Below are 122,986 nucleotides of genomic sequence, written 5' to 3'. Positions count from 1 at the left end.
TCTTAAATCAATTGGTATTAGTTACTAACATTTTTACATCAAAAGAGTTTTTACACTAAAATCTGGATTTATGGATTCTCCTAAAAAGTCTGGACATCGGGCCACTTCAGTCCCATGTTCCCACTGGCCACACTGGCCCAGGTTGCTGGCTACTGGCCTTTTGCTGAAATAAGAGTGCCCTGCTTTGCCACTGCCCCCCTGGCCAGCTCACACACACCTCCCCCTCCCCCTGGCCCTGCAGGTGCTTCAGTCTGTGCGACTCATTTATGGAGCCAAGGGTGCTCTTCTCTGGAGGAAGGATCCAAAAGGAGGGGGTGGGCTTCATGTAGCATTTGGACATGAAAACAAAAGTTCCTTTTCCTCCAGAGACAACCAGTGCAGTAGCCACTGTTGACTACTGAGACTAAGCCCTGAAGCCTGGGTGCAGGTAGGAGCCCCTGCCCTGGAACAGAAACTGAAGGTATGACAAAAGAAGGAGTTTTCATCCATCCGTGAAACTCTCTTTCTCCCAGCAGCTGCCCCTCAGATCTCTATCTGCTTTCTGGGGCCCGGAGTGGACCAGCAGGCATGTGTCATTTTCCTGGATAGGGGCTATAATGGCAACATTGTGCTGAGGGGAACAAGAGAGGTTTTCATCCAGTGACCAGCATTGAGCAGACATTTGAGTAAGGGGTTTTGGGGCTTTCCCTGCACAAAGGAGCTTGGGAGAGGGGCCCTGAGGCGAGGAGAAGCCCCTTGGGCTAGGCTGCATGTCTACAGCAACACGCAATGAGGGTGGAAAGCACAGAGGCATTGCTCCCAGAACACCTCAATGCAATGTCATTTCCCTCTGCAAATAAATAAGCAAACAAACAATCCTAGAGGGTAAATGACACCACCACCACCCCCCGCCACCACCACCAATGACACATGAATTCACAGAAGCCTCCTGAATACTCGAGCATTTACGCACTGGCTTACTCCACAGACATTACCACTTGCTAAGTGCCAGGCACTGCGCTAAGGACCGAGCAGTAAGTAAGACACAGCACCCACCCCTGTAGTGCTTGCAATCCAGGGGCCAGGGAGAGGCAAGGAGAGAAGAAAGTAGGAAATTCTACACCGATGGCCCAATGGAAGAACTGAGACTCACACAGCGATAGAGTCAGCTCAAAAATCCAGATTCGAACCCCCAACCTGTGGTCTTCCAAGGTCTCCTGATATCAATGTTTGTCTACTCGGAGGTTGGGGCTCAGTGAAGAAGGCACCCTAAATACCTAATAAGGAATGTGGACTCTACACTGAAGGCAAGAGGGAGCCATCGCATATTTTAGGGGGGAATCTAATTGGGATCATGGAATGATCACTCTGGTGGCCAGCGTGGAAGCAGACCTGGGGACAAGGTGACAAGTTAGAAGGCTAGAGTATGTTTCTCTCACTGGGACAAAGAATCTTTAGCCTCCAAATATTCCTTTCCCATGGCTTCCCAGTTCCACCTGATAAGCTAAGAATGAGGCTGGAGAGTATCATTTGTTTTCACAAGACTGGCAGCATGGGGGAGTTGAAAGCTTTCTTCCTGGTATTGTTCCCGGGACAGAATTTGATATCGTTTTTTACAGAGCTGAAGCTCTTCACCCAGAATTCTTTGGACAGCACCGGGCGAACCTGGAAGACTTGGTACTGAGCAAGAGCGAAAGGGAAGGCATGAGGCAGATCCTAAAAATCCTTTCCAGGTAATTGTACTCTTAACAGGGAAACGTGAAGGAGAGGAGAAAACCAGGCATCCACAGCCCCCTCTCCACTCTCTCCCCAGTGCTTCCCACCCGACACCCCACAGTCCAGCCAAACCAAATGGTTTGCAGATATAGCCTGCAGTTTTCTATCTCTGTGTCTTTGCTCTTATGTTTTCTCTGCTTGTAATGTTATCTCCTCAATGCAGACTCACCCAGATGTCTGTCTTCCAGTACTGTCACCATGATTAGTAAGAAATTCTTGCTTTGTTTTGATTAACTAAAAAACACTTTATCTCTGCCCAGCCTGTGTGGATAAGTGGTTGAGCATCGACCCATGAACTAGGAGGTCGCAGGTCAATTCCAGGTCAAGGCACATGCCCTCGTGGTGGACCCAGTGTGGGGTGTGCAGTAGGCAGCCAATCAAAGATTCTCATCATTGATGTTTCTATCTCCCTCTCCCTTCCTCTCTCTGAAAATCAATTATAAAAACATCATTTTAAAAAAGCACTCTATCCTACTCAGGTGATTTTCACATAATAATTTGTAATTAAATTATTTTGTACATATTTATTTCCTAGGTTGTAGATTACTTGAAGAGATTATTCCTACTTAGTGTTAGTTCTCCCAATAGAAACTTACACAGAGTGCAATAAACATTCCTAAGTGAACTGATGATAAGTGGGTATAGCTTTTAGGGTAACTATAAAGTTCATTAAAGGAAAAGTACAGAAAAAATATATATATAATTATTCCTTGCCAAAACCCACAAGCAGCCTCCTCATCCATCTCATTCCATTTTCCTGACCACAACCAAGCTGTAGTCAATTTAGTCAACACTGCCACCAAGTGGACATTATGGGTAATTATCTAAACCAGACTACACCTTTTTGTTAATCCTTAGAACGGTGCACAGTGTTCTCCAGTTTTTTACATCTTTTCCAGACCAGAGTTCAGTTAATCCACACATAGATTCTTCTACAGATACATAGAAATCCTTAGCCCTTTGACTTTTCTTTCCAATTCTCTGATAAACCTCCAAAGTCCCTGAAAGTTTCTCATTTTCCTCCCCGGCAAGTGTGGATACTCTTTCCAGACTTGTCTGGTGAGAACTGCTTTAATACCCAAGCCTCCATCTGTTTTTGCAATAGTGATGTTCTCTATTATAAAATTATTTCAAGTGAAATAAATGTTATGTTTTTAAAGTATTAACGGGCTAGTCTTGGAACTTTACAATTTATAGCCTTAATTCCAAGAGTTTCAGAGTTCAAGTAGTGAGTGAACTTTTGGAACTCCATCCACTTGTAAATTGTTGGTTGTCTGCTTTAGAATTTAAACTGACCTTTTCAAGTTGGAAAAGTGGGCAGGAACAAAGAGGAAGTTGGAAAATAATAATGTTCATATTTTTATAGTTATTTATGGTTTAGAAAGTGGGCTTCTATCATCCTTTCATTTGCCCTTCGAACAGTCTTGTGAGGCCAGTATGAGGTTTCCCACAGCACAGATGAGGAAGCAAGTCTCAAAGGCTGAATATTACACATTTAAAAAGTAGTGGAGTAAGACCTCACAAGTTTCAGACTTAAATTCCATTGTTGTTTTTCACTGCACCACATTTCCTCAAAGTGCTCACAGGCACACCAAACAAACGGCCCAGGCAATTTTGCAAAGCCAACATTAATTTCAACCTACCCATAAAAGCAATAAAGAAAAAAATCCCCAGTCCAGGAAAGGGCAGGATGCTCTTTCTCAGGCCCTTCCTCATCTCTCTGCCTTTGTACAAGGTATTGTTTTTATTCTTATTACTTCACTCCTCTTCCACACCCTATTGACACCGGCATAGCACCTGCTCCACTGTCTGGCACTAGAAGTTGCTCAGGGAGACTTGTCCACTGAAGATGATAAACCCAAAGCCAGGAAATGGGTGGCCGCCGCAGAGAGAGAGGTTTTGATTCCATGAGGGAGCGGGGAGGCATGTTCTAACACGCCTCGGCAATCTGAGGATGGCACGGGCTGGGAGACACGATAGTGAGCCCCCCATCACTAATGGAGAACAAGCACCACCTTGGTCCAGGACAGCGGCGCGGAACAAAAGCGCGGCAACCGGAAAATGAGTCCTCCGGGCCTGAGCGGGAGGGGCGTGCGGAAGGGAGGGCGTGGCACGGGCGTGTGCGGGACAGGGGACACCGGCCGGCGGCCCAGGGGGCGAGGCGTGCTCCCGGTCTATTCCAGGAGAGGCGTGGAGGGGCGGGCGGGCGGGGGTGCCGGGCGGGCATCCTGTCTGGGGGAGGGGACACACGGAGGGCGCTCCCGCGGGGCGGACTGGAGAGTGCAGCGCGCCCGCCCGCCGCCGCCGCCGCCGCCGCCAGCCCCGCCGGAGCCACCACAACCCGCACTGAGCGCCCAGGCCGCCCCGGCGGCGATCATTGGCCAGCGCTATGGACCGAGGCCGGGGTAAGAGGAGCCGCAAAGGCCGCACTTGCTGCACGGGGCAGGGAAGGGAGAACCGGGCGAACAGGAGGCCAGAGAGGAGGGTTGGGGGGAGAGGCACCGTGGGGCGGCGGGGCGGGGAATGGAAGGCCTGGTGCTGCGCGTGCAGGTGCCTCCTGCTGCCCCAGGCAGCCCGGTGTCTGTCGGTCCTGGAGCTGAGTGGCCTCCTGTGTGTAAAACCAGCCTTTCATACACTCAGTCTTAACTTCATAAAAGAATCCCCCACAAGATTCCCGAGTCCGGCGGGCTTTCCCACCCCATTTCCCTCAGGAAGGGTACACCAAGGTTGACAGGTTATGGTCCAGAAACACCCCACATGAGAAGACCGCACTGTGCGCCTGGGGGGAGGCCCGGGGAGATGGGAGCCCGCAGCTGCTGAGGGCACTGGGAGGAGAAGGCAGGCGCTCAGGGGGAGGGGGGGGTGGGGGCTCTGTTCCTGACACGCTGTGTGGCCTGAGCCCAGTCGCTTCTGCTCTCTGGGCTAGTGCCATCGTCTCCCAGACCCCTTCCTGCTTGAACTCTCAGGAGATGAGTGTATTTGATAGAACTTTCGCAGAAGTGGTGCGGGCTTGCAGAAATTAGAACTGACTTGAGAGAAGAGAGTAGGGGCTGTGCTTAAGAAAAGGCCTAGACATCTCAAAGAGCATGAGGCTGTAAAGAGGTGGCCTGCTTGGACATGGGGTCTGTGTCTAAGACTGGGACACCAAGGTCCTAAACCCCCACCTCTGGGATCCAAAGAGACCACCTGTGTGAATACACTTGATAAACTGGTGAGTGTGGGGCATTATTATTCTTGTTATTATGGTTAAATGGAAAATTCTTCCCCCTCCCTACAATCATCTTTCACACTTCCTCCGTCTTCCTGTGTGCTGTGCTGAGGCCACCAGGGGGGAAGGAGCGGCCAGGGGTGTGGAAGCAATTAGGAGGGCACTGGGGGCAGGGACCTGTGCACCAGCAAGTGTCAGGGCAGCCCCCCCTGCACTCGCATTGCAGATAAAGCCAGAGTTCGGAGGGCTGCAGAGGACCCCTGGCTCCCAGTTCAAGATTTACAAAGCAGTTCTCACCAGACAAGTCTGGAAAGAGTATCCACACTTGCAGGAGAGGAAAATGAGAAAGAGAAAAGACGCACCTCTGATGTCCCTCATTCCTCTGTCTCCACCTCCCACATCACACATCTAAAGCAGAGCATGGTTCCCCCACCCAATTAGCCTCCCCCCACCCCCCGTCCCCAAATTGTCAAATTCCACCCTATCAGGCCCCAGTACAAAAAATCCGGAATTATGGAAAGCAGACTATGTCTTCCTCAGACACACCAAGGGTGACAATAACTCACTTAGTTTTAATACTTAATAAACGATTGCTTCTCGGCCTTTTGGCTAAGATCAAGTATAAGTACTTAATAACCGATGCTTCACTTCAGAAGGCAGCCTCCGGAGCACTCTCCCCAGGAAGCTGGACTTCCCGGGAATCTGTTAGGACTCAGAATGTTCCAGGGCTCTGACCCTCTCCCCCACTGCAGGTTTTCCAAGGCTACTTCCCTTGTCCTTCCCAGTTCTCATCACAATGGGCCATAACTAAGTTAGTTATCCAACTACCTGTTAGCATGTACCTCCCCTGCCCCACTCTGAGCTTCTGGAAGGCTGGAAGTAGATGACACTCTGCTGACACAATGACTGGCACACAGTAGGAGCTCACTAACAGTGGTTCAGTTAGTTACATGAAACATACTTTATAGTGCACCTCAGGTTAACAGTAATGCTGATTTTTTTTTAAAGAGATTACTAAGTCCTCACAACAGAACAGTTCTTTGTGACTTGTAAAGGCTTTATCAAAATGCCAGCAAAGTAGATGGGGCACACAGGCCCAGTTATCTGTCTTAGTTGTAATTGTCTGCCATAATAAATTATTGCACTTTATCAGCAAAACGTGACTAAGTATTAATTAGAATGCAAAACCTGTATGTGCTTTTTAAGATAAAACATGAGACTTGAAAAATCATTCCAGCAGACATTTCTTGTGCCTCTGTCCCCAAGAGGGTGTGTGCATACTCTTCCATTGTCAAAAAGGTTTCAGAAGTGCAGGTCTAGTTTCAACCCCATACCTACATGTGGGGAGGGGGACTGTCATGGCCAGGATACTGTGGAGGAAACCACACTTCTGTATTAACAACAATATCGACTGAAATCATCAAGCTCTTACTATGCACCAGGCACCGCGCTCAGCTTTTTACATGGCTACTCTTGGAACAAGTGGTGGGATAGGGGCTATGATCAGGCACTAGTCATTATTCCCCCTGTCATAGGAAAGCAGTGGCAGGTATATTAGACAGCTAGGGTTGCAATAACAAAGTGCCACAGGTTGGCTGGATTAAACAGCAAAAATGTATTTTCTCACTGTTCAGGAGGCTAGAAGTCCAAGATCGGGATACTATCAGGGTTGATTTCTGGTGAGACCTTTTTTCTGAGCTTGTAGACAAGCTGCCGTCTCACTGTGTCCTCACATGGCCTCTTCTCTGCACACACCAGGGGTGGGGAACCTTTTTTCTGCCAAGAACCATTTGGATATTTATAACATCATTCGAGGGCCATACAAAATTATCAACTTAAAATCCTGCCTGCTATATTTGATCAAGCATTTAATTAACTCAACCCTAATGCCTTGGCAGGGCCAGACCAAATGATTTCTCAGACCTTGTGGGTCCGCAGGCTGGATTCCCCACCCCTGCTGTAGACTAATACACCACCTTCTACTGGACAAGTAATTATCCTATATGAGAATAAAGTATGAATACTGACAATACCTATTTCTTGGGGTTGTTGTAGATATTAAGTGCATGGGAAATACTTCAAACAATGCCTGGATTAGAACATGGGACCCACTCAGTAAATGCTGGCTCTTAAGATAATTACAATCTTTTAAAATCAGATTTAACATAATAAAATTACTTTACTTGGTCCCTCCACACGTTGGTCTGACTCTGATGACACTTTTTGAGTTCCTACTTTGGTCAGTTTTGTACAACTCGGAGACAGGACCCATGTCATGATCTTCTCTGTATTCTGGAGCCCCTTGGTGCTTGTCTCTTGGAAATCCAAGTTCAATAACTGGACCACTATCCAACTGACATTTCTGAGTGTCCATTTTCTCTTATTTATTCTACATATTCATGCCTACTGACTGTGGTTGTGTCTTCACAATTTTGCTTTTGTGAACTTTCCAGTGTTCTTAAGCTATCTTCTCTTTAAGATCTTTGGTCTAAATTTTCTCTGATTTTCCTTCTTAATGGCCAAGGTTTTTTCTGATCTGCCTGGCTCATATAAAGTCATTGATTTCCCCGAGATTCTTTTCATTTTCATTTCACACCTAGTAATTTTTCAATTAATCAAATTCAACCCAAGATGGGAGGCTTTTTTGCTGCATTCTATATTCTTTTGGCAATCATATTGTCTACTGGGCAATTCAAGAAATAATTTGAAGCTCTGTTTTTCATTAAGTGAAATTGTTATTGTTCAAGAGATGATAGAAGAACCCATTCTAACTCTGTCTTGCCTTCTGTTGGATCAGCTTTGAGGTGATTAGGAAAGCCACATCTTCCCTATCCAAAACTTCCATTGACCAACCAGTCTGTAGCTACTCTATGATAAGCCTGTCCCCATGGCTGTGAATTCCCATACCTCTTCCCTGACATCGAGTTCATTCCGTCCACCACTTCTATCAGTTACTGTCCTTCTGAAAGGCATACTCATCCAAACCCATCTTTTCCATCCAAACATCTGTGAGGTCACCTTTAACAGCCTGGCAACTCAGTAGAACTGAGTGGGTCAGAGAATGGACAAACTGGGGTTTGAATGTGACTGCAATTTTGACCTGTGTGATCTTGTATGAGCTGGGTAAATTACTTAATTTCTATGAACTCCAGTTCCATTGCATTTGGAGTGTCATGGGAAAAGCTAGCACTTATGAAATATTCAATAAATGATAGATGTTATATTTAACAAATATAATTACTTGGATTTTAGCCACCCTCTGCAATGGATGTGTGTGGTCATATGATATTTAAGCTCACTCTCTTCCCTGTAGAGGCTTCTGCTGGTCACTGGGCACCACTTCCATTTCCTTGTCCCAGTCAGTCTTCCTAGTGTTTGGCTTCTCCATTTTAGTCAGGGTTTTTTTTCTGCCTCTCCCTCAAATATCAGTTTCAAGCCCCCGTTCTCACATGGGTGAGCACCCTGCCAAATAAGTTCTTCCCTCCCCACCCTCTGCCAAAAGCATATCATTATTCCATTCTGATCTTTGGTTTGGAAAAACAATCTTGTTTTTGGATATCATTAGCTTCTTATACCCTTCTTACCCTTTAAAAAAAAAAAAACAAAACTTGCAACTACACAAAAAATCAATCCCTCACACACACATACCCCACCACCCCTAAACATTGTCCTCCTTCCTTTCCTGGCCAAATTTCTCAAATAAATGATCACTCATGGCTTCCTGTTCCTTCCCGCACTCTTTCATTCCCTACCATCTCATTTCTAATCACATCTTCTGCTGAAAGCCCACTCTTAAGGGTTACAAATGATTTCTATTTTGTCTAACCTTCATCTATTCCAAGTCTCCTCTCCTGGATTTTTCTGTAGCTCCGTTGACCCTTTACTCTTTTCTAAATGTATTCTCCAACTTTAAAGAGATGGGAAAAGCATGGATTTGGGAATCAAATAAGTCTAGGTTAAATAGCCACTACTCTATCCCTCCAGGAAGCCTTTTCTGCCTCTCCCATCCCCCAATCCCAAGGTTATACATGCTCATGGCCTCTGTCTCTCCTGCCCTAAGGCAAGTGACCCAACTAAGTCTTGTTCCGCAGTCTGTAAAGCAGCAAGATTGACACCCAGTACTGAGACACTGAGATGTGGTCATATTTGCCCAGCACCAGTGTCTGGCCCATGCTGAGTGCTTACTAATTGTTATGTCCCATATTTCCCTCTGAATCGCTTGCTTTTTCTTCTTTGATGGCTCTTGCCCCTCTCTCCTCTTACCCCCCCTCCACCTCAGCCCACTCTCTACATTCACTCTTGTAGAAAACCAAGCCCTCTAAGAGGAGACTCTCAATGTCCATCTTCAGCCATGAGCATTACCTCCTGCTTGTGGTACATTTCCATTCGGAGGTCCCAACTCAACCTCCCAGTGACCCAATTTTGAACTCATTTTATTCACCACCAAATCAGATAACCCTTCCTGTTTCTCTTTTTCTGCTAACAACACAACCATGTGAGGAGCTACTGAAGGAAATGGAGCTGTTTGTGAATGAGACTAAAACTGAAGGGGGGGATCTGGGATCAGTCCTGTAGAGAGGTAATAGACTCCAGAAAGCTATTCAAGAAGTAAAACAGACGCTTAATTTGGGCTCGATCTAGGAGAAGCGTACAAATGAAGAGTTATCAATAATAGAATTGGAGTTGTTCAGGGACATCATGAAGCAGAGGTTGAATGGTCACAAATCAGAGAAGCCATAGAATGGCTCCTGTGGGACCACAGTAATATATAGGTCAAGAACACCTGTCACTTAATATTCACAGTGTTTCCATGGAGATGGCCCTTTTGCAAATTATAGAGAACAGGACTTCAAGGAGTGTATACTTCAACCTAAAGCATTCATCTTTTATTTAAATACTAGATGCCCGGTGCACAAAATTCATGCACAGGTAGCGTCCCTAGGACTGGCCAGCGATCAGGGCCCATGGGGGCCTTCCAGCTGCAGACTGGGGCCTTCCTTCATTCCGCACCACGCCCTGGTGGTCAGCGCATGTCATAGCGAGCGATTGAACTCCTGATCTCCCAGTCCAGTGGTCGGCAAACTGCGGCTCACGAGCTGCGGTTTGCTCACCACTGTCCCAGTCAAACTCCCAAGGGGACACTTTGCATATTAGCCTTTTATATATATATAATACCTTATATCAGAGATTTTAATGGACTTATGAATTATCTCTGCTTGTGGATGGAATTTGGGAAGAGGAACTGATGCAATTAAAGACAGTTACTTAAAACTATAGATCTGATCATGCTTAAACCTTCAGTAGTTTCCCTTCAGTAGTTTTAAGAAACAGGTTAAAGAACCTTGGTGGCCCTCAAGGTTCTTCCCTGGCTGTCACAAACTTATTTTGGGCCCCTGTCCATCTCTTACTGTGGGCTCTCCTCACACTGGCCTTTGTACCTTCACCTGGTTAACTCCTATTTATCCTTAGTAATCTGTTCAAACATTACTTCCTCAAGGCAATCTTTCCCAATCTCCAAAGCTACATCTCCCTTTCAAGGTGCTCTTAGCACCCTATTTTTCTCATTGGTTGTCATTTTCACAATCACAATTAATTGTGGGATTGAATTAGCTGTTAATGTGAGCTCTGTAAGGGCAGGGCCTTTCTGACCTGTCCACAGCTCTCTCCAGCACTTAGTTTAATGCTTGGCACATAGTAGGTACTAAAAAAAATGTCTGTTGAGATATGAATAAAATAAACAAGGGGAGAAACAAAATTCACACAATGGAATTGGATATGGCCCCTTTAAGCTCCAGGCTTCTCCATTTCAATGATTCTCATTTTAGGGACAGAAACATAAACTTAATCATTATTCATCATTTCCTTTGCCTTAATCCTTTATACAATAAGACTCTGAATCCTATTGACTTTTATTGAAAAACATATCTTGGATGGCTTCTTCTCCTATATACTGTCATCTCCTATAGGAGCTTCCTCTTTCTACTCTCGCCTTCTCCAGCCTGCCTTAAGGACTACTCCTAATTTGTCTACAGCAGTGTTTCTCACGTCCAGCTGGGCTCAGAATCATCTCCTATGAAGCCTACTGAAATATATCCTACAATGGGTCTGATCAATGGAGTGAGGTTTGGGAATGTGCATTTTTTGCAAAGCTCCTAGGTGAGTCTGATTCCTTACTGTTCTAATGCACTGCTTCTATCATGACCCTTGAACCTGCTCAAACACCTATTGCTCACTCTAGCACTGCCTTTCACACTTTTCTACCAAGTGTGACTCTGGGGTCTGGGTCTGCTACACAAAGTAGCCTTCTGAAATGTCTCACTTTAACTTTAAAAAGCCAAGCAAATTTTCTACTATAGTTCATAATATAGGGTGTCCCCAAAAGATGAATGCACACATTTTGAATAATTATAAAGGCAGTGTTTATTAAAAATACATTTCATCTTCAAAATTGAGCCATCAGTTGCTAAAGTGTGTATACATTTTGGGGGATACCCTGTATATCTGAACACACTCCCACCCCCAAAATTTTTTGCAGTGTTCCTCCAGAGATGCACTGTGTTTACCCAAAGGCTTCTCCTTCCCTACCTGCCCTGCCTCTGCCATGGACTCTGCCATGGGTTATATGAACTCCAGCTTGAGAAGACAAACCCCCCAATAAATGTCCCAGCACACAGTGCCAGAAATGGATCTGGACATGGAAGTAGAAATCCCACATCTTAGTACTGGCTCATCCATGCACTCCTGCAGTATGAAAACATACATTTTCATGAAGCTTTTAACTTTCAGAAGCATTCTCACATTTGCCAGTTCTGCCCATTTCAGCTAGTGTCAAGGGTATGGAGCATCATAGCATGCTTCCTTCAAAGCCTGGAAACCTCTGGAGATCACACATGCTCTCACTCAGCAGTCATTCACTGGGGGGTTGCTATGGGTAAGAAGGAACCTGGGTGATAAGAGGAATTCACACAGAGAATTGACCACTGAAACCCTTTCTCTGGGGACCCTTCAGCCCTGCGCTTCTCTCCTGTGGCTTCTCTCAACTCTGGCAAAAGTCCTGTGAAGTGGACAGCTGAAACATACTTCCCATTGGACAGGTGTAAAAAATGAGGTTCAAAAAGATGACTCTGCTACTCTCCCTCCCTGAAAGAGACTTCCCTGTGAAAACTCCCCTGCCACATCCCCGCTTTGACCTCTTCTCTGACTTTGGGTTACCTCCACCATCTTTTTTTTTAAATATATTTTTATTGATTTCAGAGAGGAAGGGAGAGGGAAAGAGAAACAGAAACATCAATGATGAGAGAGAATCATTGATCGGCTGTCTCCTGCACACACCCCACTGGGGACCGAGTCCACAACCTTGGCATGTGCCTAGACCAGGAATTAAACCTCAATCTCCTGGTTCATAGGTCGACACTCAACCACTGAGCCACAACAGCTGGGTTCTCCACCCTCTTTTAGAAGATTTCACTGCACTAACTGAAATGCCTCCTCCATGAGTCCTATGGTCTTAAACTGTCTTTTCATCTCATTTCCAGTGTCTAATACAGAGCAGATGTTTAATAATAATAGCCAATGAGTGTTCACCATGACTCAGGTAGTTTACATGTGTATGTCAAGCCATTTAATCCTCTCAACAAGCATGAAGTTGAAGCAATTTAGCCTTATGTCCATAAAATGTGCCATTAATTTTATTGCGGGAGAAATTCCATCCAAAACTGCTGCATACTGCTATGAGTTCCGAGTGTCTGTACAATGTGTAGCTTCTATTTTCTAAAATCGCAGATAGGGCATGCTTATGAATTATCAATATACCAGAGGCCTGGTGCACAAAATTCGTGCATGGGAAGGGTCCCTAGGCCTGGCCGGCAATCAGGGCCAATCTGTGGGGCAATAGGGGGGGCCCCACTGGCACCTGCCTTGGCAGGTCTGGCACTGCCTGCTTGCTGGCCCTGCCCCCTGCTGCCACCACCAGTCGCATCCCTCTGCCAGGCGACCGGCAGGGCCATCAGAGGCCCCTGCTGGTACCCACCTTAGCCGGCCTGGGGCCTGTGGGCTGGGGCAGCTCCTGTGTTGAGCATCTGCCCCCTGGTGGTCAGTGCGCGTCATAGCAACCGGTCATTCCCCCGGTCATTCCGCCTTTCAGTCAATTTGCATATTAGGCTTTTATTAGAAGCCCAATGCACGAAATTCGTGCAAGAATAGGCCTTCCTTCTCCCAGCTGCCAGCACTGGCTTCTTTCTGGCACCCAGGACCCGGGCTTCCCTTGCAGCACCAGCTTCATCCAGAAGGTCGTCCAGAAGGACATCTGGTCTAATTAGCATATTACACTTTTTGCCGGAGGGAAGCCCAGGTCCCAGATGCCAGAGGGAAGCCAGTGCCAGCAGCCAAGGAAAGGAAGGCCTACTCTTGCACAAATTTCGCACATCAGGCCTCTAGTCAATATGTAAGCACAATTTTGTATTAAAAGTTTTATAGTTTTTGACAAAAATCTGGTAGGCTAATGAGTACAGCCCTATAGAGAGGTATTTGTGGCTCATGTCAGTGTGTGAATACATAGACTATTTGAAGTGATAGATATATTTGTGATATTTTTTTCCTCCCATCCCCCCAATGAAATTCAATGGGAATGTTTATCATGACTTTGTCACCTCTTGCATTTTCAAGTTATTTTCTGTTATTTGTTTTCATTACATAATTATAAATATATTATATAGTTATAAATTTAATTATATGTATATATTTCAATTTCCCCATTTTACAGATGAAGAAACTGAACGTTAGAAAGGTTTATTTACCCACCCTGCCTAACCTAAGTCCTTTACATTTAAACCTAAGTCCTTTACCATTGCTTTCTATTGCTTCTTCATGAATGTTGAAGATTCATTCCCAGGTCAGTATATGAAGGGCCTGTTAGAGAAACCGCAAGAACTTATCAGGTAAATATTTCAAGGCAGGGGCGGGGAGGCTGCCAAGAAACAGGGGAGAGAAAGGGATCTGAACAATAGGGCCAGGCAGCTGCCAGTGAGATTTGATTTCTTAGCCTTCACATTACTGCTGTGGCCGTAGGAGTTCTGGTATTTAGAATTCAAGAAGCTCTGATCCTCCTGGAATTAACAAAGAGACTGCCCCCAAAGGGCCCAGGCAGGGTTTGTGCTCCATCTAAAATTCCATTCGGGAATCCCAGCCGCACCCAGGTCAAGGTGGAGGTGCAGAGTCAGCCAGGCAGGATTCTTCTCCCTGACACAGTTGTCAGGCTACAGTGGGAGCAGAATGTGGCAGCATTGCAGTCATTCCAGCTCTGACAGCAGGTCCCACAGGAGGCGAGCTCAGGCTTTTTATAGCCCTCTAGGAACCTGGGAAAGCTGATCTCCTGAGAAGGAGAAGTGGGCACGTGCCTTTTCCAGGCACCATTCCCTCAGTTGTGTAGTCCCAGGGTAGGAGTCATGGCTAAGTGAGCAATGCAGGGGCGAGGGAGTGAACCTGCACTCACTGCCAGGGAGACGGGGATCCCGAACAAACCAGTTCCTTGAATCACTTCCTTGCGCTTGTTTCTTCACCTGTCAGGTCGAAGTATTATAGGGCAGGGATCTGCACACCTCAGGCCGTGGACCAACTCCAGCCTGCCACCTCTTTTTGTAAATAAAGTTTTATTGGAACACAGCCATGCCCATTCATTATGCACTGTCTATGGCTACTTTCTCACTACAATGGCAAAGTTGAATAGTTGTCATAGTGGTCATGTTTGGCCTGAAAAGCCTAAAATAAGGAAAAGTTTGCCAGTCCCTGGATTAGAATGTAGAGTTGGGTGTGTCTGTGTGGAGCACCGTGGTGAGTAGGATTCTGAGGGTGTGTTCAGACTGAGGAATGAAGCATTGTCCTTAGACCATACAAGAGTTTGTATTTAAGAGTAGCGTTGGCAGAAGGCCATTTACCAGTGCTTTTTGAACTACTTTTAGCCCCAGAATCCTTTTGCAAACAAAATCTTAAGCAATAGAGCTGCTTTGGGTGAAGTAGAAATGAGAACACTGAGTACAGCCCACTGCATCCCTCCTACTCCCAAGGCAGCCCCTAAGGAAGCTACACAGATGCCACAGCTTCGTCAGAACAGCATTTGAAAACCACCTATCTAACCCTAGGCCCCTCATTTTACAACTGGGGAAACTGAGGCCCAATGGGCAGCATGTTGCCTAAGGTCACATGATCAGTTCCCAGTTGGCTCTCCACGTCACCACTAATGTGGTCATAAGGTATCAGTAGAGCACAGACAGATCTCCGTTGTGGAGAAAAAAAACCTGTCCACTGATTTGCGGGCTCAGAGCTGCCACTAGTGTATGGGTGGCCATGACATGCCCTCACTGACCCAGCAGCCCACAGGGATTCAGGGCTGGGACTTGGCCAGGACACATTGCTGATACCTGCTCATGCTTCACAGTGGTTTGGTCAAGGTTTGGGGGCCTTTTATCTGAGACCAACAGAGCCAAAAGAAAATAAAAATTGAATTGGCCCATATTTTTTAAATTTCACTGATACCAAGACATATTTTTTAAAAATCAGAATATATCTGGCACTCTTCCCGTCAAGAGCATGCTGGGGCCTTTCTCTTCCCCCTCTTTTTACCCCCAGGTGCCTTGCCTTTGCCTTCCTCTCTCGTAAGCTTCTTTTGCTTCTGTAACTTGTTTCCTGAGCCTGTGCAGCCCAGCTGACTCGCCCCTACCACCTCTATAATTTTCTAAATAAACTTTCGCTTATAATTTGAAAACAAATCAGAACATAGCTTATAATTGATATATTAATTTGTTCCTCTTTCTGTGTGTTTTTTCCCCAAAAAGCTGTTTTTTAATAGATAAAACATCTTAAAATCAGTGGCATCTTAGAATGGAGAAATTATGATAATTTATACTAAAGCTTTCTTTTGAAGATGGAATCAGATTTATTCATTTGTAGAATAAATATTTATTCTTCCTGCCCATTCTTGTTGAAGGGTTTGCTGAGAGCAGATCCAGCTGATAAGAAACCAAGGGGGATTTTTTTTAAGCTCCACTTGAACCAAGAAGAAAACTGATCTTGGAGGGTGCTGGGAAGCCAGAGGCAGGTCGCATTTCCTCACCTCTCGCCAGCAACCAGGTGCAGCTCTGAGGGGTTATAGAGAAAAAAATCAGGGTCCCTGTACCCTGGAACCTCCTAGTGAGGCAGAGAAAGTAAGACTTGGTCACTAGTGTCTATGGCAGCTGTGGGCAAACTACGGCCCACGGGCCGGATCCAGCTGTTCTATCCGGTTCTCTTGCTCTCCCCTCCGCTCCTTTACTTTGAATTTATATTAGTTCACACAAACACTCCATCCATGCTTTTGTTCCAGCCCTCCGGTCCAGTTTAAAAACCCATTGTGGCCCTCGAGTCAAAAAGTTTGCCCACCCCTGGTCTATGGCATGAACTCATACCTGGTCATTGTCCGTCAAAGAGAATATATAAAAAAAACAGAGGGTTCAAGGGACACTTTCTAGTCATGAACCTCAGAAGCGCTGGAGAGGTGGCATTACAGGTGGAGGAAATGGCAGACTGGAAGGAAGGCATGGAAACGTGCTGAGGGTGCAAGCCGGGTCAGCGTACCTACAGCCCGGGGCAGCAGGGACAGGTTAAATGGAACCTCTGAAGTCCTTCCCAAGACAGGGGCCGTATCCTCCAGGTCCTTAGCTGGGTGTGCCCCAGGCTCTGAGAGGCTGTGTTGCTCAGTTTGTAACTAATAATAGAGACAGCATAGTGTGGGAGCTGAGTGCTATGGCTCTGGTGTCAGGTTGCCCGGGTTTGAATCACAGTTCTACTCCTTCCACTTAATCCTGAGTCTGAGTTTCTTCAACTAAAAATGGAGATGATAATCTCCTGCCTACCCAGGGGGGATAACTGGATTCATGCAAGGAAAGCGCTCAGCACTAGGAAGTATTAAAAAAAATAAATAAGCTAATGCTTAAAATGCAGCTTTGTAAATGATCGCCTTTCTTAATGAATTAGAATGGAATCCAAGTTCTTTCAGTAACACTTTCCCTCAGCTTTTGGCTTCCCCCCCGACTGCCCATCCAAAGGATGGGATTACAAAGGAGTTGGGGATAAACCACAGGGATTGCACGCATGTGTGGAGCTCTTTCTTCACCTGTGTCACAACGGAAACTGGTGTCTGGCCCTGGGGAGTTCTTGCTGAGATGTAAGCAGGTGGGGGTTATGCTAAGTGTTGCCATTTGGGGAAATAATTGAAGCCAGCAGTGAGCTCACCTCAAAGTAGACAGGGGGAGCTTGGAAAGAGGTGACCAGTTAGGAGCTTCAGCAAATATTGCAGGTGAGCAGCAGACTATACAATTAACTGGCCTTCATGTTCCAGTTAAGAACAGGAGAGAGAAAACTTAAAACTCTGTCCATTTTCAATAGCGTCCACTGTGGAGAATTGTTGGTCTAATGAAGGCATCTGTCTGGGGCTCTTCAAGACTCAAGACATTCATTCCTAGGACCTTCAACCATCATTTTCTTGGTCCCCATCCCTAGTCCTGGAAGCAGGATTCGCCCCAGGATTGCTGGGCTCCCTAGGAACTGGATTCCTGGCTGCCTGGCCCAGAACCAAATCCAGGGTTAGCCCTGGGAGGCTTTGGCAGGTTAGGGGACGGAAGGGAGAGAGGGACTTCTTACCTGGGCAGCAGTCAAGGTGGCCATTCTGAATCTGGCCTTTAGCCTCCTACCTGGAACATTTAGGCTAGCCCTGGGTGACGCTTGAATCCCCTGTGACTGCCAACAACATCAATAGTAACAACCAAACTTTTCAGAAGGACTCTTGTGCTTGGCACAATGCTTAACGCTCTGTACATTATCTCCCCTTCTGCTCACCTCAGAAGGGGAGATAATGTATGTCAGCACTCTGAGGTCAGTGCTCTCATTATCACAATTCTCATGTTAAAATGAGATGACATCACTGCCTGCGGTCACTGGGCCAGGGAGGGCAAGTCCTATGTTTGATTCTGGGTGTTTTTCACCCAGTCACCCAGTGTCTTAACTACCTGCTGTTCTGATTAAACTCTTGGAAGGGGCCCTAACCGGTTTGGCTCAGTGGATAGAGCGTCAGCCTGCGGACTCAAGGGTCCCAGGTTCGATTCCGGTCAAGGGCATGTACCTGAGTTGCAGACACATCCCCAGTAGGGGGCGTGCAGGAGGCAGCTGATTGATGTCTCTCTCTTATCGATGTTTCTAACTTTCTATCCCTCTGTCTTCCTCTCTGTGGAAAATCAATAAAATATTTTTTTAAAAAACAACTCTTGGAAGGGACATCTGCTGCTTCTTAGTTCAGATTTCTGCCCTCCAGTGCCCCCAGTGGCCAAGTGCTCCACAATGACCAGGTATGAGTTCATGCCGTAGACACTAGTGCCCCTCCCCGTCTACCTCCCTACACACATGAGCCCTTCTGCTCTTGGAGACAGTTGTCATAGGCAGGATTTACAGTCCCCTCCCTAGTCTTCGATCCTTTCTCTGAATTCAGGGTTATCAATTAATCCCTCCCCAGCCACTTATATACTGTGCGGGCACTGGGTAGCAGTAGCAGATATTAAATCAGGCATCACCTCTGCCCTCATGAGTTCACAGTTTAATGGAGGAGAACAAGTCATCTGCTCTGAAGGGTGTAACAGGATGACCTCACCTGTCCAGGAAAGCAGTATGGACCACCTGGAGCAGTGGTTCCCAACATGGGGCACATGCCCCACAGGGGGGCAATTTGATTTTTAAGGGGGGGTAATTCGAGAATGAGTTATTAACAGTGAATTTTTTGCATTTCTTATGGTTCTAGGGGCCTCATTTACAGTATATAAGCATATATGGTGACATACTTATGTATTTCAGTTCTCTATTATATGTTTTGAAATTTTATTTGCTATTTTTTCATATCACTTCATATTATTATTATTAGGATTTTCTTAGTGATTTCTTCCTCAGTACTTTAACTGTCCTTTCATTCTTTTATTTTTCTCTTTCATAGATGCCATGTTCTTTGGAAGCTTGTTTAGACCAAGTTAATGGACTTTTAGGCTTCCTCCATGTGAATAGGAATTCACTTTTTGAATAATTACATCACGGAGGGGGGGGGCCATCAGGATTTTAGAGATGCTTAGGTGGGGCATGGCCAAAAAGCAGTTGGGAACCACTGACCTGGGGGAAGTGGTATCCAAATCAACTTCCAAGGATGAGTTGAGAGTAGGAGAAAATTTAAATAACAATAATAGTCAACTTGGTATGTATCAGAAACTGCTCTAAGCACTCTATATATTACCTTACCAGGTCCACATGACAACCCTATAAAGTGCAGAGTTATTACTAACCCCATTTTGCAGATAAGGAGACATGGAGAAGTTAAGTAACTTACCTAAGCTAGTAGTGGATAGCAGCTGAAAGCCATGTAGAGGAAATATCGTGAAAAAGAAGAATGGGGCAGGTGGGGTCTCAGATATTGAAAATAGGTATGAAATAAAAACATAATTTTTAAAAAGACCCATCGAACATAATAAAGATAAATATATACTATGTTCCCTGAAGTATCTCTTGATGATTTTCTGGTTCTTTATAACACTGAGGTTTCTATGGGCTGATCATCAATCTAACCTTTGCCTTTCAGAAGAGGGATTCTGTTCATTCTCATCTCCTGAATCCTACACAGGTTCTATGGTTTGACTGCAGAGAGGGGAGCAGATGGCACATTATACTATCACAAATTTACCAATTTACAAAACTTCAGGGTACAGCGTGCTCTCACTTTTCAAAGTCATTTTCAGATTTGAGTATCACAATAGGCCCAAAAGGTAGGCAGGACAGCTATCATCACCCACTTTAAGGTGAAGGAAACTGAGACACAGAGACATGAAGCCATTTGCCCAAGGCCACACAACCAGTAAGTGTGGAGCTGCGGCTGGAGCCCGGGCTTCTGACTGTAGCTCCTGTGTTCTCTCCTCTACGCCAAAACAAGGTGTACAGTGGGAGCCAGAAAGATTCAAACCTGGCACCTGTGACCGCCAGAAAGCTCCTTAGCCTCTCTAGGCTTCAGCTGCTTGTCAGTAAAACTGGGATGAGAAGAGCTCCTATGATACAGGGTTGCTACAAAGACTAAATGGAGTAGTAGGCACAGAAGATTAGGCACAGAGAATGTTCCCACCATGGAATGTCACACAAAACAGTGAATAAATGCAATGGCAGGCAACAACTAGATAACTGTATAATAATAGTAAAGAAAAAGTTTACAAAAGATTACCTATAACATTATGCCCTTTTAATAAAGTGAAGAACGACTAAAAATGTTTAAATGTTTACAGGTATATCTGTTGCAATGACACTACAGACAAGGGAAGGCAGGAGTGTGGAGAATACAGCATTTAAGATGGCAGCTACTAGTAGGTTGGTGGGGGACGCAAAAGCGTGGGATTATAGTGGGATGTAAGATACCATCCAGATCTTGGCTTTTGCTTTGAATAGTAGATTCGTGGGTGGTTACCACATTAGCAAAAATAACTAAGTAAGTAAATAACTATATGAAAGAGGAGTGTGCATGGAATGATAATGACAATGTCTCATAAAGAATTGGGATTGCCGAAACCGGTTTGGCTCAGTGGGTAGAGCGTCGGCCTGCGGACTGAAGGGTCCCGGGTTCGATTCCGGTTAAGGGCATGTACCTTGGTTGCGGGCACATCCCCAGTGGGAGGTGTGCAGGAGGCAGCTGATCGATGTTTCTCTCTCATCGATGTTTCTAACTCTCTATCCCTCTCTCTTCCTCTCTGTAAAAAAGCAATAAAATATATTAAAAAAAAAAAAAAAGAATGTTCTGACTTAAAAAAAAGAAAGAAACATCTAAAAAAAAAAAAGAATTGGGATTAGAAACCAAGATGGCAGCATAGGTAAGCACCTAAACTGCTGCCTCGCACAACAATTTCAAAACTACAAATAAAAGACAGAACGGACACCATCCAGAACCACAGGAAAGCTGGCTGAGTGAAAATTCTACAACTAGAAGGAAAGAGAAAAGCTCACAGAGAATTGGAGGTACGGCAAAGGGTCTTTGTGCGCGCAGAGAGGAAGGGTGGCTGAGAGCCTGGCTGACTTTCTCTGGCGGAAGGGGGAAGGAAGCCCCCGACCGCACTGAACCCCAGTTCTGACTGCACTGAACCCCAGTTCCGGGCGAGCCCCTGGGGACCCACGCTCTTACGGGGGGAATCTGGACTCTCGGGCGGAGACTCGGGAGCCGGGAAGGCGGAGGACTGAAAGCGTGCGCGTGCCAGTGTGCACAAAGGCTGCAGAGGTTGCCACAGGCTTTCCCTAGTGGAAGGGAGTCGGAGGTTCCTGACTGCACTGGGCCCCAGTTCTGACTGCACTGAACCCCGGTTTCAGGCGAGCTCCTGGGGACCCGAGAGTCTGGACTCTCGGGCAGAGACTCAGGAGCCAGGGAAGGCGGAGGTCTGAAGGCGCTCACTTGCGCGCAAGGGTAAGGCTGACGGGAAGCCAAGACTGAGACTCCACCCCATCCAAGCTGAGCACAGAGGCTATTGCAATTTGGCAAGTCTTGTCTCATAAGGCTGTCTCCAGCACCGAACTTCTCCCAGCATAGACACAGCTGATCCTTACAGCCAACTGGCCTGGAGGTCAATTCCTCCCAGTGATACCAACAACAATCAAAACTTAATTACAACAAGGCTGTACACACAGTCCACAAAGGGGTGCACCAAGAGTGTCCACCTCAGGTTAACTGGGGAGGCAGACCCACTGGGCCATATTGGAAACCTAGCACACAAATCTACCTTACCAACTCAGGGAAGCAGTGAAAATGCGGCATCAAAGAATCAGATCACAAACGAAAGAAATGGAGGAAAACAAACGACTGGATATAGAATTCAAAACCACGGTTATAAGGCTTTTTAAGAATATCCTAGAAAAGGCCGATAAATATAACGAGACCTCGAAGATATGAAAAAGGACCAACTAGAAATTAAACATACACTGACTGAAATAAAAAATATTATACAGAGACCCAAAAACAGACAAGAGGAACACAAAAATCAAGTCAAAGAATTGAAATACAAAGAAGCAAAAAACACTCAACCGAAAAAGCAAAAAGCAAAAAAAAAAAAAAAAATCCAAAAAGTTGAAGATAGTGTAAGAAGACTCTGGGACAACTTCAAGCGTACCAACATCAGAATTATGGGGGTGCCAGAAGAAGAGAGAGAGCAAGATACTGAAAACCTACTTGAAGAAATAATGACCGAAAACTTTCCCCACCTGGTGAAAGAAATAGACTTACAAGTCCAGGAAGCACACAGAACCCCAAACAAAAGGAATCCAAAGAGGACCACACCAAGACACATCATAATTAAAATGCCAAGAGCAAAAGACAAAGAGAGAATATTAAAAGCAGCAAGAGAAAAACAGTTAATTACCTACAAGGGAGCACCCATACGACTGTCAGCTGATTTCTCAACAGAAACTATGCAGGCCAGACGGGAGTGGCAAGAAATTTTCAATGTGATGAATAGCAAGAACCTACAACCAAGATTACTATACCCAGCAAAGCTATCATTCAGAATTGAAGGGCAGATAAAGAGCTTCACAGATAAGAAAAAGCTGAAGGAGTTCATCACCACCAAACCAGTATTATATGAAATGCTGAAAGGTATTCTTAAAGAAGAGGAAGAAGAAAAAAGTAAAGAGAAAAATTATGAACAACAAATACATATCTATCAACAAGTGAACTAAAAATCAAGTGAATTAAAAACCTGAGGAACAGAATAATCTGGTGAATATAATAGAATCAGGGGCATAGAAAGGGAGTGGACTGATAATTCTCAGGGGGAAAGGGGTATGGGGGGTTCATGAAGTGACTGGACAAAAATCATACACCTATGGATGAGGACAGTGGAGGGGAGGTAAGGGCAGAAGGTGGGGTGGGAACTGGGAGGAGGGGAGCTATGGGGGGGAAAAGGAGAAATAATTGTAATATTCTGAATAAAGATTTATTTAAAAATAAAAAAAATAATAAATAAATAAATAAATAAAAAAGAATTGGGATTAACCCAATTTTTGTCTACCTGAAATCCTATTTATAAAAAGAAATAAAAGGGTCAGACACGGTGCCCAGTGTTCGATAAATGTTCTCTGTCGTTCTTGGATATTCTTATTATTATCCGCATTATCTGCATACCCCTAGCCAGCTGTTCTTGATGTTTGTCCCCAGCTATTGGTGAGATGGGTCCTCAAACTCAAACTTCTCAGAAACAGAAAGCCCAGCCCCATGTAGGCTCAAGCCAGGTGCCCATCCTGTGAGTGGACACCAGTGGGGAACAGTCATGAGGTGCTCACTTTTGGTTTCAGCAAGCTTTGGGTATTGGGAATCCCTGTTAGAAGAAGATGGCCACCAGGTATTATAATGCAACCATAGGAAGCTTGGGCTCTAGAGATAGGTCTACGTTTGAATCTTGGTTCTGTTACCTATGTGCCTTTAGACAAACGACTGTGCCTCTCAGAGCCTCACTTGGTTCATGTGTAAAACAGGGCAAAAGCAGTATCTACCTCACAAGGTCATTACCAGGACTAAATGAGGTAATCAACACAAAATGTTTAGCACAACATCTGGAACATCACTTACAATCTCAAAAGCACTACCTGCTTCATCATTGGGTCTCCCAGACCACCCCTGGGACTGCTTGTTTCCCAGCTTCGGGTGAGGGAGGTGGTACAGACAGCTGAAAGTGGAAACAGCTGCCATGTTGTGTGTGGAGGGGTGAATGTGTGTGTCACAGTTTTCCACTTCCTCCTGGAACCATTTCCTTTGTGAACTAAACAGGGAGGAACCCGCAGACAAAGGAACAATTCTGGGAGAGCCCAGTCCCACAGCCTGAAGTTATTTCCTTAGAGGTCGGTGGCTTGCCCCACCCCCTCCTATCTAAAAATGCTTGTTGAAGAGGGAGCTATGGTGCCCAGAGCGAGGGCGCTGCTGGTGGATGACAGGAGCTAGGCAGAGCTAGAAAGGCCACTAAGATGCAGGGCTTTCACTGACCCTGTCACCCTGCCCCACCACCTGCTTCCCCACTGACCTGTGACCTCCCTGACTTCTGGCCTCCCTGTCTTCCAGTAGATGAGAGAATTGTACTACTCTACTATCCCTAATTATAATCCCCGCGGTTGACAAACCCTTTCCTAGCCATTCCCAATGCCCCCTGGCACAGACCTACACATGGGGATTCTACACCCCTCATTACAGAAGAGGAAAATGACACTCAGAGGAGCTACTGACTTAACCCCAAATTCGACACTAGTAAGTGGCAGGAGTTAGAACCCAAACCAGATCCTTATGCCAAATCCCAAATCTTCCAACCTTTCTTTACCACCTCCCTTCCTTGGGATTTTGTGTTTCTGTCCCATGGAGACAAACTTGTACTATTCTCTTCAGCATAAAGGATATTCAGTTTCCTGCCAGAGCTTTAATTAACACACACAAAAGTCTTCCAAGGTGACCTCGCTCCCCCTTGCCCTCCCTCACACCAGCGCTATATTTAACTCCTGGAAATCAGTCGGCACCGAGGCATTGGCTTTGCAGCTGGGATTTCTTTGCTACTCTTTTTTCATTCTTTTCCAGCCCTATGAACCATGGTCTCCCCTGTATACTCTGAGACAACAGGAAGTGTTTGTTTTAGTGATCAACAATGCTAGTCCAACTGGTGTGGTCCCCTCCAATGGCCTTCTCTTGGACTTAGAGAAGTGCTTGTAAATTCAAAGGAAGGAAGTGGGATGTCCCCATGGCTCCAGATGGGTAGATCTGCAGCAACTTGGAAGAGACCGTGGGCAGGGGAAGGAGAGATTTCTGCACCCCTGAAGTGAAGGGGCAGTTTTACTGGCCTCACCTGTATTGCTGGGGCTTCTCGGCTGCTTTAGCCAGAGCTGGACATAGACAAAAGTAGCATCCTGAAGGAGCATGGGGAAGAGGCATCCCTTAGTAGCTCCTCAGTATTCTTCCCATTCTGTAATCCTCAGTTCCCACATCTACAAAATGGGGCTAGTCTACCTTGTCATAAGAATGAAATTACCACTCTGGCCGATATGGCTCAGTTAGTTTGGTGTAGTCCCGTGCACCAGGAGGTTGCCAGTTTGATTCCTGTTCTAGGGCCCATGCCTGGGTGTCAGGCTCGATCCCCAGTTCAGGGTATGCAGGAGGCAGCCAATCTCACATCGATGTTTTGTTCTCTCTAAAAATCAATAAACTATTTTTTAAAAAAGAATAAAATTATGTAAATAATACATGTAACTCTCTTAAAGCAGAATATGACTTACACGATAATTATGGAAGAGTAATGTAAATAGCTAACATTTATTGAGTACTTACTATGTGCCAGACACTGTTCTAGGCACATTCTCATGTATTAGGGCCCCTTCACACTGATGAGGTGGTATACTCACAGGTCACCGATGATGTACATGAGGAATGGGGTGGTTATGTAAGTGTCCCAAAGGTACACAGCTAGGAAATGCGGAAACAGGACTTGAACTCGAGTAGTTTGGGTCGTTCAATATGTGTTAGTTTTAATTTCCTAATTTGTATGTTAAGATTAAAATCCACCAACTACAAAATGGGCATCACTAAATAATGGGCAGCCATACTCACACGAGGGATACAAGTTCAACCAAAATAGGGTTTGGGGAGCTTAGGCAGTTGGGCTTCTGGTTCCTTTTGTTACCCAGGGCTTTGGGTTCTTCTTTTTTCTTTTTTTAAGCATCTTTTTACTATGCTGAGCCACTGTGAGAACAGGCATGGTCTTCAAATCACATTAACTAGTCATTACACTTTATCAACTCTGAAGAAAAGTTTGCTTCAAGAATTCATTCATTCATTCCACAAATACTCACTCATCTGTGTCACACCCTAGCTAAAGCAGGCACTATTCCTGCCCTCAGGGAGTTCAGGCTCAAGTAGGGGAAACGGACATTAATCCAAGAAAGACGTAAGTAAATATAACATTTCACCATGAAAAGTACCACGGGAGAATGATGCTATGATAGCATAAGCAGAGGAATGGTTGTGGTCCGAGTTTCCCTTAGGAAGTCGGAAGCGAATTGAGAGCCGAAGGGGGGCAGTACTGGTTTCAGGAGAAGGGAGTTCTGACAGGCAGAGGGAATAGCATATACAAAAGTCTGAGTTAGGAGGCTGAGGGGCAGACCGTGAAGGCAGCCTAGGCAGGGGGGGGGGGGGGGGGCGCGGGGGGGTGTCTCTTTGGAAGGGCTGCAGGGCTGGCAGGCCACAAAGAGGTTCCTCTTCCCATCCTTCCCCCACCAAACATGGAGGTTACACCTGTTAAGTGTACTGCTTTCCTTTCCAGGATGACTTGCCCCTCTTCTGCCGTCATGGGTCATACCTCATTAATGTGCTAGGTCGTTAACACACAGCACACAGAGATCATCTCTAAAATCATGTTCAAAAGTGTTTTAAGTAGTGCACTAGTTCTTTCTCCAGGTCAGGAGCCTTTATGGGATGGAAATTGGGTTATTCTGCTTTGCTGTTTAGAAATGAGAAAGGAAAATTGAATAAACCAAAAGAAAAATTGTAGGCCCTTCATAAAACCACATCCTGACAACTCTTCCTATTTTCCAGCTTTAAACCATGCTGCTTGCTTTCCTCTGATTATGAAAACAAAGAAGGATGAGTTATCTTTGTCCTAAAGATGCTTGCCAAGTAGTGAGGTGGGCAAAGGAGAAATTGTGTTTCCTCCTACTGCTTTGCAGTGACTGAAATTCTAACTTGAAAGCTTTTCCAAGCATTTCTGTAAATTCCAGGCTAAAAGGTGACCAGGATGAAATCTGAAGTCAGAGTGCCCTCTGAGCCTACCTGGTAGGAAGCAAAACAAAGGTTGTGATTCTGTGGTTTGCTGAGGTTTATTTTATTCACTTCTCTCTTGTCATGGAAATTACACTCACTACCTCTGGGTTCTCTAAATAAATCCGCCTTCCCTGCACTGGAACTGCACTGGCAGTGAGGAGCCAATTACTGGAGGGTTTCACTCTCAGGCCGCATCAGGGGTGTGCACACGCCTGGGGATGCGGTCCTGGCAGCAAGTAACAGTGCTTTTCTGCCTGTGGCTTCATTTCTGCTCTATACCTTTTGATTTCAGGTACGTGGGGAGGGTGGAGAAGCAGAGAGAAAACTGATCTTAGCCTTGGTTGGGTATTCACGAGGAACAATAAGCACTTTGTGGCCTAATCTTAGATATATTTTTAAATACGTTTCTAATTTTATTTGGCAAACTTTTTTGCGTCCCAGAGAACAATTATCGCCCATCTTGGGTTTCTATCCCACATAGTGAAAGACTGAAGACTTATAAACAATGATTAAACCATTTCTTCCTGTGTTTTTTCCTCATTGGGATTCACTGTATCTCCCCAAGGCTCAACTAAACCAAACAAGATCAATGAAATTTATTCGTGGCTCTAAATAAACTTCAGACATAAAAGACGGCCCTGTCCTTGATGCCCCCGCCTGTCCTCAGAAAGCAGAAATGATTTAGACCAGGAGGGAAGATGGGAGGGGTGGATTAGGGATTGGTGAAGGAGATCTTTCCTGATGGGATGCAGAGATTTCTGGGTTGCCTTACTGTCCCTCCAACTCAGTGGTTCTCAGCCTTTCTAATGCCGCGACCCTTTAATACAGTTCCTCATGTTGTGGTGACCCCCAACCATAAAATTATTTTCGTTGCTACTTCATAACTGTAATTTTGCTACTGTTAATGAATCGTAATGTAAATATCTGTGTTTTCCGATGGTCTTAGGCTCTACAGCAGCGGTTCTCAACCTGTGGGTCGTGACATTAAAAATATCGGAAAATACAGATATTAACATTACGATTCATAACAGTAGCAAAATTACAGTTATGAAGTAGCAACGAAAATAATTTTATGGTTGGGGGTCACCACAACATGAGGAACTGTATTAAAGGGTCGCGGCATTAGGAAGGTTGAGAACCACTGCTCCAACTGGAAGATGCAGTCCCCTCATCTGACATGGAGGGGTCCTTAGAAAGTGAGCACTGAGGGAAGTAGATCCACTGCCATAGGCACCCCAAGCTCAGTGTCGGGCCCAGGGCTTGCAGAGTCCCCTGATGTCCTCTTGCCCCCACCTACCCCCTCCCTTGTGCCTACCACTGCACCTGAGGCTGCCCGAGTCACATATGAATGAACAGAGCACCTGCTGGGTGCACTGAAGGCCACAAGCATCGCTTCATCCCGTCTCCACGATGGCCACGTGAAGCAGCTACTGTTACTGCCCACACTGTCTGCAGGCAAAGAACTGGAATCTTAGCAATGCTAAGGCGTTTCCCCAGAGGCCCACAGCTGGGAAACGGCAGAGCTGGGAGGGGGCCCAGGTGGTGCACACAGTGTTGCTCCTCTATGACTCATCTAAGCATCAAGCTTGGTGTGCATTTAACACAAGGTACATTAATTTTCAACTGGTTGTGTGACCATAACTAAGTCAAATAACCTCCTCGACCCTCACTTTCCACCTCGTTAAATGGAGAGAGTTAGAATCGTGTTTACAGAATACTCCCTGGGCATCTACTATGGTCGAGGCACAGTCCCTGTCCTCGTGGATCTGCCGCTGAGTACTCTCTGATCAGCACTGTGGAGTCTGCGTCGTTGTGGGGAGTTTAAGAATAGCAGCAACAACAGTACCACAGCCTCACGGAGTGATTGCTGGCTCCAAGCACAGCACCATCCTGAGTCCTTCCAAGCATGACCTGGCCTAGTTCTCCCAGCCTAGGAGGTCGGGTCCTATTATTCTCGTTTTACAGGTGAGAAAAGCTGGGCTGAGTCTCAAACATGCCCATTCTGTACAGCGTGGACATGGCAGCACAGGAATTCCGATTTGCACAGGTCTGACCCTAAAGCCCAATCACTGTGCTCTTCTAAGCAAGACTCCACGCCCAGCTAGTTAAAATTTTCTGTAGGGACTCTTCTTCCCACCTTGCCTCTCTTGTCATTTCAGGAGGGGGTGTCTACTGATACGTTTTTAAGGAATGAGGGAGTTCTTCCCTCATTCCCTGTGGTCACAGACCTTCCCCGTAGTATGTTTTTTGGTGGAGTAGTTTTCAAGGATTGAACCTTGGACTGCTTGCACCAGAATCACCTGGAGTGCTCATTAAAGTACAGATTCCTGGGTCCCAGGACAGGGCTACTGAATCCGACTCTCCTGATAGCAGGTCTGGGAATCTGCATTTCCAACTAACCTTCTGGGAGAGTCTTAGTCTTGCTAAAATTTGAGCCTTGGGAATATATGAGCCCTGGCAGAACCATTTGTCATATGCATCATATGATTTTTCTACAAATTCAATTCTCTGTGGTTTAAATCCCCGCGGCTTGAATTATCTGGCCTTAAAGACAAAGCTGCCCTCAAAGGCACCTCTGTGTTCACTGCACCTGAAAGCCAGCTTTCCGGGGGAGTTCCGTGTTGTCCCTGAAAACCCGAGTCCTGGCTGAAAGCTTTCCTGCGTAAAGTACAAGGTTCTCTCTGGGACGAGATCCCACTGTTAAGTCAGGTGTGTGCTTTGAGTTACTTGTTTTTCTTCTATGAGATATTCATAGGGCTCAAGTTCAAAGGGCCAGTGGGGAGAGGCCCACTGTGCAGGAATTTCAGACCCACAGTAAGGGGCTCTCACCCACCCAGTAAGGGGACCCCCAGGTCAGGGACCCCAGTGAAGTCATAGCCCAGAGCCCTCAGCGGGAGGCCTTTGAGGGGCTGCCCGCCTGCTCCCCACCCCAGCCTGGCCTCTGCTGCTCCGAGCCAAAGTCTTCTGATGGCGGATTCAGGAGCAGGGGGCAGGCTTTGAAGTCGGACAGACCTAGGCTTAAGGCCCGGCCTTACTGTTTACTGGCTGGATGATCTCATTTCTCCAAGCCTCTGTTTCCTGCCTTGTAGGGTACAGACGGCAATAAAGCAAACCTCTTGCGTGGTTTATGAGAATTAAATAAGATGACGCAGGCTAACACCCAACACACGATAACGGCTCAGTTCTAGGGAAGGGTTCTTACCCACTTCCTGCCTGCAAGCAAGCGGATACCCCCAGCCCACCCCCTGCTCAGGCTCCTCGGCAGCTGCACTTTGGAAATGCTGCACGATGCTCCCTCTGCCACCTGCTGCCTGCCAGCTCCTTCCAGGCTGCAGGAACCAGCACTGGGAGCTCCTCACGCCCCCTCTGCTTCGCCCAGATTCACTCAGTCCCCTCATTATTATTTGCATTATTTGGACTTTTACGGTCACATCTCAGTTAAACGAAAAACACTTAGAAGTCAAGATTCCATATTAGGAACCCCATCAAGGACCAGGAGAAAAACAAACAAAAAAGTGTTACAAAGCCTGAATACTATAGCTCATGTTTTTAAATGCAGAGAACTCACTCACAACCTAATTGGTATTGCTTTAGAAACAGTCATAACAAACCTTAAGTTAGAAGCAGGAGAGTTTGAGAAGCAGGAATGCTGCCACGCATAGGCGCTTGCTGAGAGCAACAAGAAGAAATCCTTGAAAACTCACAGCCAAGAGAGAGGATGGAAAAAAAGGGAGGGGAGGAGGAGAGAAAGGAAGGGACAAGAGCAGACAACTGATTGGAATACTATTATCAATTAAAAGGAATAAAATACCGATTCACTTACATGAACTTTGAAAACTTTATGCTACCTGAAAGAAACCAGTGACAGAAGGCCACGTAGTATATTTTTTCTGATATGAAATGATCAGAATAGACAAATCCATACAGACAATAAATAGATTAGTGGCTGTTAGGGCTGGGATGTTAGGAGTAATGAAATTATTCTAAAATTGATTGCAGTGATGGTCTCACAACTCTGCGAATATAATGAGAACCAATGAATGTACACTATTAAAAAGAATAGTCCGAAAAATTTGATGTCATTCATTGAAGGACAGTAATTCTCTAGAAGGTGTAGTGGAGGCAGGGATGTCTAGGAGGTCCCCGAGATGTTTTCAGAGGGTCCCTATGGTCAAAACTATTACTATGTAGTACTAAGGCCTTACATGGTCTTTTCACTCTCATTGTCTCGTGGTGTACAGTGGAGTTTTTCCAGAGGTTACATGACATGTGATGACATGGTAGCTCTGAAGGCTAATGGGATATGTGCCTCTGTATTCTTGTGTTTTAAATTTCTCTCAGTCTTAATTCTTAATATAGCCAATGTTGACAGATATAACCCACATAAAACAAAAGCTCATTGGGGTACTTGATAATTTTTTAAAGTGTAAAGGAATCCTGAGGCCTAAACATTTCAAAACCACATGTAGAGAGAGAAACTGCCACTACAACCTGACAGCAGAGCAGTGTCATGGGTTTTCAACTATGAACTCTGACTGCAGGCCACAGAAAGCTCCCATGGTACCCCACAGTGCCTTCCCTGTAGCATTCAGCATGGCCTCCCTTGTGAGCATTTACTATGTATGGGCACAGCATTTTTCATGCCTGACATAACTCATCTTCACAGGGACCCTACTAATAAGAGGCAGGTACTGTTATTACCCCCCTTTGCAGAGGAGGAAACTGAGTCATAGGCTAAGTAACTTGTCAAAGGTCCCACGGCTAATGGATGGTGGAGCCTGAACTTGAACCCAGGCAGTCTGGCTCCAGGGTCAGCTCTCTTAAGCAGGATGTTATAGCCCCTCTGAGCCATCCAGATCCTGTAGCTACAAGTCAGTCTCACCACTTCCCCAGGAGGGCCTAGGGTGGGGAGAAGCTCATGGAGTTGAAAGTCAAGAGACTAGAGTTGAAGTCCTGTCTTCTGCTTGTGTCTGTGTAATTCAAGCAAGTTATTTATCTTCCCTGAGCCTTAGTTTCTTCATCTAAAAAGTTAGGGTGATCATGGGACCTACCCCAAAACCTGTTGGTAGGATTTATGAAATACTGCAAACCAATATGGTGCTATGGGGAAAGGAAGAGAGTGAGGGAACCAGGTCCAGCCAAGGCCGTGCTGGCTGTGTGACTGGAGAAGTTATTTAACCACTCTGAGCCTTAGTTTCATCCTCCGTACAATGGAGATAATGAAATGCTTGATAGGAGATTTAAATAAGACTGTAAGTCCGAAAGGGCTTAGGCAGCTCAGCACAGGTTAGCTGTTATTATGCACAAGGGACTGGCGAGTTGCAAAGCAGGACAATACTAGTACTGTAATGAGGCTGGTCTTTAGCTCTAAGGCAAACCAAGTTCCTGTTACTATTCGGGACAGGGAGACATCAATGACATCATGGTCTTGGCACGCTCCAACTTTTAAAGGATTCTGTGCCCTAGGATTTTGCAACTCCATGTGGTCTCAACCAGCAGCAGCAGCAGCAGCTGGGAGCTTGTCAGCAATGCAGACTCTCAGGTCCCACCCAGACCTCCTGAGTCAGAATCTGCATTTTGACAAGATCCCCATCTAATTCCTATATACACTCAAGTTTAAAAAACACTGGTGTCACATGGAAAGAATGGTAATGGTAGTTTTTGGCCTGGGATAGAAAGGGTTAATATTTAGTTTGGCTCCTGCCAAGGCACCGGAAACAGAAGGTTCCAGAGATTGAAGTGTATGGACTGATGGAACAGGAAGGCTCCCTTCCTGCCTGTGTCCTGGACTGCCAGGGCTCCAGCCTGGGGCCTGCACTGAGCCTCGGGCTGTGGTGAGGAAGGGCCCTGGGCCTGCAAAGCAGAGGGCATGCTGGGACAAAGGGAGGCCTAAGTGCCTCTTCTCGGGCCACCTGGACTCAGTTGCCAGAATGAGCCTGGGAGGTTCAGTCTTCAGGCTAAGGCCACATGAGGTCTGAGGCAGAGTGGAGAAGCCCAGAGGAATGTCACAGTTAACTGAGCAGGGCTCTCCCAAGGGTGGCCAGCACTGGGACAGCTGTGCGAAGGCCTCTGAGGTCTCCCTGTTGCACCCAGCCCCGCCCTCTGTCCCCTGGCCTCTAGGGGGTGGGAGCAGGGCTGGATCCCGGGACCCGGGACGCAGCGCTGTGACCATGCTTCCTCCGCAGTGCTAGAGCAGCTGCTCCCCGAGCTCACGGGGCTGCTCAGCCTCCTGGACCACGAGTACCTCAGCGACACCACCCTGGAGAAGAAGATGGCCGTGGCCTCCATCCTGCAGAGCCTGCAGCCTCTCCCAGGTCAGACATCAGCACTCTGCCCAGAGCCCCTCAGGACCCTCAGTAGCTCCCCAGGGCTGCTGGCAGGAGGAAGCCCACAGCATAGCATTCAACACTTTGCGTGGTCTGGCCAATGTCTTCATCCACTTCGTCTCTTCTCCACCACAACCCTGCCTGTGCTCTTTGTGCTTCTCCATCCTCAAGGCACTACAAATTCACACACACAATGCACGTGCCACACACAGGTACATGCCACATACCACACTCACACGCACACCACATTCTCACATACACCTCACATGCATAGCACATCCATAACAAATATACACTACATGTGACACACACCACGCTCTCACCAACAGCATGCACTCACACACACAGCACACATGACACATGACACATCTCTCACACCCCACATGCTCTCACACACAACAAACACATGCACAACACACACGCCTGTACATAGACGCACACTGACACACACCATCTTTATGAGTTGGCCCCACATCATTATTCATTCCCCACCCGCTGCTTCCCACAGCTTCTCTGCCTGTCTTGCCAGCAGCAAAGCCTCCTCGCCTGCTCCAGCCTTTTCTCTACACCCATCAGCCCCTGAGATGATAAGTGTACATCAAGAGCTCAGTGAACCCTAACGGGCTGGCCCCGTGTCCCGCACTACTGAAGGTGTCTGAGTGATACGCTGGGAGGTCACTACCCAGTGATTCTCTGAGCCTCACTTCCCAGTGACAAAGAAGGTCGAAGTCACTGGCTGCCCTCACAGGACTGGGCGGAGGAAGGGGACAGTGGCCGTTGAGCTGGCTGGAGCCCCTGCCCCCGGCCACTCCAGGGTGGCCCCTGTATTCTGTTTTCTATACTGGGCTTTAAGCATCCTTTCACTTGGAGGAGATCCTCAGTAACAATGTAAAAATGAAAACAAGGTTTGAAAACTAAAGAAATCATTTTGGCTGTGCACATGCTTTGCAAACTGAATCTTGTATCCCGTGCAGCGGGGGAGACCTGGCCCCTCCTCAGAGTCAGCATCCACGGGTCCCCATCCTCCTCACTGCTGGTGTGTTCTCCTTCCTCCCAGAAAAAGAAGTCTCCTATCTGTATGTGAACACAGCCGACCTCCACTCGGGGCCCAGCTTCGTGGAGTCCCTCTTTGAAGAATTTGGTAAGTGACCCTCTCCCGACCTCAGTCTCTGGAAAGGCCCCTAACTGGGCAGGGAGATACCTGCACTTGGGCCTGGCTCCAACGTGATAACAATGATCACTTTAGGCAAGCCCCTGAGCCTCTCTGGGCCCTACCACATCTGCAAGTCTAGTCAAATGTACGGTAATAGGAAATCATCCCCAAAATTTGAGGGAAGGAAGGGATGAACGTGCAGGCCAAGGAAGTATGGCACATGGGGCATTGTCCTGCCTGCTACCTTGCATTCATCAGCAGTGGCCACCTGGGACCCTGGGTTGAGCAGTACAGTGGCACCATGGGCATGGGAGAAGCCAAGCTGAGCTGGTGCAGTGTGTGTGTAATGAATGTTCTATCGCAAGAGGAGGCTCAACACAGGAGAAAGCTATGGGTCAAGTGAGGGAGTGTTAGGGGCTGACAGACTTAGGGAAGACACTGCTTTCGTGACATAACCCTTACAAATTTGCACAGCACTGTACCAAATGTTATCTCATTCGATCTTCTCCATAGCCCTGAGAGAGAGACAGGGCCGGTTTACAGATGAGAAGATTGAGTCTCAGAGCGATGAAGTCACTGGTCATTAGGGTTACTAAGGGAGTTGGTATTGGAGGCCTTCTGACCCCAAAACCAGCCCTCTTCCTGCTCTGCCTTGCTCATCCTCGGCTTTCTCTGCCCAACGGCCTGATATTTCATAGACTGTGACCTGAGTGACCTTCGGGATATGCCGGAGGACGATGGGGAGCCCGGCAAAGGAGCCAGCCCTGAGCCAGCCAAGAGCCCATCTCTGAAACATGTGAGTCATGGACTGGCTTCCCACACCCTCAGGCCCTTGGCTCCTCTGGAGGGAGCAAGGGAAGCTGCCCCCCTGGTGCTGGGGACGCTCCTAGATGTGCAGGACTCTGTTCTCTCTTCCGTGTGGTAGTTAAGGGCAGAAACTGACTCATGCTTACTGTGCCCCTGCCGAGCAGGGATGATGTGGTAAGCTGACCTGTCCCTTTAGGCCCAAAAGATGACCCAAAGGGTTCTGTCATGGCTTGTGCTTGCAGTAACACAGATGGAGTGATAGGGAAAGCTCTGGGCCAGAAACTGAGTGGCCTTTACCCTCTTCCCTACTGCTGTGTGGCCTCTGAGACTGAGTTTTTCACCTACAAAATGAAGGTTTGGATCATATCAAGGGTTTCCAGCCTTGGGGCCATAGAATTAGGGCAACGGACCCATAATCACACCAAGCATTGTTTCTCAACTGCATAATTCATTATCATCCGCATAAACAGTTCCAACTGTTGACAACTTACTATGTCCTTTACATGCACACAGCAACTGAGTGAGGTTATCCACATTTTACAGGAAAGGAAACTGAGGCTCAGAGAGAGTAAGTGACATGCTGATGTCCCACAACTAGAAGGTAATAGAGTGTCGCTGTAAAGCCAGGGTTCCCTGGCCCCAGAGCCTAAGCCCTTGGCCACGAGGTGATACTGCCTCACTAAATAACATCTCACATTTACTTGTCCCGCTGCTCCTCATGTGTATGTAGAGGTGGTTACAGGGTACTGCAGAACTCACAATAGCTTTTAGTAATTCTGCATGTGCTCACTCAAGCGTATAACTCCTTCTATGTGACAGTCCACAAAACTTTTAGACATTACAGAAGCCCTGCTGCTTAAATAACTTGGATAAAAACACAGGACCAACCAAACACTCTTAAGGTTTCCCAGCTTTGCCCTTCTGCAAATCTATTAGATATTATAGCTACTCAGTCAGATCTTGCCTTCTAGGAGCGCCTACTCCCTCTCCCCAGCTTCCTTCCTGTCATTCTGCTGCTCCCCTCTGCTCTCCTGGCCTTCTTAGTCTCACATACCTCCTCCTTCTCCCTCCAGGCAGCAGACCTGCCTCCACCGCTCCCAAACAGGCCTCCGCCTGAGGACTACTATGAGGAGGCCCTTCCCCTGGGGCCAGGCAAGTCCCCTGAGTACATCAGCTCTCACAGTAAGTTCCGGTCCCCTTGGGAGTAGAGGGCAAGCAGTAGGAGGCTCCTCTCCTGAAGCTCCAAGCCTGGCACCTGCCAGCCATGCCCACCTCCTGAGGAGTAGCTGCCTGAGCACATGGCCTCTTTAATGACATCCTGGGTACATCAGTGGGTGTGGACCCAAGGGTCAGGAGTTTGGGCTCTAGTCCCAGTTCTGTATGGCCTTGGGCAATCCCCTTTCCCTCTCGGGGCCTCTGTTCCCTTACCCTTAAAATAAGAAAGAGGGGTAGATACATGCATGTAAATGCACTAGGGTGGAGATGCACAGCTGACCACTACAACCTTTGCCTAGCCCTGAAGCTGGTGCTAACCTCAGTGCTCCTCCTCAGTGGACTGGTGAACTAATGCATGTTTCAGCAGAATAACATCTTACAGGCGGATTAGGTTATGTAGGTTATGAAGTCAACGCATATGATAAAAAAGCACATGGTCAAAATCAGAGGTCTTCAGCGGAGAGTGTGGGCACCCCAGGGGATTTATGAAATGATGCAGGCAGAAGTATTAAAAGTGTCATTTACATTTAGGTCAATACCTCTTTTAAAAAGTCCTATGTGAATATTTTATAGAATTTATAATCTAATAATAGCATGATGCTTCTAATTAGTTTAAATATAATTGTGTGTATATATATAATATGGACATACATAATTATTTATGCGAGTGTAATTTATACATAAACAAATATAACTATATTTCATGATTATATTTTTACCGGTAGGTGAGCACAATAAAATAATTTAGAGGGCACTAGTACAAATTATCTTTGAAAAATCTCAGCCTGGCCAGCATAGCTCAGTGGTTGAGCGTTGACCTATGAACCAGGAGGTCACGGTTCGATTCCCAGTCAGGGCACATGTCCGGGTTGCAGGCTTGATCCCCAGTGTGGGACATGCAGGTGGCAGCCAATCAATTATTCCCTCTTATCATTGATGTTTCTATCTCTCTCTCCCTCTCCCTTCCTCTCTAAAATCAATAAAAATATATTTAAAAACTAAAAAAATCTCTTAAGTTGACCACAAAAGGAGAGTGTTTGGTTTTGACTTGTTCTCAATTGGTCTCCTCCAGTGTTACAACAGGTGGCTGTTCTTTTGAGGATCAGATAAGTCACTGGTTTGGGTGTAGGTACTTAGCAATCCATACAAGAAAGTACATGATGTTCAGTTGCCTAGATCACATCTGGTTCTACTGGTAACTTGGGAGAAAAGTAGCCCCGACTTGGATAGTAGGTTGGTGAGATGGAATTCAGGGAAAGGACTGTCATAGGGTGCCACTCATTGTAATTGCTTTTGTGCTGTAAAGTCATAGATTAAGAAAAGGGTAGCGAGGCCCAGAAGGGGCTTTCATCTCAAGTGCTAAAAAAACGATGAAAAGGAACAGCAATTTTGTGGAGTGTCACAAGGTACTATGATGTACATTGAAATAAAATCCTCTATGCCTGAAAAAAAAAAAAAAAAAGAAAGTACATGATGATTTTTTGATGACCCAGCATAGTAGTTGCACATGTAAATGAAAATGTTTATGTGCTGGGATATTTTCCAACCACAAAAAAGTAAATAGCCCTAACTGGTTTTGCTCAGTAGTTAGAGCGTTGGCCTGAGGACCAAAGGGTTGCAGGTTCAATTCCTGGTCAAGGGCACGTACCTCGGTTGCAGACTCGATCCCTGGCCCGGGTCAGGGAATGTGTGGGAGGCAACCAATTGATGTCTCTCTCGCATCAATGTTTCTCTCTCCCCCACCCCCTTTCTCCCTCCCTTCCATTCTCTCTGGAAATCATTGGGAAAATATCCTCAGGTGAGGATTTTTTTAAAAAAGTGAATAAAATAGGTCTCCTGTGCTGATCAGAAATGAACTCCAAGATACATTCACTGAAAACAAATCAAACACATAATACTGCATATGACATGATTCCACTTATTTTTTAACAGTATATATGCACAGGCATTCATTTTAACAATTTTTCTAGGATATGCAAGAGACTCAACAGTGCTTTCCTGTGGGAAATAAATAGAAAACTGGGTGAAGGGAACATATATTCCCACTCAAATTCTTTTGTGCTGATTATGCTTTTTGCCATGGGCATATATTTTTTTTATTGTAGTAAAGCACACATAACAGGAAATTGACCATTTCAACCACTTTAAAATGTCCAATCAATGGCATTTAATACATTCACAGTGTTGTGCAGCCATCACCACTATCTAGTTCCCAAACATTCTCATCACTGCAGAAGGAAATGCCATACCCATTAAGCAATCACTCCCTATTCCCCTCTCCCCTGAGCCCCTGCCATTCACCAATCTGCTTTCTCTATGGATTTGCCTTTTCTGGATACTTCATATGATAGAATCATACAATGTGTGGCCTTTTGATTCTCACTTATTTCACTTAGCATAACATTTTTAGGTCCATCCATGGCATTGCATCTATCAGTACTTCCTTTTTCTGGCCAAATAATATTCCACATTTTGTTTATTCATCCATCAGATGGACATTTGGGTTGTTTCCCCCTTTGGGCCGCTGTGGCATAGTATTTTTATGATTGCTAAACTAGTTCAAAGTGAAACGGTGAGGTTGGACAGGTGATCAGTGGCTTTCTCCAGCCTTCATAGTCGTGGGGTCTAATGTCACTTTTAGCAGCTATTTGTCTGTGGAGCAGGTGACTTTTATTTTCTCCACTGGAGAACAGGGGAAGGAGGGCGGGGAGAAGGGAATGAAGTGCTCTGTGCCCTGAATCCCAGGTTGAGTCCCTCAGATGAGGTTCTTCCACCTCCCCACAGAGCTCACCCCCCTCTCAGCTGGCACAGAGAAGCCGCCTCTGGAAGCAGCAGGCATCCTGGGGCAGTAAGGAAGGGAGGGCCTCAGGAAGGGCCAGGGACCTCATCCAGGGAAAGAGTGCCAAGCCCATCAGGGAGTATCCTTCCTTTCACACGGTATCCAGCCCCAGGTGTCTGAGCACTTTGGCCAGGCTGACCCTCCCTCTTCTCCCTCACACCTCTTCCTCCCCCACCCCCACACCCCTGGTCCTGACTCTCCCAGTCCACCTCACAGGGCATGCCACCAGCACGTGAGGCCTCAGAGTGCCTGCTGGGAAAGGCAGGCTCTGAGCCTCACTTGGGAGACAGAACTGGCTGTCCCCGTCGCTGAGAATTCGAGCACCACCATCCTCCGGAAACAGATGGACAGCAGGGTCTGGGAGCCCGGAGCAGTGCTCAGAAGAACAGTGGGGTGTGAGAGCGAGCTGGACTGGGTGAAGGAAGGCTTTCTGAAGGAGGGCTGTGCCGCTGTCCCCTAAGCGGGCAATCTTCGTCTCATCCAGGCTCTATCACTAGCAAATTGTGTGTAGCTCAGTTTCCTCGTCTGTAAAATGGGGCTGATACCTACATCCCTGCACTATGGGAACTGGAGGAGACAATAAGAATAATGTGCCATGCACTGGGCTGAGAGTTTATATGCATGATATCACTAATCCAAGGTGGGAACTGTGTTTGTCACTTTAAGATGAAGAAGGTGAAACGCAGATAAAACCGTTTTCTTTCCAAGGTCACTCAGCAATGATGGAGGCAGATTTACACTGAAATCTGATCAATCCCAACGCATATGCCCTTCACCCACTGAACTTCAGAGTGTGCTCCAGAGACGGTCTACATCAAAATAGCCTTATTTTTTTTTAAATCCAACTCCTTGGAGTTCAATATAGTTTCTATTTTTACATGTTTTAAAATGTCCTGTTAAATAGTAGGGGGCGTTTAAAATGCAAAGTCCTCAGCCCCGTCCATACCAGTGAATCCGAATTTCTGGGGATACAACCCAAGGATCGGCAATTTAAAAAGACACCTGGTAATTCTGAATAGAATAAAATGTGAGATAACCCCACCCCTGCCCTGTGCTGCAGCCCTGAGTGGGATTGTGCTGTGAAAATTCAGCACAGGCAGCTGCTGTGTTCAGTCTGACATGCATTAGTATTACCTCCTCTAGTCCATTTCCTCCTTTGTAGTCACATAGGCTTAGAAGGAGAATTGCTTTGATACAAAGAGGGGGATGTATCAGGAAGTGAGCTGAAGGGCTGAGGTGGCAGAGAATGCGGCAAAGGCGAAACAGGAAGGGGGCAGGGATACCACTCTGTGCAGTACAGGGACCAAGACTCACGTCCACACACACCAGTGCTCTGGGGTCATTGAGGAGGGGCTGACCACGCTCTGCCTGTGAAGGTCAGAGAGAAGAACTTCGAGCTGGGTCTTGAAGGGTGAGTAGGAGTTCTCTGAGAGAAAATAACCGAGCACAGGGAATAGCATGAGCGAGGCCTGGAGGTATAACAAGGCCCACCAGGGCAGTTCCTGGTGACAGGAGCACAGAGGGCATGTGGAGAGCTGCAGTAGATGAGACACATTGAGGAGGCCCACACCCTGGCCGGGAGAGCTACAGGGAGGGCCACTCTCTCCCCTGAGTGGGCAGTGGTATCCAGGGACTTCCCCAGCCCCGGCCCCTCGAGTCTGCCTGCATTTTTCCAAAGTGTGGCTCCTTCTGCCAACCCCACAGATGGCTGCAGCCCAGCCCACTCCATTGTGGATGGCTACTACGAGGACGCAGACAGCAGCTACCCCTCGACCAGGATGAACGGAGAACTGAAGAACTCCTGTAAGTACCAGGCGGGCCTTCTGTCCCCTTGACCTGACCCTTAGCATGCATGTGCCCAACCCCTTTAGGGTCCCCATGGAGGCCCCAAAGACCTTGTCCTCATTGATCTCAGGATTCAGGGGAAAGGTCACTGGCACAGGAGTCAGGTGCCCCCGATGGAGCCCTTGCCCTGACTCTTGGTGACCGACCTTATACAGTCATTCATTCTCTTTGAGCCTCCAGTTTCGTTATGTATAAAATGAGGATAGCTTGAGTGTCAGGAGAATGACTTGAGACAATGGATGCAAAGATGATGGGGTAGTGACAGTCGCTGATGTTTACAGAGCTCTCACTAACTGCTAGGCACTTAGCCAAACACTCCACATTCACTGACTCTCACGGCAGCCCAAATGGGCAGATACTATGATACTGTGTTCACTATGACGGTTTTACTGATGAGGAAACTGAAGCTCTGAGAAGTCAAGTCGCCAAGGCCACAAAGCTAGTGGTAAAGGTAAAGCACAGCACCCATGCGGGTGTTTAGCCATTACCATAACCACAGCTCACACTCACCCCTTCACGGTGCTGGGGCACCCAGAGCAGGGATGCCTTCGAAGGGGTAGGGAGGTGAGACCCAGCTGATGGCACAGTGGCAGGTCCTTTCCCATGGCGCCTGCAGACAACGACTCTGACGCAATGAGCAGCTCCTACGAGTCCTACGATGAGGAGGAGGAGGACGGGAAGGGGCTGCAGCCCACGCACCAGTGGCCCTCCGAGGAGGCCTCCATGCACCTGGTGAGGGACTGCAAGATATGTGCCTTCCTGCTGCGGAAGAAGCGCTTTGGGCAATGGGCCAAGCAGCTGACGGTCATCAAGGAGAACCAGCTCCTGGTGAGTGGGCACAGACGTGTTCCTCTCGGCCTCTCGTGGACTTGTGCACGTGTTTATCTGTGTGTGTGCAGGCATGTCTGCCTCAGTTACCCTGGGCTTGCTTTGTGCACAGAGGCTCAAGGCCTGGTGCTTTGAAGATCGGTGCTCTGCCACTGGAGTAGAATTTAAAAAAAAAAACCACAAAACCTAGAAGACCTGACATAGACTTTACCAAGAGTTTGTGTTGCCAGAGACAAATTTTTTTATCACTTTAAAACAATGTTTTCATTATGCAAGTAAATTTATTTACAAAACTAGAGCAAAACAATGTGAAAAAAAGTGATTTTTAAAAACACCATATATAATCCCACTGTCCACAAGCCACTGTTAAGTTTTGGGGATTTTTTTTATTTGAGAGCATGTTTATTAAAGCTGGGACAGTGAAACAAGGAAGGCCTAGGACAGAAGCAGCAACAGGAGAGCCTACGCGGGCTGCTTTGGCTCTCCAGAAACGTTAGGGGAAAGAAGTGAGCCAAGGCGGGGCTGTTGTCAGTCACTGCGGAGTCAGAGAAAAGGGGGCCTTGGAGACAGGTTCCGGGGGTTTGCCCGGGACAAGCTGCCCATTGCTCCCCTGGTTGCAAGTCTCATGGGGACCCTTAGAGTTTAGGAGAAAGAAAATTCACTGGAAAAGAAGATTCGAGTGGACATGTCCCAAAGAGGGCAAGCCTGTTAAGTTGCGTGGTTTTTTTTATATATTTTTATTGATTTCAGAGAGGAAGGGAGAGGAAGAGATAGAAACATCAATAATGAGAGAGAATCATCAATTGGCTGCCTCCTGCACACCCGACACTGGGGATCAAGCTCACAACCCAGCATGTGCCCTGACCGGGAATCAAATTGTGACCTCCTGGTTCACAGATCGATGCTCAACCACTGAGCCATACCAGCTGGGCTAAGTTTTAATATACATATTTCCACCCTCATTTTCATACATCAGTTTTTTCCAAAACTGAGCCCATGCAGCACATGCTTTCTTAGGTTTTCTTTAGTTTGCCATTTCTCATCCCTATTATTTCATAAAAGAAAATGTGCCCTTAACTCCAAAATAGAAGATTGGGCAGACATAACTTCAGAAAAAAACTAACATCCATCCATCTGAACATGACCTTTTCTCACCCTGGAGCAGTGAAAAGCTAGTCCCAGTCCAGAATCAGTCCAGAGTCACGACTTACTCTTTCCTTCCCGCATGCCCTCTATGTTTCTTGGCTCACTGCACTAGGTAGGCCTTCTAGCACAATGTGAAAAGAAGTGGTGAGAGTGGGTATCCTTGTCTCAGTCCACATGTCAAAGGAAAAGTTTCAGTAATTCACCATCAAGGCTATTTGCTGTGAGTTGTTTGTAGATGTTCCATATTATCACATTAAGGAAGTTCCCTTCTATTCCTCGTATAGGTGTTGAGTTATAAAAAGATACAGAATTTGATGAAACACTTTTTCTGCTTCTATTGAGATAAGTGGTGGGTTTCCTTTTCCCTATTAGTATGATGAATGATATGATTGGTTTTTTTAATGTTAACCACTCTTGCGTTCCTAGAATAAACTCTACTTGGTCTTGACCCAGTATGCTTTTTATACATGTCTGGATTATCTTTGCTAATATTTTGTAACTGTTATGAGAGAGATTAGCCTATAAATTTCCTTTTCTGTAATGTCATTGCCAGGTTCTGGTATCAAGGTTATGCTGGCCTCATAGTAAGCACTGGGAAGTGATAATCATTATTGATAAACTATTGACTTCCCAAACCCAACCCTCTATCTCTGCTAGAATTCCCTCTCCCAAATTCCTACCATGTAGCCCATTAGTAGCAAGGAGCTAACTTCCTCCCAAGCCAGCCTGTTTCTTCTCTTTAGAGAAGTTCTTTCGACTCAAATGGTCTTCCTAGTATTGTGCTAAAATTTATCTCTTCCTAATAAGTAGTTGTGCCCCCTGGGGCCCCTCAGTAGCCCTTGATATCTGAAGATTGCCCAAAGATACCCCCTCTCTTCTCGGGGGTGAACAGCCACAGCCCCCGTCTTCACGCAGTGCCCACAGTTGGGCTGGGTGGGGAGGGGAGAAATTTGTGGGGTAGGTAGAGCTCCCCTTTGTGCAAGGGTGTCTCCCTCCTCTACCCTCCACTCCAGGAGACCCTGACCTCTTCTCTCCCTGTCCAGTGTTATAAAAGCTCGAAGGACCGGCAGCCACATCTGAGGCTGGCACTGGATGTCTGCAATGTCATCTACGTGCCCAAGGACAGCCGGCACAAGAGGCATGAGTTGCGCTTCTCCCAGGGGGCTACTGAGATCTTGGTGCTAGCACTGCAGAGCCGGGAGCAGGCCGAGGAGTGGCTGAAGGTACAGGGAGCTGTGCCCTCCTTCCACCTGCCCTCCCTTCCTTCCTCTCTTTCCCAGGACCAGCTCTCAGGGGGGTGGGCTCCTGCCTCTGGAAGAGCAGGCTTTGCTCCAGGGAGGGGGCCGATGCCTGTGCATGGCTAGGGCTTCTGTGTGGAAATGGGCCTCGGGCATCTCCAGGAGACAGACCTCAGGCTGGAAGCTTGTGTTTCTTCTCATCATTTGAATCACCGCCTAACGTCCCTACTGTGGGCTTGTCCAGCCTGTACTGATGCACCTCCTGGAATGGAGAGCTTAATATCTACGAAGGAAGCTGATTTTACCATTAGAGAAGCTAATCCTTTTTTTTTCTTTTAAAAAAGGAAAATCCTTCCTTGTCTTATGTGAAATGTGGATCCTTGTAACGTCCACTGTGGCCCAGCTTCTGCATCTTGCAGCTGCACAGAACCATTACAGTTAGCATGTCCTGGGCGCGTACTGTGTGCCATCTATTGTTCTAAGAGCTTTACACACATGATCACGTTTACTCTTTGCAATGGAACTATTATTGTTTCCATTTTACAGATGAGGAAACTGAAGCACAGAGAAATTATGTGACTTGCCAAAGACCACACAACCAAGTGGTTGGGGCTAGGATAGAAGCTAACAGGGAACTCTACACCAAAGGCCATAGGTAGGGTGGCATAGTGATCATGAGGGAGGCCTTGGGTGACACACAACCTGAGTTCAAGTCCCAGGCCTAAGTGGCTGTGTGACCTGCCAATGACTTCACCTCTGTTTCCTCCTCTAATTAATGGTTCTTGTAAGAATTCTAGAGAGCATTTGACATAGTGTCTGCCAGGCAGTAAGTGCTTAGTAATTACCAGTGATTACTGTGCCATGATGTTGAAGGCAGCACCCCCAGTCCCTTTCAATGGGCCCTCCAACCCTGCACCCTGCCTCCATTTCACTCCGACTGTGATCTTCCTGCTGGAACAAAGAAACCAAACCCCTCCCTCCCCATTCTCCCTTCCTTCCTGTGATAACCAGCTCTTCTCCCCCTCCCCCTCCCCGCCCCCCTTGTTTAGAGTTTCTCTTTACTGCCTTTGTCTCAGGAAGGAAAGGAAGGGAGAGAACCTGACTGCTAGTGGAGCCTGTGCCCTCAAGGGGCAGGTGGGTCAGAGAAAGAAGCCCTAGACTGGGAGTTAAGCAGCCTGTCTTAACATCAGGCTTGGGAAGCCATTGGCCCAAAGGTTAAGGGCAGGCAACCATGGCTCTGCCTCTTGGAGCCTCATCATCCTAATCAGTAACTTAGAGACCACAGTGGTCCCTGCCCCACAGGGCTGCTCAGGGGATACAATGGGATATTCCATGCAAAGTCACCTGACTTTGTAAACCACAAATGGTGACCTTTGTTATATGATCTGGATGCTTATGCTGTGTGACCTTGGATGAGTAGGTAAATGCCTTGGCGTCTGGAGTGTCCATATCTTTGAAATAGAAGCCATAACCCTGGCTGCCCCCCCACCCCAGGCTATTGTAAATGTCCAACACAGTCACCCTTGTGCAGGGCAGCCCAGTTCACGTGGCCCTTCACACCCATCATCTCACTGGTCCTCAGACAACCTAATGAAGTTATAACCCATGTTACAGATGGGGAAATTGAGGCCCAGACAAGTGGCTTTCTCAAGGCTACACACTAATTAGCAATGGAGCAAGGTCTAGAAGCCAAGCCTCTTGATTCCCAGCCCCATACCTTTTCAATTCAAGGGACAGATACAGAAGAAAGCTTCCTTAAACCCTGATGTGCCCACACATGTGGCAGAAGCCGCATTAACCTGTCTCTTCTGTCCAGTGGTCCCAGCCTCTCTGCTCAATGGCCCTGACCACACAGACCCCATTCTTCCGTTTGCTTCCACAGCATCCCTGCCCACCTGCTCACAGCTGTGTGTCCTCCCACAGGTCATCCGAGAGGTGAGCAAGCCCATCACAGGGGCCGAGGGGGCAGACATGCCCAGATCCCCAGTCCTCCTGTGCAAACTGGACCTGGACAAGGTACAGCTGTCTCCATGAGTCTCCTCTGGGCCGGACAGTGGGGGCTCAGCACAGGCTCTTCCATGGGGGGATCTGGGCTGGTGGTGAAGCAGGCACCCACAGTGGTGTCATACAAACCAGGAGTGCCCAGTACAGAGCTGGCCCCACAGTAAGCACTCGATAAATTTCTAACAAATGAATGAATGCCTATATCCAAGGTGCAACACAAGCCAGAGGAGGGAGTGAGTAACTCCGCCAGGACAGGAGTGGTTGCATTTGAATGGAGCCATGACAAAATCCTAATTATCTGTCAGAGTGTGCCCCATTGAGACATAAGTGTAGCACTCACTTAGTAGTTGGTCAGACCTTTGGAAAATAGGTGCTAGTGTCTGTTCTTTGCCCAGTACTCTGGGTGATAAAGGGACTCGGCCCTAAATCCTAGGAGAAGGTTTAAGACCCACATACATGGGTCTGACGTGATATAATACAGGCTAGCAGTTATAGAATGTGACTGTAGGGCCGGCATTGTTCTAAATGCTTTGCATGTATTACCTAATTCAATTTTACAACAACTCTTTGATGAGTTACACTTTCATATAGGGAACCTGTACCCAGTAGGCACTTAATTGACCTGTCATGACTTCATAAAATGCCAATTCATCTATTTTTCTCCATCCTCACTGTCATCTTGGTTCATCCTGTTACCCAGTCTCACCTTGCCCAGGATGACACTCTCTTAAGTAGCTCTTCAGCTTCCAGTCTTGCTCCCTCTTATCACATCCCCCATGATGCCACTGGAGCCAACTTGCTAATCTGGTTGCATTACATTAGTCTCCCACTTAAATATCTTCCCAGATCATTGTCACCTGGTCCAAACTCCTAGGACATTTATCTCAATGTGTTATAACTAATTGCCTTGCTCCTCAAATAGACTGTGAGAATCTCAAAGATACAACTATTCTAAGTCATCATGGTCCACCCCCCATACCATGTATGGTATCCAGTACATAACAGTTGCTGACAAATATTTGTTAGCTAATCCTCCTGTGCAGGAGTCTGGGGGAGACTGAACCAACAAGGGGACCTCTGATGTGGGGCTGTCTGTGTCCTTCTCCAGAGGTTATCCCAAGAGAAGCAGACCTCAGACTCCGACAGCCTGGGCATGAGCGATAACTGTTCCACCCTTGGCCGCAGAGAGGCCTGCGAACATGGTAGGAGCCTGTGGGGGATCAGGTGGGGAAACCAGAGCCGGGAGGGGTAGGGGGCTTGCCACACGCACGCAATGCAGAGCAGGTCCTGACCACTCTGGAGACCTGTGAGGTGACCTGGCCTGTGCACATCTGGAGCTGTGGGCGAGGCCTCTGGGAAAGCAAGGGGTGGGTAGACCAGGGGAGGGACATGGTCTCTCTCCCTCCCCTGACCCATATCTGCAGCAACAGGCAAAGGGAAGAAGAGCAGCCTGGCAGAGCTAAAGGGTTCGATGAGCAGGGCTGCAGGCCGCAAGATCACCCGCATCATCAGCTTCTCCAAAAGGAAGGCGCTGGCCGATGACCTGCAGATGTCCTCCACCGAAGAGGTGGTTCCGTGCTGTGGTGGGTACTGGGCATACTAGGCATTCACTGGAGATTTCAGACCCAGTTGATCGGGCCCCTGGAGCCAAGCCAAGAGACCCTCCAGGCTTCATCCACCTTGCCCCCAGGACAGAGGAGAGAATCCTGCCACTGGATAGCTAACCCCCACCCCATCAGTTGTCCATGTCCTTCCATCTCTACTCTCCCATGAGGACCTGACACTCAGCAGGAGGAAAAGCCAAGTGACTCCCATATTTCTGTGACCTTAATTCCAATTATTGCCTGTCTCCAGGCCTCAGTTTCCTCCACTATAATGAGAGAAGAGTATCTTATTTCCCAGCATATAACATACCAGGTGTATAAAAATACTAACGTACTTTTCATTATAAATGCATTCAATGTGAGTTAAAAGTGGTTTGAGAGGGAGAGCGTATTATTCTGCTCATTTAAATGCAGTGTCCCATGTGCTGGAATTCAATAGAAAATCATATATTTTAGATATACAGTGATATTCTAACCCTGGAAGAATAGTATAAAGGCACCTGGCTAAACAGAAATATTTTGTAAGCAGGGGGATTTCTAAACCCATAGGTCACAGGACTGTACCGCCCTCATTTTATAATTCTTTATCTTGGTTAGATGCTTTTACTCCCACATGCTGCCACCAGGGGTCAGCATGATCCATTATTTTAGGGGGTGGAAAGGCAAGACGGGAGAGTTGTGTCTCTTATTCATTGTATATAGCAGTCCCTGCACTTTTCATCAAGCTTGGGATGGTCCAAAGGCTGTGCGGAGAAGTACAGATGTGATTATCAGTCCCCATTTTGCAGAGAGGAAACTGAAACTCAGAAAGAGAAGAGGATGCCTGAGATCACAGACCAAGAGAGAGCTGATCGGAAGGCTTTCTAGCTCTAGTACAAGGGCTGTCCAGGCACTGTGGCCCTGGGGCACCCTCCACCTTGGGTTTCCCAAGGCTGGGCTGTCAGGAGGTCACACTGCCGCTCTCCCCTCCCAGGCTACCTGAACGTGATGGTGAACCACGGCTGGAAGGAACGCTGGTGCCGCCTGAAGTGCAACACTCTGTATTTCCACAAGGACCGCACAGACCTCAGGACCCACGTGAATGCCATTGCCCTCGGTGGCTGTGAGGTGGCCCCGGGCTTTGGGCCCAGACACCCATTTGCCTTCAGGATCCTGCGTAACCGGCAGGAGGTGGCCATCCTGGAGGTGAGAGAAGAGTCCAGTAGCCCTGGTGGTGGAAGTAAAGGGAGCGATGGCCTGGGTGCTGGCTTTTTGTCTGGGGGGCCTCTCTTCTTTGTGTCAATCTTTTGGCTATTTAGATTTTAAAATGTTAACACTGGAGGAAAATGTAAATAACTACCCCCTAACGTTACAGAAGGAAACTGAGGCCAGGGCAGCCACGTGCTTTGTCCAAGGCTCCACAGAGGGTCAGTGGCCTCTTGGTCTCATCCTAGAACTTGGTCTTGTTTTCTTTGCCCAGGACCCACTGCCTTTCTCGGTTCTTAAATTCATGAAATATTACTTTAGTAACTCACTTTTATTTTGATAGTTTAAGATGGGTCTCTCATTCCTCTTAAATCATACACAGAGCTCTCTGGCAAAGAGCATACTTCATTCAAGTGTAGCATGTATGGGCTAAGTTGATTTTATAATAATGCTCTTTAAATGAAAACTAACGTAAGTATGCATTTAGTTGACCAGCAATTTCTTGCCGATCTTCCTATAAATAATTGGCGATTATAATACAAGAAATAATATGATTGGGTTATGTAAGAAATAGCTTCCTCTAATAAAAAGTAAATATTCTTTAAAACTATTTTTTAAGGATATTCAGGAAGACTCAAATGTTCTCATATCGAAATGGTCAGGAGGGCTCTGAGGATAATGAGCAGAGACCTGAATAGAGGGAAGGTGGGAGCCATTTGGATTTCTGGATGTGTTCTAATCTTGTTCTTGGATCCCTGAGTATTGGGTACATAACAGGTGCTATATAAATATGGGGTTGAGTGAAGTGAGCAGCAGCCAAAGCGAACTCAGCTTTGCCTCCTCTCCTTCAGGCAAGCTGCTCAGAGGACATGGGCCGCTGGCTCGGGCTGCTGCTGGTGGAGATGGGCTCCAAGGTCACTCCCGAGGCGCTGCACTATGACTACGTGGACGTGGAGACCTTAACCAGCATTGTCAGCGCGGGGCGCAACTCCTTCCTGTAAGAGCTGGCACCCCACAGCCCACAGCCGCCCAGGACCTTTCCCGTCTCGGCTCCCTCTCAGAGGCTCTGAGTCCAGCCCTGGGCACTGGGCGGGAAGGCTGAGGAGGGCTCTGTTCCCTTGGGAGGTCAGAGTGGGTGCGTTCCTCTTCCAGCAGGCAGGAGTGAGCTGGCTAAAGGAGGCGGCCAGGGTCTGGGGAAGCCTTGGATGGAGTGAGCAAAGGTGGAGAAGTCCTTTTTTATACTGACATGGGTTCTGCTCACAGGCTGGGACCTTAGGCTCTCACACCCTCAAGCCCCTGGGCGGGCGGGCAGGCAGGCACGGGGCTGGTATGTGGAGTTTGGTACTAGAGGAGCTAGGCTCGCTCTATCACAATCATCAGCGTGGCTGGTTCCTTGCCGGTCTGGATCCTCTGTTTTCTCACTTATATAACAGGGGTGATGCATTACTTGTTTCCTGGGTTATGAGAATCATGTGGGTCCCTGCCTAGATAGCCCTGAACACAGCAATGGCCCAGTGCTGCCTGGAATGGTTGTATTACTAACCTTCCAATACCCACTATGAGCTGCTGCCAGAATCAAATGAGAGGGGACAGGAAAGCACTGTAAGCTGCAGAGTGCCATCATCATCACACCTTGTATTCTCTAGATATGCAAGATCCTGCCAGGATCAGTGGCCTGAGCCCCGTGTCTACGACGATGTCCCTTACGAAAAGATGCAGGTACAATCCCTTGGGGTTGCCGAGCAACATGGCAAAGGCCACTTCTTAGCTCTCCCTCTCTCTTTCCCTCACTACAGTCATGAACCGCTTAATGTCAGGGATACATCCTGAGAAATGCATCCTTAGGCAATTTCGACCTTGTGCGAACATCACAGAGTGAACTTAACACAAACCTAGATGGTATAGCTACACACCTAGGCTATATGGTATAGCCTACTTTTCCTAGGCTCAAGTCTGTTCAGGATGTTACTGTACAAACCAACACGAAAGCAAATGAAGCACAAGAGAAAATGATGCAATCCAACACAAGATGTATGAGGCTGCTTGCTGCAGGTGTAACACAGTATACTGTTTTACAGCACACTTTTTTATAAGTAGAAAGAGTACACCCTAAAATAACATTTAAAAGTATAATAAATTTTTCAAAGTATAGTAAATACATAAACCATTAACATAGTTATTTGTTATCATCAAGTACTATGTACTGTACATAACTTTATGTGCTATACTTTCCTTTTTGGTTAATCCTCACCTGAGGATATTTTTCCATTGATCCTTTGGAGAGAGTGGAAGAGAGAGAGAAAGATAGAAAGAAACATCAATGTGAGAGAAACACATTGATTGGTTGCCTCCTGCATGTGCCCTGAACAGGGCCCGGGCTGGGGAGGAGCCTGCAACCCAGGTATGTGCCCTTGCCTGGAATCGAACCCGGGACCCTTTCAACCAAGGCCGACTGCTCTATCCACTGAGCAAAACTGGCTAGGGCTGTGCTATACTTGTATAAGACTAGCAGCACAGTAGGTTTCTTATACCAGCATCACCACAAACACTGAGCAATGCATTACAATGTTAGGACGGCTATGATGTCACTAGGCAATAGTAATTTTTTCAGCTCTATTATCATTTTACTAGAGGCCCGGACTGCCCCCTCTCACAGTCTGGGAGCCCTCAGGGGATGGCTTAGGCCCTCTCCCCACAGGGCCTCCCTCTACGGGAGGCGACCGGGCTGATCAGGGGAAGGCACCGCCCCCATCACCCCGCTGCTGCTGCCACTGCTGGCCATGGCAGCTGCGAGGCCTGAGCCCTGGGCCTCGTAGCTGCCGGGGCTCATGGCTGCCTGCGCCCTGGGCCTCACAGCCACTGTGGCTTTGTCCAGATGGACTTTCGATGGACATCTGCCCTAATTAGCATATTACCCTTTTATTAGTATAGATGGGACCACCATTGTATATACTTTCGACAGAAACATCATCTTGCAGCACATGATTATACTCCTTTTTTCGTTTGCCTCAGAGAGATTGTTTTCATTTAACCAGCAGCTGGAAGGGGAGGGATGACCCTTCTTATCACAGATCATGGCTCAGGATGAGGAATCCCTGGAAAGGAGGCTAGATGGTACAGTGAAAAGCTCCCAGATCAAGACGAGGAAGGGCTCTGGACACTGGAAAGCACTATTCCAGTTTGGCTCTCCACCCATTTAACACTCTGTGAACTAAGGCTGCTGATTCAGTGGTGTCTGGAGGCGGAGCCAATAACTGGGTGGCCGCACCTGTAGGCCTTCACCTGGTGGCATCCACAGTCTGGGTTTCAGCTCCCAGAACCAAGTCTCCTTGTCTTGCTCACTAAACCGAGGAGATATCAGCTCATTAATGACAGTGAGGCCTCTGTGGCCATCACTGAAGCCAGAAAACTACATTCTGATCAGATGCTGGTGGGTGGGTCAGGCCCGACAGCATGGGGAAGGAGGGGAACCAAGCTGCCAAGGAAAACAGACGTGCATCAGGACCCCTGCCTTGGGCAGTGCTAGGTCACACTCTGAGTTCACACCTCTAGGACTCCCTTTACATGGTCTTTCTTCAGATACAGATGAACCAATGGATGCAGCTTGAGATCTTTCTCAGTTGGAGAGTTTAGGAGCAAGAGCTTAGTACTTAAAGGAGCAAACTTAGGACTCAGGGCTCAATCTGAGTTACCTTGGGTTCACTTCTCTGGTCTTCATTTCTGGGCTTCAAACAGATATGATAAAACCCAACTGACTGGACTATTGCACGAGCTAATTGAAATATTTTAAGAAAAGAACTTAGCACAGGGCCTGGACAGGAAGTTCTTACCCAGAAAAGTAAACTATACTGCTGTTACTAAAATCACTATTATATTACACTATTATCGTATTCCACTTGTGGTTCCTGAGCTTTGACAGATTCTGAGTGTTCTTAATACTCTTCATGCACAAATGTATAGTCAGTCTATGTAACTTCTATCATTGGCGGATGTCATCCATAACTTTTTTTTTTAACAATTCAGAAAACTTTAACGATACTTCGAAATAAGAAGAGGACAAAATATCTATGATAAATTAAATATGTCACCCACAATCTTTTCAGACTTCTTAATTTTCCTCTCTGCACATATTCCAATTTAGGGCTATCTTCTGCTGCCCCCACCCCACAGAATGGTAGGAGGATCCAATGATATACTGCTAGTGAAAGTGGTCTATAAACTGTTGAGTGCTACACAAGTTTAAAAATGTAAAGCCAAGATCTCAGAGGTCCCATGGCACTCACCCACCAAGCACAGACCAGGATACACCCGTGTTGATGACTCAGGGCCTACCTGCACTTCATCTTCTTCCTCCATCTCCCTCCCAGGATGAGGAGCCTGACCGTCCCACTGGGGCCCAGGTGAAGCGCCACGCCTCCTCCTGCAGTGAGAAGTCCCATCGAGTGGATCCACAGGTCAAAGTCAAGCGCCATGCCTCCAGTGAGTTCTGTGGGGGAGGGGAAAGGGTGAGAAGCAGCCCATGAGTGGAGGGAGTCTCAAAATCATATTCCTCCAGGGATCAGGCAGGTAAATAAATGAGTGAATTGAGGTGTAAGAAAATACTCTACCATAAGAAAAATCACATCATAAGTACAGTGATGAAGGGCAGCTTGCATGTGGCCTCAGAGGAGAAACAACAAGGAGTGGGGTGGGGAAGACTGGAGGAAACTGGAGTGCTCAGGAGTGCCCACTAAGCTCCAACCGTTGGCCCACACACAGCAGTGCCAATTATTCAAGAGAGAACAGAAATCTAGACTTTATATGAAATCTACATACACATAAAGAACATACTAAAAAGAGAGAGAAAGAAGCGTAAAATATATATATTTATATTAAAAGAAATAATGGCTGAAAACTTGCTAAGTTTATTGAAAAACATTATTGATATATCCAGGGTACCAGTGAAGTCCAAGTAAAATAAAAGCAAAGAGATCCACAAAGGACACATACTGGTCAAAATGCTAAAGCCAAAAGGAGAAAACCTTGACAGTAGAAGAGAAACCTATTTGTCACTTACAAAGGATCCCCACTAAGATTAACAGCTGATTTATCAGAAACAACAGAGGCTTTCCTCTTAAGATCACCTGCGCCCAGCCAGGTGTGGCTCAGTGGTTGAGCATCGACCCAGGAACCAGAAGGTCACTGGGTTCAATTCTTGGTCAGGGCACATGCCTGGGTTGCAGACTCAGTCCCCAGTAGGGGCATGCAGAAGACTGTCAATTGATGATCCTCTCTCATTATTGATGTTTCCTCTTCCCCCTCTCCCTTCCTCTTTGAAATCAATAAAAATATATTTAATTTAAAAAAAGATCACCTGGAATACTATTCAGCAATAAAAAGGAAAGAAGCACTGATATATAACACATTAGTGCATTAGTTACACTAGTAACATGGACATTAAATATTCCTTATTTTCCCCTCCACTATGGAAGCCCAGATTTTTCTGGAAGATACTTGGGCAGTTCTGAGGCAAATACTTTATCACCACTACTAGGAGGCCCAAGGAATTTTAGCTCCTTGCAACAATCTAGTTTGCTTCTTCACCACCCTTTGAGTGACTCAAGGATTACAGGGTCGGGTGTGAGATAAGCTGTTCTCCGTGGTGCCAACATAGTAAGGCAAACCAGGGCAGTGACTCCCAAGAGTGAGTCCACTCACTGGTTCAGACCCTAAGGAAGTTTTCACTCATCTGCAATTGAAATGATAAAAATAAGCACAGTGCAGGAAGTTTTTCATAAATCTAAATCTATTCAATGTAAATGACTACTTTATTCTGCATTTGTGTTCTCCCAACTCTGGGAATGTTACAATATTATTTATTTTATAAAGTATTTGGAATAATTAGATGGTAGTTGGAATTTTTAAGGGCCTTATCTGTTATGTCAACAACGCTTTGTTGGTCTACCCATTTTCTCTATTTTACCAGCCTAAAAAATTCAAAAGTCTGGGAGCCAGCTCCCCTGTTATGCTATTGTATATCTGGAAAGTTGGAGGAAGTATGTGTCCCCTTCTCTGCCCTCCATGCTTTATTTATGATCTGGTTTGACTTGCAGGGTAGTTGTGGCAGGAATTGATTTTTGCATGAGTCACTGGGTAATCACTGCGATCCCTATAAGAACTGGAGAGACAAGACCCACACAATTATCAGTAAATCATGGGAATTATTCCATACCCCACCAACTTACAAAGGACCTTGTGTGGCTGACTGTAGCAACAACATACATAAAACTTTCCCTGAAAGGTTTGACTATGGCCTTGCCCCAGCTAAAGCAGTACTGCATGGCATGGATCTGGAGTAGGTGGGCATGGGTTCAAACCTAGGTTCTGCCATCATTAACAGTAAGATATAACCTCTCTGTGCCTGTTTCCTCAACAATAAAATAGAGCTAATAATAGTCAGTTTTTATGAAAAAGAAATGGAAATGCATATAGGTGACCTAGTACTTAGTAAATACTCAATAAAATTTTGCTATATTTATTTGTTTTTATATTTTTTTATTTATTTCAGAGATAAAGGGAGAGATAGAAACATCAATGATAAGAGAATCATTAATCGGCTGCCTCCTGCACGCCCCCTATTGGGGATCTAGCCAGCAAACCCTGCATGTGCCCTGACAGGGAATTGAACTGTGATCTCCCAGTTCATAGGTCAACACTCAACTACTGAGCCATGCAACCGGGCTATCTGCTGTTTTGGTCCATCATCATAGTGTAGAGCCCATAGTAGACTACTGGATCTCTCTCTATCCCCACCCATTTCCTAGAAATAAAATGGGCAATACCTGACTTTAGCCCAAGGTCTTGATTCTCTAAGGATCTGAGTTCTATCTACCAGTCTCCTTGTCTTACACATACCTGAGAATTGACTACAAAATATGTCCTTTTAAAACCAAAGTGTGTTATACATCACAAAAATGTTTACATTATTACATTTTTATTTATTACATTTTACATTATTATTATTTAACCTTTACTAAGCACTTATTATTTGCCAGGTACTACACTAAGTACTTTTCATGAATTATCTCATTTTAAACCTACCACAATGCTAAGAGATAAATTTGATCAATATCCACATTTACAAATGTGGAAACTATAGCTGAGAAGAAGACACAAAAACATCACTATTCTCTTTTGCCTGATGTCACGCAACCAATAAAGGGCAAAAGAGAATGCAAACCTTTGTCTGGTTCCAAAGCCCTTCCCCCTCATCCCTGAGCTCTACTACCTCCCTTTCGCTCCTTGCTTCCTTAGAGCAGCCACATTAACTATAGCTAGGGATGTAGCTCTAAATATCCCCATTTTTATAAATGGAGAAGTTGAGGCTGAAAGAGAAGCTAACACCACCCAAATGCCCTTCCCAGAGGTCAGAACTGAGGCCCTTTTCCTGCCTCCTAACTCTGCAGGTGCCAATCAATACAAGTACGGTAAGAACCGAGCTGAGGAGGATGCCCGGAGATACCTGGTAGAAAAAGAGAAGCTGGAGAAAGAAAAAGAGACAATCCGGACAGAGCTGATGGCACTGCGGCAAGAAAAGAGGGAGCTAAAGGATGCCATTCGGAACAATCCAGGTACCTACATGGTGTGGTCCTGAGCGCTCTTGGAGGGCTTGGCCTTTCCCTAGAACAGATCACCTGGTTTCTTACCCAAGACAGGTGAGCTTCTCCCTCCTTCCTCCTTTTCATCATCATCATCGCCGCCGCTGCCGTCACCACCACCACCATCATCATCCCTCCTGACTAATGGAAGGGCCACCTATTTAATAACTGCTTTTGGGGTAAAGGGATGAAAAAGCATCACAAAAATGTGTACACTTAATGTAAGATGCAATCTGATTTTAGAAACGTTAAAATGTGGAAAACAGCGTGTGTCTTAGAATCAGAGAAATAAAAGGTCATTTGAACCTCACATTAACTCATTCATTCACAGATAGGTGCTGAGCACGGCTATTTGAGCATAGGTCCAGGTGCTGGGGACAATGGACAGTGCCTGGTACATAGCAAGCATGTAATATGTATTCACTGAATGAACAACTGAATGAATGAAAAGAACCCACCGTTACAAGAAAACCCTCCAGTGCAGCCTCCCTCAGGACAAACATGGACTAATTTTTAAACCTAGTAAGGCCCAACATAGATACCTCTTGGTACCAAGAAGGCTCTAATATAGATATGTTGGGTTAAACTGAATAAGCAGCAAAATCCTCGTAGGAACCCCTGGTCAATGTAAAGCTCTATGTTATGACTCTTGGTTACAAGGAACAGAAACCAAAGTTAAACTGGCTTAGTAATGAAAAAAAGAAAAATGCACTTGAAAAACTGAACAATCAGGTATTTCAAGGTCAAAGGACTTAAATGATGTCACCAGGAAGTACATTTCTCCAACTCTTGATTTGGCCTTCCTCTACATTGGTTTCATTCTCTGCCCCTCATGGTGACAAAATGATTGTGCAACTCCAGCCCTCACCTAATCCTCTCAGCCACCCCAGCAGAGAGAACTTCTCTTCCTAGTGGCCCCCAAAAACACTTCACTCTGACCAACTTTGATCCCTAAGCCAATCACTGTGACCCTGATTGATATAGGATTATGGGCCAGGATTAAGTTATGTGCCAACCCCTTGAACTAGGATTGAGGTCACCCCCATCCAAACTATCCTATATAATAGAACCATAATATGCAAATCGACCGAACAGCAGAATGACCGGTCTGTATGACACGCACTGACCACCAGGGGGCAGACACTCAATGCAAGAGCTGCCCCCTGATGGTCAGTGCGCTCCCACAGGAGGAGTGCCACTCAGCCAGAAGCCTCTCTCGCCACCTCCACTGCAGGCGGGCAGTAAGGAGCAAGGGGTCCCGGACTGCAAGAGTCCCAGACTGTGAGAGGGATGTCTGACTGCCAGCTTAGGCCCAATCCCGGCAGGCGGACATCCCCCGAGGGGTCCCGGGTTGCAGAGGGCACAGGCTGGGCTGAGGGACTCCTGCCCAAGTGCACAAATTTGGGCAGGAGTAAAAAATAATGGAGGAAATGTGGTTTCCCAGAGGAAAAAAACAGGGTTCTGTATCCAGAAGATGGGGAAATGGGTATTGGGAAGGTAAAAAACACACTACCCAGCATAGAGCTGGAACCCCAGGCCCAAAGTCCACCTCTCAACCAGGACTGAGGATAGGAAAGGCCCTCTGGGAGGGGCAGACTAGGGCCTGAGGCCCTGCCAAACTGCTTGATGCTTCAGGCCAAGCTCAGCTGTTTCTCATCAATGTCTTTGGAAACAGGAACAAAGTTAAAGGTTCTGGAGGAGGCCGTGGCCACCCTGGAAGCTCAGTGCCGGGCAAAGGAAGAGCACCGGATCGACCTGGAACTGAAGCTGGTGGCTGTGAAGGAGCGCTTACAGAGGTCTCTGGCAGGGGGCCCAGCCCTGGGACTCTCCATAAGCAGCAAGAACAAGAGTGCGGTGAGTCCACTCCCTGCTACACCAGGGGTAGCTGCTCCTTAATGCCCTCACATGTTACAGATCTTTATCATCCTTTGGGGCTAGGAGTTATGCTCGCTTACAGATAACAAAAGAGGCCCTAAGGGACATGCCATTGGTGGCACAGCTAGGAAGGGGACTCTCGCAGCAAGTTCTCTCGCCTGTGTTCTCTCCACGGACGCACTGCCATTTACTTGACTTTGTATCTCTTAGAAGTGGCCTTAAGGTTACTGATAACTACCGTATGTTGAATAAGAATAACAAACTTGTGTTAATCAATTACCATACCATCTTAACCTGTATTATCTCACATAGTCTTCACAGCAGTCCTATGAGCTAGTACTATGTGTATTCACCCCATCTGACAGACAAGGAAACTGGTATTTTTATTAAGAATTGGACTGTATGGCCCAGCTGGCATGGTTCAGTGGTTCAGCATCGATCTATGAACCAGGAGGTCACAGTTCCATTCCTGGTCAGGCACATGCTTGTATTACAGGCTTGAGCCCCAATAGGGGCATGCAGGAGGCAGCCAATCAATGATTCTCTCTCATCATTGATGTTTCTATCTCTCCCTTCCAATCTGAAGTCAATTTTTTAAAAATCTTAAAAATAAAATAAAAAGAATTGGACTGTATTTTTTTTATCATTATAGCCTATCCCTTTACGTAGTCTGAAAAACAGTAGGAGTGCAATAAATGTTTCAAATGAATAAATGTTCTACTTACTTTCAGACAAGGAAATTAAGACTCAGAGAAATGAAGTAATTTGTCTGATAAATTCAAGTTATCATTGAGAACTTTCATCTTATTGTTGTCCAAGGTAACAGCTGCCTGGTCAGACCACACCCCATGACTAGGGAAGTTAGGGCTGTTTCTTCCACCCTACATGTCCTCTCCATGGGGCATTTCCAACCTAACTTAAAAATTAAAAGCTTAGGAGGATTTCCATTGATGTTTCTATCGCTCCCTTCCAATCTGAAGTCAATTTTTAAAAAATCTTAAAAATAAAATAAAAAGAATTGGACTGTATTTTTTATCATTTTAGCCCTATCCCTTTACATAGTCTGAAAAACAGTAGGAGTGCAATAAATGTTTCAAATGAATAAATGTTCTACTTACGTTCAGACAAGGAAATTAAGACTCAGAGAAATGTAGGTAGACATCAATATTACAACTAAAATACAGAACAACCATCATCCAGAATTGCTGGGAATCTGGCTGAATGGAAGTCCTACAACTAAAGAAGAAGAAAGCACACTGAAACTGGTAGGAGGTGCAAAGGCACAGAACGGGCTGGTCTGCACCCACATGGGCCACTTTTTTAATCGGGAGGGAGATCATCTCTGTGAAGGCCGCCCAGAGGAGCAGGGGTCCCAACCCCACACCAGACCCCCATCCCAGGATCCCAGAGCTGGGAAAAGAAGTCCTTATAGGCAGTAAGAACTACAGGCTGTAAAAAACAGTGCAGATTGGGGCTCAGTAACACAGAGGCTGCTGGAGATCCAGCTATTCCTCTTAAAAGGCCAGCACCATGAACTGAACTTACAAGGTCCCGCTTCCTCTGAGCTCCAGCACCAGGGTGAGGCTTTGGGGTACACAGACATATACGAGGAGGAACTGGATTGTCTGGCTTTGGGACAGGAACTCAATGGTGGCTTTCTCCCAGATGGAGGTGCTTGCAGGGATCACCGTTCCTATGCTGGGACCTCCCCAGTAGATCCCAGGGCTGACTGGTGGTCATGTCTGTTTGCTCCGCCCTGATGATTCCCTAAGACCCCACCTCATCCAATTTATAATCCCACCCAAGCTGTGTGCAGCAGGTTTTGCATATGAATGGCCTGTGCTTGTTCAGGCTAAATTCTTTCAAACAAGCTAGAGCTGTGTCAAGGAGCACCAAACCTATCAATAAAAGTCCCAAGACCCAGCACCAGCACCAGCCTGACTGGCTTCACAGCTGGGCCCCGTCTGAGCACTTCCAAACCCAATACGAAGAGGAGGAATCTGCAGATCTCTCTGTAGTTCCTGCTGGGTGGTCCCAGGCAGTGGCTGACTTTGCACCTCCCTGGAGACCCAAGAGCCAGTGCACCCAGTGGCCCCTGTCAGACTATACCACATTACAACTCTACACATCCATAAGCAACACACTCAAGGGGCAGACTCAGTCAGCACCAAAGCCCCACTGAAGCAAGTCCTGGTCCATAGGGGTGTCTCCTGCATAGCAGCTCTCCCACTGTGGTCGCAGCTGGTACTCACAGCCAATTGGCCTGGAGGTTAATTCCTACCAGTAACACCAACAGCAATCAAGTCTCAACTACAACAAGACTGTGCTCACAGCCCACAAAGGGGTGCACCTGGAGCTCCCAGCTCAGGTGACTGGGGAGGCTGAGTCACTGGGCCCTACAGAACACCTACTACACAAGGCCACTACCAACTCAAGGAGACATAGTAACTCTACCCAATACATAGAAAGGGAAGCAGCCAAAATGTGGAGACAAAGAAACATGTCACAAATGAAAGAAATGGAAGAAAGCAAAGTACTGGATTTAGAGTTCAAAACCACAGTCATAAGGTTATTCAAGAATCTTCTAGAAACCTCCAAAAAAATGGAAAAGGACTAGTCAGAAATAAAGCATACACTGACTGAAATAAAGAATAATATACAGGGATTCAACAGTAGAGTAGAGGATTCTGAGAATCAAATCAACAATTTGAAATATAAGGAAACAAAAAATACCCAACCAGAAGAGCAAAAAGAAAAAAGAATCCAAAATTATGAAGATAGTGTAAGGAGCTTCTGGGACAACTTCAAGCGTACCAACATTCGCATTATGTGGGTGCCAGAAGAAGAGAGAAAGCAAGATATTGAAAACCTATTTAAAGAAATAATGACAGAAAACTTTCCCTACCTGGTGAAAGAAAGACACTTACTCTGTCCAGGGAGCACAGAGAGTCCCAAACAAGAAGAATCCAAAGAGGACCACACCAAGACACGTCATAATTAAAATGTCAAGGGCTAAAGACAAAGAGAGAATCTTAAAAGCAGCAAGAGAAAAGCAGTTATTTACCTACAAGGGAATGCCCATATGACTGTCGGCTAATTTCTCAACAGAAAATATGCAGGCCAGAAGGGAGTGGCAAGAAATATTCAAAGTGATGAATAGCAAGGACCTACAACCAAGATTACTCTACCCAGCAAAACTATCATTTAGAATTGAAGGTCAGATAAAGAGCTTCACAGACAAAAAAAAAAAAGCTAAAGGAGTTCAACCAAACCAGTATTATATGAAACTAGAGGCCTGGTGCACGAAATTCGTGCACGGGGGCGGGGGGTGTCCCTAAGCCCATCCTGCACCTCTCCAATCTGGGACCCCTCAAGGTATGTCCAACTGCCCGTTTAGGCCCGATCCAGGTAGGATCGGGCCTAAACGGGCAGTCGGACATCCCTCTCACAATCCAGGACTGCTGCCTCCCAACTGCTTGCCTGCTTGCCTTCCTGATTGCCCCTAACCACTTCTGCCTGCCAGCCTGATAACCCCCTAACCACTCCCCTGCCAGTCTGATTGATGCCTAACTGCTCCCCTGCCAGCCTGACTGCCCCTAACTGCCCTCCCCTGAAGGCCTGGTCACCCCTAACTACCCTCCCCTTCAGGCTTGATTGCCCCCAACTGCCCTCCCTTGCAGGCCTGGTCCCTCCCAACTGCCCTCCCCTGCTGGCCATTTTGTCACAGCCAAATTGTGTCCACATGGGGGCAGCCATCTTGTGTGTTGGAGTGATGGTCAATTTGCATATTACTCTTTTATTATATGGATGTGGAAGGGTATTCTTTAAGAAGAGGAGGAAGAAGAAAAATAAAAAATATAAACAACAAAATGGCAACAATACATACCTATCAACAATTGAATCTAAAAATCAAAATGAATAAGAAATCTAATGAACACAATAAACTGGTGAATAAAATAGAATCAGAGGCATGGAAATGGAACAGACTGACTATTCTCAGAGGGAAGGAGGGTGGGGGTGGGAAGAGATTAAACAGAGATCTTATATGCATATATGCTTTACCTATGGACACAGACAATAGGGTGGCGAAGGCCTGGGGTGGGACGGGGACTGGGTGGAGGGGGCCAACAAGGGGAAAAAAAGATTATTACATCTGTAATAATCTCAACAATAAAGATTTTTTAAAAATTAAGAGCTTAAAGGCCAGGGACACAGAGTCACAGAGGGCTGGTGGACAGGCTAGAAGTGGTTCACTCATCCCAGCTGCTTCCTCCCACCAATAGGCCCTGATGTTCACATTCCAAAACTTTCCCTCCACTTTTGACTCTTTCCGTGACCTTTAAAGTTTTCTCCAAATTCCCTGCAAGCTAAGCTGTTAATATGTCCCATGTAAGGAACTGCATCCAGTAAGGTACTAAGCAATCACCTGGAAAATTTCAGGGTAGTGAAGAAAATTAGAAGGAATGCAGGAGAGAAAGAAATAGGAAGGACAGTGGGGTAGGAAACCTAGCTCTCCCACTCCCCAGACATGTGACCTTGAGCAGTGACTTGACCTTCCTACTTTTCTTACCTTTACAATAAGATGACTAATAGTACCTACTTCATAGGCTTGAAAAGGCTCAATAAACTAATCTGTACAATGCCTAGTATATAGTGAGGGTTCGGTCATTTCAGCTGTCATTAGCTTATTCCAAGGCCTTCGAGTACCTTCCTCCCTCATCCTGTTTGATGCTAGTATGTGTGTATAATGCCCTCTGTATGCATTCTTTGGAGGGCAGGCTGGGTGTAGGTAGCCAGCATTAGACTTCACCTATGTAATTATTTCTTGTCATCGACAGGAAACTGCAAATAAACCCCAGAACAATCCTCCAGAGCAACCTCTCCCTGTAAACTGTGTTTCTGAGCTGAGGAAGAGGAGCCCATCCATTGTAACCTCCAACCAAGGAAGAGTGCTGCAAAAAGCCAAGGTACAGCTCTAGATAGTTTTCCTCAGTAGGAAGAGCAACAACCTGTGGACTGAAGGGTCGTGGGTTTGATTCTGGTCAAGGGCACATACTTCGGTTGCAGGCTCAATCCCCAGCCCCAGTCGGGGTGCATGCAGAAGGCAACCAATCGATGTGCAGTGAAATGTTTTTATCCTACAAGTCACACTAGACCAGTGGTCGGCAAACTCATTAGTCAACAGAGCGGCAAACCGCGGCTCAAGAGCTGCAGTTTGCCAACCTCTGCACTTGACTATTCAACAAACTGATCTGTCTTGTCTTTCTGTACTTCAGGAATGGGAAATGAAGAAGACCTAGAAAGAGGATGAGAATTTTATCCAAAGGAAATATCAGTGTGTCCATCTAAGGCGGAAAGGCTTTTTTCACAAGGAGCTGTCAGAAGACTGAAAGTAACCCCCACTTTCTGGGGCACCCAAAAGACCAGCCTTTATTGTCTGCATGATCAAAAGGGGTATAAGGAGGGAAGAAGTAGAAGGGAAGAGGGAGATGAAGGGCATCCCTATATAACTTTACAGAGGGTGGGAAATGGGGGTGGAGGGAGACAGACATCTGCACAGTTGTAAAGGTTTTGTTAAATGTCTTTGCCTTCCCTTGGGAAGAAATGAAAGCACGTGTGAATAAGCCATTCCATCCCATTCTCAGCATCCCATTCCCAGTTCTTAGGGCAAAGGAAGGCAGTGCTGAAGCATCAGTGATGCAATAGAGAGAGGTGACTTGATCATCCAATCACATTTGTGTTGGGCATTATTGACAGCCTTTGGGCAAGACAAAGAGGCTGAAAAATCAATAGAGCTATCCCTGCCTGCATAAAGGTGAACAAAAGCTATAGAGAACATGCAAATTCTACAATCATTCCTCATCTGCTTTAGGCAGATGCAGTGACCAGAACTCCAGATTTGAGTTGTTTTCAAATCAGAGACCTAAATAAGTAGCAGGCAAGGAGAGGTTCAGTAGCTGATGTATGTTAAGCTCTGAGTGATGCTCAGTGACAGGAGCATGGTTTGCTAATGTCCACAAGAAGTTTCCAGCTTTGTAGGGTGGGGTCATTTGCTGTCAATCAAGTCCTTTACCTATTTTATATGACACTCTGGCTCCAGGAGTAATGGTTAGAAATGTAGGAGACACTCTTAACATGTTTATCCTCATCTTGCACTCAAGAAGCCCACCTGTCTGCTCTTCCATATCTGCTATCAAGTAAAACTATCAGGGAGAACCAAGAGGACAGTGGCCCATTTCTGCCACATGAGTGCCTTTTACAAACACTTGATATTTTTATAGAGGAGCAAGGACCTCAAGTCCTGGGAAGTCTCCTTGCTGTGCCACTACTTTCTCAACACTGTAGGCATTTTATAAGTCTACCACATTTTCCTCCAATAAAGATAAAACCATTTAGCTGTAGGAGCTCAGAGGTTAGCTCCAGGGAAGAGAAGGGAAATCCCATAATAACCTCTGGCCACTCTGCTAGAGGCTTGACATACTTGACCCTGCCTAAGGCTTTACATACTTGAAGCCTCATCCAAACTTTCCCCCCCTCTGAGGTAGCTGGAGACCAGAGAAAGAAAAATAACCTGACCCAAAGCACCCAGCTGGTCAGTGGTGGAGCATACGTTTTAGGGCTTATAGAGCCTGTATCCAGACAGGGCTGGGTTTGAGCCCTGCCTCTGCCACTTAACAGCTGAGACTTTTGGAAAGTCACTTGACCTCTCTCATTCTTGTTTTCCTTACCTATCAAAACCAGGTTAACAATAGTATGTCCATCCCAAGACCGTTGGGGGAATTAAGTGAGATAATACATGGGAAGCATCTTAATACAGTGTCCAAGTAATAGTAAATATCTAGTCAATAGTGGTTCTTATTATTGACTTTTACATGGTAATTACAACCACCAAAAGCTATAAGGCAACAATCTGCAGCTGAGTTTTCATCCAGATTCCACCTGAGTATCTTCAATAACAGGCACTTACATAATCTGGATTGTCAATATGCTTTTTAAAATGTGAATCTGAAATGTCACCCGACAACCCAATTGTGTCATTGTTTCCCACGTAGTTATTTTGAGACTAAGTGTCTTTTTCCACCAATAAATCTTACGACTCTTTGAGAGGTGAACCCTAGAAAATTAATAATTAACACTTTTAAAAGAATTTTTATTTATTTATTTAAATATATATATTTTTTATTTCAGAGAGGGAGAGGGAGAGATAGAAACATCGATGATGAGAGAGAATCATTGATTGGCTGCCTCCTGCATGCCCCCTATTGGGGATCGAAACCTGGGTATGTGCCCCGACAGGGAATCAAACTGGTGACCTCTTGGTTCCTGGGTCAATGCTCAGCCACAGAGCCACACCCAGCTGGACTAATTAACATTTATTGAACACTACCATGCATCAGGCTATGTTAGCCAGAGCCAGCTTCACAGGCATGCAACCTGTGCAGTCCGGCTTAGCAGGGCTCTGTGCTTGGTAGATTTCTCTGCTGTTGCCCTCTTAATAAATTTAGAACAAGAGGTTCCACATATTCCATTTGTCCTTTAAATCAGCGGTCACCAACTGGTGGTCCGGGAGGTCTGAAAGGTTGACGACCGCTGCTTTAAATTATGTAGGCAGTCCTGGTGCTAACTAATCACTTTTCTAGGCATTATCCCTTTAGTCTTCACTAAAATCCTGTGACACAGATACTGTTATCCAAGTTTTCACAGTTCAGCAAATGCAAACCAGAAAGGTTAGATAATTGGCCAAAGCCCACAGTTAGGAAGTACTGGACTAGCACTTGAATGCAAGGTCTGACCCTACAGGCCTTCTTCTCAGTTCCAAATGGGTAAAGTCTCCATTTCATTCATATCTCCCCCTCCCCTTGCATTGCAGCATTCAGAAGCACAGTAGCATTTAATAAATAGATGAGTGAATGTATGCAGTATATTTGGTCTAAGTTGAACAATTAAGAGAAGTGTGAAGAAAATGGCTAGCCCTAGCCGGGTTGGCTCAGTGAATAGAATGTTGACCTGCCAACTGAAGGGTCCCGAGTTCGATTCCCATCAAGGGCACATGCCCGGGTTGCGGACTCAATCCCCAGTAGGGGGCGTGCAGGAGGCAGCCAAACAATGATTCTCTCTCATCATTAGTGTTTCTATCTCTCTCTCCCTCTTCCTTCCTCTCTGAAATCAATAAAGATACATTTTTTAAAAAAAGAAAATCGCTAAAGCATAGATGCTAGTTCTTGCTTGCTAAATGCTTTGTTTGGTTGTTTTTCAAAGTATAGGCTCATGGATCTGAGGTGGACTTGAAGCTCCAACACTCCCAGATGTTTGGACTCTCAAATTTCTAGTGTCAGAATCTTAGTGGGGGACCTTGGGCAGGTTCACCAACCTCTCTGAGCCTCAATTTTCTTATATGTAAAAGGGGATCATAATCCCTTTTTAATTCATGTTGCTCTGGCCCTAAGGCCAAAAGGAAACATAGGTGTTAGCTTCAACACATATGAGTTGGGCCTTGGATAGAATATAAACATACACAAGACTCCAGTTCTGTCCTCATGGAATTCACAGACAAGCAGAGAGAAAATCTAGCCCAAATACATACAGGTAACCCATGTTCTGGTGAATGCACTCAAATAAGGAAGGCCCACTTCTCATCCTTTAAAAAATACTTTTTTAAAACCTTGGGGACTATCCAGTAATTAGTCTGGATATGCCCTCAACCCCAATCACCAGTCACATCCTGTCAGCTTTCCATACTAAATCTTTCTAAAATACATCCACTTCTTCCTATCTCCACTCATTCCATCAAACTTCATCAATTCATTCAACAAATATTATTGAGTATCTGTTGTACTAGATGTCAGAAATCACAGCTCTGAACAAGACAGCCTCATGAAGCTCATACTCATTAAGACAGGGGTCCTCAAACTTTTTAAACAGGGGGCCAGTTCACTGTCCCTCAGACCGTTGGAGGGCCGGACTATAGTTTTAAAAAAAAGACTATGAACAAATTCCTATGCGCACTGCGGGCCCGGGACGAGTCCGCTGCTAAGCAGGACAGGCAGCGGCACCCAGCGGGCCGGATAAGTCCTCGGCGGGCCGCATGTGGCCCGCGGGCCGTAGTTTGAGGACGCCTGCAAGAACAAGCAAAAAGAAAACAAAGCAAATAAAATACTAATATAGAAACAAAAATGTGCTGGACACACCTAAAATATTAGCGATTTAAATAATGTCTTTGTTGAGGTGACCCTAGAACGCTTGCATGGACTATTCCAACAGCTTGTCTCCCTACCTGTTTCTCACACCCTGGAATCTCCTCCCTACAGCAAAGTGACTCCTTTAAACATGTACAGGCTTTGTCGCATGTTCCCATTGCAATCAAAATAAGACTCATTCCAAAATGTTTGAATTACATCAGGGTACTGTTCACAGACCAAAAAGAAATCTCTACCCTAATGGAACTAACATTTTAGGGGGAAGGGGCAGATATGAGAAAATTGGAGGAAGAGAACCAGGGAACAGTGATGAAGGAAGGAGGGGTGTCAGGACCCAATATTTTATTTTCAACATACATTGTTATTGATTTCAGAGAGGGAGAGGGGAGAGAATCATTGATCAGCTGCCTCCTGCATGCCCCACACCAGGGATTGAGCACACAACCCAGGCATGTGCCCTGACCGGAAATCGAACCACTGAGCCACACCTGCCGGGTTGGATCCTATATACTAAATCCTTCAGGTGATCTGCCAATGCCTAACCATACGTCTTACGTTGTCACCTCCACTCCCTCCAGTATTTCAGTCCCTTTCTCGCAGTACTCTCCTTCTTACTGGATCATTGCAGAAGCTGCTTGCTACTACCTGAACTACTTTCCTGTCTTTCATGTACTCACTCCACAGCTTTCAGTCCAAATATTATTTCCTTTAGGAAAACTCCCCACATTCGGCCATATTGTATTAGCCTTCCGCAACACCATAACCCTCACCTTTAAACTTCGGTCCTATTTTGACTTTATATCGCGTTTGCACTTGTTTGTTGTTTATAATTTCACATACGCTCCAAAAGAGCACATCTGGGATCCCCGTGGAACCCGCGGCTAGCACCGCGCCTAACGTCGTTGTAACAGAAACACATACAACATGCAGAACGCACTGAGGGCCGGAAGTGTTGCGCCCCGGCTCGGTAACAGACTGGCGCACCGGAAATGAGCGTTCGCTTCCGGCATCCGGGAGAGGGAATCGCCCGCGAAGGCTGCCGGGAAGCGTGGTTTTTTGAGTGGGCGTTTCTCGTCACTTGGAGCCAGTGCGCGTGCGCTGCCTCTGTCGGCCTAGGTCGGGAACATGGCCGCGCGGTCCTTGTGGGCGGTCCGGCGGCGGGTGCAGCACCTCTTGGCCTCGGGTGCTGCGTCCGATGGCAGGTAAGCCAGCGGAGCAGGCCGTGGGTCGGGGACGTGAGGACAATGCGGGATGAGCGAGCCGCAGGGGCAGTTGTGGACAAAAGGACTCATCAAGCTTCTCGGCCACTCCGATCAGGCGCTCACCGCCCCATTTTACAGAGCGGCAAACTGAGGCCCACAACCGCGCTTCACTGCCAGGCGGAGAAGGTGGAAAAATCCGAGGTCACGTCCTCGGAGGTGGGAAATCTCTTCAGCCCCGAACATAGGTTGAATTGGGCAGGTACCTCTCCCGGCCCCTTCTCCGCGGCTTTGGTGTCTGTAGGTAGATGGGGATTCTCTCCCCCGACTCCTGTGTGACTTTAGGCCAGTCCCTTCCCGTTTTCCGGGCTTAACTTTACCTGTCAGGAAAAGGAGGGCTTGGAATTGGTGTCTCCCCAAACGGCCCTTTCACCTGCCTTTAGGGGTCTGTGAATTCCAGCTGCTGTTTTTATCTATGGGCTGAGGCCATTTTTAGTGATCACTTATGCCCATTGTAAAACTATGGGTAATTTTTTGTATTAGTCCCGGTTTAATTGAGGAAACTGAGGTTTGGAAAAGTTGAGTAACTTCTCGGAATAATATTTCAGACTGGAAACCAACCATTCAGGGCTCCAGAATCGGCGCTTGTAATTAGTAAGCAATGTTAATTATTCTCAGGAACAATTCCCTGTGACTACTTCTTCCTCGGAATGAAGAAAATGGCTGAGTATGTGGGTGGATAAGGTTGGACCTCTGAAATGTAAATTAATCCGCGGGGGAATCCGAAAACTTACTGTATGCAAAACTATTTGTCATCTTTTTATCTTAACACACCTGATCTAGCAAGCACCCCGCCCTAACACCTGGGTGAGAGGTTGAATTCGGGCCTTTTCTGAAAGTCTTTGTGGCAGTTTGTGATGTAGGGAAGTGACCAGAAGAAAAATGGCTTCTCCTGATAAAATTCACCCCCACTCCAATTCTGAAGCAGTGGGAATTGAAGGGATTGGCCATAGCTCCCCTCTCTTTCAGGACCTGAGAGGTTTATGAGGAAGAAGTTATTTCATGTGTATAATCTAACACCAGTGAATTCAGGACTGGCCTGGAAAGTCTGGGAATATAAAAGTCTTGCCTACACCTTATACTAGCTGTTCCCTCTTCCCTTTCTTGAAGCCAAACTCCTCTTCCTTCTTTAAACCTTTGCTCATGTCACCTCAATGAGCACTCCTCAGTCTATGACAGTTTATGTGAATAAACCATTTTTAAATAGCTTTTTTGTACTCACAGATTGATTTTCTTGATAATTTTACTTATCATCAAATTACAAGGATCCAGGAGGTGTATTGGAAATCTCATTGAAGAAAAGGCTGAGGTCCCACAATCCAAGATCTACAAACTACCCCCTACTCCAAATTTCCTCCTATATAAACTGAATGCAATGGCAAACATTTTAGCTGTATAAAAATTGTAGATTATAAGTATAATTAAATACAAAGATCTTTCTTATTCACCTGTTTATAATTCACAGTCCATAACATACAGTGTTTTATGCATATTTAATTGACTTATTTTGCATATAGGTGAGTTACCATCTCAGAATTTTTCTTATTCAGCACAGGTTCATTCTCTCCCCTAAAAGCCTTACATTTTCCAATCCAGAAGATTTAGAATTCTAGATCTAACTTCAGTTTGATAAAGTCCCTGTACTGGGCTTTATTTTCCCCAACTATAAAATCAAGGATTGAACCAGCTTTATGGTTTTATGTTTTGAATTCCCCCGACTGATAAATGCTCCCACTGATTCTGAGTATCAGAACTTGGTTTCTTCTTGCTAATTTTTGTGTCCTTATTTCTGGCTATTTCTACTGCCTGGTGCCAGTATCCCGACTCCATAGAATACTAGCTATGTGATCCTGAACAAGTCTTAAGCCTCTCTGAGCCTCGGTTTTCTCATCTGTAGAATAGGAATGATCATAGTACTTATCTCACGCATTGTTATGAAATGAAAAGATGATTTAAGTAAAATCTTGAAAACAGTCTGTAGTATTTAGTAAGCATTTTATAATTGTTCATATTGTTACTGTGACTGAAAACACTTGTCTTGAGTTCAATCTGGAAACTTCCAGTCTCTGAACTCTGTTATAGCTGTTGACTGTTTATGATGGCATTTCTTCATTATGTGCTACCTCTCTCCTACTTCAGGGGATGTCTGCATCCTTTCAGCACTGCCACCCAGAGAACTGCTGGTGAGGACTGCAGTTCTGAGGATCCTCCTGATGAGCTTGGGCCCTCTCTTGCAGAAAGAGCCTTAAAGTTAAAAGCTGTTAAACTGGAGAAGGAAGTCCAGGATTTAACAGTGAGTAGATTTTATATTATGTGCTCTTGACATTCTCTCTCTGGTTAAATATTCAAGTAAAGTTTTTTATGTCAATTATCACTGACTAAGGATAGCAATCTCTTTTAATTCCCTATTTTGTTACAGTATTTAGATATTTTACATTTTTGTAGCTTCAGAGGAGGTACAATGCCTGGCATGTGATTGACAATAAATATTTGTTGAATGACAGGTTATTTATCATTATGCTCTGCTGATCATACATTTGGCATACTGCTCCCAGTACTGGGTTGACAAACACACTTTGGTAAAGATAGATATTAGAGTAATTGCAAAGCAAGACGAACCATATGGTAAGGAGGTTGGAAAGCATGTTTTATGACAGCATTTAAAGGAACCAGGGATTATAAAAAAGAAAGAGACAAAGACTAAAGAGTCTAAAATAACTGCCTTCAAATAGATGACACATTTTTTAAAATGTACTTTTGTTTGTCTTAGAGTTCATTCAGTGAACAAAAGTTGGACAGTGGTAATGTTGGCTGAATGTGAAAAAGAAAGCTTTTTCTCAAGATGAGCTTGAAAACTGTTGATATGTTCAAGCTAGCAGGCTAAATGACAGCCTTTCAGGGCTTCTATAAAGGGTAGGTTCCTGCTTTGACTGGGCATTTGGAGTAACTGATAGAAGATTCTTACAATTCCTTTTTTTTTTAGTTAAAAACCTGTCACAAGGCTAAAATTTGTCAAGTATGCAAAAACATTCTTTCCTACCAAAAAGCATTTGTTTTCTCATCATATTGACTTTGCTTTTGATGGTCAGGTGAGATACCAGAGAGCTCTAGCTGATGGTGAAAACATAAGAAGGCGAACCCAGAGATGTGTAGAAGATGCCAAGATATTTGGTGAGAGATTTATTCACAATAAAGAGTAGCTTTAACTTTAAGGCCACTTACTAACAGTTCTGAAAACAGAACATAGTGAAAACACATCTGAGTACTTAACTGATCCCTACCCTACCCTTCCATTATTACCATAGGCTTTCTATGCTGCTTATGGGAAATGTTGTCAAGTAAACCATTTACTAAAATAACGCTTGTCTTTACTTTGACCAAACCTTTGTTATTTCCTTTTCAAGCATGTACATTTAACATTCTAGTGCTCATACAAACAATTGTGTTTAACTCGTTAACAAGTGAATCATTAAGATGGTCAGAGAAGAATCCATAAAACAGACACATTGGCAATCAGGCCTGCTGAAACTTGCTTCATAGTAGCAAAATTGGTCTATATAGTGCAATAATCAATTGTATCTCCACCAAGAAATTTTTACGAGTGTGGACACGAATTTTTTGCATTATTCTCAGTATTCTACAACTTGCTAAATTATAAAATAACTCAGACAAAAGGTTGGTCTATATGGAAGCAGATAACCCTGGAAGTTGTGCTAGATCACATTAATTTTTCTTTGGTCCATTTCAAAGACTTTCAGACATTTTTCTCTACATGCATCTTGTCCCAAATGTGTTCATAACAGTGTTAGTTGAGTAACAGAGCTTCAAAGGTAAAGGGCAAATCTGTGATTATTTTGCTGTACTCACAATTTAGGCTGAGTTCATTGTCTTCTGACCCCTAACCTATTATTCTTTCCCTTGTGTCACACTACTTTATAGCAGGCAGTTGGAGACTCATTAATGTGTCTTAATTTTCTTTCCTATTTAGCCAATCCTCAAAATAAACCATTCTTTTGACTCACCTTTAGCATGGTCTTTTGTCAACTAATTTTTTATTATTGCCTCCCATAAAATGCTAATATCTTGTCCCCATTGAGAATACATGCCTCAACATAACTGAGACAGAAATTTTCAAAATTTACATAACTCGCTGCTAATGAATAGCAACAAAAATACAAGAAGCATAAAAATGGTTTTAAAGGACCGGTTCCTGAGCCCATTATAAGTAGTCTTACCTAGTTCTTGGGTTCTACATCTGCCTACCATCCTAGTAGGCTTCCTAGTCATGTGCCTTCCAAGAGAAACTGGCTTGTCCGTTGGGTTGATGATGATCCCTGAGTCCTTCCTGTGTGGCGATCTTCCCACTTCCTGGTGTGGCCAGTATACTAGTCACCTCTCTGGCCCTTCCCCAAACTCCACCCCCAAAGGCAGAGTGATTTCCTCATAAACACTAAAAGTGTCTGGTTTCTCCATAGGAATTCAGAGTTTTTGTAAGGACTTGGTAGAGGTGGCAGACATTTTGGAGAAGACTACAGAGAGCATTTCTGAAGAAACAGAACCTGGGGACCAGAAGCTCAGCCTTGAGAAGATCTTCCGAGGATTGTCACTTTTAGAAGCAAAGCTGAAAAGTGTGTTTGCCAAGCATGGCCTGGAGAAGATGACCCCCGTTGGTGACAAATACGACCCACATGAGCATGAACTCATCTGTCATGTGCCGGCTGGTGTTGGGGTGCAGCCTGGCACGGTGGCATTAGTAAGGCAAGACGGCTACAAGCTTCATGGCCGCACCATCAGACTTGCCCAGGTGGAAGTGGCAGTGGAGTCTCAGAGAAGACTGTGAATGGGCAGTGAGGAACTGAATGTCCTTCAGAGTGCAGTCACCTGTGTTTCCTTATTTATTAAACTAGGTTTGTATTGTACATGAGCTACTTCATGTGATCTTTTTGGGTTTAGTCATATTGGCTTTCTTTCTAAGACACTCTGTTGATTTACTGTGACCTGTTTGGTCTGTCTCATCAGGAGTCTTGCTATTGGGCATTTGAACAATGTGACAAGTGTTCCTATGGCCTTTATCAAAATATGTTTAAGAAAATTATCTTTACACTTGTACTCTGATGACTTTCGACCCAAAATCTTCTTAAAAGTTGGAAATGAATATATGTTTATGTATTTTCAACTGAATATTCCTTTCTAATAGTCCCCATAACAGGAATTGTATAGGATCTTGTATTTTGTGGGGAAAGGGATTGGTTCAACATTTGGGTACTTAGATGATAAAGCTTTATAGTTGTATGAATTTAGATCATTTGGGTTAATTTTTATATACATAGATTTTCAGGACTTTACCTTTTTAAATTTTATTTTCCTGTAAGCCATTTTTGTCCTTATAGTTCCTGCCAGGTAGACATTATATTCACACTCATTGTCTTTTTCTGATTTCCATTTATAAGGGCTAAAGACCCAGGCAAAACTTGGAAGGCAGGGAACATTGAGAAATTAAGATACCCAGTTCCCTTTATGTCACATGTATGCAAACATATCACCCCTTAAATGTATTGACTTCCTAGAGTTAATGAGCCTATATGTTTATCTGTTATTCTTTCAGTCTTGCTTCTTATAACTGGTGTTCCATAAAATGTGTTCAATGTATGAGTCAGTGAATGGATGATACAACAAATTTTAGAAAGGAGGTCACGTATGGCTATTTTAATGCTAGAAGTGGTCTTCATATGAACTAATTTCACCCTTTCCACTTTTCCTGACGTATGAAAATAGTGTTTTTAGAATTGGACTCAAAAAAAATTCTCTAAAACTAATGAACTAAATTTCACTGAGAACTCAAATAAGGAACAACTAGATAACTTCAATCATTTAAGATTTAACAGCTCTTTAATGAACATGCAAAGATGTTCCCAGCGGACAATTAAGTGTTATCTGTTCAGATTGTATAGGTTTAGAGTTGTTGGTTTTTTTTCCCTTCGTTGTTTTATGTAGGTTTAGGTTTAACTTAATTACCCATAAAATAAATCCATTTCTACTGGAACTCTTGACTGCTTTCAGTGGAGCGGTAAAAGTTATCCTCTTAGACATACAGAATTCTAGGACACTACACAGACTTATATCAATAAAGCCATCCGCCAGTGAGCCCTACCATCTCTATCAGATTTAGACACTTTAAAAAAGAATGCATGCTCTTAAAAAGGCAACAAAACACTGGTGGTAAGATTTTAAAACCAGAACCTCTTAGCATCCTGCTAAGTGCATAGTATAAATTTAATGAGCATTCAGATTTCACAATAGGAATTTGTCTTTGTTTTGGCCTGTGTTCCTTTGAGATTGACAGATGGTGACAATAAGAAAATGAGCCAATTTTATTTATTCATGTGCCCTTGGATTACAGGCTATCATTACCAGTGAATTAAAATAACCACAATTTTAGGTATGGAATGTTCAGATTACTTGAAGAGTTTTCTAATATTCCTTTAAGCTCCTGTTTTAGCTAGTAGTTTGAGAATAATTTTAAATTTTTTTATTATTCAGTAGTTTTGTGGACTTAAAAGTGTAAATTTAGAAAATGGAGCCAGACTGTACGAATCTCAAATTGAAGGGCTTTTGAGAGCCAGAGCAGCATAATCCAGCATAGGCTTGGTAGACATAGACCCGAACATAAATCCCAGCTCAGTCGTCATTATAACCTTGGGCCCCATTCATTTCTCCCTTCTGAGCTTGCTTCCTTATTTGTAAAAATGGTTATAATCTTCTCACAGTATTGTGAGGATTAAATGAAATGTGTAAATTGCCTATTTTAGTAGGCCCTCAAATATTTATTTTTATTGCTTTTTACTATACACATTGTTTTTCCTGTTTTTATAGCTGCCTAAAGTCTAGGGAAAGGGGAAATACTGGTTGAGAGGTACTTAACTATTCAAACTTACAAGCTAATCAGAGGGACTTATTTTCCTTCCAACTTATGGTTGTTTTGGGGTTTGGTTTTGTGTGGTTTGTTTGTTTGTTTTTTTAACCATAATGCAAGAAACCCACATTTTTAGACTGAATGAGCAAGAAAATTGTGTTGGTGCTCTGAATCATTTTCACCTTGATGGTAATATGAAAAGACATTGGCTTACAGTGGATATGGGACGAAACTTTGGCTCATGTAAAGAAGGGGTCTTGGTGTTTTAGTACTTGGATTCTAGCGGATTTTCCTCACTGCCGTAAAGGAATCAGTCAGTACAATACTGATGTAACTTCTTTGATTTCCTTGAATTTGAACTTTGTGATTGATCAATGCTTTCATGGCAAAGGATTTGTTAAGTGAAGAAAGGCTCTTAAACACTAAAGCAAAATCAAAGAGGGAAAACTAAGGATGATATATGATATTCAGAAATAACTAATAAAACCCAACTTGAAATAACTGCAATTCACATGTGTAGTGTCTTTGACTAATTCATATTGTGTATTGATATGCTGTGGTCACTTCAGTGACTGTGACCCACTGTGTTTTTGATGCTCAGTGGAGGTACCTTGAGATTTCACAGCAGCCCAGCCAAATGGATGCATGAAGGTATTCCCCACCCTCCCTGGTGTTGAATCTTGTCTGTTATACCTCCTTGACTTGCTTCTTTCTGATTCCTTTGTATTTTTTTAGATCTAGACTCCTGTGTTTGCCTTCCTCTCTAGAATTGCCTTATTTTCTTGTGCTTGCTTCTTGATTCTAATTGTCTTGTCTGCTTTAACCACTTAACTTGAACTGCTGGATTTTTTACCATCCTCAACCAGATTACTAACACGTGACCTTGTCCTTCCCAACCTCTGCCTGGCCTTGTTTTCACCTCTGCTCAGCTGACTTCCACATACCCAGCCTCCTGGCTGGTGGCTTTCTTTGGAGCCGGCCTTTCCTGCAGTTTGGCCTTTCATTTTCATCCTTCTGCACACCCTGTCTCCAGGATCCGTTGTTTCCCATATTCCCAGTGTTGGTCGGTAAGTAAATTCTTGTTCCTGTGTACTCATAGACTTTGACCACATTCTTAATTTCACAGTGGAGGTTTTAAAACGTGACAACCTGGCTCCAAATTTCCTTGAATTTGACCTTTGCGATTGATTAATAAAATATAGAAGTGACACTGCCTGTTTCTCAACACAAAACTTCCCGTCTCTGGATGCTCACTCTTAGAAGCCAGCCACCAAACCAAGAGCAAGCTGAAGCAGCCTGTGGGTAGAACTGAGGGCCCTAGCTAAGCTGGCCCAACCCAACTGACAGCCAGCACCATCTTGCCAGCCATCTTGAAAGTGGATCCTTCAGCCTCACCCAACACCACATGGGATAGAGATGACCTGATCTCACAGCCCTGCCCAAAGTGCGGGTTTACTTTTAGCCACTAAGTTTTGGGGTAGTTGGTTATGCAGCAGTAGATAACTGATAGAGGCACCCAACCTCATCCCCAGTCTCACTAGTTAAGTTTTAACACCGCTGCCTCTAGAATTATGCCTCTGCTTTCCTCGTACAGCTTTTTTGAACTCATCCTACAACTTAATGCACACACTGCCAATGTGCTGTTAGGATTGGAAGAACTTCCTAAGAGAAGAAAACACAGCTCTAGATTCTAGAGTTTTCAAAGACCCTGAAATTACAAGCAGAGTGAAGAAGTTGTTTTAAAATTAATATGATTTACCCTACAAAAAACCTACATGATTAAGTCAGCACAGAAAAGAACTTCCCAGTTATCAATGAATGCTTTGCTCAAAAAAATTTTAAGGAATTTTTTGAGTCTTTAGAAGTAAAAGGTTTTGCATTCTGACACAAACATTGCCAAAGTTTGGGGGGGGTTTTTGTTGTTTTTTTGTGGAGTTTGTTTTATAATATTAGGAATGTTTGTTTATTCATCTACCACTTTACTAGTAATCCAGTCTGGTCCTCTTAAGACACAAAGCTAGTTTAGGACCTCAGCTATAAGTTCTGTTACTATTCTCTGAACCCCTTCAGTTTCTTCTCTTAGCCATAATCTAACAATAAATATGGATTTTACTTATTTATCTGCAATTTATCCCCAATTTTATTTCCTGCTAGAGGAAGTCTGTCTTTCAGTGTGGCAAACTACCCACACTGACTAGTCTTGTTTTCTTAGAGGGTGAAAATGGAGGTTTATCCCTTTTTACCTTTCCTTCACTGTGAGTAGATGAAATCCTTTCCTTTTATTTGTTTTGTCTTGTTTTTAAGTAGAAGGCAGAGCTATTAACTGTGTAGAAACTGCAAATAAACGTAACAGCAGTGTCAGAAGCATATACAGAGGGTAACCCTGGCTGCATGCTTGGTCAGCAATTTCCAGCATTTGCAGACACTACCAAGCATTTTCACATTCCTTATGTCACGTGATCATCACAACCACCTAGAAAGGTTGAGCAGGGAAACTGAGACACAGAGGAGGCACATTACAGAGCTAGTACCTCTCAGAAGTTGGACTTGAACCGAAGTCATCTAAGCAGGACCCAGGTCCTGATGCTGAGCACCCGAAAGTGCACACCTGGATAAGCCAACCAGTGACGAGCCCAGATCCAGGAGGCGGGACGGGGAAGCTGCCAATGACAGAGCTTGCCCGCGAGAGATGCAGCCTGTGCTGGAGAGGGACGGCTACTCGTCCAATGAGAGCCTGTGAGCAGAGAGGCTGGAAGGCGGGACGGCCAATGTTGCTCCCGGGCGGGGCGGTGAGCGCAGCACCAACGCGCGAGCACCGGACCCCGGCGTGCTGCCCCTGTCGCCGCCCGCCATGGCCCGAGCTGCTCGCTTCCTCGCCGCGCTGGCCGCGCTCCTCGCCGCCGCCGCTACAGGCGGAGACGCCGGGCCTAGTAAAATCGGTGCGGGAAGGACGCGATGGGATGCTGAGCTGGGGAGGGCTGCGCGGGAAAAGGGTGCTCAGCCGGCAGCAGCTGGGTGGGGGATGGGGAAGGCAGCTGGGCGATGGAGGGGTACCCGGGAGAGGAGCTGGGTGGAGAAGAGGCGAGGGATTGCGACTGGGCGCAGAAGGGGACCGCAGCAGGCAAGGGGCTGTTGTGGAGGGTGGCATGGGCATGTGTCGAGGCTATCTGGGGTGGAAAAGAGGCTTGGGCAGGACTGGCCAGTGATCTCACGGAAAGATTCAGAAATAGTGAGCATCTGCCATGGACCAGGCTCTTTGTCAAGTGCCCCATAACAGAAGTCAGGGTGTGAGAGATTGGCACTCACAAAGGCAGATTGAAGGCCTGGGTAGCAGGCACGGCGCTCCTAGTTCCTGCAGAAGACTGCACAATACCGGGAAGTTAGTGCTAAGGCTGTAAGTACCCTGGTATAGAGGAAGGGCGCTTCACCCCAGCCTCTGATGGCTCTGGGGGGTGGGGGCCCTGGGGCGCTTTTGGAAGCAGCACCTAAACCAGACCTCTGGGAGAGTAGGAGACAGCCCTAGTGGAGACAGAACCCAGGGTAGGTCTGCTGGAGATCTGCTGAGTGACAGAGTGGGGAACTTTTTAATAGCAGTCATTTTATTTGTGTGTGTTGTGTTTTGTGGGTTTTGCCTGTCTCCCCCTCCCACCCCATTATTTTATTTTGAAAAATGTCAAATGTCCACTGAAGTTGAAAGAATTACGCAGTGATCGCCCCTCTACCCACCACCTGGTTCCTGCCATTAACAGACTGCCACTCTACTTGCCTTATCACATACCTATCCACATCCAGGAACCCATCTGACATTTTAATGGATTTCAAAATAAATTGCAGGCATCAGGACACTTTGCTACGTACTTCATCATGCATGTCATGGACTAGCATTCCATATTTGTTTACAGTTTTTTTTTTTTCCTCTTAACAATTGTCATTTTAACTCAACATGACTCAAAAGGTTGTCATGTCCCGCACATAAAACTTCCACAGGTAGGCAGAGGTGGTGGGCTTCTGGTGTGGGGGGAGTAGGAGCCCCTACTCCACTCGTCTTCCTTCTGTGCACCCCACTTGGCAGGGAGGGATGTCCCATGGGAGCATCACAAACTTAGGGTCAGCTCAGTGCTAAGGCATCTTGGGTTACAAAGCCACAGCTCAGGCCACAAAGGGTTAAGGCAGACTGAAGCATGTCAGAAATCAATTTGGGACCGAGAGTTTAGGGTTTTCTAAAGAAAGAATCTTGAGGGACAGTGTGGCCAAAGAAGACCTCGTGGAGAAGGTGGGTTTTGAGCCAGGCTTTGAAGAATGGGGAAGAGTTAGGCAGGCAGTACCTGGAGGTGCTGGGCACTCTTCCTTCTCTTGGGAATGGACAACAGAGCAGGACACCCACTGACCACTGGGGAAGGCTCAGGGCCTCCCCCAGCACTATGGTTCCTGGCAATGCAAAGCTTGCTGCCTACCTCGTTCCAGCTGGCCCTGCCTACCTCACCCCAGGGGTCATCTAAAACAGGACACTTGGCAATGCCCAGCTGCCCTGTAGCTTCCTGATTGTCCTCAGCTCTCTGACAGGAGCCTCCGTCCACCCTTGGCGGTTTGAACTCTACCCACACGATAATGAGCTTCCTGTTAGCGTGGCTTCACCCTCAGACTGCTGCAGGATCACATCTGAACTCCTCAGCGTGGCATTGGACCCTTTAAGTCCCCCATAGTTCCACACGCTGCCCTGATCACGCTCTTCTCTATGGAGAATGTGTTTCTGCTAACGAGCTTCCCAGTTGACCTCCAGGGTCCCAACCAAACGACCCTTCCCCTGTGAACCTGTGTCTCCCCACCCCCAGGCAGAACTCATTGCTTCCTCCTCAGGATTCCCTGGAACGCTGTTGTCGCCCTTAGTCACACATTGTCATAGCTGATTGTGCATGAGTCTGTCTGCCCCCTCTCTGCCTGGGCTCAGGAGGACAGAGGCCCTGTTTGAGCCATCGTGTGCCCCAGCACATCTTACCATAGGCCAGAGAGTGGGTGTCAGTTCATGGGTGTTGAGTGAGCGAGATGTTCTTCCCTCTGGCCCTTGGGCAGCGTCCAGGCTCTGTTGCAAATGGAGGGGAGGGGAACACACTGGTTTAAAAAGGTTAGTGGCATTCTTGGAAGTGGCTTTGTAAATACTGAGAAGGAGGAAGTGGTTTGGTTTGTTTTTTCAAGGTACAACAAACACTTAATGAACGCCTGCCTGCCAGGCTCTGGGGGCATAGTGACCTGCTCTCCGTCCTTAGACAGACCATTTGAGCAGAACGTGCCAAGGACCAGGCCAAGGGTAAAGACAGTGTGATGGGAAAACGTGCTGGAGGGACGCCTGACTCGTCAGGTGGGCCAGGCAAGCCAAGCAATGGCATGAGGGCCATAGAAGCCAGCGAGGCAGAGGGTGACAGCGCATTCCTGGTAAAGGGAGCAATGCAGTCAAAGGCAGAGGCACGAGAGCAGTCACATGCTCCACCGAGATAAGAAGGTGTGGAGGGTGGCAAGGGTGGGGCAGGGGATGGAATAAGTGGAGGCCAGATGATAAAGAGCCTTGTATTTTTGCCTACTGGACAGGAGCTGGTGGCTTTAGGGTCCACCGTAGGTCTAGGAAGGACAAATCACACCGGATTTATCTTATTTTCTTTTTGACTAGAGTTACTAGCTGGATTGTCAGATGAGAGGATCAGATACATGGTGGGTCGGGTGTCAGGCCAGTTCAGTAGCTTCAGAGCTGCCTTACTGTCCTCTCACAGCCCTGTTTTGGATTCGTATCTAGATTAGTATCTATCTGGATGGTGGTTCCCAGTAGCACCTCACAGCCCTGTGCAGTGAGACGTTTTTTATCAGTGACTTGAATAAGAATACTGATGGCATGTGAACCAAGTTTGCGAAGGGAAGAGGTGTAGGAAACACAAGGGATGATAAGACCTCAAAGAGCTGAAACTCTGTAACAAGAGTCTAAACTGGAATAAAGTGCCCTGTATGCTTCTGAGCAAGCCATCACCTGGTGCTTTCCAGTCTTGGCCAAGACAGATCTAGAAACGATGTATCAGGTAATAGGTTGGACTCTAGACCAAGGGTTGGCTGACTTCTTCAGTTAAGGGCCAGAGAGTAAATATTTTAGACTTTGCAGGCCTTATAGTCTCTGTTGCAACTACTCAACTCTGCCTCACAGGCAAGCAGCCAGAGACAATAAGCTAAAGAACAGGTTTGGCTGCGTTCCAATAAGACTTTGTTTGCAAAAACAGGCATCTGCATATATTTCCCCCACGAGCTCTAGTTTGCCAAACCTTGGATTAAAGAATGGTTTCCAAACACTGATCTACCTAATAGTACCTGTCAGTGACCAGGTTTTCGTAGTGAAATAAAAATAAGGACAATGTAATGAGTTTTGTATCCAACTAAATTTATTCTCTTTAAATGATCATCCTGAAATTTGAGGTTCCTGCTTTTTTGCTGCTAATGTGTCTTTTTTTTCTTTTTTTACAAAGTGAGGGTTACAGTAGATGGCAGTTTTGCACTTTAGTAATCTCTTTACTAAAAGCTAGTCTGCAGATTGCCTTTTTGAGGTGTTGTAATCCTATGCAAGTGCCTGGGAATCACTGGCCCAGGAGACCGTGAAGGTGTGTCCTACAGTCTCATGCCCATATTCTGTCTCTCCTTGCCTGCCTTCCGGGCCTGCTGGCAGCCGTGGTTGGAGCTGGAATCGGGGGCTCTGCCGTGACGCATTTCCTTCAGCAGCATTTCGGCCCCCGGGTGCAGATCGACGTGTTTGAGAAGGGGACGGTGGGTGGCCGCTTGGCCACCATCTCGGTCAACAAGCAGCACTATGAGAGCGGGGCCGCCTCCTTCCACTCCCTGAGCCTGCACATGCAGGACTTCGTCAAGCACCTGGGTGAGTGCACCGTCCTGGGGCTCCATCATCCAGCCCCCAGGGCTGGCAGCAGCCATCAGGCCCTTTCCATATTGCCCATCCCTGATGGTCAAGGCCAGAAGGTCATGTAGCTCAATCTCATTTTACAGATGGAGCAGCTGAGACCAGAGAGGGGAAGGAACTTGCCTGAGGTTACACAGTGAGTTAGTTGCAGAGCCGGGATTACAACTCAGGTTTGACTCCCAGGCCAGTTTCTTTCCCTTCCAATTTGCTGCCTCTTCATCATCATAATCGTAATGGCTTGCACCTGCTGTGTGCTTGCCAGGTACCTGGCATCCTTGTAGGTGGTACATAGCCATTACCTCTAATCCTCCCTACCAGCCTGAAAGATGGGGGTCATATCTCCTCCTGCGGAAACTGAAGCTCAGAAAATGTATGCACCTCGGCTAAGGCCATGCAGCTAATAAGTGAGAGAGCTGGGATTTGACCCCAGCGGCATCTATCAAAACCACAAAAACCTATACTGTTGGATGCAGAAATTCCACTTCTCAGAAGTGATATTTGCACATGTGCACTTAAGGTTATCATCACAGCATTGTTTAGAATAGCAAAAGGTGGAAAATCTACCTGCCCACCCACTGGGATCTGAGATTAAATAAATTATTGTTTAGGTATACAGGCTGGTCAGCCAGATGAGGACGTCCTTTATGTCCAGGTATAGGACAATCTCCAAGACATAGCATGTCGGTAAAGTACAGAACAGTGTATAGTGTGTGGGGGGCGGGGGCTAACTCAGAAATATATACATTTATGAGTATTTGCACACAAAATATCTCTGGGAGGATGCTGAACAAAGAAAGGTACTGGTGACTCAGAGGCAGGAATAGGAGGGAGGAGACAAAAATCCTGTGACTTGGGGCAGGTCCTTTAACCTGTAAGCCTCGGTTTCCGCATCTCTGACGCCTGTCCTGCCTCTTCCCGGGCCATGAGGGGATGGAGTGAGATACACAAGTGCCTGTGCTCTGCAAGCCACGGAGTGTGGGTGGTTCAAGGAGCTGAGATTCTTCCCGTGTGGTCTTGGTGCCCAGGGCGCCATCTCAGACCTGTCCACCCCTGACATTCAGGATGGCATCTGAATTTCACTCATGGCTGAGTGGATCCCTTTTGGAAAAACAAAGTAAAGTAGTACCTTCTTTTAATTTTTTTCTCCTTATTGACTAACCAGCCCCAACCTTTCCCCAGTGCATTGGTTGACTGTTTTTAAAGAAGCAGCACAGATGGATGAACCATAGAGTTCATAGTCCCTTTAAGGGAGCCAGTCCATTTGCATCCTTCGGAAAGGCCCGGAATTTCAGCTTCAGGCACCGCTAGGTCTCCTGGGGGGCCCTCTGAAGGGGACCTGAGGGGATCCTCCTTGTCTCCTCAGGGCTGAAACACCGGCGAGAGGTGGTGGGCAGGAGCGCCATCTTTGGCGGGGAGAATTTCGTGCTGGAGGAGACGGACTGGTACCTGCTGAACCTCTTCCGCCTCTGGTGGCACTACGGCATCAGCTTCCTGCGACTGCAGATGTGGGTGGAGGAGGTCATGGAGAAGTTCATGAGGTAGGGCTGGGCGCAGCAGTGGGGCTTCCCAAGGGAGAGGGGGAAAGTGTTATCATACACTGTCCAAAAGGGAAAGGTACTTGCTGGGCGTGAGAACCCAGCACCATTCCATCCAGGCCCCGAGCAAGCACACAGTGAGAGGAACGTACTGGGTTGGTATAGGCATGGTCTCTGGTATTATCAAGATAGCATCCTCTTTATCTCTGCTAAGCTAAGCAGGGGCTGTAAACTCAGGCACCTACAGGGGATATAGAGCAGCAGGTGGGAGAGAGGGGGTGGGGTGGGGTGGGGCACCCTGAAGAGCAGGGCCTTCAGTGGGGGCAGCCGGCACTCTGCTAGCACCAAGTGCAGCCGTGGGGGAATACCCACCTCATTTGGCTAGTTCTTCCAGTTTCTTCGGAAGAAGCTGAAAATCTGGAGTTACATGTGAAATCTCCCAGTTTTTCAGTGTATGCAACCAATTCATCTTATTAGCCAAAGGAAACATATCCGTAGGCCGTGTGCAGCCTGCGGGCTAACCTTTGGCACTGCTGTCTCCCAGTTTTCCCACCGCGAACAAACACCTTCCTTCACCCTTCTCTCCTCCTTGGGTCTCAGTCCCTCCCCATCGCTTCCAGAGAACAAGGTCGAGTGGCCTGTGGTCACTCTGTCCCTTTCTGGCAGTTCATCTGCTTGCCAAGCTGGCCCTCCAGCTCTCCTTCAGAGTCCCTCCCGAAGGTCCCCCTGCCCCTGGGCCAGATACAGAGGCGCCACCTTCCCTGTCCCTGGCACTTCTCCCCTCTCTCCACTTTCCTAACTGTGCTTTTTATGGCACCTCCTCCATATATTCGCCAGGTAGCCCTCCAGTTATATCCTCACCGCTCTTTCTTATGTTTTTCTCCCTTGTCAATTGTATTCAAACATACAAAGCTGAGTTCTCCCTTTTGTGGGAGACACGGCTCCCTGTCAGCCTGTTTCCCCTTAAGTTCCAGATCCACATTTCTCACTGCTTTCTGGACACCTCCAGCTGGGTATCCCGTTAATAACCAGACTCAACATGTTTACACAGCAGCCCAAGCAGAGACAACATGTCAAAGGCCAACCCATCCGGAAATCCATCAGCACATGCTCCCTGCGATTGGGGGAGTTATGGAGGGAGGGGCAAGATGCGAGCTTAGGGAGTAGGTGGCAGTCCTGTTAGATCAAGCTAAAGGAGAGTCAGGCTGGGCTAGCAGAGAGGGTGACAATATTGGCATGAGGCAGCTGCCATAGGGCCCAATGTGGTCCTAGAAGCCAGGGCAGAGCCGATGCTGCTGGAGAGGGGGATGCATCAGTGGGGCGGTGGCCTAGTGCCTGGCAGTCTCAGCTGTGGGAGAGGACTGCGCCCTTGACGGGGAGTGGCTCAGCGTGTTTGCAGCTGTCATTCAGCAGAGCCACCATGTGAAGCCAGGTCTGGTGGGATTCCGAGGAATTTGCCCTTCCCTCTGCGTGGTCCCAGTAGGTGGGCCAGGCCCCCCGCAGCCAGTGAACAGACCAAGGGGAATGTAACCATGCAGAGGAGGGTGGGTCCCTGCCGGGCCTCCCCGGAGCAGTGGCCCAGTAGCGGGTGGTCTGCCCAAAGGCCTTTCTGCATAAGGGCTCCCGCTCCGCATGTCTCCCAGGATCTATAAGTACCAGGCCCACGGTTATGCCTTCTCGGGCGTGGAAGAGCTACTCTACTCGCTGGGGGAGTCCAGCTTCATCAACATGACCCAGCGCTCTGTGGCTGAGTCCCTGCTCCAGGTGGGCGTCACGCAGCGCTTTATTGACGACATCGTCTCTGCCGTCCTGCGGGCCAGCTACGGCCAGTCAGCAGCGATGCCCGCCTTTGCTGGTGAGCCTGTGGCCCTCGGCCTGCCCACCTGCCCTTCCCTGCCCCACAGGGCCCAGCATGGGCTGGCTCCCCATAACAACCTCACATCTACCTGGCTCAGGACAGTTGCCTGAGCACTTAGTTGCCCCGACCCCATTTGATTCTGGCAGCGGTCCTCCAAGCTGGCAGGAGATGTATTTACCCCATTTTACAGATGGCAAAAGCGAGGCTCAGATCTCAGGTCCAATGTGTGTCTGCTACTCCTGACTAAGTTAGTTTCAGTAACTACCCAGGGGGCCTCTGGGCCGTGGGTATTCATCTCTTAGCCCGCCTAATCTTCACAGCTCATGCCTGGGCCTGTGAGCATGTGCACAACTCTCCAGCACAGGCCACAGGAGGGGTCATAACTAAATCTGCCTGCAGAGCCATTGGGCATGTCTTCCCCCAGGCATGGCCACCGTTCCGGGCCTTGGAAGATGGGGTAGGATTTTGCTGGGCGGTGGGAGGATGGAGAGCTGGGGCATTTAAGGCCAAGAAATGGCACAGCCACTTGCTGGCCTCTCCTCCCAGCCTGTATGGCTAGGCCCTTCTCTTCTCCCAGCCTCATAACACGGAAGGGCCCAGGCTCAGTCCTTGGCCCTCTTCTCACACGCCCTTGGTGAGCTCAGCCAGACTCAAGGCGTTAAATTCCACCCACCTGCCTCCTAAGCATGACCTCCAGCCCAGACCTCTCTCCAGAACTGCAGTCTCACATGTCAGCTGCCACCCTTATGCCTTCACTGGGACATTAAATGGATGTCTCAAAGTCACCACGGCCGAACCTGAGCTCCTGACCTTTCCTCCTGGAGCCTGCCTCTCCCAGCTGGGTTGGTAGTAACTCCTTTCGGTTGCTCCTGCCCAAATCCTGACTCATTTCTTTCTCTCATACCCTCCACGTGGTATGTCAAGAAACCTCATTTGCTTTACTTCCTCATCTATCCAGAATCCGGCAGGTTCCCACCACGGCTTCCTCCCTGGTGTAAGCCAGTATCATCCCTCACCTGAATTACTGCAAGTCTCCCACCAGGTCCGCCCACACCCCGCCCCTTACAGGCTATTCTCAACACATCTGCTGGATGATCCTTTTAAAACAGAAGACAAGTCGTGTCAGTTCTGCCTGTGAAACTGTGTCAGGGCGCCTGTTTTCCTTCAAGTGAAACCCAAAGTCCTCTCAGTGGCCTGTAAGGCCCTACATGGTCTAGGCCCCACCGCCTCTCCCCACCCGCTCACCCCAGTCCAGCCACTCTGGCCTCCTCACCGTGTCGCCAGGGTTCCAGGTGTGCTCCTCACCTTAGGGCTTTTGTGTGGCCAACCCTCTGCCTGGAACAGTCTTCCCTGAGACGCTGTCGTGCTAAACTCTCTCTCCCCATCATGTCTTTGTGCAGGCGGTGCCTTCTCTTGAAGCTACCCTACCTCCTTGTCTTACCCTGCCTCTTGCCCCCAGCAGCCTCGGTCTCCCTCCCCCGCAGGCATCATCTTCTAGCTTATTTTACTTATTTTTCTCCCACTAGAATTTATGCTTCCTGAGGACAGGAATCTCTGTTCCCTGGTTTACTAATGTATCCCTAACACTTACAGGCGTCCTCAAACTACGGCCCGCGGGCCACATGCGGCCCGCCGAGGACATTTATCAGGCCCGCCGGGTGCCGCTGCCTGTCCTGCTTAGCAGCCCACTCGTCCCGGGCCCGCAATGTGCATAGGAATTTGTTCATAGTTTGTTTTTTTAAACTATAGTCCGGCCCTCCAACGGTCTGAGGGACAGTGAACTGGCCCCTGTTTAAAAAGTTTGAGGACCCCTGATTAGAAAGTGCCTGGACCATTGTAGGCACTCAGCCCATTTTTGGTGAATAAATGAATGAAAAGGTTTGAAATTAACAAGCTCCTTCCCAGTCTTCAGATCCTGCTAAGTGTCCCCTCATGGGGTGTCCCTGTTCCCTTTTTAGTATTTCATGTGTATCCTTCAAAATATAATTCACATACCACACAATTCACCCATTTAAAGTATACAGTTGAGTGGTTTTGACGATATTCACAGTTGTGCATCCATCACCACAATTTTGAACATTTTCATTGCCCCCAAAAGAAACCTCATACCTTCAGCTTTAGCTATCAACTCCCCAATACCCCCAGCTCTCCAGCCCTAGGCAACCACGAATCTCCTTAGTGTTTCTATGGATGTGCCCATTCTGGATAGTCTGTATAAATAGAATCATACAGTCTGTGTTCTTATGTAGCCGGCTCTTGGATTGAGTATAGTGTTGTCACCTCATAGCATTGTACATTTATTATATTTGATTTTGTGTGTTATGTCTCTCTATGCCCATGGTTGGGGGGAGTCTTGGCCTGGGAGGGAGGCCAGGTAGGATGGTAGTGAATTCTTCAGCCCTACTTACTGCCCAGTGTTTCTGAGAACCTACCGATTCCCTTTCCCCTTTGCCCAGGAGCCATGGCACTAGCTGGGGCCCAAGGCATCCTGTGGTCCGTGGAGGGAGGCAACAAGCTGGTTTGTTCCGGTCTGCTGAAGCTCACCAAGGCCAACGTGATCCATGCCACAGTAACCTCAGTGACCCTGCAGCATACAGGTGAGCAGACAGCAGGTGGCGTGGCCACCCATTCCTAGACAATGAACACTTACGCCTCTTCTGTCCCCAAATTCCAGTTTGATCTGCCTGGGAGGATTCCAAAAAACCAATGGGAAGTCCCAGCATTGTCAAGTGACACCAGAGGGCACTGTTGTCCCAATTCCAATGTCAAAGCCAGAACACAGATTTGCATCAATCTAGCTCTATTCATTTGACCACCGAGGATTTTGAGCCACAGTCAGCAGTAGAAGCAGAGCCAGAGCTTGAGACTCCTGGCTCCCAGTCCAGTGCTCGCCCTGCAGCCACACCTGCATGGAAAGACGATCCCCACCATCTGGACAGCCCAGCCACACCCAGGGTCTCACACCCTCCATTCTGGGCCCCAGATGAGAGATCAATGGGTAGAAGCCAAGAAATAAGTTGAATTATGTGCTCTCTTCTCTCCTTCCAGAAGGGAAACCCCTTTACCTGGTAGAGTATGAGAATGAGGCGGGCACTAGCTTCGACTTCTACGACATAGTGGTCATCGCCACCCCCCTGCACCTGGACAACAGCAGCACCATCGCATTTGAAGGCTTCGACCCTCCCATTGATGTCATCCAGGACTCTTTCCAGCCCACCGTTGTCTCCTTGGTCCACGGCTACCTCAACTCTTCCTACTTCGGGTTCCCTGACCCTAAGCTTTTCCCCTTCGCCAGCATCCTTACCACAGATTTCCCCACTTTCTTCTGTGCCCTGGACAATATCTGTCCCGTCAACATCTCAACCAACTTCCGGCGGAAGCAGCCTCAGGAGGCAGCCGTTTGGCGAGTCCAGTCCCCCAAGCCTCTCCTTCGGTCCCAGCTAAAGACCCTTTTCCGCTCCTATTATTCAGTGCAGACAGCCGAGTGGCAGGCCCACCCCATCCACGGCTCCCGCACCACTCTCCCTCGGTTCGCACTTCACGACCAACTCTTCCACCTCAATGCCCTGGAGTGGGCAGCCAGCTCCGTGGAGGTCATGGCTGTAGCTGCCAAGAACGTGGCCCTGCTGGCTTACAATCGCTGGTACCAGGACCTAGACAAAATTGACCAAAAGGACTTGATGCACAAGGTGAAGACTGAATTATGAGGGCTCCGGGCGAGCCTGGGAATGTCCATCCCCGCTGAAGATGGATCACCCCCCACAGCGGCCAAGGCTGCGCAAGCCACTCTCGCCTGCCCAGCCTCCTTCCGACCCCTCCCATGTCGAGGTGAAATCTCTCCAGTGGGTCCAGGTGGCCTGCTCTCTGCCTCTCTATCTTAAGGATTCTCAGAGTGATTGTTGCTTTTTAAGAGAGAGAGTAAGAGAAGGGAAGGAAATTCAAACCAGTGTATTCATTTTATTTATTTTTTTAAAGGAAGAAATAAAAGTCCATCTTCTCCAGCTACTTCTGACTTGGTTTTCTAAGTGGGAGACAGAGATAATGATGGGAATGAATAGAAGACAGAGAACTCTGAATCCAGTTTCTTTGCTGTTTTTCACTGCCTACCCCCAAAATGTACCTGTGGCAACACCAACAACGACACATGTAACCAGATGGTCACAAATCAAGAAGAAGGGAAAATCAGGAAACAGAAGACATGATAATAGCTCCTGTTTACGGAGGGCTTGTTGGATATGAGGTGCCTAGTTAAGAACTTACTGCCCTGGCCAGATAGCTCAGTTGGTTAGAGCATCGTCCCAATATGCTCTAGGTTGTGGGTTTGATCCCTGGTCAGGGCACATATAAGAATCAACCAATGAGTGCATAAATAAGTGGAACAACAAATCGATGTTTCTCTCTCCTTCCCTCTCTTAAATCAGTTTTTTAAAAAATAACTTATTAGACACCATTCAAGCCTCTCAGCAATACCATTTGTTGGAGAGATGACTGTGGTAGGACCCAAGGAAGAGATGGTTACCCCCCAAGGGGCTGTCAGTGCAGCTCCAAGCTTCCTGGCAACCACTGGAAAATGGGAAGCATACCAGGCCACAGGAAGAGGAACACTTCCTTGGCACTTGCAGGAATTGGCCATTCTGTCCATTATGCAGGGGTTGAGGAATGTAACAATGACCTGTCTTGCATGGAGACAAGTCCCTAGATGGCGGAAGGCAGTCATCCTTGACCCCCAGCATTGACCCCAGCGGAGTAAAAAGAGAAAAGGTGTTGGAATGGAGTTCAGAGGTTAACATGATTAGGATGCCCAAGTCCCACCCAGACCTGCTAAATCTGGCTCTGGGGTTGGGCCCAGGCGGACACAACACTTGCCAAGGGACACTGATACTGTGGCTAACTTCCCTTTGTTTGAAGGGATGGAGATAAAAGCCCAAAATGAGGAAGTAATTTGCCCAAGGTTTCATGGTGAGTTCACAGAGCAGTTAAAATCTGGAGCTTCTCCTAATTAATTGAGCTCAGCATGGGGCAAAATCCCCTTCAAGTAGGCAGAGGCCCAAACTGGCTCTGAAGTTTTACCCCGCGGAGGTGATGGTAGTGGTCGTTAAAGAGTTGGTGCCTTTAAAGTTAGATACATGCCCTTGGTTACTACAGGAATTTTGAAGTTGACACGTCGGTAAGAATGCTTTTGGTTGACGTAGTAGGAAACCAAACTCAGACTGCCTTAAGCAATAAAAGGGTTTTACTGGTTATCATAACAGTCCCAGCTCAGGGCACTGTGCAGTGCCAGCGCCATTACTTCCCTCATGGTCAAGGACGGCTGCCAACAGCTCCCAGAGCGACAGGATCTTCTCCCACGACCCCTGAGCCAAAGTCTGGGCTCTGGGCCAGTTGGGCCCCTGCTGAACCAATTCCTGTGGCCAAGTGAATGCCACATGCTGATTGGCTTAGAACAGTCAAGGCCCACCCCTGGAGCAGAGGTGGTCTCATCCAAACTACAAGGGCAGAGGGGTGCAAAGGGTGTTGGAGAGAAGCACAATGTCAGCCACAGGTAGGATGGGGCTGTGACCTTTCCCTTTTCTCAAGTCCAGTGAAATCAGTGTGAAAGGGCATCCTTTCATGGTTTATAGTTAACATGAAGATGCCTTGAGCTATCATGGAGTAACCGGTGATCATAGGTATTGGGCCAGGGGACCAAGACCAATAAATCTGTCCCTGATAACCACCCCCCTCTTGCATCCCTAAGGATGTGCACAAAAGAGGCAAACCAGGGCAGTTACATCTGATCCCCGAAGCTGGCATTCTGGCTCCATGCCCAGCTTGAGTGCTCTGGAGCTGGCTGCTTCTTCAGAAACTTCCTTTGTCTGGGTATGCAGGCCTGAACAGCTCAGAGCCAAACTGGGCCAAAATGCCCATGCTGCCCCCTCCCCAGGCCCAAACCTGAGAGCTGCATCTCACCACCTTCCCACCTACAAGGAAAGGGCAGAGATTCCCGAAGGCAGCAGAAGGGAGCATGAGAACCAGGGGAAAACCTTTGCCCCCAGGCCCACCAGAAGCCCCCAGGGACCCACAGCCCTCTGGGAGAAGAGAGGGGATTTGCAAAGACAAAGAATCCTATCATCTGCCAAACAAAACAGGAAAGAGGTCACACGTTCCCAGTCATCCTGGGGGCAGTATAGTACATGTTTAGAACTCCTCAAAGGAACTTCACCCCTAGAGCAGGTGGCTCAAGCAGGATTTCAATTCTTTGGTGGGAGGAGGGCTGTGGAGGGTAGAGTTGGGAGTGGGTGAAGAACGGTGGGGAGGGAGGAATGCCTTGCTCCTGACCCACCTTTGAAGGAGCAACAGAGGGAGCTAGGGGCAGATCTTGCCCACCCCACCCCCAGGCCTCCTTGCATGAATGCATGCATGCATTCATTCACCAAGGCCTGCACCCCTATTTTGTGTGGCACTGTGCTAGGTGCTGGGGATTGCAGCACTGAAGTTGGCAGATGAGGCCCCTATTCTTACGGAGTTGGGGGACTCTCACCAGAGAGTGGAAAGCAGGAGACACATTAAAACTCAGACCAAAGGAGGTTAGGGGCACAGTGTGGACCCTGTTCTTCAAAGGTCCTGAGCTCCCTGCTGTTGCCTTTAAACCAGGAGACTGGGAAGGGCCAGCTGCCCACCCAGGCTCATGAGACCAAGCTCCAGATGAGAAAACTAAAGCCTGGAAAGAGGAAATGCCAACCTCCATATAAAACTAATAAACTAACTGTTGTTTATGAGGATCTCTGTGTGTCTGGTGCTCTGGGAGGAGTCCCACCAGGTGAGGAGTTTCCCCACCCAATCCCTATGCCCCAGGGCACCTGGGGTCTCCTCCCAGGACTAGAGCTACCATCTTGTCTCTCAAATCTCCCCACGCCCTCACCCCACAAAAAGGCCTTGGAGGCCACGGGTCCCTCATGTGCAGCTCAAGTCTTAAGGCCTGAAGAGCAGGCTGTGGGGGCCTCAGAGACAAGCAACCCCCCAGGGAGGAGACACGACTGCTGGAGGCATCAGCATGGGCTGGCACAAGAAATCTGTTTTCCATGTGTCTGGAGCCAGGCTGAAGCTTGGGGTAATTTTAACCAGTATCCACTCTAGAACGATACCAAAAAAGGTAAGTTACTTACCACCCCAGACAGACACATACCTAACCTAACCAGTGCCCTTTCATGAAGGATGGAGCCTTAATACGTTCAGAGCTAAAGCTGTTGTAAACATTGAAGTTAGAGCAGCCGTGTGTTTCTATACTGGCTGATGGCCCTCTTATTGAAATGAACTCTAAAGAGCCAGCTATTCTTACCCTCAGAAAATAGCCTGAGCCCCTCAGCTGTCCTGGGGGCAGGAAGGTATTTTTAGACCTGAGAGCAGCTGATTTAGGATTTGGTGCAGGGGCTAGGAGGGCAGGGGGAGGATTGAGTTGCAAAGGGCTGATGGGTGGGTGGGAATTAGCATCGCGGGGGGAGCTTTCGGGCAAGTCGACCCACACTGCTCTTTTTTTTTTTTTTTAATCAGTAAAGCGCTTTGATATAGTGGTTCTGGAAGGGTGGTCCCCAGACCAGCAGCAGGAAACACTGCCTTAGAAATGTGAGGCTCAGCCCCCATGTCGAACCTACCGAATCATTTCAGAACCACTGCGTGTGGGGCCCATCAATCTGTGTTTTAACAAGCCCTCCGGGTGATTCTCATGCTAGCTAACGTTTCAGAACTGATGTCAGCAAACCATCTCACCAGATCCCCTTGTGGATACGGCTGGAGGAAAGAATGATCTATGTTGATGCTTCTCAACTCTCGAGTGTTTGTCCAAAGCCAGAGATCCCCAGACCAGAATAAATGCATTCCCACATGCACATTTCATGGCCCAGGTTAAAAACCCCTGCCCTTTGGCAAGCCCAAGACTCCTCTCTGGGTCTAAGGCTGAACCCGCAGAGAATCTGAGTTGAAGGCGACCTTATTCCTCCCAGAGCAGGAATCTGCTCTGCAATATTCTTGAGCGGCTCAGCCTTTGCTGGACCCTTACAGAGACAGAGGGCTCACTGCTTCCCAAGAGATTGTTTGCAATGGTCCTGCGCTCACCTAGGGAGAGTTAACACTTCGTCACTCCTGCAGACGTTTATAGCAACCATGCTCCAATGACATGACTGAAATAAAGCTTATAAACCCAAATTAAAGGAAGTACGTGACTGTCCAAAATGGTAGAAGTAAATGCAGTATTTTTTTTAATAACCTATTTCAGTGTTGGAGAACGCTGAGTGATGGGAAGTCCTCCTTTATATTGAAATCTACCTCCCAGGCACCTCCTACCCCCACCCTGGTTTTGGCTTCAGAGCCACAAGGAGCAAACCTAAGGTTTGCTTTAGAAAGACAGCGTTCACTTTTCATTGGCCTTGTGCGGCATAGGGGTGCAGGGAGGGCGCTCTCCAGCTGCCCGCAGGTTCTGGGCCTGGGCTATTCAGAAGATGCAGGTGCAGCCCACGGCGATGGTCTCCATGACTGCTCGCTGGCGGCAGGGCCCCGTGCGCGGCGGCAGCGGGCAGAGGCGGCGGCGCACGGGCACCTGGCTGAACACAGGCACGCTCACCATGCTGCGGTCCTCCTGCATGGTGAAGGGGTTCACGCAGCCCAGACACAAGCACCGCGCCTCAGGCAGGTCCGCGGGGATGCGGGTCGGGTCGTGGTTGATGCTGCAGGAAGACAGGAGAGAAGCAGGGCTGCTGCTGGTGGTGTGTTTGGGAGGGGGGAGGGGCAGCAAATTGGTGCCCACGCCCCACGCCTCTGCTTTTCCTAACCCCGGGTTTTCATTCCCACGGCAGGACTGTGTTATGCCATGGGAAGGACAGTAATCAACTCCGTGTTCTGGGTGAGAAAAGGAACCTTGGAAGGCAAGTCAGGCACCCCAAGGTTATCCAGGTTCAAGGATACCAGTCAGGCACCCAGTTTTCTTTCCTCCAGCAAGATCCTTATCCTAATACTACATGGTGCTGTGGGGTCACAAAGAAGCTAAGGACCCTCTGTCTCCCCACCCCCTTACTTATAGTCTTGAGAAACTTAATCCACGGGAAGTTAATAGAACATTTATGCCTAATACTCACTAAAAGAGGAGTCAGGAGGCCTGGGGTCTATTCTGACTTCATTTCTATTCACGCAACAAATATTTTTCACCCACCCACCAAGGGATTGGCCACATGTCCAGTCCCAGTCCAGTAGTATTGACGACATCGTCTTGCCATCCTGCGGGCCAGCTACGGCCAGTCAGCAACGATGCTCGCCTTTGCTGGTGAGCCTGTGGCCCTCGGCCTGCCCACCTGCCCTTCCCTGCCCCACAGTGCCCAGCATGGGCTGGCTCCCCATAACATAGGGTCCTTGACATGGGGTGTTCATTGATGGACAACACAGAGGAGTTCCCTCCTACAGCTGAGAGGATAGGGACTTGATTAGCAACCTTATCTTCACTGTGACTCGGTTTCCTCATCTGCTAAATGTGAGGGGTGAATTTGACTTGTGGACCTGCAGTGTCAGGATCACCTCGGAACTTGTTAGAAATGTGGAATCTTGTGCCCGCCCCATCCCTCACCCCCTCTTGATCAGAACCTGCATTTTTATAAGATCTCCAAAAAGTCAAGGGCACAGAAAGTGAGAGGTCCAGCTTTGAAGGATCTTTTTTTAATTTTATTTTTATTTTTTGGAGGACCTTAATGGCCACTTCCAATGGCCACATTCCAGATATGGTAGCTACTAGCCACATTAATCAAAATGAGCTCCCCAGTCACACCAGCCACACTTCAGTTGCTCAAGAGCCACATGAGGCTGGGTGGATTTGACATCATCACAAAATATTCTATTGAACATGTTATTCTGGACATCACTTGCATGGCCTGAATTTGAGAGGACCTTCAGGGTTAGCCTGTTTTGTCATTATTCATTCAACACATATACAGGTGGCCCCTTCTGGGTGCCAGGTGCTGTGCTAGGAAGTGGAGCTACAAGCAAGCTAAGATACCACCCCTTCCATTAGGGGCAGCAGGTTGTGACTCCCAAACCTCGCTGTGCATCCTAGTCACGTGGAGATGTATAAAATCCCACCTTCTGGGCCTCAGCCCTGGAGGTTTGGATTCGATGGAGCATGAGAATCCATAGAAGGTCCTAGTCTAGCATGAGACAGATATGGACACAGTCAACTCAAGACCACCTGGAAGTGCTGTAACTGAGTTGTGTACACAAAGCACCCCGAACTGGAGGAGGTGACACTCAGGGAAAGCCTGGCAGGTACTTCAGCGGACACTTGGAGAACAATAACAGCAGTGTTCTGCATGGATATCGCATTTAATGACAAACCGATGAAGTAGGTATTTCCACCACCTCCACTGAGGAAACTGAGAGGCTAAGCAACTTGCCTAAAGCCACACAGCAGGTAAGAAGCAGAGCCAGGATTCCATCCCAGGCATTCAGGCCTCTGCATCCAAGGTCTTAACTCTTACAATGAAGGGGACAGTGGGCAAGGTGCCCCCTCCCCATGCAACCCTCAACGTGCGATGCAGCTTGCCCACGGCCACCCCGCCTGGCCTACCTGTAGCCCCATGGTGACAGGCTTCTCTTGTTGGACAGCCACAGCTGCAGGTTGACCTCACACTTCCTCCTCGCTGGCTCAGAGCTGTTCCTCAGTTGGGCCACCATCTCCCCAAGGTTTCTTTCGTATTCCTCCATGCGGGCGTATGGTTTTGCCCTCGATACCAGGTCCAGTGGCACCTGATGAGGCCCAGGGGCCACGGTTCCGGGCCGCCCTTGCCCCTTCCTTTTGCTTTTGGGGTTCCTGGGCTGGCCCAGCCCCAGGAAGATGGAGATGGTAAGAAGAAATAGCTGAGGAGGAAGGCCATGGGTCAAAGGTCAGAGAACCAAGACTCCCTCTGGGCTAAGAGTCAGGGCTCAGAGTGGGGAAAGAAAAGAGGAGAGGCCTTATGGGAGTGACTCTTACCTGCCATGCCCTGTCTTGGTCCCACCAGCCCATCACTCCTGTGTACCAACACTTTTATGCACCGCACTCATCACTAAGTCTTGTCTATTACACCCTTCAAAAATCTCCCTACCCATTTGAATTGATGGAGAGGTTTTTTAAGGCCAGGGATGGGTCTTTTCTAAATATCATTACTTGTAAATGAAGTCTATTTTCCTCCTTTGGAAAAAAACAAAATCTCCCACCCATCCACTTCTCTCTATCTGCACCACTGTTCTCACGTCCCTGAACAGCTCAGCAGTGTGTCTCTCCCCTCCCCGCCCCCAATCAATTCTCCACATCGAGGCTAAGAACAGCTATTTGAAATGCAAATCTAATAAAGTCGCTTTCCTGGGCCTGAGCTTCCTCTCACACCCATGTTTCAGCCTCTGGCCTTCTCTCATTCCCTGCCTCTCACCATGCTCCTTCCTGCCACAGGGACTTTGCACAGGCTACTGTCTGCAGAGGGCTGCCTCTCCTCGCCTTCTAAATGCCTCTAGTGTCACTTCCTTACGGAGGCCTCGGTGGACCTTCTTGGGCTCTCAACACCGCATGCCCCTTGCATGACTGCAGTCTTACAGTCTCTGTGTGTGATTCTCTTCTATGCCTGACCCCCACTAAGCACAGACTCCATGAGGACAGGCATTGCGTCCGTTTCCACACAGTTTTAGCCCCCGTGTTTGTGTGAATGAACGGCTGTCACCATCCTTGCCTTCTGTAGCTCACAGTCTGGGAGAAAGAACAGATGGTGAACAAGAAAACAAACACCTAAATCTCCCTAGAGATAAGTGCGATGGTGGGACCCTGTAGCACGTGGTTAGAGAAGAACAGGGCCACCCGCTTAGCCAGGTGGCAGTGCAGGGTCCCACAAAGCCTTTCTGGGGTGCAGGTATGTCAGGTGAAGTTTGAAGAATAAGAGGGAGGCAGATGGGAAACAGTGTGAGGAGGTTTGAGTTCATTAAGAGCTTTGCTAAAAGGAAACAGTGAGGCTGAAGTAGAGTGTGGGGGGCGGGGGAAGGGGGCATGAGATGGAGTTGGGGAGGTGAGCAGGTGGAGGCCAAGGATCTCTGTTGGACTCCATGGCACCTGTGCTCTCCTCCTCCACCCCCTAACCCTCTGCCTGCCCCCCCCCCTCGTCCTCCCTCACCCACTCCTCTCCACCCTCACCTGCTGCCCACTTCTGCCCTCAGAACCGGGAGTGTCAGGAAAGCCTCTGGCTCACACAGTAGAGGACCCGGGGGCCAGCAGAACCCAGACTTCTCAGGAAGCCGGGGAGAGAAGGGCCAAGGCTTGGGTGAGGGCCAGAGCTGGCCAGATGGGGGGAACCTTCAGGGGGAGTTTCATCTCCTCACGGAATCTAGCCAGGCTCCTGCCTGCCCTGTGTCCCTCACCCCACGGTTCACATGGCCCGCGCCTGACTTTTCCAGGCTACCCAGCAAGTCTTGACCCTTGGAAACAAGTTTGAGCGTAGTCCCTCTTGGCAGAGCCATTTCCTGGAGCAAAATCCACGACAGAGATTCAAGTCCCTAAATTCTTCCTTTTTGGTCCTAGATTCTGATGCAGAAAGATGTCTCCCTAACAATAGGCTTCCTCATCGCATCTGAGTTTCTCACTTGGTGTTCTCAAACTCTGGCTCTTCGTGCAGAGGAACACAGAACAGAATTAGAGCCCCCTTCGTTCATGTTGCAGGTGGGACACAGAGACACAGGAGGGCTTGCCCTGGGTCACACAGTCTGGCTCTCAGGACCCAAGGACTCATTGGAAAAACCCCGATAACTGAGTTTGCCAGGATCTCCCCAGATGCCTTTGGCCTGAAAGGACTTCAGTGTGGACGGGCCCAGTTCAGGAGCCTGAGCTACTGGCCATGGCTGCAGGCTGTGAGACCAGTCTGTTTCTCTCCAGCCCTGGGGGAGTGGGCAGAGGGAGAACTCTGCAGATTCCAAGCCAAACAGAGCCAGACATTAATCAATAGGAAAGAAGTACCGAAACACTCAGGCCCTCAAAGGGGTTGGGGGTGGGGAAGCGCCACGTACCAGGTTGTACAGCCAGTCCATCCCGACGAGCCGGGCGGTCGGCCTGCAGCTGCCGCCCGCCTGGAACCCCAGATGCCTCCTCCAAGAGAATGGCAGCAACAGGATGGAGCGAAGCAATTATAGCTCATCAGGGGGCTGCTGGGGGTGGGTGGGCTCGTCATCGGCTTGGGCCCCCAGCTGGTTGGGCCTGGCGCAGTGGCAGGCGGTGAGGGGCGTGGGGGCAGGCCAGGAACCGGCCGAGGTGCCCAGGGGCTGTTGACTAAGGGACAATGCCCTGTGTGTCTGGTGGGGCTCTGGCGGGTGGCACCTCCGTCTGTGGCCTGCGGCCGGCCATCCGGCCAGCACCCACAGGGCCTGCTAAGACAATCAGCTTCGTTTGCTTTGGGGATGGCAAGGGGGTGAGGGCAGAGGAGGGACGGGCTGTCCGTTGGTCAGGAGAGCAAATGTTCTCAGAGTGTGCTGGCCAGGAGCAGGACACAGACCCCATCTCCCAGGGAAACAGACTCAGGCACTCTGGCCTCAACCAATCTCAGGTGAGCTCAACAGCCTTTGGTGACCAGAGTTTTGCTTCCTTAGTTCACAGGCGGGGAAACTGAGGCTGGAGCAGGAAGGGACTTGTGCAGGATTACACAGTGAGTTACAGATGACAGAGCTGGGGTTCATACCTGGTCCTGTGCAGGCCTCTAGCCACCGGCCCAGGCTGTTTTTCTTGGGACATTTTCTGCGCAATTCTGGCCTGCTGGGAATGTGTTTCTGAATCTGTGTTCTCACACGAGCCAAGTCTCAGGTCCATGAGGACTTCATGGCCAGTCGTTCCGGCCTTCCCTTGCATAGAGAAGGTCTCTACTCCAGGGACCTGGCCCCCTATGACTGTCTGTGACTTTGATTCTCTCTCAGCCTCAGTTTCCTTCTCTGTAAAATGAGTGCCGTGCCCAGGAACTGACAGAGGCCTGGCCCATTTCTCCCTGAAATCTTTCTGAGGCTCAGTTCCTACATCTCTCGAAAAGGGATCATCACAGCATCCACCTTTGGAGGCTATTATAAGGAATAAAAGAAATAGCCCATGTTAAACATCTGGCACAGTGCCTGGCACGTAGTAACTGTTCAATAAACACTTAACTGTTTACTATGAAAATTATTGTAAAATAATTTTATTATTGTTTTTATAAACATTAACTGTTCTTAGAGCTAGCACAGGTTGCATTGCTCAGCCGAGTCTCCTTTCTACGCCCTCGGGCCCACCCTCCTGGCTGAGAGAGCTCTGGGTTTCACAGGCTCTGGCGACAATTTTGTGAGCTCAGGTGACCCCAGGGTCTATGTGTCCTGGAATCACATGCTGAACTGACCAGCCCCGCTGGTTGAGGTCTCTCACTCAAGTGAACAGCCCAGCCAACTGTGAGGGAGTAGTCCACCCAGGGCAGCGGTGGGGGCGGTGGGGGGCGGGTGAAGAGGGCAGGGGAGGGACACTGAGACAGACATCCAGGACCGCAGCACCCTGTTGAGGGGCCACTCTTGGCCATTTACAGGAATGGGCTAGGGGAAGAACGCGGGGTACGAGGCGCTCCTGAATGTCACAAGATTAATCTGTCCAGGGCAGGTTTCCACAGCATAACTGAGAAGCTGGCTGAGGCTTGAGCTCATCGAGAGATACCACCTTATTTGGTCAAATACTAGACAGGGCTCCATTCTATCACTGGAAACTCCAGAGGGAGGGGGACTCTGAAAATACCTCCTCAGGCAACAAGGCCCCCACTCCCACCCCAGGCTGTCTCAGCCCCACTGCCACTGTCCTTTGAACCAGAGAAACAGCCAGAGTGACAGGGCGAAGAATGGGGCAGCAGGGAGTCAAGGATGGGCTCGGTGACCATATTGGCCAGTTCAGGCCAGGAAGAAGGCCCCTTCCTCCAGCCTTGGCTTCTAGAAACCACTGGCGGGTCATCTGCCTTCGCGGATGTCCTGAGTGTGGATTTTGGCAGAGTGTGGTCAGAGCCAGGCCTGAGAGGGAGGCATAGTGACTTCGACTTCAGGGGCCTCTGCCCACAGCAAAGTTGGGGTCCTTAAGTCTTTACACATGGGCGGTGGTCAGTACATGGTACTTGTGAATGAGGGAAGGGGCGAATGGGCTGCAGAGCAAGGGGCAGAGAGGGTGGAGGCACTTAGAGCTACAGACCTGACCAGGAGCAGTGCTGTGCTCACCACCAGGTGGCGCCACCAGACATCCCTGAAGATCCTGGCAATGCCTGATGGAACTTCCACACCAGCTACTTCTTTTCTCTGGAATGGGCCCTGGAGCTGAAAATGAGGGTCTGGAAGAGTGGGTTTGGGACCTGTGCTTGCCCCTAGATGCCTGAGTGACCCTATTGTTAATGAGGACCAGTGCCCAGGACACCTTCCTCATTAGAGCAGGAATGGCACAGCCAGCCAAGAGGGGGGTGGTGGTAGGAGGAAGGATGAGCAAGGGGGCTTCTGTCTGCTGTGTGAGTGCTTTCCTTCACATGGAGCACCTACTATGTGCGTGCGAGCCCCTAGCCATTTGACACCCGGACACCGTAATTTCCAGAAAATAACAACTAGTAGTAATAATAGCTGTTGCTTAATATCTACTTACTGACGGGCAGGCATTGTGCTAAGTCCTTCATGCACAGTTTCATTAAATCCTCCCACCCACCCTGTGGTGAGGCCCTAACTTTTCCCCAAATATAGAATGGGGAAACTGATGCTCATGGAGCCAACGTCTGATTCATGCACATGCTGTTCCGTACAGTGGGAGAAGAGGAGCATTGCAACCAGGACAGGAGGGGGAATGTCCAGCTGGTCTCTTGGTCATCAAGGGGGAGACTACTGGTATGCTTGCCTCAGCCTTACCCTGATATTCTCAAACAAACTGCACCCTGCGTGTTGGGGAGATCACTGAGCCCAAGCCCAAACAAGAGTCTTCAAGGGGACCTGAGGACTCCCAGCGTATGGGCATGGCACCCAGCAATGTTCCTGACACGTCGCAGGCATTCGCTGTTTCATGCATTGAATCACACCAGTGGTATGTCACGCAGGGTGATCACGCTGGGATGGAGAATGGGAGGCCAGAGCAGCAGGGAGCCGGTGGGGGAGGTGCAGCCCAAGAGTTCAGACTCCAGAGGTTGGCAGGCCCGAGTTTTAATCCTGCTTCTACCAGTTCAAAACTCTGCGGCCTTGGGAAAGTTACTTGACTTTTCTGAGCCTTCGTTTCTTCTGCACAGTGGAGATAACAATAACTTGGCTCCCAATGGATGGTTGTGAGGATCAAATGAAATCATGCATGTCAAAGCACTTAGCAGAGTGCCTGCCGACAGTAAGCACTCAATGAATGGCAGCTGCAATTGTCACTGTTATTGTTAAAACAAATTTGGAGTTGGGCCTTCCGAGATATTTCTGGGGTGTTCCCAGGTAGGAAGGGCATTGTTAGGTGGGGTCAAGGACAGATCCAGCAGAAGAATGTAGAGGCCCCTGGTCATAGTGTGCTTATCCAGGAATCTCAGCTGGGCCAGGAGGGCCCACGGGATTCAGTCTAAAGACCAGCCCAAGTGGACCCAGTAAGGCTGGGGAGGCAGGAAGAGACTAGCCGGCGCCTCTGCTGCAAGATGGAGGGGGGCTGTGGCCAGGAGGGCGCATCCTCCACAGGAGGTCTTGGCTCTCCTGCCATGCTGCCCACCCCACCCTCCACCCTCCTGGTAGGAGTCCTTCTCCCAGGCCCATATTTGCACAAATGCCTGCCTCACTGCTCACTCCAGAGCCCCAGCCAAGAGGCACTATTTTAAGATCCCTGGACGGGAACACTGTTGGTGGGAACAGACCCAGCCAGCAAGCTCCCAGTTCTCAAAAAAGGGAAAGGCCTCGGTGAATGGGCGGCCCCCGGGATGTACAGAGGGGGCACCACATCCACATGACCCTCTGCCCAGGCCAGGTGCCAGTGCCTCCTCCCCCACGGGGAGCAATCAAGGAAGTGTGAGCTGGGGCAGGATTCTAAGAGGTGGGCTTGTGCTTGGGGACTGGGTGGCCGAGGCCTCCCTTCTGCCTAGCATCCACTCTTGAAAACGCCGAGTTTGTTTCTGGGTTGCATACTGACTTTGCGCTGTAGCCAGTCTCTTGTTAATGCTCGCCGCCCCTAGAACCTCAGGGATATCTTGTGTATCTCCTCCCAGAGTACGAAACCCTTCCAAAGCACCTTCAATACAGGGAGGTCATCTCTCTCCGAAGATGCACATCCCACGTTTTAAAACTCTAGTTGTTGAGAATGATCACTATAATTATTAACGTTTTCTCCCATTAGGCTAAAGTCCCCCCACCACACCCCGTGATGTAATGTGGTATCGTGGGAGACTGCAGACTTCAGAAATGGTGGCTGGCCACTTACTTGCTCCGCCCCTTCTTACGTGACCATCTCCATGTCTTCTAACCTCAGAGAGCCTCAGTTTCCCCAGAGGGTTGTTAACATTGATTTATCATAAAAATTATGACTTGCCTGGCATACAACTGGCATTTAATACTTGGCAAGTTTGGGCTGTTTTTCTTATAACTTGGTTGGTTTTGTGCGTGCCTGTTGATTGTAGGGTGTTCTGTGGGTGTATGTGCTATTGTTGGTTTTGATTGGGAAGACCCAGTATAGACTAAGACTTAAAGCACAAAGTTTGAACACAACAGCTGGGTTACCTTGGGCAAGTGACCTAACTTTTCTGAGCCCATGTGTCCTCCTCAAAAGGAAGGGGGGTTTCCGGAGGTAAGTGCCCGTCACAGAGCGGTGCTCAGCGAATGGCCCTGCTGCTATTTTGCTGTACCCGTGGTTTTTAGCGCTGCTCAATCAGGTTGCACAGAACAATTCTAGTCAGCTCTTTTCTAGAATTTTCTAACTGCCAAATCCCAATAGTAGAATGGATTGCCCTGGAAAAGAGTGAACTCCCCGTCAGCCGAAAAGACCGGAGGCCAGAAGACCAGCTGGGAGTGCTGTGAGGGAGAGTCAAGGAGAGGAAAGGGTTGGACTGGTAGAGCTTTAATAGATAGTTCCTCTCCAGCCCTCAGAGGTTAAAGTCTATGTCCAAGGCCTCAGACCCCTATATAGGGCTGTTCTGCCTGCCTTGACTTGCCCAGACCTGGGGCAGGAAGGAGCCCAAGAGGGCTCGTGAGGGACATGGAATAAACAGCATGTCCCCAGGGCAGGCAGAGGCGCCGGCCCCCCTGCCCACCAGCATATCCTCCCCTCAGTCTCAGGGGATGTTTATACTCTGGTCGGAGTTTACAGGACATCTGGACTTACAAGATCCAGAATTCTGGCTTTCCCCCCAGAGCTGTCAGCACCTCCTCTTGCAGGGTGGGTCTGTGTCTATTTTGGGAGGGAGGCTCCATCCTCCGGCGGAAGCAGGAAGAGGGTACAGCATGAGAAATGTTCTCTTCAGACCCCCAGAGTGTGGACCCCGGTGGAGGAAGAAGCCTGCGCTGTGGAGGATGGGAGAAGAAGGGGGTCCATGTCTTCTGGCTGTTTTTAGGAGAGGAGTCCTGGGAGGGGGAGAGGAGATTTCCTTTGCAGCTTGGGTTCAAAGGCCTGCTCCCCGGAACCAAGCTAAAAGCTGATGGTATTTATCAGTCTGCCTTACATGTTAGCTTCCGCCATTGCCGCAGCGGTGCTGTTTTTATTGCACTTGTTTGGTGTGTATCTGTATGGGTGCAAATTCATGGGCGGAGTCTTGTATGTGTGTGTTTCGTTTTGTTATGGTTTTGAAGGGTCTTACAGGCAGCCACCATGTCTAATTGACACATGTGTTTCTCACTGCCTGCCTTGGGGACCTGTGACCAGGGCAGGTCTTGCTGAGGGAGCAGCTACTCACAACCCACCCCTTGAGGTGACAGGCAGTATCACATTGCACTTCAGCAAGGAGCCTTGATGGCATAGCCAAGGCCTCCATCCCCATCCTTCCTCCCCCCAGAAAACAGCCTCAAAAACTTACAGGCTCTGAGGACTCCAGTGCGTCCCAGCCCTGGCCTCCCTGCAGAAGTTTGTCTCTGTGGCCTGAACCTGTGGAGAGATGATCTTGAGAAAACAGGGGATGGTTTAAGTATGTTGTCTGGGAAACTGTAAGGTGCAAAGTATGGGCAATGAGGACCCTTGAGAGTTCTTGAGGAGGGTTCATTCGCTTCATTTGACACAAATCTGTATTTGAGCATCTATTACAGGCATACAGCAGTGAACAGCTAAACAGGTCCTGAGCTGATGCTCTTATAGAGGATGGCAGACATCACCGTACTGGTGTTTTAGGGTCAGCCTGTGGTCGGTATAGGGACTCTTGCTGGGCCCCTCTCCTCTCAGTCTCCTGTACCTCCTGCATCCTTGGGAACTGCAGGATCTCCTGGGAAGCCCATGACCTCAGCCCTTGGGGTGTGTGGAGGAAGGTACACTGTCTCCAGAATGTCATCGCTTGCCAAATTTCCATTGGAAGGACAGTTCTCATAAATATTGCATTTGTGAGGAAAGAGGAAGAAATGGCTCATGTGGAGTCTGACCATTTCCAAAGTCTGGTTCCCAGGAAAGAAGCCTCCATAATTGTTTGTATGTTACAAGACAGGTTCAATCAAGGTTTCTGGTCCTGGGGGACAGAAATGCTGCAGCCCCAGGAGCCAGGCAGATACCACCGATCATCGCCCCAGTGGTAAGAGCGATACCCTTGGCGTGTGTATAGCACTCGACAGTTTACAAAGCACTTTTATATCTGACTGTATTTACTGTTTGTCTCAACCCCATGTGAATATAAAGATTTTACAAAAGAGGAAATTGAGGCCCAGGGAAGGGAAATAACCCGCCCATAGTCATATAGCACAGAAAAGGGGGCAGAGCTTAGAATGAAAGCCTGGGCCCCTGAGGCCACCTTTGACCACCACCTACGCTAACCTTAGCCCCAGCGTAGGAAAGGAGCACTGAAGCCAAGCAGCAATTACAGGTGGACACCCTTGCCTGTCATTCAGTGTACACAGAGTGCCAAAGGTCATCCAAATGATTTCTGACATAGCCTAGCTGTGTTCTGCGGATAAATCTGCATTGGGGGGCAATGTGTTTGGCGAGAGGGCTAGATGCCAGGGAGAATGTTTTCTGAGTGAGTTCCAGAGAAAATTCAAAGGTTGGGATCCCGATCTCCTTCTCTCCAGCAGTGAGTTGTAGGAAAAGCTGGGCTGGTTTGGCTCTTCAATCTGGTGATCGCATAGCTATCTATGTCTATAATTGTTGTCTTCCAGGTTGGGATTCCCTTGCATTCTATCCCATTATCTCAACCACAGAGCTAGCTCTGACCTCGTCACTCCAGAATCACTTCCAAATCTTCTCAATTTTTAGACCATTTCTTAGAGTCCCAGGCTCAACGAGACCTTACTGGTCATTTTGCTGGCTTCTCAGTGATGCTCCTAATTCAATGCTCCTGAGTCTTACTAGTCTCTACTTGTTTTAAATGTCCACCTCCCTTTCCTCTGCTGGTGACAAATTGGCTCTTTGAGAATACACAGAACAAAGCTGTTCCCTCTGCCCTATGACAGGGAGTATCAGTCAGGAGGGGCCATGTTGTGCTGCAGTAATAAACAGCCCCCAGATTTTGGAGGCTTAGCCCAGGGAAGGTGTCTTTCTCACAAGTTGGCTGCAGGGCATGCTCTGTTTATCGGAATTACTCAGGGACACAGAGTGATGGATGCTTTCATCACGACATTGACTTCCACAAAGGATCAGAGGTCTGTAGACAACAGATTTATAGAAGTTAAGAATGGGTGCTGGAGTCTCTATTCCAACCACTTATTTCCTTTGGGAAAATTCTTTCATCTCTTTAACTGTCCTTTTCTTATCTGTACAATGAGGATGATGAGAAAGTACCTACCTCCCAGATTTGCTGTGAGGTTAACTGAGAGGATGGATGTGAGTCCTCAGCAGAGTCTGGTTCATAGAAAGAACCCAGTAAATGTCAGCTATTATGATGTTAACATAATGTTAAAGCATGAAGTTAACAGTGGCTACCATCTCCAGGCAGCAAGCCCTGTTCTTTTCCTTGTTCCTCATATTGACCAGTTTGAAGTCCTTCAAAGAATTAAAGAGTTCTTTTTGTTGTTTTATTTTCCACAAGTTATTTTCACATTATTTCTTGTGCATTTTATCTCATGAGAGAGGCCCTTAGGTGTTCAAAGCCAAGGGAGGAAGAGGTATATCTATGGGTCTTGCCAAGCCCAAACTAGATTTACCTAGTTCAAGTTTCATTACCAAGTGCTTTTGTAGAGTCCAGAGAAGGGAGGTCGAATTTGGAGAAGAATCCTTGCTTGAGACAAACCCAATGGCAGAGAGGCACAGAATGAAACTGCAGAATGTCAGAGTTTGAAGGGACTTTTAGAACAAGCAAGTCTTATCATCTCTTCTCCTTTCCAGACAGGGAGACTGAAATAGTATTTTACCAAATTCATAAAGATTTACTTTTAAAAATAAAGTCCAGTGAGGGAAAGAGACTGATACAATGTCACACAGCAATTCAGGGTCAGATTTGGGGCCAGAACTCACTTATTTTAATCCAAGTCTTGGGGCTCTCCACATACCCCATAAGGGGACGACATTCCTCACCATTGGGACAGGGTGGGGTGCGGATGGGGGTAGGGGGTATATCTTTGGAATTATGGCTTTTCCTTATTTCACAGAGTTGTATTCCAGCAGAGTTGTAAAGTTAAGAACTTTATAAACATTACCTTATTAAGGCTTCTTGGAAACCCAAAGTCACAGCTCCTCTGGGTCATGGGACATGCGTTGAGCATCCAGTGAACAAACAGAGGGTAGTGTTACATTTTTCACTTCGTTTAGGAAACCTGGCTTCTAATTATAGGATTTGTTTAACAGTCCTGGGTGGTTTACGAAGGCTTGGAGTCAGCCTGCAGTCCCAAGGGCTAGCTGAGGAGTGTCAAATGGAAAGACATGGGTGGGGTGGGGGCAGGGAGGTGGGGAGGCAGGGAGGGGGCCTCAGCAGCAGAGGAGAGAGATGAACACGCAAAATTTAAGCCAAGGCCCAGAGGGGACATTAAAGTAATATTCTCTAATCCCACCAACCAGGTTGCTCGTAGTTGGAAATTGTCTCCAGTAACCCCCCTGTTACCATAACCCTCTCACACATAGGCAGTGAATATGAATTTGTTCTACAGCGAGCAAGTGAAACAATGATCGCATTACTCTTGGGTTCCCTGTCAAATTGAGCCCCCTGCAATAACAGTCATTGTTAGCACAAGCCCTCCTCCCTCTCCTGAAAAATGGGCTAGGGGCTAGCTGGGTCACCATGTTTATTTAAATGAATAAATTTTAAGTAGGTTATTTTTTTAAATAATTCTTTACAAATTCTGTAAAGTACTATTCTGCTAATATGTTATATTCCTTTAATACACACACACAAAATAGAAATTAGAAAAGATAGAAATAAAAACAGAAGTCTCTAATGTTATATACAGTATAATTATAATACATAACTAAGTCCCCATAGTTAAGCTCATTGTTTAAGGTGGCAAGGGACTTATCTAAGGGGACTCTAAGGGTGAGGAATGGGATCATTATGAAGCTGAAAGGCTCCCCCACCCATGCAGCCGAAGTTGGGGTACAAGGATCTTGCTAAGCAGCTCCCAAGCCAAGACAATTAAGGCCCAGCCCATCTACTACAGAACCATGGCCCCCTCCTCACTCAGGGCTCCAATGAAAGCTCAGCCCAGGCCCCTGCCACTCAAGAAAAGCCCTCCCATGTCCCAAGCCTCCCAATTCTCCCAGCACCTCCATTCCTGAGTTAGTACATGTACTCTTGCACGCACGCGCACACACACACACACACACACACACACACACACACACCTCTAAGTCCCTTGGACTAACCAGCTCTACGCTTTCTTAAAGCTAGGCCTATGGTTTCCAAATGGGGTATCGTTCCAGGCTTAGAAAAAATATTAGGTTCTTCTATTTTTACTTCTATCTTTCTTACTTTCTATTTTTTATCTATGTATTCACTGCCAGGTTCTATGTATTCACTGCCATGTTCCCAATTTCTATGTTTTATCTATATATTCTCTTCCCAGGTTCTCATCCTCCTCCTTCCTCTCCCCCAGGCTGCCTGGAGAGACCATCCATTGCTGGTGGGAGGACATATTGGTTACAACCTCTGTGGGGGGACAGGGGACAATATATCTCAGAATCACAAATGCATGCGAACTGTGATCCAACAATTGCTCTTCCATGCCTTTGTATGAAAGAGGCACCCCCATATAGGAATGACACAGGTGCCAGGACAGGCTTTGCAGCATTGTTAATAACAGGAAAAGGCCCTGGCTAGTGTGGCTCAGTAGTTGAGCATTTACCCATGATCCAGGAGACAGAGATTTGATTCTGGTCAGGGCATGTACCCAGGTTTCAGGCTCCATCCCCAGTAGGGGGCATGCAGGAGGCAACCAATTGGTGTTTCTCTCAGTGATGTTTTTCTCTCTCTCTTTCCCTCTCCCTTCCTCTCTCTCTAAAATCAATAAAAATATATTTTAGCCCTACCTGGTTTGGCTCAGTGGATAGAGCATTGGCCAGCGGACTGAAGGGTTCGATTCCAGGCAAGGGCACATGCCCGGGTTGCAGGCTCGATCCCCAGTAGGGGATGTGCAGGAGGCAGCTGATCAATGATTCTCTCTCATCACTGATGTTTCTATCTCTCTCCCACTCTCTTTTCCTCTCTGAAATCAATAATATCCTGTATAATAAAGAGGTAATATGCAAATTGACCATCACTCCAACACACAAGATGGCTGCCCCATGTGGCCAAAGATGGCCGCCCCCATGTGGACACAAGATGGCCGCCACAAGATGGCCAGCAGGGGAGGACAGTTGGGAGGGACCAGGCCTGCAGGGGAGGGCAGTTAGGGGTGACCGGGCTGGCAGAGGAGGGCAGTTGGGGGCAACCAGGCCAGCAGGGGAGGGTAGTTGGGGGGACCAGGCCTGCAGGGGAGGGCAGGTGGGGGCGACCAGACCAGCAGGGGAGGGCAGTTAGGGGCAACCAGGCTGGCAAGGGAGGGCAGTTAGGGGTGAGCAGGCCAGCAGGGAAGGGCAGTTGGGGGGGATCAGGCCTGCAGGGGAGGGCAGTTGGGGGTGACCAGACCAGCAGGGGAGGGCAGTTAGGGGTGACCAGGCCTGCAGGGGAGGGTAGTTAGGGGTGACCAGGCTGGCAGGGGAGCAGTTAGGCATCAATCAGGCTGGCAGGGGAGTGGTTAGGGGGTGATCAGGCTGGCAGGCAGAAGTGGTTAGGGGCAATCAGGCAGGCAGGCAGGTGAGCGGTTGGGAGCCAGCAGTCCTGGATTGTGAGAGGGATGTCCGACTGCCTGTTTAGGCCTGATCCCACCGGGCAGTCGGACATCCCTTGAGGGGTCCCAGATTGGAGAGGGTGCAGGCTGGGCTGAGGGACACACACACTGCCCCCTCTTCCCCCCCCGCCCCGTGCACAAATTTCGTGCACTGTGCCTCTAGTATATATATAGATATAGATATAGATATAGATATAGATATAGATATAGATATAGATATAGATAGATAGATAGATAGATAGATAGATATAGATATAGATATATAGATAGATATAGATATATAGATATATAGATATATAGATATTAATAAATGAATAAATAAATACATAAATGCCTGTCACTATATGAAGAAGATCATTGCATTCCCTCTCTTTTTCTCTTCTTTGGGTTGGGCCCAGGAGGCCTCACCTTCATGAGTCAACAGTAACCTAGTAGTGAGTCAGGTCTCAACCCTCCAAAGCAGAAGCAACCACAGCCAATGTGTGTGACTGTTTTCTCTGTTCCTTCCTCAGTAACAAGTTGTCCAATCCTACTATGGTACAAACGAAAAAAACTGAGGCTCAGCTTGAGGTAATCTGTTACCCAATGTCCCCCAGTAAGTGATGGCAGGCAATTGGTCATGGTTGGGAGAAGACAGTTATCTTTTTTAAAAATCTTAGGGTAGCAAGAAAAACTAAAAGAACACCTTTGGGTGGGACAGCCTGTGGGGAAAAAATGTACGAAGTGAGTTACCAGCATGCAGCACAAGGTTCTAGAGTGTGTCGTGAGTGAGCACCACAGTGCTTGTTGAGTGGCTGGTGGGTGGTGGGACTTCCTATCAGTGGGTGTTGGTTAGCCATGGCTGTCACCCTACAAGTTAAGGGAAAGGCTAGGGCTCTGACTCCCAACTCCTGGTTTCTGAGGACAGTGCTGTTTCTAGTACCCCAAGTTCATGTGCTTGGTGGTGTGAACTTTTGCCAGCCACAAAATGACCAGGGGTGGGGTGGTGGGTAGAGGGTGTTGGATTTAGGAGGGTGGTTTGGTGGATTGACAGAGCATCCATTCCAACCTACTCCTAGAATGCCTTCATTACTGCAGAGCCTAAGAAGCTAAAAACATTTCCCAGGCTCTCTCTGGTTCTGAATGAACGTCATATCCCTGTTTCATCATTGTAGTTGACATCAAACACTGCTATATGGGTTTTTCCACAGCAATGTTCCATTACTCATTTATGAGCTGAACCGTGTCCTCCCCCCCGACCCAAATTCATATGTTGATATTGTAACCCCCTTATTTGGAAATAGGGCAGTTGCAGATAGGATTAGTTCCAATGAGGTCATACTGAAGTAGGGTGGACTTAATCCAATATGACGGGTGTCCTTATAAAAAGGGGAGATTTAGAGACAGACAGACATGAGGAGGAACCATGTGAACATAAAGGCAGACAGCAGGCTGATGCATCTACAAGCCAAGGAACGCCAAAGACTGCCAGCAAACCACCAGAAGCTTCTAGAGAGGCCTGGGACAGATTCCCCCTCACAGCCCTCAGAAGGACCCGACCCTGCCACACCTTGATCCTGGAGTTCTTGCTTCCAGAACTGGCAGACAGTCCATTGCTGTTGTTTGAGTCATGGAATCTGTGGTACTTGGGCATGGCAGCCCTAAGCAACTAGTTAGAGCCATCGCTGGCTTTGTGGGTGTGGAAGGACAGTCATGGCAGTGGCGAGAATGGCTTCCTGGCCCCTGCACTCAGCACAGTCTGTGTTCTTGAAGTCAACAGCCAAGTGGCCCTTTCTGACCCCAGCAGCTGCTCTAGAGGGACAGCTCAGTGGTGCGGCCGACCCAGTCCTGTCCAGGGCCCTGCCTGGAGCTTCTCCAGCCTTTCCAACAAGTGTGTAAGCCCCCAGGTCCCTGTCGGAAATCCCTTTCTGCTTAAACTAACAAGAATGGTTTCCTACAACTGAACCTTGACCGGTCCCTCCTTGTCAAACAGCCCTGTATTGAGTTTTCAGCTTTGCACACTTGGCATCCGTAAGTTCTAACACAAAGTAAGCTGTCAAGGACCTTTTGTGTGGCTTTTTAAAATGTGATAATTGCCTCTTTTCTGATAGCAAAAACAACAAATGCTCAATGTGAATTAGGAAAAAGTCAAGTACAGATAACAATAATAGAATAAGCCAGAATTACCCAAGTTCCCACATTCTTTCAAATATCTAACTGCATTTTCACACACATGTGCAATCCTATGCACACACACGTGTTACTGGGGTATTCCTTTGCCCAGTTCAGGATGCCATTAGTGTGGCTCAGTGGCCCCAAGAGTTCAGATGTTCAAGGCCCATGTGCTGGTTACAGCAGGAGGTAAGACCTGCAGTGCAGCCGCTCTCTCCAAGGGTCTCACCACCTTCCTCTTATGCATCCAAGGGTCTTGGGTGGGGGCAGTGTCCAGTCCTATCTGGTGCCCTGGTGCTGTATCAATGTGCTGACTGTGGTAGGTCATGAATGTCTGATCAGAAGCCGGTTTCGGTGAGTCATATCCAAGCTACGGGTCAAGTCCACAACTCCCAAGGCAGCCACAGAGGTGGAAGCTAATATTCTCCCTCACCCGGGGAAGGGCTCCAAGCCAACCACCCAGGGCCCTTTAACGCAAGCTGTCCCCCTTCCTATCAGCACTCGAATGCCAGGGGTCACAGGGATTTGGACTGTACACACCACTGGCCTCCCACACACACTGCCATTCTTCCCCACTGACCAGCAGAAAAGGTTTGTTGCGTCCTTTTCCCAGGACAGTGGGAGGCCCACCCTCCCTGCCTTGCCCAGAGATGCTCCCTTCAGGCATTCCACAGCGACTGTCTTGCCTGTCTGTGCTGTAGACTAAGGGTCAGACAAACTCACCTTCCAGCAGGGCACCTGGCTTCACCCACACTTATCCCCACACACAGATACATCTTTTTTAAAAAAATTATGGCCAAAGACATAACATAAAATTGACCATTTTAACCATTTTTAAGTGTACAATTAACTACTTTCACAGCGTTGTGCAGCCATCATCACTATTCGTTTCCAGAACTTTTTCAACATCCCAAATAGCAACTTTATTCCCCTCCCCCTAGCTCCTGGCAACCATCATTCTCCTTTGTCTTTGTGATTTTGCCTATTCTAGATACTTCAGATGAGTGGAATCGTACAGTATGTGTCCTTTTGTGTCTGACTTATTTCACTTAGCATGTTTTCAAGGTTTATACATGTTCTTCCATGTACTAGAATTTATCCTTTTTATGGCTGAGTAACATTCCATTGTACATATGTGTGTGTGTGTGTGTATATATATATATATATACATATATATAATATTTTGTTTATCCATTCATTTATTGATGGACACCTGGATTATTTTCACATTTTTGGCTATTATAAATAATGCTGCTATGAACATCAGTGTACAAGTATCTAAGTAACTAGGAGGTTCTTCTTCCATTATTATCATTATTATTATTATTGCCATCCTAATAGGATTGTAGTGGCATCTCATTGTAATTTCACAGACACATCATTTTACTTAAATGGGATTGTACCGTATATCTTCTTCTATGATTTTAACCTCATTCATTTGCTATGCACAGCTTTCTATGGAATGATGTTTTGAGAAATTGGTTTGATTACAAATTATAAGCATGTCTTCGCCGAAACCGGTTTGGCTCAGTGGATAGAGCGTCAGCCTGCGGACTGAAGGGTCCCAGGTTTGATTCTGGTCATGGGCACATACCTTGGTTGCGGGCACATCCCCAGTGGGAGGTGTGCAGGAGGCAGCTGATCGATGTTTCTCTCTCATCGATGTTTCTAGCTCTCTATCCCTCTCCCTTCCTCTCTGTAAAATATCAATAAAATATATTTAAAAAAAATAAATAAGCGTGTCTTCACTAATTGACTATTACCTCTCAGAATCAAATTAAATCAATGAAACAAAAGTCTTACGCTTGTCAAAGAAAACACATGGAGCTTGATTTTTAACTCAGAGCTCATGGCCCTTTCCAATAATAACTGTCTCCCACTGGTCCCCTCTGAGCTATGCCTTTTGGGTCAAATCGGTGTGAAGTCAGGGCTGGTGGTTGGGGACAGGTTGGGAGTGAGAACATGCAGTGTGTGATGAAGTTCATAGGATCTCAGCCCTAGGAGGGACTTGCAAGTTGTCATGCAGCCTCTGCTTGCATTGCTCCAGGAACAGAAAGCGCACAACTTTATCAAGACAGCCCTTTAGTCCATTTCATCCTTGAGTAGCTCCACTGACTTACAAAGTCCTTCTTTCATTTTTAAGAGTTACCAATTTTGCCCAGCCAGTGGGGCTCGGTAGTTGAACGTCAGCCTATGAACAGGAGGTCACGATTGAATTCCCAGTCAGGGCACATGCCCAGGTTTCGGGCTTGATCCCCAGTAGTGGGCATGTAGGAGGCAGCCAATCAATGATTCTCTCTCATCCTTGATGTTTCTATCTCTCTCCTCCCTGAAATCAATAAAACATATAGTTTAAAATAATTAAAATAAAATTTTAAAATTTAATTTAAAAAGAGTTATCACTTTCTTTTTTATTTAATTGAATTTATTGAGGTAACTGGTTAATAACATTATGTAAGTTTCAGGTATACAATTCCGTAATACAACATCTGTATATTGCATTGTGTGCTCACCACCCTCAAAGTCCTTCTTATGTGGATCTGAACTCCATCTTCTTAAAGGTTCTAATTGTTCCAACGCAAGCTCTTCCTTGATCACCTGTAGGAGTGAGGCGTCTCTCCCAGGCCCCATGAGTCCCCTGTTCTTCAGGCCCCTCCAGTTTGGGGTTTCCCTTGCCCCTGACTGCACACACTGTCTGAAGACACAGAACTCACTGCACACACTCTCATACCCAGCTCCTAAGAAGAGCCCTCCCTTTGCCTCCCAAGACGCCTTACCCACACATACTAGAAGTATCAGTGACCTGTTTCCTCTGGGAATGGAAGGATTTCAAGGCTGCTTGCCACAGTCTGGAAAGAAAAGCCACTACACACAGTGATTAATAAACCTAAAGCACTCATAACTCCCAAGAGGGGGTATGGGAGGAAATAAAAATGGCTTTGAAATGTTTGAGACAGATTTATGACACTGAGTCACAAATGGCTGCCATTAAGCTAGCCTTGTAAGATACGTTGGTGCCAGGACACCTCCTCTCCTAGGATGTCCTACGGTCTGTCTCTGGGTGGCTTTAGTCCTTGTCTTGACCTCTGATAATGAACTTTCTGATAACAGCCTGGCAGTGTTTAGCCAGGTCCAGAGTTTGGGGCATTGACATGGTGGCTCTCAACACAACTTAGACTGGAAGTTTTTCTGTTTTTCCTTTCAATCTCGATGAAAACTCTCTGATGCTCAGACAGTAGCAGAACTAACAGAAGCATAGGTTAAGTTGCACAATCTCCAGAGTGTACTTTCCATAATCTTGATGGTTTTATTGGGGGGCTTCATCTTTGCCCAGGGATCTGTTGGTGGTGCCTGGAATGTTAACCTGGCCCCCTGAGCGTGGTGGGAAGCGGGGTTCCACGCCTTCCCTGCCCATGTTCCACACCCCGGGCTTGGAGGGAGGGGGACGTATGAATGGAATCCATCTCCTTGGTTCAGGAAGGAAAGGGATGACATGAATGGCGAGTCTGCTGTGTGTCAGCTCCGGAGTCACAACACTTAACAACACCGGACGCTCACTGAGCACCTACTTTGAAGTGGGCCCTGGGCTAACCCTTTGTCAGCACAGTCTCACCTCTTGGTCATGGCAATCCTAAAAGGGGGTGCTGTTTCTCACTCCATTCTACAGAAGGGGAAAATAAGGTTCACAGACATTAAGTAACTTTCCAGGCCCCCCTCTACCCGTGGGCAGTAGCAGAGCCCCCGCCTGACCCATCCCCAGGACAGCAGGGGCCGCCCCACCTGACCCTCAGGGCAATGCTGCAAGGCAGGCCTTATTATCCATTTCACAGAGGAGGAAGGTGAGGCTCAGAGCAACAGCTGACTGGCTGGGAAGCACAGGGCAGTAACAGGCTCACAGGCCTCCCGCATCAGGAGGACTACTTCCTCAGGAGGAAGGAAGAGAAGGTGAGGATGCCCTGCTAAACCGGGGCCTGGTGAGGTCAGGGACTGTGTCAGGTTGAGCATCCCACAACCCTCGTGGCCACTGGCCCCAGGATGGCACAAGGTCCTGTGCTAGAGGGAATCCGGGCCCTGAGGGAGGAGAGGGAGGGGGCAGCCAGGAGCCAGGGGACCAGGAATTAGAATGTGAATGTGAATGGAGGTAGCCCTGGTCCAGCCCCCTGGCAACAGAAGGGAAGTTCTGAACAACGAAGGGCAGGGATGGCGTAGCAGCCCTCGGCTCTGGGCGCGGCTGGCCACTGGGAGGAGCCCTCCTCCAGCCTCAGAGCAGCTGCTCCAGTGCTGACGGCTGCCCCTCGATAAACTGTCTTTCTGGCCATCCTGCACCAGCACTGTGGGAGGCCTGGGGACACAGACCCTGCCCAGGGGGTCACGCTCCCTGGAAGAGCTAGACAATGAGCAACGAACCCAGGAGATATGTGAAATAAGGGCATACGTGTGGCAGTCTTGGAGGGCCACGAGCAGGGGCAGTGGTGGGGAATAAATAATACAGCGTCCAGGCCAGGCCCCATCTAGAGGTGACTTGAGCTGAGATCAGAAGCAGGAGGAGCCAGCTCTGGGGAAAGGGCAGTTTTGGCAGAAAGAACTGCCAGTGCAAAGGCCCTGAGGCATGGAAAAAATGCTAAGATAGCTCTAGGAGGCCAGTGGAGCTGAAGCGTGAGAAAGGAGGAGTTTGGTAAGAGATGGGCATCTCTGACAACTAGGATGGCGGGGAAAAGAGAGACTGGGGTGTCTGGACTCAAGCTCCTGTCCTGAGGCAGTGCCTCTATGACAAGGGCAAGCCTATCCCTCCTGGGTCCCTGGCCTCCTTTGCACAATGATGGGGTTGGCCTGTCTGGGCCCCGCTTTCTGGAGAGTGGATTTGCCTCCTCATGGTCCCCAGTCCCTTGCCATCACCACCACCCTCTAGGCCCCAGGAGCCAGAACTGATGTCTTCCCGGCTAAAGGTTCCCAGAAAATCCCAGCACTCCCACTCCAGTCCTGGGACACAGGGACGGGGAGGAGGAAGGAAATTCTCACACACAGCTTACTCCCAGGGCTTTGCTCATGTTCCCAGGCTGACAACTGGCAACCCTCAGAACTCTGGCCCCCACCCCCTTCCTCCTCCTCCTCTCCCTGCCTCCCTCTCTCCCCTGGCCCCCCTTCTTGGGTTTAATGACTTCCACATGGGCTTCTGGCAGCTGGAGCCAAGCCTCCCAGCATTGTCTGAAATCTCCAAATTTAGAAGAAATATGAAAATTGTCAACCACTCCTTCCTTAGGGGGTAAAAGCAACATTCGGCACAGGGGGCAGGTCAAGGCGAGGCGGTCACGTGGCGGGCGCCTGGGCCAATCGGGGGCCCCGGGAGGGCTCAGCACCCGCCTCACCCCAACACTGGGCTTGCCTCTTCAGCTCATATAAGGTAAAAGGCAGAGGGCCTCTGGCCAGGGAGCATCGAGCAAGGGGCTGGGGGCTTAGTGTCAGCCGTTTAAAAATGCCCCTGCAGCAGTGAGGGGTGCCAGAGTCCCAGTGAAGTTAGTTGAGAAGCAGTGACATCCTCAGAGATCCCCCAAATGGCCTGACCCCTATCTCTGGGCCACAAGGAGCCACACCTGGACCAGACACAGAAGAGGTAAGCACCAGAGGCAGATGTGGGGGGAGGGGGGACCTGTGGCATCCTCCCCAGGAGAACACTGTGTTGGGCGTTTAGTCCTCACTCTCTTGCTAACCTGCTCTGTGCCTTCTACCTCTCTGGGCCTCAGTTTCCCCGTCTGCACAGGGGCTGCACTTGATGATCTCTAAGCACCCTCCTGCCCTGACGGATGTGTGGAATCTGTGGTCCTGTTGGCTTCGAGGATTTCTTGTGGCTGTGATTAAACGGGGGAGTGGGGTAAGCGGGGTGGGGACAGGGGGAGTGGACACTGCTCACGTCTTGCCGGCTGAGTTTCACCGCCGTGACCGAGTCTGGGCCCATCTCCCTGGCTCCTTGGTAGACAGTGCTTCTGTGTTCCATGGGGTTTGATTTCACAGCTCCAAGAGCCCGCGGCTCCTGGCAAGGAAAACTGTTTTCAAATAATAGTTTCAAGAAGCAAAACTGGAGGAGAAGCCGGATCAGCTCAGGCTCTGCAGACAGGCAGACAGGCAGACAGGCAGACAGGCAGACAAGCAGACAGTCAGACAGGCAGACAGGCAGACAGGCAGGAAGGCCGGGGTACTGGCTGGGCCAGGGCAGTGGGATGGGCACGCTGGCTGGGGGATGGGGCCTGGGCGCCAGCCCAGCTCTGCCTCTCATTGCTGGGCCCGGTGGCCTTGGGCAGGCGCCCTATCCTCTCCGACCTGCAGCCTCCTATCTGCACCATGAAGCTTTTGGGGGACACAATCTCCACGCAGGATGTGGCTTCTGAGCCCCATTCAAGCTAAAGGGCAGCCAGTGCCGGGAAGTTTTCCCAGGAGCCCTGAGATGAGTCTGCCCTTTGGCCCCTTGCTTAGAGTCCGAGCAGATGCCCGTAGCCTGTGGGAACTTTTGGAGGTTGGGCCTCACGTGATTAAAAGGAGCTGAAGGGGCTCTAACTGCAGGCTTAGCCCCAGGCAGCCTCTGGTGGGGAAGGGGCTGATCTCTGGATCAGGACAGCAGCGTGGGATGGGGACAGAGGGACAGCAGAGGACTTCAGGGGGGGAAAGTGGGGACTCAGAGGAAAGCAGGCAACGTGGGATGGGCATGGGGAGGCAGAGCTAGGTAGAGGCAGAGGTCTGAGGTCAGGACTGGGAGACGCTCTTCTGAACAAGCTCTGGCCACATCTGGGGCCCAAAATGGACACAGTCCTCCAGCACCAGCCTGCCCAGCACCCTCACCTCCCCAGTGCTGGTCACATGAGACCCAAGGCCATCATGGTCCAAAAGGAGGCCCTGCCTGGGTCCAGTTCTGGCTTGTTTACTACAGACAAGTGACCCTGGGCAGGCCACTTGCCATCTCTGAGCTTCAGTAGGGTGTCCATGGGCCATGTGTCCCAAAGTGTGGTGTCTAAACCACTGCATACTCGCCTAGTACAGGGAATCTGAGACGGGGCCCAGGAGTCTGCTTTGCAAGCTCCCATGCACATGGAGATTTGAGAATGCGGTGCTGTGAAGCAGCCTGGGACTCTGGCAAAGAGGCAACGGAATCCACAGAAAGAGAGCCCCGCTCTGGGTGACCCAGAGAGCTGATGGCAGAGCTGGAACGGATCCGTCTCCCTGCCCAGCCCGGGCTCCCTAAGGTGGTAGGGATAGGAAAGTGAGACTGCGGTTATGACGGTCCAGGCACCACCTAAGGCCTTGGCACAAATTAATTCGTCTCATCCTCACAACCACTTTGTGAGGTAGGTACAATTATCATCCCCATCCTCACTGTACAGATGAGGAAACTGAGACACAGAGAGGTTAAGTAGCTTGGCTAAGGTCACACAGCTAGTGAATTGTTAAGCCTGGACACTGTATAATTTCTGGCTGCCCCAGAAGCTCTTTCCCCAGGGGTCTCCCACCTCCTGCCCTGCCCCTGGGCCACCCGACCCCAGAACTTCCTGGTGACTCTCAGGTGAGCAGTGACAAGGACTCCCACCCACCTCACAGAGGAGACGAGGCTCAGAGAGCGGCTGCATGGAGCTTGAACCCAAGTCTTCTGGGGCACTGCTCTCCCTCCGCCCTGCCGCTGCCCCAGGACCGAAAGGAGTCTGCTTGCCACTGGTCCCTAAGAGCCACACTGCAGGTCTTTGGGCAAAGTCAGCCCTTTCCCAGCCTGGCCAGTTCTGGGAACAAGCTGACACACACAGCACCGAGGACGAGAAAATTCCAGGCCCAATGCCACCACTGAAACTCCGGGTGTGTCTGACTCCCGAGTGAGCCTTGAGGGGTCCGGGGAGATGGTCGCTGAGGTCTTCAGCTCTGGGCTGTGCCTGGGGCCACCTCAAATGCAATTTCCAACTAAACAGTCCCCCGGGCTCAGGGCCATGGAGTCCTGCAAACATCTGTGGAAAAGCCTTCTTCCGATTATTGTTAAGACCATTTTTGTCCACATCTCCTAGTGCACGTGAGTTTCTCTGCGGTTTATACCTGGAGAGGATTAGTGGGTTCTGGTGTCCATGCCTGTCAACATTACAGGGGAGTACCGCATTATTTTCCCAAGTGACCTGCCCACCAGCAGTGTAGGAGTGGCCCCTCCTTGACAGCACTTGAAATTATCAGATTTCTTGAAGTACATATGTTACACTTTATTTTGTATCTATCAAATTTGTGTAATAAAGAATGTAAGGAAGAAACAAAAAGCTGCTATGTCCTGTCCACATGGGTATCTAGAAATTGCCCTACATATGTACCAAGTTGCAGAGTACCCTGCAGGCCCTGGTTGGCAGTGGGCACTGCCATGGGGCCCTCCCCCCCCCCCCCCCCCCCCCCCGCCCAGCAGTATGCAGTGGCTGTGGTCCAATCAGAGGTCGCCTTAGGGCCGATCAGCAGGAATTTGTGGGGGGGTGGGGGGTGGGGACGCGGGGAGGAGGGGAGCCCGCAGTAGCTGCCACCTCCTAAGGGCCTGTCTAGACAGGCCCCACGGGGCTTCACCACACATTTCGAGAGCCAGCCCCCTTCCCTCTTGCAAAAGAGTATTGTTGGTGGCAATGCTCTGCCACCAGAAACCTTTTCTCCAATTCACAACGTGCCTTAATGGACAGCGTGAATCACCCGCTCTCACGGCCCATGGAGACCAATTCGGGCCTGTTTTTGTTCGAGTGAGGAAACAGGCCGACTCTGGAGCCAGGAGGCTTCAGATGTGGGGTGAATCCCTGTGCCCAGGTGATAAGGTGACCAGGCGAGGGTCAGAGCGCTGCTAGAGTGGGACTGAGGTGTGGCAGGCTGGTTGTTAAAGGTGCCAGAGGGAAGTCAGGCTGCCTGGTTTTGAATCCCATATCTGCCTGGTAGGACCTGCGTGGCCTTGGACATGATAAGAATACCTGTCTCGTTGGGTTATTGAGCCGTCTGATTAAGTGAGTTAAAACTCATACAGCCCTCAGAACAGTGACTAGCATATAGTAAGTTCTCAATAAAAAGTAATTGCAAAACTGTGACTACTAAAGGCAGCTTTTGGGGGATAGGGGGGATGTACAGGGCTTGAAATCTTCTTTCCACCTGGGGAGGGGATAAACTGTTCCCTCAAAAATAACAATTGGCCCTAGCCAGATTTGCTCAGTGAATAGAGCATCAGCCCACGGACTGAAGAGTCCCGGGTTTGATTCTGGTCAAGGGCACCTCAATTGCAGGCTCCATCCCAGCCCTGGTTGGGGTGTGTGTGGGAGGCAACCAATCTATTTTTCTCTCTCTGTGTCTCCCCCCCGCCCCCGCCCTTCCACTCTCTCTAAAAATCAATGTAAAAATATCCCGAGTGAGGATTAACAACAATAACCAAAACCAAAAAAAAACAATTGCCACATATCAACTCTGCCCCCCTCCTTTGCCCAGCACTCTCTGAGGTAAGAATCATCCCGCAGGGAACCTGGGAGCTCAGAAAGGTTAGTCATTTGCCCAGAGTCACACAGCTTGTAAGAAGCCAAGCTGGGACTCAACCCCAGGAGCGGCTGACTCCAGAGACCATGTGCTCACATGCTAGCACCACCCCAGTGAGTTCATGAGCAAGAACCAGTTCTGGTCCTACCCTGCCTAAGAGGCCCAACTCTGGGCATTTGGGAGGGGCCATGGAAGCCTCATGCTTCCTTCTGGATTAGTCACTGTTGGGATAGGGGATAGCCTCCCACACCCACCCCCAGGCCTGCTCGGGGCAAAATGCACCCTGGCAAAACTATCGTCACCAATGAGCAGCCCTTGGTGCGGCTGAGTAGCCTGAGGGCCTCAGCGGTCAAGGCTGCCCCTTAGCCCGAATAGCCCATGGAAGATTGGAGGACGGGCAGTCAGCTAGGCCAAGGCTGGAAGAAGCAGGTTCACCCTGGCTCCTCCCCAAGAGCCTATACTGAGAGCCCCCTCCTCAAAGACCCTCCTCTGACCCAAGCCATGGTCTGAAGGAGGGGGAAAGCTCCAAACTGGAAGCCGAAGGCTTTCCACCCAGCAGCAATGAGGCAGAGGGGACCCTCCTCCTCCTCCTTCTTCAGGGCAACAGGGATGGGAGAAGTGTCCCGAGGGAAGGCAGCTACGCCTCCAATGGCACCACCCCTGGCTGGACTGCTGAGCTTGGAGGCCACTGGTC

General features: G+C 47.8%; 4 protein-coding genes across 4 annotated transcripts; 3 read left to right on the top strand and 1 right to left on the bottom strand.

Annotated features, from left to right (window-relative positions):
- Positions 1–3,963: 3,963 nt before the first annotated feature.
- AFAP1L1 (actin filament associated protein 1 like 1) lies at positions 3,964–65,646 on the top strand. Its single transcript, XM_080675923.1, has 19 exons — positions 3,964–4,160; positions 33,020–33,148; positions 34,218–34,301; positions 35,012–35,109; positions 36,194–36,302; positions 40,879–40,977; positions 41,636–41,847; positions 44,037–44,216; positions 46,155–46,247; positions 47,344–47,437; positions 47,660–47,818; positions 48,813–49,024; positions 49,876–50,021; positions 50,671–50,743; positions 53,392–53,503; positions 56,470–56,634; positions 58,337–58,515; positions 63,375–63,503; positions 63,813–65,646. Exons 1-19 carry the CDS (start codon positions 4,145–4,147, stop codon positions 63,834–63,836), a joined length of 2,313 nt encoding a protein of 770 aa, XP_080532049.1. The 5' UTR covers positions 3,964–4,144; the 3' UTR covers positions 63,837–65,646.
- Positions 65,647–68,798: 3,152 nt separating this feature from the next.
- Positions 68,799–76,412, top strand: GRPEL2 (GrpE like 2, mitochondrial). Its single transcript, XM_080675922.1, has 4 exons — positions 68,799–68,935; positions 71,132–71,285; positions 72,082–72,163; positions 73,468–76,412. The coding sequence occupies exons 1-4, from the start codon at positions 68,859–68,861 to the stop codon at positions 73,830–73,832; spliced, it is 678 nt and encodes a 225-aa protein (XP_080532048.1). The 5' UTR covers positions 68,799–68,858; the 3' UTR covers positions 73,833–76,412.
- A 2,223-nt stretch (positions 76,413–78,635) lies between these two features.
- On the top strand, positions 78,636–90,249 carry PCYOX1L (prenylcysteine oxidase 1 like). Its single transcript, XM_080673942.1, has 6 exons — positions 78,636–78,844; positions 82,603–82,809; positions 84,215–84,389; positions 86,030–86,241; positions 88,701–88,841; positions 89,293–90,249. The coding sequence occupies exons 1-6, from the start codon at positions 78,757–78,759 to the stop codon at positions 89,949–89,951; spliced, it is 1,482 nt and encodes a 493-aa protein (XP_080530068.1). The 5' UTR covers positions 78,636–78,756; the 3' UTR covers positions 89,952–90,249.
- A 4,462-nt stretch (positions 90,250–94,711) lies between these two features.
- IL17B (interleukin 17B) lies at positions 94,712–99,353 on the bottom strand (the record flags this gene model as incomplete). The annotated part of the gene is made up of 3 exons (XM_080672413.1): positions 99,283–99,353; positions 96,827–97,116; positions 94,712–94,943 (listed from the first exon to the last, which is right to left on the bottom strand). The coding sequence occupies exons 1-3, from the start codon at positions 99,301–99,303 to the stop codon at positions 94,712–94,714; spliced, it is 543 nt and encodes a 180-aa protein (XP_080528539.1). The 5' UTR covers positions 99,304–99,353.
- Between the last annotated feature and the right edge of the window lie 23,633 nt (positions 99,354–122,986).

This window comes from Plecotus auritus (genome assembly GCF_963455305.1).
Source record: "Plecotus auritus genome assembly, chromosome: 6".
Classification (NCBI taxonomy): Eukaryota; Metazoa; Chordata; class Mammalia; order Chiroptera; family Vespertilionidae; genus Plecotus; species Plecotus auritus.
This window is presented reverse-complemented; position numbering and strand designations above follow the sequence as displayed.

Bases quoted from the DNA above. Each gene is read 5' to 3' on its own strand.
- GRPEL2 (XM_080675922.1), top strand. From the start codon at position 68,859: ATGGCCGCGCGGTCCTTGTGGGCGGTCCGGCGGCGGGTGCAGCACCTC. The intron at 71,286-72,081 runs GTGAGTAGATTT...TTTGATGGTCAG, and splicing joins AGGAAGTCCAGGATTTAACA to GTGAGATACCAGAGAGCTCT. The intron at 72,164-73,467 runs GTGAGAGATTTA...GTTTCTCCATAG, and splicing joins AGAAGATGCCAAGATATTTG to GAATTCAGAGTTTTTGTAAG.
- PCYOX1L (XM_080673942.1), top strand. From the start codon at position 78,757: ATGGCCCGAGCTGCTCGCTTCCTCGCCGCGCTGGCCGCGCTCCTCGCC. The intron at 78,845-82,602 runs GTGCGGGAAGGA...GCCTGCTGGCAG, and splicing joins CGCCGGGCCTAGTAAAATCG to CCGTGGTTGGAGCTGGAATC. The intron at 88,842-89,292 runs GTGAGCAGACAG...CTCTCCTTCCAG, and splicing joins AGTGACCCTGCAGCATACAG to AAGGGAAACCCCTTTACCTG.
- AFAP1L1 (XM_080675923.1), top strand. The intron at 46,248-47,343 runs GTACAGCTGTCT...GTCCTTCTCCAG, and splicing joins GCAAACTGGACCTGGACAAG to AGGTTATCCCAAGAGAAGCA. The intron at 63,504-63,812 runs GTACAGCTCTAG...TCTGTACTTCAG, and splicing joins GAGTGCTGCAAAAAGCCAAG to GAATGGGAAATGAAGAAGAC.